Source organism: Pseudonaja textilis, chromosome Z, assembly GCF_049901715.1.
Source record: "Pseudonaja textilis isolate UNSWEBS1 chromosome Z, rPseTex1.2, whole genome shotgun sequence".
Classification (NCBI taxonomy): Eukaryota; Metazoa; Chordata; class Lepidosauria; order Squamata; family Elapidae; genus Pseudonaja; species Pseudonaja textilis.
The window spans coordinates 82,885,411-83,017,834 of record NC_142008.1 but is presented as its reverse complement, the minus strand read 5'-3'; the positions used below and the strand labels follow the sequence as shown (position 1 = coordinate 83,017,834).

General features: G+C 36.7%; 2 protein-coding genes across 11 annotated transcripts; both read right to left on the bottom strand.

Moving 5' to 3' along the window:
* Positions 1 to 35,387: 35,387 nt before the first annotated feature.
* On the bottom strand, positions 35,388 to 67,310 carry CDKL2 (cyclin dependent kinase like 2). Of its 4 annotated transcripts, none has more exons than XM_087916822.1 (14): positions 66,582 to 67,310; positions 61,852 to 62,052; positions 61,521 to 61,688; positions 60,213 to 60,407; positions 59,330 to 59,508; positions 58,279 to 58,391; positions 58,016 to 58,155; positions 51,461 to 51,549; positions 49,406 to 49,529; positions 44,236 to 44,525; positions 43,561 to 43,654; positions 41,518 to 41,635; positions 39,638 to 39,744; positions 35,388 to 39,120 (listed from the first exon to the last, which is right to left on the bottom strand). In XM_087916822.1, exons 3-14 carry the CDS (start codon positions 61,686 to 61,688, stop codon positions 39,061 to 39,063), a joined length of 1,677 nt encoding a protein of 558 aa, XP_087772948.1. In that variant the 5' UTR covers positions 61,852 to 62,052; positions 66,582 to 67,310; the 3' UTR covers positions 35,388 to 39,060. The 4 variants fall into 4 exon arrangements, 3 of the variants coding, with proteins under 3 accessions (XP_087772948.1, XP_087772947.1, XP_087772949.1); XM_087916821.1 differs by lacking the exon at positions 61,852 to 62,052 and having other exon boundaries at positions 35,388 to 37,682; positions 39,073 to 39,120; XR_015740177.1 differs by lacking the exon at positions 35,388 to 39,120 and adding an exon at positions 40,058 to 40,167 and having other exon boundaries at positions 39,649 to 39,744.
* Positions 67,311 to 83,227: 15,917 nt separating this feature from the next.
* Positions 83,228 to 129,325, bottom strand: G3BP2 (G3BP stress granule assembly factor 2). Of its 7 annotated transcripts, none has more exons than XM_087916818.1 (14): positions 129,265 to 129,325; positions 128,850 to 129,014; positions 127,820 to 127,937; positions 124,215 to 124,330; positions 116,388 to 116,469; positions 114,666 to 114,839; positions 107,089 to 107,179; positions 104,659 to 104,761; positions 103,510 to 103,690; positions 99,303 to 99,401; positions 95,087 to 95,189; positions 86,584 to 86,712; positions 86,290 to 86,408; positions 83,228 to 84,368 (listed from the first exon to the last, which is right to left on the bottom strand). In XM_087916818.1, the coding sequence occupies exons 4-14, from the start codon at positions 124,307 to 124,309 to the stop codon at positions 84,096 to 84,098; spliced, it is 1,449 nt and encodes a 482-aa protein (XP_087772944.1). In that variant the 5' UTR covers positions 124,310 to 124,330; positions 127,820 to 127,937; positions 128,850 to 129,014; positions 129,265 to 129,325; the 3' UTR covers positions 83,228 to 84,095. The 7 variants fall into 7 exon arrangements, with proteins under 7 accessions (XP_087772944.1, XP_087772940.1, XP_087772943.1 ...); XM_087916814.1 differs by lacking the exon at positions 128,850 to 129,014 and adding an exon at positions 128,373 to 128,491; XM_087916817.1 differs by lacking the exon at positions 127,820 to 127,937.
* Between the last annotated feature and the right edge of the window lie 3,099 nt (positions 129,326 to 132,424).

Sequence of the window (132,424 nt, the reverse complement as noted above, 5' to 3'; positions counted from 1 at the left end):
TATTCAGAGTAAGTTTTTAAAGACTCTGCTATTTCTTACTATTTTACCATTAAAGTTGATTAAGTAAAATACAATGATGATTACAGGTGCGGATCTATGTTGGTATTAGACATGGGGGCTGATTTGTTTTATGTTAGGATAAAAATGGAAGGTTGAACGTAGTGACATCATGATGGAGCCTATTTAATTTAAGTTCTTGTTCAAATCACATGGGTTCATCAGGGCTACTTACTACTTACTAGGGAAGACATCCATACCGAAGACAAAAACTATTTTCCTTTTAGTGCTCTATTGATTTTATTGCTACCGGAATGGGATTGCCTAACAGTCTCAAACCCTGACACCTTTGTCTCCTTTCATATGTTCTTAAAGGACAGTGGTCTGTTAGCTAGTTGATTCAATCAAACACTGCTCTGACTTTTGTGATATCAAAGTGCAGTCATGTTTACCAAGTATACCTGTTGTTTTAACTTCCTGTTAAGTGAGTTCTGAGTTATCCAGGCAGGCATGGGGAGTGTACTCAGTTATGACCATAAATGAGTCCAGAATTATGGTAATAAGTCATTATGGTCATATATCAAGGCATTATGTGTCAACCCAATTTTTTAAAGATTTTTTTTTTTTTGAGGCCATGCAGCAAACACCACAGGCATTAGCAATCGCTGTTTGTTTTTTTTTGTCTGAAGCCTGAAGCAAACATCAGAAACATGCAAAAAAAAACCTAAAGGTGAGTCACTCACCAAGCACCTAAAATGTCATCATGTGACTGTGGGGGAGGTGCAGCTGTAACTTTGAAAACAGGTTGTAAGTAGCTCTGAGGAGGTCCATTTTAACTTTGAATAATCATTAAGGGTGATATATTGAGGGCTACCTGTACATCGACAGAGCCCCCTGTGTACACTGAAAGCCATGGCAATAGGTCCCAAAAATTTTGCAGTGTTTTCACCAAATTAGTTTGGGGGATTGGGAAAATAATGGTGATAGAGTGATCATTAACTATATGTAATTTCTGTTGATTTATCTATTAAATTTCTAGTTTTACATCCCGCTTCTCCTTCAAGAACTAAAGATGGTATTTACCATGTTCCCGCTGCTCACTTTTCCTTACAATGCCCCTATGGGGTAGCCTAGATCGAGAGAGATTGATTGATCAGAGATTGAAGATGGACTTTAAACTGGATCTCACTAGAGCCATCGGTTCAAGCACTACATTGTGTTGGCTGTCAGATGTGTTAACTGTAAATCAGATTGAGTTAATATTTATCTTGACAGCCACTTTATAGGCTCTGGCCAATAGTCCAAGACTGGAGAATTGTGATTCTTGTGGCATTCAAATGTGACTGGTCTGTTCTAGTGATCTCCATCTTTCTCCTGACCTGTTTTATTTTCTGTTACATATGTATTTACACAGAAAGTGCATTTCTTATGCAAGATTGCTGTTTGTTGTAAAAGGTGAAACGAAGGGCATTGTTATTTTATCTTTTTCTATGACTAGTTGGTCTAGGTCTTCTTGGAAAAGCATGGTAGATTGGTTTATATTAAATGGTTGTAAGTCTAACATGCTTTGGTAACATGTATGTATGTATGTATGTATGTATGTATGTATGTATCACTTTCTAAGCACCCACCTCGCCTGTTAGACCCCAGTGACGATAGAGCTGGTAGAATTCCAGAGAGAGCTTAGAGTTTGCCCCAAGTGTTCACCTGAGGCTGGTCACAGCCTGGGATGAGTATGTGGCTGAGCTTCAATGAAATTTTCCCTCTGGGTCAATCACAAGATGTTCCATGGGTGTTCTAGGAAATGAAGCACATGAACAGAGGCTAAGGGCATGCATAAGTAGATAGACAGAAACTTTTCCAAAGTTAAAAAATAAACATGAAAAATATACAAGAAAGAAAAAAAGATTAAAAATTACTGAAAGCAAGGAAAAAGATATTTAAAGTGACCCAAACTTTATTACAGAATTTATAAATATATGCAATGGTATTTCTCTACTTCATAATTACAAAACATTGTTTCCCTCTACCCCTTTAGATTAGATTAACAGAGTTGGAAGGGATCTAGTAGGTCATCTAGCCCAACCCCCTGCACAAGCAAGAAACCCTACACCATTTCTGACAAATGGCAATCCAATCTCTTCTTGAAAAACCTCCAATGATGAAGCTCCCACAACTTCTGAAGGCAAGCTGTTCCATTGGTTGATTGTTCTCGCTGTCAGAAAACTACTCCTTATTTCTGGGTTGAACACCTCCTTGTTCAGTTTCCATCCATTATTCCTTGTCTGGCCTTCAGGTGCCTTGGAAAATAGCTTTACCCCTTCCTCTCTTTGGCAGCCCCTCAAATATTGGAACACTGCTATCATGTCTCCCCTGGTCCTTCTCTTCACTAGACTATTAGTGCCTCACTTGATCTTATTGTATCCCTCTGTTAATGCAATTTAGGATTGCACTGGTTTTTTTTGGCTGCTGCCATACACTGCTGATTGAGATGGGCAAATTTTCATTTCTCATTTAGTTGCATAATAATTCTGCACACTAATAATTGCCCAATAATTGTGCACACATAGATATTCTAAGAAAGCCAAAATCTCAGTTTCTTAAATAGTCAGGTTTGAGGGTTATTAACATTTTGATTGTCTTAGAGCATTGTAGTTTTTCAATAAAAATTAATCCTTCAAAATATAATTTGCCTAATAATTTTGCACACAGTGTATGTAAGAACCCATATCGGGGATTACATGATGTTGATAAGGGTAGCAAAACATTTCTCTGCATTTATTTTGCTGGTAGCTACAGAGTAGCTGGGACAATCTGGTCCTTACGTAGGGCTTGTCAATTTTTTCAGCTTTCAATTTCCAGACATTAGGGATAGTCAAAAGTTGTGACATGCCTTGGGGATTATAAAGATATTTTGGTTACTTTATATAATTTAGATGTGCTTGTCAAATAACTACATAAATATTATAATTTTTAAGCATTTTATTTGTTTCCTTTGAAAGGTTTGTCTTTTTTTTCTTTTTGTTTACAATTATTTTATCTGAGAGTGTTAATACTGCTGGTCTCATTTCCTGTGAATGTGATAACTGATCTGTAATGGGTTCTAAAAAAAGTTATAAAGAAGCCTTAGACCAAACACACGTGCCCTCTACTTCAAAAGGAAAGACAGAATACCATTGATTAGAAATAACAAATGTCGCTATGCAGAGCATAAGATATGGCGTTGGTCTATGTGCCATTGCTGCCATTACCACAGCCGCATTTATAGATGCTGGCTTGATCACCAAAGAAGGCAAGAGATTTGTAGTTGACCACAATAAAGTCAGAGGAGCCCAGGAAAAAAATATGAAATTCCTAGATAAAGAATGTGATGAGCTCTGTAAGAAGGGTGAAATAGATTGCATCTTCTTTGATGGCTGTATTATAACATAATGTATTTTATTCAGTAAACATATATTGAGCTCCGTTTTCACTAACAGGCATCATGGGCCAGTCCTTTGCTATTTCTGGGCCAGCCCTGTGGGCCAGATCTAAGCACCCTATGGGCCGGATCCTGCCCATGGGCCTTGAGATTGATACCCCTGCTCTATGTACAGAATTTCAGTCTTCACTTTAAGTTTGTGATTTACAATTACATTCTTTCAAATTATTTCACCAAAATGTTTGAACTGGAAGTGGAGAACTTCTGTTTATGAGCCCCTAATCCAAAGATTAAATATAGTGCTATGGAACTATCTTTCCATAGTTATAAAGATGGAATTATAAAGATGGAATCTAGATCAGTGTTTGTTAACCTCAGTAATTTTTGTGTGGACTCCAGTTTCCTGAATTGGCTTCAACCCCAGAATTGACACCTTAACATTGAGGTAAACAAACACTGACATAGATATCCGTTATAAGGTTTCACCTAAAATTTCAGGATTTTCATCAGGCTGGAGGGGACACAGCTGGTTCCTGAAATATGCAAATGGGCTGTCAGCCAGCTGAAAAGGATACTTTCAATACCTCCTCAGGAGTTGATGGGGACAGCTGCTTTCATTTTTGAAGAATTGCTCTTTGTTCCCCCAATTTGGGTTCCAACAGGAACCCCTCATGATAGGCTGCTATTGAGAATGATTGAAATTAATTCCAAATTCTCAAACATTTACAGCCATATCTTTGGAGGATATAAATGACACAAACAGTTGGAGGGGAGTGAGCCTAATTCTAGAGATAAAGGAAGATGTCTGTCATGTTATATGACATCTGCATTGCTTCTTTGCTTGGACCAGATAAAAATACTATCTTTTCCATAAGTTCTGGGTAATCCTCTGAATTCTACAACTTTCTTATTTCTGTTCTATTTTTTTTTAAATATGGTGTTTATTTGAATAACAAAAGCAAAGTTTCAAAAGAGGCTCTATTCCATTTTCTTCCCAAACAGACTAAACATACATCTTTTTACAACTCAATAGTTCCCCTAAATATAGAAATAAAAATAAAAATTGCTAGGTATATTTTATGAAAACATACATACGCCTTCCTAGTGAAATTAATTTCAACCAAAAAGCCACTAAAACTAGTAGATAGATAGGCATTTTTCCAAAAGCAGCTGAATGGAGACTAATTGATTGAGCATGGGGATATTGTTACATAGGCAGACCAGAACAAATCAACAATGAGAAAATAGCAGACCATACATAACACCTCAGCTGTTGCTATTACAGACTACAAGTCTTTCACACAACTTGTCTAGATGGGAAGATTGCATTTGACTCAAAGGAGACCTTATCTATGGCTTACCTTAATGGTAAGGATATGGCCAGTCAGTCAATAAATTAAGGTAAATCAAATCATGGCCTGATTTGAGATATGACTCTTTTAATTTTTTCCACATCAGATATTTTTCTGGTCAAGGGCTGCTAGCCTTACCAAATTGCATATCAAGCAGCTATCCCATCTTTTCTACCTTAATGGCCTTTGAAGTATAAGGAAAAGCTAGAAGAAGCCAAGGGAACGCATGGGATGCTTACAAATAGAAAATGACAATGATGTCTAAATATTTCTTTTACAAAAATATTTCATGATGCAAGCAATTTAGGAGTTACAAAAGGGTTGGTGACTACAGAGTAAGAACTTTGGTGTAAATTCTTTTAAGAGTATGTTCACAGTATGTCAATTATCATAATAAAATCCTGAAACCAATAGGGTATGATTCTAAATATGCCCAAAATTCATGGGCAGATTTAAGAAATACCTAGCCAAATGAAAGCAGCTGACTGAAAGAACTGTAACTCTGCAGCCTAATTTCCAATGCTGAATCTTGAGCAACACCAGCTGATGACTGAAGATATTACAGCTACAATGCAAAGCAATGTTTTTTTAAGAAAAAAAGAAAAGGCAAAGAAGCTTCAAATCATTAAGACAGAATAAAGAACAAGATATTCTTAAAATGTTCTATATATTACTACTATTAGATGAGGTGGGGGGAGGTCCCTTCCATTCAATCATATTCAATTCTCAGGGACTTCTCTGCCTGGAATTCTACTGTCAATCTTTACCTTGAGCTATGCCAGTATTTATCATGTAATTTTACCACCATACAACATAGGACTCAAACATCACTAAATCAATTGACAGTCACCCAACTTTCCAGTAAATATATTACATGAATTAGTGTTTTACAAGTTGTTCCTAAAAGTGGCTCTATCTCAGGACAAAAGTAATAGATCTGAGTCTCCTTCCCAATCCACAAAGATATTTCCATTGCCAAGTAGAGGCTGCATTAATAAATCATACAAAGAGGGAAGAGGGACTTACTATTATATGTATATTTGTGAGTGCTGTTGGTTTTCATAGAGTAAAAATACAAATATTGATTTGAAGATAACAGAAACAGAGAAAAGTAGTAGAAAAGTAAAAAGTATAAAAAGAAAGTAAAAAGAAAAGAAGAAATAAGTGTTTTCTGATCCTCTTAACAGCAGTTCTAGGCTTTTTTATATTATACCCTATTTTTCTTAAGTTTTTTTTCCCATAAACTGCCTTTTTTTAATAATCCAGAAATCATCAGTTCATTTTTTTTCAGCAAAAATTCCATTAAGCAGTGTCAATCTCTAATAAATGTAGTAGTTGATCTTTCTCTAAGCAAAGAGGTTACTCTCTACTAGATCCATTACATTCATCAACCATTCCTCTGTATTTCAGAATATTTTCATTTTTGTGTATATAACTGTGTCGCAGCAATAATCATAACAAAAACATTGTGCCATGCTTTTTTCCTACTTGTCTGCCCATTGATCTTAACAAAAAGGGTTCTGGTTTCAGTTGAATCCTTGTCTTTAAAAATCCTTGTATGTATTTGAATCCAAAATTTTCTGGCTTTTGTGAAATCCACCAAGCATCATGAAAGACCCTTCATGGTGTCCACTTTTCCATCGTAAGTTTGAAATACCTTTATATATTCTACCAGTAGATAATTTTGTATATCAGTACATCGTTTTAAAAAATTCTGTTTTAGATTTTAAAATAATGTGTATTTAAATCCTTTCAACTACAGGATTTCCACTTTTCCAACAAAAAATTATATCTAAAATTTTTATCCTGTTTTATCATAAACTCACTTGTTCATGCTCCATGTCAGATTTTAGAAAGACTAGATACATTTGGGGAATTGCAAATTTAATTCAGTTTTAAATTCTGTTCCAAATGCCCTGATTATTAATATTAAAATTATTTAATGAATCAAAATCTTAAGTTTTTTCATTAATATTTCAATTCCCTCCAAAGGACCTTCTGAATTTATGATCAGATCATTAGCAAATGTGCATAATTTATATATATATATTACTTTTAATCCTCACTCTAGAAATGCTCTCCTCTGATATCTCTATTCAATACCTCCAAAACTAATACAAATAACAGAGGGAAGATATCTGTCATGCCCCAGCATATAATTTTTATGTACTGTTCTTGCTCTCTAACCTCCTCTAGTGGCTGGATAGACAAATACCAATTATATTTTTGAAGCTGACCCAACCCCTTTACTCTTCAGCCCACACTCTCAAAACAAGTGCACACTGAGAAGCCAGGCTTCATTTCCTTTAGCAGTTGGAGAAGACAGAAGCATAAAGAAAAATCCATCTTAATCTGCAGCACATAGTCATCCAAGGACAAATCCACATTCCACACACAGAGCATCGCGGGTGAGATTTAAATTACTTCTATTTATTAATTGTTATGTTCAGCAGTAACTCAATACTGCCTATCTTGTATTTGGTTTTCATTGTATGTGTACCTATTTTCCCCAGTTTCACCATATCCTGTTCTTTCAATAAAGCATCTAGATCTACCCACAAGGTCTGCTTTATTGGAGGATAGGTGGGTTTAGCTGTATGTCGAGCTGCACACAGACTAACGTGTAGTCTGTGAGGACAGAACAACAGTCTTATGTTATCCTGTTCTTTATCTCACAAGATTTTGTTAATTCTCTGTTATTTCATTATTTTGTTAATTCTGGTCCTTTTTTGAGGTATAAATAGATTGTAACCATTTAATAAAATCATTGCCAAAGTCCGTATCTTCACAGCTTGTTTTTTTTACTGTTTTCTTCAAGATATATAAAAATATCCAAAAAAATTCTAATATTGTCTCTCAACTGTCTTTTAGCTAAAAACTCACATTGATTTTCATGAATAAAGTCCAGTAAGATTATTTTCATTCATTTGGCTAAAACTATAGTAAATATCCTATAGCACGGGCATCAAACTGGTAGCCCATGGGTCTGATGTGTGATACTCAGGCCATGCCAACCCCAGCTCCACAAAGGCAAAAAAACCTCATCATATGCCACGACGTGATTGAGTTTGACACCTGTACCCTATAGTAATTATTATTCAATATCATTAATTTTTTCATGAAGTCAAATCATGACCTTATTTAGTTGTTAATGCTATACTAGCATCCATACTGTTTTTTCAGTCTGTAAAATATAATTCATTATTTTTTGCAAGTCTTAATAATATAGAATAAGAGGATGGTAAACTGGTCCCTGTGCGTCTCCATTTTTACTTTTTATGGTTTCACAAACTTCCCTCATTGTTAGGCGTCCTTTCGTTATTTTGTTTTTCTGTGTTCTTCAGTAAAATAAGCAAAACCAGAGAATTTTGAACTTGCAAATAAGATAGGGAAACGATTGACATATAAACTGGGGAAAGAAAAAGAGAAAAAAGATGATATTAAAATTACAGGATGGAAATATTATTACATAGATAATTTAAACATGCCCGAACATGTTCAACTATATTATTCTAAACTATAAAAAGGAGATATTTTCCTTGAAAGGGTGATAATATTTTAAAGAAACAAAAATGTACCTTTACTAAGATATTGCCAAAAAAATTCAACTTCTTTTTGTAATCTTGCATTACTTTTTCTTTCTGCAACAATGTTTTACTAAATTTCGAAGGAACTGGCTTTTCATTTAAATGTTACTTATTATTGAGTTATGGCAGTGATGGGATTCAAAAATTTTTACTACCGTATCTGTGGGCATGGCTTGGTGGCCATGGCAGGGGAAGGATACTGTAAAATCTCCAGTCAGAGGCAGGGGTGGGATTCAATTTTTTTAACAACCGGTTCTGTGGGTGTGGCTTAGTTGGTGGGCATAGCTTTGTAGTCATGTGACTGGTTGGGTGTGGCCAACTCAACATCACTCACATTGAGGCACACATCTCCTTGCCTGGCCTCTCATGATTGTGGGGATGCTGCAACAGTTGTAAGTGTGAAAAATGGTCATAAGTCACTTTTTTCAGTGCCATTGTAACTTTGAATGGTCACTTGACACAAGCAAAGTAGCAGCAAAGGAGGAGAAAAAAAACCTCCAGAGAAGTTCCTGAGACAGGAAATCTAGTCCTGCCAAGAATGTAAATAAGGGTTAACAGGCAATTTCTGTAAGCAACACCAGAATGTTTCCTTCCTGCCTTCCTTACAGGATTAGGCCAGTAATGTCTTCTAACAACCAGTTCTCCAAACTGCTTAGAATGTTAACAACCGGTTCTAGAGAATAGGTGCGAACCTGTAGAATCCCACCCCTGGTCAGAGGTGGTATTTGCTGGTTTTCCGAACTACTCAAAATTTCTGCTACTGGTTCTTCAGAACTGGTCAGAACCTGCTGAATACCATCTCTGAGTTATGGGCAGAAAAGGTCTTTGGCAGTATGTCCACTTTATGGACGTTAGATACAGGTAGTCCTCGAGTGACAACCATAATTAAGCCCCACAGTTATCAACATGTCACAATGATTGTAAAGTGGGTCACCATGTGATCAGACCCAATTTTACAATCTTTTTTGCAGTGGTTGTTAATCATCAGTCTGTATCAATTCTGATTGTAATTGGAAGTTTATAAATAGAACAATGCCATTTCTCTTTTTGATTGCCACTGAAATAAATTTTTCATTCAATTTTTTTCAGATCAAATATTTTGTATGTTTTTTCTAGTATGTATTTCTTTTAAACAAACTATATTTTTTAAAATTTTTAAAAGGAAATAATTAATTTTTTTGAGTTGCATTTGCTCATTTATATTCCACTCTATAAAATTCATATATATTTATTCATCTCACCTTTATTATTTTTATATTCATGCCCCAAACTTAGAGAATTTAAATAAAACTATCAGGGTCTCTTTGTTTATCTTCTTCTTCAATTTTTTGGAATCTCTTGTCATACTTCGACATCATTTGTTGAATGTTCTCCACTTTTTCATTGGTTTTCCCTGTTCTTTGTTCAGTGTTCTCTGTTCTTTGTTCAATATTCTCTGTACTTTGTTCGATGTTCTCTATTCTCTTTTCAATAGTCTGATCTTGCTTTAATATCTTGGATTCCTTGCATAATCATCTGCAGAGCCACTTGTTCTTTTTCTTGCTTTAACATTGTCTGCATTGAACGTTGTCCTCCAGATGGTGGGGAGGCAGAAGTAGAAGTTGAGGAACCAGGAGCTGTAAATTTCCTACTCATTTTAAATGATTCAAAATCTTCAGGTTCTTCTAAACCTTAATCCAATTGTGAAGTAGCCAATTATAATCCAAGGTAAAAAATAAAAATGGTAGAGAGAAGAAAGCCCAATAGTAATTAAAAAGGGGGGGAGACAAAGTTTCTTCAGGTTCTTGTAAACCTTAATCCAATCAGTAGTTAAGTAAAGAAAAAGACTTAAAAAGTACAAAAGAAGGAAAAAAATTCTTCAGGTTCTTCAACACCTTAGCCCAATTGAAAGGTCTCAAATAGAAAAAAGTGCATAAACATGAACCAAAAAGATGGGTGGAAAAACAAAAAATGCCAGGAAAAAAAAAAAGAGAAAAGGCTTTTAAGGCTTTCGCTTTAAAATAAAAAGCAAACATGAAGATTGGACTTCCCCCTCCCCCAAAAAAGACAAAAACAAACTCTAACCAGGCCAAAAACCCAAATAGTTATTACAAGAATAAGGATTTTTTTAAAAAATACAGTAAAGCTGATAAGGAGGGGTAGCACAACTTAAAAAAAAATAAAAAGGGCACACTGCACTTTGTTTAGTTATCCAAGGCTCTTATTATAACTCTCTTCTCCAAAGACTTATCACCTTTTCTTTTCGTAAGCTTCAACAGCTGGCTCCAGCTGTTGATAGAAATCCAGAAGAGCACCTGCAATAACACTCTCCCATGCTCTTCCCTCTATCTTATCACAGAGCAATGTCCTTGAAAAGGAGTCTCAGTTCTTGCTTTCTCAGCTTTCTCAGCTTCGTCTGATCACAGGAAATAAAACATTTTCAAGCCTCTAGTTGGCAGTGTTACAAAGTTTCTTTGCTCTCACTTTCCCGCTCCTTTCCCAAGCAAAACGTAATAAAAATTACCAAAAAAAGGAAAAAAATACAAAATACAAAATCGTGTATAGAAATCCAACAATGAGAAAAAAAACAAACCTTACTTTGACATTTCCGTTTAAAATCGCTGCTTAATCACTTCTGTCAAAACTTTTACAGATTCTTTCTTTTCCTTAGGGTTTCCTTTCAAGTCTTAGAATAAAAAAGTTCTCACCAAACTGGCACACTTTCTCTTTCTGCCCTCTTCCATTTCGGAGCTGTTCCAACTTCAGCAGCTTTAATGGCTGCCTCTTTGCCACTGGCAAGAAGAGCTTCTCTTGGATCTACCAGGGACTTTGCAGTGTCCCCGGGATCAACAGGATGCGCTCTTCACTTTCGCCGTCTCTTTGGGACGGTTTAGATCCGTTTGAACCGTCCGGGGCAAAGATATCGGCGGCAATCTCAGACCTCCGAGTTCGCATGCCGTATTGTCACGATGCCAGCTCCGTACTGTAATACTACAGTAATACTGTAATGATGCTACAATGATGTAATGCTGTAATGCAATAGTAGTAATGAGTCATCAGGGCTTTTTTGACTGCTACTACTTTAAGAGGCTGTATTATAAAAGAGGCCCTGTTGGGGTGTATTGCTCCCCATCTCCATGTGCTTCCATGTTGTAAATTACTGATTGCTGTTTGTTCAAGGCCTGTATTTGTATATATATCTGCTTTTGTAGGGATAAAACATATTGATCTTTCTGATCTCCATCCATCCACTTTTTTGATTACAATATAGCAATAGCACTTAGATTTATATACTGCTTCACAGTGCTTTACAGCGCTATCTAGGTGGTTTACAGAGTCAGCATATTGCCCCCAACAACTGGGTCCTCATATTTATGTATTCTCATTGTGTTCCTTATTTCATGGGTTCTATTCTTTTACTTCTGTTTTGTTTATATTCCTTTTTTCCTTTTTATTATTACAAGCTGCCTAGAGTAGCCCCATGGCAAAATAGGGGGCAAATAAATTTAACAGATAAATAAATAAACTTAATGCTCTATAACTCCATGTCTGAGCACTGATATCTTAAACTCTGTTATTCTGAATGGTATGTAAAACATATATGTAAAACCAGATTCTTTACCTCCTAAAATATAGAGCTTATATTGATAAATTAAAGAGACTAATTGTGAGCCCGAGGTATTTCTTTTGGGGTCTCTAGAATCAGGGTGTCTCATTTATGAAATAATCCTTAGATAATTCCCAGGAGTACAGACTATTGTAAGGAGAACTCCACCCTGGCATTAATTTTTCTTGCTAGAATTAAGTAGCTTTAAGGTGATATGAATTGATCTTTAGATTTTCTAGGTTCACCCAATTATTAAAGGAAAAATGTGTGTGGTAGTAAACGTTCAGTAGAACCAGTTCAGAGAATTTATATGCAAATATTACACCTAAATAATAGGGAGAATAAAAAAACTATTTACTAAGTCTGCATTACTATTACTATTAATCCTCCCATTTTTTCTTTCATCTATTTCATCCCACTTGTGACTGTAGGACTGTAACTTTGTCGCTTGTATCATTACAATTTATATTGACTGTTTCTTAATATGATTTGATTGCTTACTGTGACTATCATTAAGTGTTGTACCTTATGATTCTTGACGAATATATCTTTTCTTTAATGTATACTGAGAAGATATGCACCAAGACAAATTCCTTGTGTGTCCAATCACACTTGGCCAATAAAGAATTATACATGGCCAATAAAGAATTCATTCATTCATTCTTTCTCTTTCTTTCTTTTCTTTTTATCTATCTATCTATCTATCTATCTATTTCCTAAACTAATTTCTGTCCTTGGCAAGTGTAGGTAATCCTCCTGATGCCCTTCCTTTAGTTTCATATTTCTTTGCAGGAATAAGTCTGGGATCCAAAACCTGGTAAAAGAATCTTTTCATCTGTAGTCAGCCAGGTCAGCTGGAGTGCTATGAATACAAATTTAGAGAGGTACCCCATCAAGTCCCCTCTGTTCTTCCAGCCAGCTATATTACAAGTTAGTTACTGGATAGAATCCTTGTGCTTAATATTAGTGAGAATGATAGGGATCGTTTTGGAATTTGAGACTGAAACACATGGATTTTTCAATCATTTAATATAAATGATGGTATCCAAAATTCCTTTGTGTTAAAAAAAATTAAACACTGGTTTAAAATATGTCTAACTTTACCACTGCCTTGTTGTTTTATAATCTCTGGCAGGTTTTGAAGTGAGCAGAAATTTGGATGTGGTACTTTTGCAGGTTGACAGCAAGGGTGGGATTCTATCAGTTCGCACCTATTCGCTAGAACCGGTTGTTAACATTCTAAGCAGTTCAGAGAACCGATTGTTAGAAGAAATTACTGGCCTAATCCTGTAAGGAAGGCAGGAAGGAAACATTCTGGTGTTGCTTACAGAAACTGCCTCTCTGTTAACCCTTATTACATTCTTGGCAGGACTAGACTTGCTGTCTCATGTCACCCCAGTCCTTCTTTTCATTCTACTAGATATACCCAATTTCTGCAACCGTTCTTCATGTGTTTTAGCTTCCATCTCCATAATCTTCATTGTTTGTATTTTAATTTTGTCTCAAATTTTATTTTCTGATTTCTTAAAGTAGTTGTATAAGAATTCATAGATAATTCACTTGTACTGGTATATTACTGTAATGAGTTTGGCACGGTAGCTTGATTTTGTACAAGCATTCTTTGTAATATCTTATTATATTCGGTAGCAGCAAAAATGTGGAAAATAATACTCATGAGTCATTCATTGGTTTAAGTGTTGGTGGGTTGCTGTGTCACAATCGCCATCAGACATATCTAGCACTTTCTCGGTTGAGATAGCTGGAGAATTACAAAATTACATGCTACTGAGCCATGATTATTGTTTGAGAATTTAGAATTTAGAAGCAAGAATGAAAATCCTCATATTTCAGCAGCTACATTCGTGTTAAGATCTAAGAGGAAAATCCAAAGAAAAAATAAAGATTGCTGTACTCATTCTAACAAAACCCAAAATGAAAGAAAGAGAACACAGGGATTAATATGAGCAGGTTTATAAATCAAACACTCCTTGCCATCCTCAGTCATAATATTGTGATGCAACCAGGAAGAGGAAACTTGATGCATGAGTATGTTGAGCTATACATTTCCTGATGAAAGCCTTTGTCTTTCTGGCATCATAATTCTTAGCATTTAAATAAATCAAGGTGCTAAGCAAATCTTATTGGGCACTATCATGCTGACTGCCAAGGTCTGTTTGGTTTGGTTTCATAGATCTAGTATTTCCACTGGTGAATTTAAATCCATACAGAGATATTCTTTATGTCCCATTTCTAAGCACCCTGGTTGTCACACTGCAGCACCCTGGTTTTCACATAGAAAAACAAGAAATAAAGAAATAAAAAGGATCCTACCCATATAATATCACTGTCTTGTTTAGAGTTTTGCAATGTGTGTATGACAGAGAAATTGTCTTGTCACTGTCTCTGCATATTATACAACCCTATGATTGTAGTTTACTCAACATATCTTAAACTTTGGCTTAATAGAATGCATGAATCTGGCCTATGATCTAACAAAAATATTTCTAAGCAAGTAAATTATTTTGTAGCATTGCTAACTTATTTTTGTGAAATGGATTTTCATTTGCATTTAGTTTATAATAACTATTGTTGTGAACATACTTATTAGCATAACTATTATTGATCTGCTACACCAAATCAAGATGCCAAATATCCCTAAGTCTGAGGATTTGTAGAATGCTTGTTTACTCTCAAATCCCAGTGATTTCAAGAAAGTAAGCTTACTTTCACATAACTGCACACAATAACGCCCTAATGATGAACAAATATAATTAGGAATAGAATTCATTTCACTTTCCCTTTATTAGAATTAGCTTACTAATGAATAAAAGCTATAATTCAGACAACCTGTTGGAAGAAATATCCTTCTGGGTTCAGTTCCAAGTGGGAAAAAACACACTGGAAACATGGAGGCTATTTGGAAAGATGATTTAATTGTAGACAGGACCACATAGCTCAAAGCCCCAAAGAAGGATGATCACATGCTCCAAGGTGAAGGAAAAAGAGAAAAAAGGGCCACCCAAGATGCTGAGAGACCCTTATATACAGGGCTGGGATTCTACAGGTTCTCACCCATTCTCTAGAACAGGTTGTTCACATTCTAAGCAATTTGGAGAACCGGTTGTTAGAAGACATTACCGGCCTAATCCTGTAAGGAAGGCAGGAAGGAAACATTCTGGTGTTGCTTACAGAAATTGCCTCTCCATTAATCCTTATTACATTCTTGGCAGGACTAGACTTCCTGTTTCAGGAACTTCTCTGGAAGTTTTTTTTCCTCCTTTGCTGGTACTTTGCTTGTGTCGAGTAACCATTCAAAGTTACAATGGCACTGAAAAAAGTGACATGACCATTTTTCACACTTATGGCTATTGCAGCATCCCCACAATCATGAGAAGCCAGGCAAGGAGATATGTGCCTCGATGTGAGTAATGTTGAGTTGGCCATGCCCAGCCAGTCACATTACCACCAAGCCACACCCACCAACTAAGCCACACCCACAGAACCACTTGTTAAAAAAATTGAATCCCAGCCCTACTTATATACCCTCTGTTGAGCCCTGCCTTAGTGTTCCCTGTTCCTGTGCAAGAAGTGTATCCCATTGGCTGTCAGGCTCCCAGGGATGGGGGTCTTATCTAACTTTGTAGCCTTTCCTGAGTTCCAGGTTTGGTTGAGCCTTGCTGGATGATGCACTGAAATTTGTATATATACACACACAGTATAAATTAACAATCTTTCAACTGTTGGAAATAATAAGAATCTATCCCTGCACCATTTTAGGGCAGTGTTTGTCAACTTCAGCACTTTAACAAACTCTCTGAATTCCCTAGCTGCAACTTAATGTTGTTGAAATTGAGACATAGTACATTAGTATCATTATTCTTCAAAGCACCTGAGACTAGGACAAGAAGCAATGGATGGAGGCTCATTAAAGAAGTAAGGAAAATTTCCTGAGCATGAGAACAATTAATCAATGAAACAACTTGCCTCGTAGAGGTGTGGGTGGTCCATCACTGAAGAGTTTCAAGAATAGACTGGACTATTTAACCTGGCAGGTATAAGGACTCCTGCCTTGAATAGGGAGTTGGACTAGAAGACCCCAAAGATACTTTCCAGCCAGGGGTGGGATTCTACCAGTTTGCACCTCTTCACTAGAACCAGTTGTTAACATTCTAAGCAGCTCGGAGAACCAGTTGTTAGAAGAAATTACTGACCTAATCCTGTAAGGAAGGCAGGAAGGAAACATTCTGGTGTTGCTTACAGAAACTGCCTCTCCATTAACCCTTATTACATTCTTGGCAGGACTAGACTTCCTGTCTCAGAAATGTCTCTGGAGTTTTTTCACCCTCCTTTGCTTGTGTGGAGTGACCATTCAAAGTTACAATGGCACTGAAAAAAGTGACTTATGACCGTTTTCACACTTACTACTGTTGCAGCATCCCCACAATCATGAGAGGCCAGGCGAGGAGATGCATGCCTCAATGTGAGTGATATTGCCAATAACATGACCACCAAGCCACACCCACTGACTAAGCCACACCCACATAATCGGTTGTTAAAAAATTTGAATCCCATCCCTGCTTCCAGCCCTATGATTCACTGCAACCAAACCATATTCCACATGTCAGAAACTGACCAAATAGAATAGAATAGAATTCTTTATTGGCCAAGTATGATTGGACTCACAAGGAATTTGTCTTGGTGCAAATACTCTCAGTATACATAAAATAAAAGATGATTTATCAAGAGTGAAGAATCATGAGGTACAACACTTAATAATAGTGATAGGGTACAATAAGCAATCAAATCATACTAGGAAACAGTAAATCTCGACCAACAAATGCTCTGTCCTACACATTGATAAAAAAATCAATACACCAAATACAAGCTAGGAGGATATGACTTTGTTGATGGCCCTCATTCTCTCAAGGACCTTAAAGTTCTCATATCGAATGACCTAGGCGCCAAAACTCACTGCAACAGTATTACCAAAAAGGCTTTAAGAGTTGTAAATCTAATTTTATGAAGCTTCTCATCTGGTAATACTGATTTGCAAACTAGGACATTCAAAACCTTTGGTAGACCAATACTTGAATACAGCTCTGCTGTCTGGAATTTGCATTGTATATCAGACATAAATACAATTGAGCGAGTCCAGAAGTATTTTACCAGAAGAGTACTATACCCCTCTGTTTGCAACAGAATACCCTACACCACCACACTTGAGATTCTAGGCTTAGACAACCTTGAACTACGCTGGCTAAGTTTGGACTTAAGCATAGAACATAAAATCATATGTTACAACATCTTACCAGTTAATGAATATTTCAGCTTTAACCACAACCACACAAGAGCACACAACAGTTATAAACTGAAAGTAAACCACTCCAAACTCGATTGCAGGAAGTATGATTTCAGCAACAGAATGGTCACTGTCTGGAACTCACTACCTGATTCTGTTGTCACATTCTCAAACCCCGACGCCTTTATCCTCAAATTATCCACTATTGACCTCACCCCATTCCTAAGAGATCTGTAAGGGGCGTAGATAAGTGCACTATTGTGCTTACCGTCCCTGTCCTATTGTCCCCAATTATTAGTTCCTATTTCTTGTATTTAAACTTATGTTTATTCTTGTTTCTATTATATTGTAAGCATTTGACTAAACAAACAAATAAATAAATAAATATACATCGTAAGGATACAAGCGACAAAGTTACAGTCATACAGTCACAAGTGGGGAGGGGATGGGTGATAAGAAGTGATGAGAAGATTAATAGTAATACTAGAGCAGACTTTGTAAATAGTTGGAAGTATTGAGGAAATTATTTGTTTAGCAGAGTGATGGTGTTTGGGGAAAAACTGTCCTTGTATATAGTTGTTTTGGTATGCAGTGCTCTATAGTGTCATTTTGAGGGTAGGAGTTGAAACAGTTTATGTCCAGGATGTGAGAGTTCTGTAAATATTTTCACAGCCCTCTTTTGGACTTGTGCAGTATACGAGTCCTCAATTGAAGGCAGGTTGGTAGTCATTATTTTTTCTGCAGTCCTAATTATCCTCTGAAATCTGTGTCTGTCCTGTTGGGTTGCAGAACCAAACCAGACAGAGGTGCAGATGACAGACTCAATAATTTCTCGGTAGAACTGTATCAGCAGCTCCTTGGGCAGTTTGAGCTTTCTGAATTGGCACAGAAAGAACATTTTGTTGTATTTTTTTGATGATGTTTTTGATATTAGGTGTCCATTTTAGGTCTTGTAATATGATAGAACCTAGAAATTTGAAGGTCTGTACTATTGATACTGTGTTGTTTAATATTGTAAGAGGTGGTAGTATGGGAGGGTTTCCTCTAAAGTCTACCACCCAGTGGTGGGATTCAAATTTTTTTACTACCAGTTCTGTGGGCGTGGCTTGGTGGGCTTGGCAGGTAAAGGATACTGTAAAATTTCCAGTCAGAGGTGGTATTTGTCGGTTCTCCAAACTACTCAAAATTTCTGCTGCCGGTTTTCCAGAACTGGTCAGAACCTGCTGAATACCACCTCTGCTACCACCATTTCTTTTGAGTGTGTTCAGTTCCAGATTGTTCTGGTCACACCAAAAGGCAAGTTCTACAACCTCCCATCTGTATGCTGATTCATCGTTGTCTCAAATGAGACCAATCACTGTTGTATCATCTGCAAACTTCAGTATTTTAACAGATGGATCCTTTGAGATGCAGTCATTAGTATAGAGAGAAGTGGAGAAAGCACACAGCCTTGGTGGGTGTTGGGGGGACTCTGCTAATTGTACAGGTATCAGATGTGATTCTGCCTAGCTTCACCTACTGCTTCCTGTCAGGAAGCTTATGATCCACTGTAGTGCAGAGCCATATTAACAGCATCACCTGTTGATTTATCTGCTTGATATGCAAACTGCATGGGATCTAACAGCGGATCTGTGATATCTGGCCTACACTCCTTATGACTAATTTTGACATTTGGAAAAAAAAAAAGAAATAATCAAGCAGCTTGAAAGAAACCGCATCCCCCTTTCCACAATATTTTTTATTTATTATAATTATATGTAGCTCATCTCCCCAATATAATATAAAATGCTTGTGTATTTTGATTTCTTCTTACATCCTGAGTTTAGATTTAGACTTTATGCATGCACTTTGCCTCTACCCCACCCTGTTCCATCTCAGAAAATTTATTGCAAACTTTGTGAAGGGAGGGCATGATTATATGGGTAATCTGATGAACCTCAGTCTACAATCCTGCACAGTTCCGACCCCAGGTGTGGGAGCCAGACAGATTTGCTTGCTTGCACATACATTCTGTATACAGGGCTAGACTTGCCTACTAAACAGAGTTCTTTTCTTGCTTACTGGTCACTTTGTTCCTTAGTTGGAAAAGAGTCCATTGTGCTTGAGGTGCCTCCAATGAAGCCATCTTCGGCACAGTCTTCTTGGAAAGAGCACTAAGTTTCTCTGATGCCCAGATGGAAATCAGAAGTATTCATATCTTTCTTTCTATTCAGACTTTTTGGTTTGGCTGGTGGTTTTTGTTTTCAGACAAGAAATAGGATTGCTTTTTAATAAATTGACCAAGGTGGAAATTTGCATCAGACATTCCATTTTTTAATGTTGTACTCTACTTTCTAAACACTTTTTTTAAAAATTCAAAGCCATGATAGTTCTAAGCTCTTGGCAAAGGTAGACTTCTTTGGTTGCTCAGAGTATAGAAAATGTTTTTTGAGCAAACTGCTAGTTTTTGCTTCAGGTGGCTGGTGCTCTGGTTAGCTCTGTCCACTGTAGAAGGTAAGGCTCCCTGGCTTTATTATGTTTTTCAGGTTTATAGAGTTCATGTATGTGTGCATACTAAAGAATGAAGAATTGTAAATGTGTTAAACTCCTCACTTTAAGGTCATTATCAATATATATAGGTTGTAATTTGGGAAAGGAGTAGTTGGTGTAATTATTATCAAAAAGCTCTTTGGGAATGTTCTTATAGCTAATCTGTTTTTTAAACAGGTTTACTCCCTAAGCAATTCTAATGTTTTTTTCTACTAGTTCTTATGAGGGGAGATTTCCAATAGTTCATGTTGCAAATATTAGGTAATTTCAATGATGAAAAAGTGCTGATTCCTTTTATAGAGTTCAGATTAATTTTGTGTTGTTTATTTGATTTTATGCTTGCAATAAATGTATGAGATCAGTTGGGCTTAAAAACGTCTCCCTGGAACAAGTTCACTTAGAATCCAGAGGTGTGTTTTAGAAAAGTTCACAGCCAACTCATCTACCATCACAAACTGGCTCTAATATGCTTAATATTCTAAGTAAATACATTACTTCCCACATTTATTTTAAATTGGTAAAAAAAAGGTTATTGAAAGAGAAGGCAGCTCTTGCTCAAAGATGCCCAATCTAATAAGTACAACTTGATAGAAAAAAAAAGCAGGGAATAGTATTAGAGGAACCTGTCTAGCTTGGTCTCAATCTAGATGGGAAAAGAGGATTTGGAGCAGCTCTCTCTGCTGTGATTCTTAATCTGGCAAGGGGAAAGCAGGTCTCTCTCTGACTTGACTTTCTTTTGGGTAACCTTTGCAAGCATCTCATATCTCTGATTGATTGACAAAGCAGGTTTTGGCAATTGCAGTATTGGGGTGGGGGGGGGTGTATTGAGCATTACTTGGTTGAACCCAAAATTGTTGATTACTATATCTAAGTTAACATAAACAAATTGTAGTGTCAGCTTAATAAATGTTTTTTATCAAGGAGTATGCCAACCACATGTATGTGCAACAATAAATAAAATATGCCTGACACCTTTTGGCAGTGAAAGGGGATAATACTTAGCAACCTTTTCAAAGCATAAGAGGCAGGATAACAACTTGAGGGACACTGTTTTTATCATTACAGTGACAAACAGAAAGGCATATTTTCCTCACCCTTTTCCCATAGTCAAAAGATTATTTCTATCTTCCAGACTGCTCTTCAGGTAACGAAAAATATTCAGACAGTGCAATCCTGCCATTAATATCCTGCCATGATGGCTCTAAGTGTTTTCAGGATTGTATTTGGGATAGTACACTTTCCTAGAATATAACTGGCATATGAGAAGAGAAATATTTCTTGCACTTGGCCTCATGGGTTCCCAGAGCTGCTATAGCTGCCTTTCATGATCAGAATGCTGCTATAATCATAATTCATATGTTACCTTGGCATTGATTCTTTCTTGCAATTAATTCTGCAAGCAGTTTCAAATCGTATTGTATTCCAGGTAAATGAACAGTATTTACTATACAGTATCTGAAATGAATTTGTTTCTAATAGGTACAGTTATTTTATTTATTTATAAATTTTATTGGCCACCCATCTTACCACAAGATGCACTTTATAATATGCTTGATGTCTTTATTAACTGAGCATCACTTCTCTCAGTTAATAAAGACATCAAACATATTATAGAGTGCACCTTGTGGTAAGATGGGTTGTCAATAAAATTTATAAATAAATAAAATAACTGTACCTACTTGAAAAAAATTCATTTCAGATATAGTAAATACTGTTCAATTGCCTGGAATACCATATGATTTGAAAATGTAGAATTAATTGCAACAAAGAATGAGATGACAAACAGCAAATTATAGCCTGCTATTACAGTTATGTGTCTATATTTAATGAATGTGCAGAAAGAGCTGTTTTAATGTCAAGTTCATATGAAAGAAATAGATGCCAAAATAATTCATAGCAGATTTGATAATGGAGATCTTGCTCTTTCTTAGAAAATTATTCCTCATGTTCCTGGGTTAATCACTGAGCCAGTGTTTCTTAATTCCTAACAGTATAAATATGAACGTTAGTAGTACACAGATGTTCTTTATCAATAGCTGAATTCGGAGAGAATTTATTAGACATTGATTTGACAGAGGACTTTTGGGACCTAATGGCTTTAAAAATGGTCTTCAGACATCTTGAATAGCAACTTCTTTCAGTTATTATTTGAATTAGATCTGAATGAACTTGAAGCCGAATTTTACTCATTCACTGCCAAATACAACCATAAGTAGCTCCTACAGATGGCTCCTTTTCACGCCCATTTAACAATATGCATTCTTGATTTGAATGAATGAATTCTTTATTTGGACCAAACTAGCAGCATAAAATAGCTCTCAAGAATCAAATTAGGAATATTCTTATTTGAATTTTATTCTAGCAATTCTAGATTACAAGTGTCATCAGAAAATGTAATTTTTGTCAGATCTAGTGGACATTAACTGGATAGATCTTTTCAGAGAATTGAGACAACACAATTGCATAGTCTGTTGTCTGAAATACATAGTGACATTTTGAGGCCGGAAAGATTTTTATATATTCTGGATTATTATTTTATTATTATTTATTAAATTTATTTGCTGCCTATCTTACCATGGGGCTACTCCACATGGCTTACAATAATAATAAGGAAGAAAAGGAAAGGAGTGAAAATAGAACAGAATTAGAATAATAACATAAACAATGACATAGGAACACAATGAGAATGCATCAAAATGATAACCAAAGAGATGGGTGGGTGGACAGCAGAGAACAAGGAGGGAGAGGGAATCTGCCATTAACCCAGCAGCCATATCCAGCAGCCACTTCCAGTGAGCCTCCCATTTGGGCTCCAGCAGAGCCAGGATAAATGCAGTAGTTAGAATCAGGGTAGGACAAATATGCACCTTTGCCTTAGTTTTACTAAAAATTGGCTAAAAGCTATATTTCCATATTTCAGCAATATATGCTGGAATTGTTCTCAAGATTTAAAATGGGTGTGTGGGGGAGGGGGTGTACAACTATCTTTGAAAGTTTCCTGCTGTTATACTCAAAGCTATTCATCCAGTTCTTTCTGAAACATCTCCATTCTTAACATCAATGATCCACTGTTTACTCTTATATGTGAGATGCATGTTGCTTCTCTTTCAGTGTTCCAATGAAACTCCCCATTTCATTCAGTACTCAGGAAAAAAGTTCACCCAAATAAGAATTTATTGAAGAAGTCATATTGGCACATCAGGGACAACCCGAATCTGGGGGTTCCAGGTTTTTCCTTCATAATTGAAAATCAAAACCCATCCCCCTGCACCCACCAGTTCATCACATGGTCCAATCACCCATCGTCCCAACTGGAGAAGTTCCTCCATCCATTCCTTTCCAAGTACAGATTACCTTGTCCTTGACTTTATGAGAAGAATGTTGTTATGTCTAAACTTCCACCACTCTATGAAATCCCCCCTCCCAAATTCCCCAGCCCAAGCTGACAATGCAAGGCAACACATCCTGAATGGTGGGAGTAGGAGAGGAGAGCGGGTTGCATAGACTCTTGGACTGGTTCTGTTATTATCCTTTGTAGGAAAAGACTCAAGCCTTTTCCAAAGAGAAGAAAAGAGAGATGTCAGCGTGGAGCTGACTAAGACAGACAATGAACCTGTTGATGACTATAATGAGTTTCCAGTTGGATGCATTGCAAAAAGTAAGTATGAAAGAAGCAGCATAAATACCAGACAGCCCAAACTATCAAGTTACGTTGTTCACCTTTTTAAAAGTGTACTCCTGGAACTAGCTGTGGTACATTGGCTAAGCTTGAAAAAGCAGTTAACCCTGGTTAATACTAACAAGAAATCCCTGGGTGGTAAATAGGATTAAGAAATCAAAAGGAATCCTGAAGGTCACAATGGAAGCCACTGCAGTACTAGTGCCAAAGAATTTTTTTTTTAAAAAAAAAATGATGTCCATGAAAAGGATTGTGCACATTTGATTTAGAGAATTACTGGGATTAATGGGAAGAATATAAAGTTTTTGGACTGTTTAATTTACTATGAATAGTAAAAGGTTTGCATGTATGGTTTAACAAGGTGGTTATGTCTATTTATTATACTAAATAATTGGTACAGTCCACTTAAACTGTTTTAATCATTATGTCAAATAATATGTGAAACATTCCTAGGAAGTCTAATAGAAAGTGTTCTAAATAAAATGAACTGTATTTATTATAGAAATGGCAAAGCGGTCTGCTTCCTTTGGTCTATCACAACTTAGAGGCACAGACAGCCAAGAAACCAACTGTCAGATTGTCCCAGTAACAACTACAACACCTCCAGTCATCAAAGCACAAACTACAACCAAAGAGATGAAGAAGATAACTCACACAATTGAAACAGAATCATCAGAAGATAGATCTCGAATTTTATATTTTCTGCCCTATTTTCCACGTCCATCACACACTGTCTTTAATATTATATTTCCTTTCAGTAAAACACTGGTTGGTTATAACACCATCTGGAATAACAAAAACTTAAGAGATGACTCTTCAGAAGAAAAGAGAAGGAAAAGAGACACACTAATGGTTAAGAAAAAAAGCAGGACCTCAATGAAGTAAGATGGTTCCTTGCAATGCTCGCTTTTCTTGGTTTTCTTCTTTTTTGGCAGCCACAACAAAGACATTAAACAATGATCTTATAACCAAGACTGAAACTACAGTAAGTTAACAAGAGTGAATCAACTATTGGACATATCTATTTTTAAATCTTTAAATAAGCATACAAATTTTACTTATAAACAGTTTAGAGAAAGGAGTTGAGAAAAGTTTTCTCATTGACGATGAACAGAATCCATTGTCGTCATACACAAGGACCAGTTAATTTCCCTTCTACTAGTTCTACCAGGATGCAACAATCTTAACTGGTCAAAAATGGTCAAAAGTCACCATTTTCACAATACATTAAGCAGAGACGTATCCACTGGAGACAGAAATGTCCAGTGTTTAATAAGCCCAGGCAACAGGAACATATTTTGTCTTAGCAGTATCTTCTCTGCCAGCGAGGCAGGTAGCAGGGGATATAAAACAAAAAAGGAGATTAATTTGAAAAAAAAGTTCCACTAAAGGCAGCACTATTCCAAATGCTGATTTGGAATTTACATTTCCTATTCATTCTCCAAAGGACTTGAGACATCCTTGTAGCCATTAACCTACAGTCAGGATTGCAGACAGCTAATATTAGATTTCTCCTCTACCAATTATATCAAATAGTTGGTTCTATAAGGCCAGGATATCTCGAGTAATTCCTTGTGCTCTTCATCCATCATGGCACTCTTAAAAGGCAACCCAGGGATATTTTCCAGTAGTACACACAAACACCCCTGCCTCAGAACATCTCTTCCAAAAGCATGATGGCTAGCTAATTACAGTGCAGAAGAATACAGAATACTGCTAACATTGTTTCTATTATTGTACACGATAACTTTCATGAATTGTTTTTCATTACTTTCAGCTTGTCGGCCTCCAATTGCCAAATTAGGAGAAAGGTTTCTCATTCATTTTTTTCATATGGTGCAAGCTGCAGTATGGATTTCTAACTGGAGAATTCTGAGAGTTGAAGTCCACAAGTTTTAAAGTTGCCAAATTTGGAGACCCCCAAGGTAGATAATTACAATGTCTCGGGGTCTTCTGCCATTTTTTATGTGCATGGACTAGGATTATGAAAAGTGTGTACTCTTCATGGTGCTCTAAGGTCACTGGTATCAAACTTGCATCACTTTACTGTCACGTGATGTATCGTAACATTTTTCCCCTTCATGGAGCTGGGGTGGACATGGCCTGCACTTGATGCATCTGGTCCGTGGGCTGCCAGTTTGACGCCCATGCTCTAGGTGAATGCAGGCTGTCACATTAGTATTGTGCTATAAGATTTGATAGCAATAAATCTATTTACTGGTTCCCCTTGCCTCATTTATGGAGAAGCTGGTTATAACTATTAGGGGGCAGAGTGATCTTACAACATAAGAAAGCTTTCATTTTATATTTGGGAATATTTGGGATCTTTAGCGTCATGATTGTATTCGTATTCAAATATGATTTAGTTAACTTTTGAAGTATGTGAGATTCAATCTCACATTCAGTTAGTGATACTACTCTAAGGCTGTTGTTTTTTCCTCCTTCATTTGCTTTCATTACTGCATGTGCCTTCACAGATATGACTTAAAGCATCCTGATGGAAAAGATTGGTTCTTATGCAAGCGTGCAGGATATATTCAATGCCTTTTGGATTCCACTGCTGCCTGATAAAACACTAACCATAGCTTTTTCTATCTTTTCTATCTCTTTGGGTCAATTTATTTTCAAATGGGCCAATGGATAATTTGTGTGGGAGTCGGGAGGAGTTAGTTTAAACCTTGTGTATGACTGGATTTTTGGAAGGGTTAAAACTGGATCAAGGGATAGTTTACAATATAGTTATAACTGCCCTCCCCCATCTATTTATGTGTGTCATGAGAATAAAGCTAAAGAGTAATATTTCCTCGTGTTTTTTTAAGCTTTTAGAGGAAAACCCAAACTGCCACATTTTATTTTACACAATAGAATTTAATAAAACACTCAGGCAAGGATTAGATTTCTTTGCCACTACCTAGTAATCATCAGATTTTTGCATTTTGGATCTGGGAGGCTTAGATTACCTTCTAGAAATGATATAAAGCCTGAGTAATCAGGAGATTTAATAGTTGTGGCTTGCTGATTGCCTCTTTCTGGCCTTCTCTACTTATCTGGCTTTTGGTAAAGAACGAAATAAGAAAGAAATCTCCCTTTCTTAGCAAGTGTCACACCTATATTGTGTGATTACAGATCAAGGAATTAGGGGCCAATAACCTTACAGACTGCTCATTAAAATACAATTTCCAGGATTCCTGTAGAGAAAGAAATTATTGATTTCACACATCATATAATGTTCAAATTTTTCATTGATTTGTTGATTCTGGCTAAATTTTGGAAAGTTATACAAGAACCAACTAATTAAGCTTTCTTCAGTAAGCCCTTAGTAAGCTGGTTAGTGAATCTAGGAAAGTGAATCGCTGTTAATTAACAACTACAAGTTTGGAGTATGTGTGCCCATACAGCAATTTTGGCATTTCCCTTACAAGTAGAATACAATCAAAACTCTGCATAGATTACATTGGTGTGAGTCATTATCATGAGTTTTAATTAGCTCCAAAAATCTTCAGAAACAGATGTATTGATAATGTAAATGATATGGTTAACCCTTCCTTCACAAACATTATTTACCTAAGTGTTATGTATGTAACATAATAACATCCAGGGGAAAAAAGCTTTCTTAAAGACACATAAGCTTTAAATTTTCTTCTTGTTCTTTCATTGGGTGTTAAAAGGATTTCTGTAATATTGTAGCAGAATAGTAGAAAGTGCTACAGTGCAGTTAAAATCCTACTAACAAACCTTTTGCATTGCCAAGACTTGTAAAGATTATTTTCAACATTCCCTTGAATGCTGGGTTTACTGTGATTTTTTTCCATATTAAGTGTTTAACAAATATGCTCAAAATCTTCCTCCTGACAATAGTGCAGTTTTCAGTCTTGTCCAAGACCTTCTCTTAAGCAAGATGTTCAGAGATGGAATAAGCCCATGTACACAGATCTGGGGATTCAACAGTTTTCAGACCATAAATGTTGAAATATTTTTGTAAATAAGAGTTTCCCAAACTCTTCTCCTAAAGATTTTCATGAATGGAATCCTTCCCAAAATCCCAGGCGGAGATCCATTATTGGGCCCATTCAGAACCAGGTTGCACAAGCGGTGAGCAAACATGCGCAAAAAGCTCCACTAGCACAAGCGGCAGGTACTTACGCATGAAGCTCCACTCACAAGTGGTGCATGTGTACACCAACCACTTGCACAAATGGGGCTATGCATATGCATGCATGCCTGCCACTCAAAGGAACCACCCCCTCTCCCTCCCCACACTGTGCCAGGCCAGGCTACCAAGCTGGAAAGTTGAGGGCCACTAGTCTAAGACACTGCTTTATGTTCTATTGTGTTTGCATTATATTGAATTCCAATATGACATGGTCACTCTCCCCCAAAGTTCTGGCAACTTCATCCCCTCGATCACCACTTCTGTTACTAAGAATTAGGTTCAGTACAGCTGTCTCTCTTGTTCCCTCCTTTATCTTTTGGATAACAAAATTCTTAGCTAGGCTGGCCAGGAACCTGGTCAATCTCCCACTTGATGCAGAGTTAGTTGACGTCAGGATAGTTAAAGGCCCGCATTACTATTGTGCTGTTTCCTACATATTGGTTAGCAAAATTTCATCATTTTCTTTTGCTTGGTTGGGTAGCCTGCAGTATATACCTATAGCAGTGTTGTTCTTTTTTCCTTTTGTATTGACACATATTCATTCTAGGTGGCTTTCATTCTTGGTTTTGTGCATTTCTATAGAGATGTAGTGATTTCTTACATATAACGCAACTCTATCTCCTCTTTTATTAGTTCTGTTTCTTTTGAACCTTTATATTCTTCCATCAGTATATTCCAGTCATGAGTTTCATCCTACCAAGGTTCAGTAATGGCAACGTTATCATAAACTTTTGACAAAATATTTGTATTCCTAAATGTTTAACAAAATAGAAATGCCTGTTCCACAGACACAACAATTTGAGATTTGTTTTCAAAATGTGCTGGATAAGTAACCCAATCAGGTAAAAGTTACAACTGATAATTGGAAAAAATGTTAACTACTGTGTGAATAACAGCTCTATTTCTTCCAAAATCTTATTCAGCAACAAAACCCACATCAAAGAGATGGTGAGTGAAGCTTCTGCTCCTGAAGTTTATAATTACTCAGACTGCTACAATCTTGAACTTGCTCCCTAATATACTCCCTGCATATATATTGGAAGCAGACTACAGAAGGAACAGATTAATTCATAGATTACTCATGTAGTTACCTTTGCTAATTGCTTTGCTTCAAGTAACCCAATATTCATTCCATTCCTGGGCAAAGCTGGGTTTGACTGGTTCAATTCTTGCTGTATCTGGAATGGATACTCCAAATGAATATATCTTCCAACCAGCATTTAGTCGTAAATCTTCTACTAATCCTTGAGTCCTTGAATTACAATTACTTACTTGGCTCTACAAGCTGGGTTTTTTTCCCGGAAGGAGAGTGGAAAGCAATGGTAAGAAGAAAGAATGGTCCAAGGGGTATTCGCTTCCACTGCTTCCATTATGGGACTGGTGGAAAGGGATCAAAGTGAAAAATAGGAAACAGTTCTGCTAAGAACCTTGACTTTATATGCACGGATTAAATCTACTGATTGAACCCTACAGCTTGGATGCAGAACACTCAGTGAATCATGTGAAGCATAGATAACGGGATTAAGAACAATGAGTTCAAACAGTAATGATACAATAATGTTCATTTCCAAACAATCAGGCATGCTATGTAATGGTTCCAATCTAATCTATCTGCTTTTTGATTTTCATATTCACTTTTAATAATCAAAGATTACTGAGGCTGAAATTAATTTTCTTTAAAATGTTAAAGCTTTTCCAAACTTATAAGATCAAGCAGTGTTTTTAGCTGCATATTTCATTCTTTGGAAAGAATATATTTTATCCATGAAAATAGGAAAAGGTCCCTCTCTTGAAGCTATCTTAATGCATAATAAGGGTCATACACTGATTTTTTTTGTTCTCTGTATTGTTGAAAATGTGCAATAATGTTCTTTTCCTGAGTTCCTTCAAGGAGGTTCAGATAAATGGAGGTTGAAGGCTGATTATATTCCGCTTCCTTATTAAATGCTGATGCTAATACATTTAGATATATAGAATTACAGAAAATATGACTTTTTGCCCATACAGTGCAATCCAATTTTATAAAATGGTGGCGTTGTGAATAATTTTAGATTATTAATTGATATTTAGTAAAATTCAGGCTTCTGATTTCAAGTTGGTGCAATTATCTTATGAGATGGCCTGTGCGTGTATGAGTGTATGATGTTATAAAGGATTAGCTATCACTTGTGCTGGAATTATAAAATGATGGAATATCTGCTTCTCCATATAATATGGGCTTGCCTCACAATTTGATTTATTATCCATGTTCGTAAATAATGCTCTAGGAAGAAGAGGAATATAGTTTAAACTGATGTTTAGGCGGAATGGAGAGCAATCTTGAATGGAAAGATTTTCCAAAGTAAAAGTCAAGCATCTCCTTCCGTTCTCACTCGATTGCAGTCTCCATTGCTATTTCAGTTGGTTAAAAAATAGTAGAGCAAGAAACGTTCACAACTGAAGCCATTTTCAGCCTTTCAACTTGCTTATATGGAGACTAAAAGCAGAAAGATCATGAGTATGCAGAGACACATATTTAACAAAGATTTATAAGAATATTAAGCAACAGATAACTTAGAACAAACACAGAAGATATGTTCAGGCAGACCTATCCAGATATTAGTAAAAGTGGCAGTAATGCCCCATGAAAGGATAGGAAATGGTGACACACTATTCCCTTCCCTATATAGAGAAAAGGAATTGTTCCTTCAGAATCCTGATTTACACAATTTTTAAGTCACTTGGTGAGCCTTTACAGGAAGAACAGAGCAGGAGAGTGGACGAAAGGGCCCACTCATTTCAGCTCTTTCCCTGATTAAATGCAGATGCTCCGTACTTTTAATCATATTTAAGAAAAGTAGGTCCAGTGGAATTGCTGTATGGGAAACTTAAAAAGCTGGCACAATGCTTCCTCTTACTTATTTCAAGGCATTAACTCACCCTCTTAAGTCACTTACTTCTGCTTTACTATCAATGATTTTTAAATCCCTGTTCAAACACGAGACAGACGTTTAATTAACATTTTATGTACACAATGAGAAATACACGTTTGAACATTGCAAAGCCACAGAGGTTAGAAATTATAGGTTATTTAAATGTTGAAATCAGGATGGTATTTTGTGGTAACATAAGAGTGAGGTCAGTATTTGGATAAAAATGATAGCATTTATGTTTTTATTCATATGAAAGATCAAACATAACTGTTTGCAGCCTACGGTCTACCCAGTAACAACAGTTTTTTCTTCTACAAACAGAATTATGTTCATGTGCCATAAACTAATAGCAAAATCACATATACAAGGTTCACCTATGAAAACAATTAATCAGTGAATTAATTAAAGCAAAATCAAATACAAAAATGTCTCTGGACAGCAGATGCACTTAAAAATATATTATTTTTCTAATCTCTGAATTGTTTTATTCACATCATTTAACAAATAATCAGTTAAAAATATGCATCAATGAAAAGTTTTCCACACTAAAAGATAACACGATACAGGAGATAAGCCAGAAGGTAATAAGGAAGTCTTTTCTCTTATGCAATAAAATAAGTCATATAAAAGTCACAGCAAGAAAAGAAACAATGTAATTAAATCTCCATTAATTAACTACAACGTCCTTTTGAATTCAAGAGATATACTCTTCAGAAAATTAAAGAATGTATCTCTTCACATATTTGTACCCTTAGCCATTGGGTTGGGCATTCCTAGTTTAAATATGAGGGTATAATAAGAGAAATGAAAGACCTGGAGAAAAATTAGAGACAGGGAATTGCTATCAAGGGATGAAATAAATAATGATGAGCAAAAGAGGGGAAAGACTAGGAAATATGTAGGATTCATACACTTTGGGTTCTTGACATCTATTCATTTTTCTGGAAAATTTTCCTCTCTTGACCACCATCTTGCCATACTACTCCAGTCCGAATTATATCCCAATGCCCTCACTGTAGATCTGTGTCAGGTGGATCAGTGAGTTGATGTCTCTCTCGTTCACTACTCTTAGCATATAACTTGATGTAATTTATGTAGAGGAAGTGGCTGACGGTAGTTCCACTCCTGAACTTGTATCCATATTCAGTCCCTGTGATTAAAGTCCCTGGCTAAAGGCGTTCAAAGCTCTGTTGAACAGCAATGGAAACAACGCATCTTCTTGGTATGACCACTTATGTAAGCTGTCTTGTACTACTTTCCAGTGTTGTCTTCCATTAGGTTTTTGAGGAAAGTCCTTATTGTCTTGTTGACCTTGTGTAGCCCCAGATATTCACAGATCCATATGTATGGTATTGAGTCATAGGTTTTCCCGTAATCAATCCAGATGGGTCTGTCTAGACTTGATTCTTGGGAAACTGCTCTATCTAGAAATGTCTGGTGTTTGGAGCCTCTGATGTTCCCAATGTTCTTCTGAGCTGAAGTCATATATTGGCCCATATGGTTCTGTAGCTTGGTAGCTATTAATGTCTGAAGGTACTTTATATGTTGTGTGAAGGCAGGTTATTGGTCAGTAGTTGGCCATTGCTGTTACCTTGTGGGGGGTCTTTTATGATCACCCTTCTTTGTGTTAGCCTGTCTTGGTGGGAAGGAACCTGCTGCTAACTGGTACATCTGTGATGCTAGACATTCATGCCTGCTGTTTTATTCCTTAGTCAGTCAATAGGAGTAGATTGTATCTGGGCCTGGTGCTATTCACCTCTTCATGTTCTTAACTTGCTGCTGAATGTCTGCAACTGTAATAGTGACTGGTTCTTGTTCTGGAAGACTGCTGTGGTGTGGTGCAGGTCCTGCAGCCACTTCACATTGATGTTTTATGTCTTCTCTTTCTCCCATTTGTTATTCCAATACTGTTCAGTTTCTGCTAATGGTAGCTCTGTTGTTATTGAGAGTACACTTTGGATGGTTCTTTGGAGACAGGGCATTTATCTTCTTAGCCTCTGATTCTATATCTTCTTGGCCTGGTAGCCAGTGCTGTAAACCTTTGTTTATCAGTCTCAATGATTTCTGGTAGAGTTTGGCTTTGTATGTTTTAAGAAGCCTAATCTTATCCCAAATCTTTACACCTTTCTGTAATTCCACCAGTTAACTAAGCCTCTTTCTGAGTTATCTTGATTTTAACCTTTAACCTCATTTCCCAGAGGGAGTACTTATTACTGTTTTTCTTATTGTGTAGCCAGATATAGGATTACAGTGACTGTAGCATATACCAATTCATTAGTTTGAATTATCGTGATACCAGGGATTGTTGTAAGGGCTTCTAACATATTATCTACTGAGACTTGGTAATAACTCTCAGGAGTTGATTGTACCTAGATTGTGATCTTATCTTATCTCTCATTATCTGCTGTTGCCCTTTGTAAAGGAAAGAGTAATGACATTCCAGTTCCAGGGGTTGGCTACATGTCCAGTTCTTCTTCCAAGTCTTCTTGAATTTGGGATGTAATGTGTAGCTGATCGATCTCAAATTGTGAGATAGATCAGCGAAACGCTACACAATATGGAATGTGGGCATCAATAATCCAGTTAATGTCCAAGCCAGAATAACACTTCTAGTTTGTGTAAGTCATATTTTGAGATAGGCAGATGAAGCATTAGGGTTTTTTTGGCCAGGGAATCATACTGGTAAGGTAGGTACCAATTGGGATTGGAACTCCAGTCTCCCATCTCAACGATGGTTTTCTACTAAGCTATCTAGCTGCTATAAAGAGCTTTTTTATCACTGATGTAGCTATGATTCAATATACTGTTTTTTAATTAATAAACAATTGTATCCATGAGGGGGCACAATGGCTCAATGGTTAAAGAATCTGAGCTTGTCATCTGGAAAGCTGACAGCTCAGATTCAAGTCCTGAGCATTCTGCAACAAGGTGAACTCCTTGCCCCAGCTCCTAGCAGTTAGAAAGCCTGCAAATGTGTGTGGATAAATAGGTACCACTTTGATGGGAAGATAAGAGTGTTCCAGGCACCTCGGCATATACTTATGATAGCTACATCACCATGGAAATGTCTTCAGAGAACATTGGTTCCCTCTGCTAGGAAACAAAAATGAGCACTGTCCCCTACAGTAGGATACAACTAGACAGAGGAAAGCTTTACCTTTATATCCATCTGTATTTTTAAAAGTACTTGTTTTATAAAAGACTTGATTTGTTTCAATTAAAATGCTGAGACCAAAGTAGATAATAATACTTCCTCATACAAATTCCAGCAAGCAGCATCCAAATATCAAGTTATTTGCCATACTTGCAGAACCCCCTTCCCTTCTTCATTATACTTTACAAAGGTGTTAGTGGCAAGTAAAAGAAACTTCACATTACCATCGGCCTCCAAGTCAGAATCATCAATATAACAGAAAATAAATCTGTATTTTTTTTAAACAAATTTTATTAATTTTCAAAGACAATACACAAACAAACAAAACATAAAACGTAAGAACATAGAACATCTTTTAAGAAAGCAAATAAAACATCTTATTTAAGTACAGCATAGTTCCAAATTATCACATTTCCATACAAACACAATTTAATATGCATCTTATGTATTCAGCTTCATATCTTATTACTCTTTTTCCAACTTCTCACTATTTTTCCTTTTACTTCTATTCAATTTTATTCATTAAACTTATACTTTCATCTGTCTTATTTACGGTTTCATATGTTCTCATCCAACAATCTTAATTCTCAATAAACAAACATAAATAAACAAAACACGTAACATGAAAACATAAAACTTCTTTTTAGAAAGCGGCTTAACCCCGGGTTACATCTTTTTCTACAGACATAAATCAAATTCATGCTCACCTTATATACTATTTCATATCTTATTTAACATTCTATATTTTCTATATGTCTTCTCCCCTCTTTTCACTCTCTTAATTCTATTTTATTTACTTCATTTCAATTTAAATCTTTATACTTGTATCTTTTGTCCGTTCTTTTTCAATTGTCTATTTATCTTTTCTCTTTAATACAAAATTTTTCCTATAATCAGTGGTTGAAGTATGATGCCTTTCTATCTTCCCCCAATTTTAACACTTAAAATAATACATAGTTTCCATTCTGATTCTGCTTAGTACATTCTAAATAACATTTTAAAATAAAAAAACATAATAAGCTTATAATATAGTAAAAACAATGTTCCATAACAAATTAATTAATTAAACTCTATTATTGAATCTTAGATATTTTACACATAGATATTAGATATTATTAAATCTTAGATATTTTACACATTCCCTACAGTATTCTATTAACACATATACCAGTTTTCTAACTCTATTTCAAATATGAATACTACGATACAACCTTGTGTACTTTTGCAGAATCTCTTTTTAAATTGTATTTTACTCTTTGTCTCTAAAAAAAATGTTTTTTTAACTTCTTGTTTTAAGCCTTTATAACTTCTTTGACCTTTTCCCCTTTCTTTCTTGTCGAATCTAGCCTTTTTACCCCCCCCCAATCTCTCAATCTCCGCCCTTTTAGTCTCCCCTCTCAGTTGTATTCCTCTTTTCTGTTGCTTTCTAACATTATATCTATTTTTCACCTTATTTTTCCCTTTCTTGGTTGTTTTTTTAGATCTTGAATTCTCCATTTTCTTTCCCCCTTTTCCCTTTTCTTCATCAACTAAAATAGTTCGTCCATTAAAGATGGCTTCTTCTTCTTCATCCCAGCTTTCTGATTGCTGTATTTCCTGATAGGTAGAAATCGCCATTTCTAAGAAGTGAAAAACAGATCCAGAAGAGGCCTTGCCTTCTTGTTCTTCTTCTTTTAGCTTTTTAAATTCCATTTTAAATTCTTCCACAGATAATGCCATTGTAAGATATATATATTTATTTTTATTTACTTTTTTTTACACAATCCAAGTGTTTTTAGACTTTCAAAAAATAGTTTGCAAAAGTCCCAAAGTCATCAAGCAATCCAGATCAACACGAACTGTTTCATTTAGCATTTTCTTCTTTTAATACTTTCTTTTCCTGGGCTAGAGTTCAGATACACAGTTCCAAAATGATTTTTTAGAAGTCTTATTGCAGTTTAATCTCTGCTCTTATAAACTCCAAGCAGTCTCCTCCAGCAGAATTTTAATATAAATCATTTACCTTTACCTTCCCACTTATAGCAAAAAAAATTAGATTTTTAAATATCAATGTTCAGAAATCTTTAATGTCCCCTAGGCTTTAATTCTCAAAATTAGTTACCTTCTGTTGCCAAAGCGGGTGTTTTCGATTTCCATTGCTATCTCCGTAGGGAAAGAAAGTGAAGAAAAAAAACTTTCACTTTTCACTTTTATCCGCAGCTTTTTACAATCTTCTTGGGAAACAATGTATCCTTTAGAGAGCTAGATTTCCAGGGTGTTCAGATGTTACTTATTGTCCCGGTTCAGCCAAAGACTTTCACTTTCTCCACTTCCTCCTGCACAACACTTGTCCGGCTGAGAGGTTCTTTGTGGCGGCCATTGCTGACCGCCGCTCCCTTTGGGAAAGGGAGTTTAGCTGGCTGAGGGAGGGGGTTGCAATGCCCCCAGACCCCTGTCTGGATCTCCCCTGTCTTCAGTTATCCCTACACGATAGCCTCCAAATACAGCTGGATCGGAGGCACTCCAGCAGCGAGCGTGGCAGGGATTGCGCACAAATGCGAATTCCTGCCACCGCCGAAGCCTGACACACCGGAACTCATAAATCTGTATTTTTTATGATGCCATTACAATTACAATAGCAAACACAAAGGACATATTTACACATCAAATTTAAATGCCTTTTTAAAAATTAATTCTAGCTTGTAGAGTGCTAAATATGCAACAATGTAGTAAATCTGTTTTTGGTATTTCCTGGAGAAAAGGAATCAGTATTAAACTACTGCAAGTCTATGTTGCAGCAGTGGTGGGATTCAAATTTTTTTACTACTGGTTCTGTGAGCGTGGCTTGGTGGGCGTGGCAGGGGAAGGATACTGTAAAATCTCCAATCAGAGGTAGCATTTGCCAGTTCTCTGAACTACTCAAAATTTCCGCTACCAGTTCTCCAGAACTGGTCAGAACCTACTGAATACCACCTCTGTGTTGCAGACTAGAATTGGTAATTTTATTTTATTTTGTGGCCTGCTGGGAGTTTCAGGAAGTACAGCCAGTGATATTAGGATGTGGAATTTTTAAATACATTTTAAATTTTCCTATATCAGCAAAATGGAAGAATTGTGGTTCTGTATAATGTTCAATTTTGTTCAATCTGGAGAGGCAGTCAATGGGAAACTGAGGTATGTGTGAGTGTAGCAACCCACATAGTGCTCAGATTGTCCACTCTTGCTGTAGATATGAAATATCACTGGCATTCTAATATTACACTTACTACAATTTTATTATCTGGAAGCTAAAAATGTTAGACATCTGTTTACTCAAAACAGTAACAATAATGATAATTTCCAAATGCGCTGATGAGTTGTAAGGCAAATAAATGCAAACACAACACATTCACAACACATTTTTAAGCACCTTCAATAATACACCTTATATAAGAATGCTTTAGAAATGATCAGTTCACTTTATTTGGGTGCAGTGATATAAAAAAATATTACTCAAATAACATTAACTTCAGTTTTTTACAAGAGTGATGGTATTAAAGAATTAGGAACATATCATTTAGTGAGATTCAGATAAATGGAATGGAATAGAATAGAATAGCAGAGTTGGCAGGGAGATAAAGGCTAGTTTTTAGAGAGCCCATTTCCAAACATAATGTTTAGGAGTGCTGATTTTCCTTAAATGCATGCTTGTAACTACATGAAGATAATTCAGTGAAGCCATACACTAAATAAATTCAGTGAAAACTAGGAAATGAATAGAGAAACATAGAGCTATGAATACAATAATTTTATCAATCTTGATAGAAAGCTTAGACAAAGTATCCCTTGAGTTGAGTTTGACTCCGGGTGACTTCATCGCTGAGCTTGACAGGTGATTAATTTTTCCAAATTTCCAGGATCTACAAACTTGAAATTTCTTGATGATTTTTTACTCAAGTACTAATCAGGTCATATCATGCTTAGTTTTTTTCTAATTCATCCAAGTTAATTTATTATGAGAGGAAAGTATTTGTCACAAATATTGCAAATATAAGCTGTAATAGAATTTTAACCAAAAGCATAAAAATAATTTTAAACAATAGTTTTATCTTTTATCAAAGCATTGTTTTCTCTTTTTCCTAAAATATCATTACTGGGTCTGTTTGCGTACTGTGTTCAGTCACAGTTAACATAACTATGCTCTCTTGAATAAACCACAATTGGCAGGGCATATATAAAATGCTAATCTTATGGCTGTCAGAATCAACCCATAGTATCACCGATACGAATTCACAGTAGGTTTATTTCAATGGAAACTTATGTTAATTTTGTTTTACTTTAGGGATTTACAAAATATTTTATTTATTTATTTTATTTTAATTTTGCATTTCTAGACCGCCATTCTCTCCCGTACTAGATCAGAGCTAAAGTTTTTTAGCCCCAAATTCTGGCTTTCACGGGACTGAATTAGATATTTAAAAGAAAGTTAAGATACCAAGTCAATGGCCTTCCCCTGATTTATGATTTCAATTCAATTTGCAATTGAATACCAAGGAGTTTGAAATAAAAAGTGAAAAAATGATGCTTGTAAAATACCTATCAGTGCAAGGGTGTCAAACTCTTGACAACACGTTGTCACGTGACATATTGCAACTTCTTCCCCCTTCACTAAACTGGGTGGGCATGGCCAGCGCATGACACATCTGGCCCATAAATTTGACACCCCTGTATTAGTGTAAGACAATGCTGTAAAATCCATCTTTCCTGTCTAAAGTACATGCTTAACCTCATACTAAGTGCTAAGTCATATACAATTTCACAGGCATGTACAAATAGCCATGATGATGCTAAAATTATGAAATATATGTCCTTTCATATTTATATTGCAATGGTGAATGAAAGTTTGTAAGGGTTTGGGTTGCATTATTTTGATATTTGTTTCATAAGTGGCCGTGTTTTGGTGTCATGGATACCCATGTTTGCCACCTATGTTTGTCATTTACCAAAACATGTGAACAGCCAGTAAAGAAGACTTTAAAAGCCTGACTTCTAATGAATGAAAGCTTTTCTATAGAAAATGTGAATCAGTATTGAGGAAATGAGAGATTTTCATTTAAATGGTTAAATTGTAATCCTCAACTGTTAAAGATCTCTTCCCACAACTTTCTACCAAATTACATCAGTTTTCAAGATCACTGAAATGATTAATTGTATATTATTTTCTTCACACACGACATTATAAAAGAAGTAGCAGCCTTAGTACCATAGCGCTAGTTAACATAAAATCATTTTTCCTTTTACTGCCATTATCTTAGCTATAGCAAAATACTAGCAACTTCCTCTCCCTCCCCAAAATACCTCCATAAGGGTGTAGAAGTGCTGTAGATGTGTGATCAATGGGAATCACATAAGAGTTGCCAATTCTGTTTGTTATTAATGCTCTACCTTGGGGAAGCTGGCTTCTGAGGTATCTTGCAAGGAGTTTCCAGATATCTGCAAATCAAGTAAATTTTAACTGAAATTCAAGCATGCTAATGTTAGGGCCACAGTTAGTGTTAGCAGAAACATCAATAAGAAATAACAATAACTAGAATCTATTACCATGTTTGATCGTATTAAAATAATTTTATGAATTTTTATTATATTCCTCTAACTCATCCTTTATATATTACAAAGTCTAACTTCATAAATATTTATCTTATCTTTCTCTAAATATTCCCTCACATATTTCTCCTGAGATAGTATTGATATAATGGTGTTCTAACTGAGCTGTATAAAATATAATTTTGATATTCACTGCTTTATTTTCAATACATTTACTAATCAATACAAAGGTGAAAAGCAAGTTTTTCTTCTTCTTAAGGAATACTGTGCATTTTTTAAAAGGAAAGTAAGGCTGCATATTGGAAAGATACATACTTCATAGGTAATAGTAATAAGAAAAACAAGTGCCATAAGTTGTGTATGCATTTTTACTACCACCCCTCCCAAAATAAAAGGAACCAAGTACCTGATGCAGAGCCAGGTTTGGATTCTGAAGATCTATTGTGGCAAGAGATGGCATGCGAGACTCTGGAACAATTTTGTTTTCTTTCTTTAGAAATCTGGAATTCCAAACTATTTATGAAGGAAACATTTGATTTTTGTTTAGCAGTAGTTAGTCTTTACAAAATTACCAGACTTCCTAAAATGTATAATGCTACATAGGACTATGAACTGCTTTTTATTTTCATTTGACCGATTCAATTATTAATTGCTAGCCATTGATTTATAATACAGTGGACAACATGTGGCCTTCCACGATTATTGGATTGCAGTTCATATTATCATCACATCTGGTCATGCTGGCTGGGTAAGAAGATAGTTAAAGCTTAACAGAATCTGGACATTTACACTATATCTTCTAAAAGAGTTTTTTTCAAGTGCTTACTTAGAGATATTTATTTTGAATATTTTCCATTCCCTTAATTAAAAAGCTAGTATGGACTAAAATAATTCCAAACAAATGGGCAGGCTAACATCAATCACAGTCCTCCACATCTGCAGCAAAGACAGAAGGCATGTTTATTATGGACTGAACATCTGTGCACAAGCATATGCATAATAAATTTTAGAATATATCATATATGCAGTGGTCGCCAACCAGTGGGCCAGGGACCACTGGTGGTCTGCGAGAAAGTTTTGGTGGTCCGCAGAGAAATGTCACTCCCAAAGCACCCCCCAGAGCAATTAATCCAGGCTGCGTGGGAACACAGGCTTGCGTCACTTGCTTTGTAAACAACATGAGATAGTGAGGGGAGGGGGAAAAGGGTAGAGGGGGGAAACTTGCCCCACTCACCCCACGCACCTCGCCTGGCCACCACCCTGCTTCTTTCTTTTGCTTTTGGCTGCACGCAAGGAAAGTAGCAAAAGTCTTTCTTTCTCTCCCACAAACTCCACCAGAAATGACTCTTTGGGACTCTTCCTACTCCAAGAAGCTGCACCAGCACAAGTCTCACAAAGACTCATTTCTGGTGGAGTTTCTGGTGGGGCAGAGAAAGAAAGACTTCTGCTGTTTCTGCTGCTTTCCTTGCATGAAGCCAAAAGTCTCTCTCTCTCCCTCTCTCTCCCCACTGAGCACGGAGCTGGAGACGGTATCCTGCAATCCCAAATAAAGAATGATTGATGGGTAGGAAAACAGGGTGGCAAATAAACCTGCAGACCTTTTTGGGGATTTCCCTAGGATCTCTGGTCCACTGGATTTAAAATTATGAGTTTGGTGGTCCCTGAGGTCCAAAAGGTTGGCGATCCCTGATATACAGAATTTGCACGCATAGAAATGAATTGAATAAAACATTATAGAAATACAAAACGTATCAACTTATTGACTTTGTTAATGTTCCTAGTTTAGATAGAGCAGGGTAAAATTTCATCAATGTTTCTATTTTTGAATGTTCACGTTTCAGAAAAATGTAAATGACAATGATACATTCAGCTGTACATTTTAGCTTTGAACGTTATGATTATTCAATCAATTCTGAACTATAAAATGTAAAAGACTGACATCTTTTATAAACTTTTTGCTGAAAATGATTAAAAATGAACAGATGATTTAAAAGGTTTGTTTACTGGAAGGAACTATAACATGCAATATGAGATGGTGGGAGATGTATTGTTATGCTAACTGCTACAAACTGCTTACAAAGACGACCAGAAGTTTCTTCTTTGGGTATCTTTCTTTTTCTTATTCTCTTGATAGTCTTCATTTTTTCTTTCCTTTATTTATTAAATAGATTTATATGGTCACACAATGATTTTTTCCTGTTTCTATAGTTTACAAAAAATCTTTGTAAAACCTTTACTAAATAAAAATTATTCATAAGCATTCTAAAACCAAACACAAACCCTTACCATCCACACCTTTGAGTTCAGGGAGATGGCTGTAATTAAGCTCCGGAAAATGGACATCTGCTTTAGAAAACTCCCATTTTTTCTTGAGGGATTGAAGAGTATTGTTCTCTTTTGGCATCTATTACCAGGCAAATAAAATGTGAAGGTTTTGCAAAAAAAAAAAAAAAAAAGGTCTAAATTGAAACACTGTTTGCAGAGATTATATAAGCAGTAATAAATATTTATTCTATCCTATATCCTATATCAATAGCAAGCCTACTCTTTAACACCCAAATAACTTTAAGCAATATAATAGAGAGAGTGGGGCTGGGGGGCGGGGAAACCATATTTACAAATATCTGCAGAAAGAAGTGATAGCTATTGAAAATATGTTGGAATATTGGCTGGGAAAGGATGCTATGGTGAAATACCTACGTTAAATCAGCTAAATGAAGGCTACTCTCTATTAAGGAAAATTGAAAGCTTGAGTTGCATCCTATAGTAGGAGATAGACCTTCTAGGTACAATTAATGTCTCTCCCTGTTTGCATAAAATATCCTAAATATTCAAATTGTTTGTGCCTGTATCTTGATAAGCTTTCAAAGCAGATGCTAAATGAGTTATGAAACATAACAAAAATTATAATATTTTGTGTAATTTGGACAGGAACAATAATGAAGTGTGTGTGTGTATATGTATGTGTATGTGTATGTGTATGTGTATATGTGTATGTATGTATGTATGTGTATATATATATATGGCATTCAGCTTTGTTCGGGTATTTTCCCACGTCATTGTAGTTGTGCTTTTAAAATTGTAGCAACGTTTCGGCAGAATCTCATCTGCCATCATCAGGCTTCTGTATTGTGTTCGTCTGTGAGTCAGGCTTTCACAGCCGTTTCTTTTTTAAATTTGGTGCTGTCCTACGCTGTGCCAGAATGGTTTTTTCTTCATCCTGATTGGTTGGGAGTCTTGGTCTGTGTTCATTGGTCTTGGAGTTTGCTGTGTTCTGCTTGATTGGTGTTTCTAATATCTTCTGTCTGTTTTGTAGCTTTTTTTGTCTTGATTGTGAAATATCTCAGAGGTGATATTCAGCAAGTTCTGACCAGTTCTGGACAACCGGTAGTGGAAATTTTGAGTAATCCAGAGAACCAGCAAATATCACCTCTGACTGGCCCTGCCCCCATCTATTCTCTGCCCCCAAGTCCCAGCTGATTGGTTGGGTCTTCTTTGGTTCCCCTGCACAGGAGAATGGAGCTGGAAAGCAGGTTAGTGGGATAGGGAGGGCATGGAGATTTTACAGTATCCTTCCCCTGACACACCCACCAAGCCACGCCACACTATTCCCATAGAACCAGTAGTAAAAAAATTTGAATCTCACCACTGAGATAGATCGATCGATAGATCAATAGATCGATCGATATACACACATATACACATACACACACATACATATATACATTTCTTCATAATTGTTCCTGTCCAAATTACACAAAATATTATCATTTTTGTTATTTTTCATTACATATACACACACACACACACACACACACTCTTTAGAAAGACAAAAGCTTTAATTACAAATTTGTAACTGAAAAGGATTGAAGAAACTCTTCTCTTTTTTCCCCCTACAAATGTTTCATACTTTAAGAAAACATGCTTAATTTTTTTCTTTCTTTCTTATGTTTTTTTTTTCCTCTTGGTGCTGTGAATGTTTCACTATAGGTTTGCTGGAAGGATTGCTTTATTTATTTATTTATTTTATTTAAGTCACCCAGGGAACATTTTTAGCTGATGAGTATAGTAGAATATTGTAACTAAACAAAAGTATACCAAAATATCAAGGAGAGATGAAATGTTAAGAGAAAGGCCCTGCTTGCTAGGTGCACATGGAAGTGATAACTTCGCTTCTCTTGCCTCTGACCACTTTCCAATATATGTATATTTTCTAAACAGAAATGGGTAAACTGTAAAGCTCATCCTATGCTTTCCTAAATTTCCACAAGATGTGATTTCATAAATGCCAAATGTCAGGAAGGCTCAAAATTTTTGAAGAGAGCTTACCGATGCTGTTAAGTTTACATTGTATTGACCTGCTGGTGATTTTTTCCCTTGCTTGATACAAGGATTGAAATATACTTTGGTTTTTTCATCAATTCTAGAAGTAAACAGAGAATGGTCATCCTTAAATTTAAAAGCCAGATCCACGACTATATAATTGAAAAATACAATTGTCCCAGATTGATCTACAGGCAGAAGATGTTGAGACTTTGCAGAAATTAATTAGATCTACAACTGAGTCAATGTTTGCATAGAAGATTGCTAACATGAATTAATATTGAAGTTGTCATGCTATATACTGATTATAAGAGGTAATATTTGCTTATAGCTAGGTAAGAGTTTTCTCCCTCCTTCAACCTTCCTTCACTCTGTGATGTCTATTCAATTACAGGTCTTTGGTTCCACCACTGCACAATTGGGTGTTTTTTAAAAAAACTGCCTATGAGGCCTAAACATAAGAAAAAATACTGCTGGAGCAATTCTCACTTTGCATAGGAATCATCATCCTATTTTGAAATAAGTATACTGTAGTTATATACTTAGGAAATAATGTGTGAATTAGTCCTTAAGTAACATCAGATAATATGGAAAGATATATATTTTCTAAATAGAAATATCTAAAGTGTAAAGTAATCTGCAATACTGATACCAATCAGATAGTTCACTCTGATGTTGTACCTGTAATTATGGCTTGCTAATGTTGTCCCCATTGTGGGGGTCCTGTTGATGCTGGATTGTGTGGTGGAATAATTCTGTGTAATGGGAGGAATTACCATGCTTGGATTCTTCACATATTCTAGGCTATTGTTTGAATCCTTTAGATATATTGGAGTTGTATTAAATTGTCCAACACTGTTATCATACAGGAAACTCATACATGATGATCTTTCAGATTTCAGTATGTCAGCCTTAGATACTTTCATTCTGAACATCTTGGAATCTCTGAGCTTTGAATTCACATCTAAATCCTGTTACAAGACACAAACCAAGTACTATAAATGAACTGAACACAATTAAAAAATAATGTAAGTGTTATATAAAGGTCACAGAAAACTGAAATTCTGTTAACATTTGAACCATTTAAGGAGACACTAGGAGAACTACATGAGAAAAAAATATTATTTCTATCTGCAAGCAGCCACCAATCACATTCAAATCCACAGTACTGCTCAATATATATACAATTATCCTGATCTATGGAAGATTACAGAATATTTTATCTCAATGAAAGACAGAAAAAGTCACATTTAAAATAAGAATTTGACAGAGATAGCAATAAATCTGTTTTCACGTATACATTAGACAACCAACTAATACCAATCCTGGTTCTCTGATAAGTTGCCCTGCATAATATATACATAAATGTACAATTATTTCTGTGTTCAAATATTCCATCATCATTTGAATCAAACCAGACAGCCAAAATAATGAGTTTCAGCAAAAAAAATATTTAGTTTTCTGGTATTTTTTAATGACATACTTTCTTTTCTCTACTCTTGTCCTCACTTTATTTTATTTGGAAAATAGTAACTATTAATAAAATATACAGAAGTAGATAGAAGGAAAGAAATATATACTTAGTACTTCAGTGGTAGCAGCTGAACTACATTTGAAATTGAAGTTATCATGTTACAAAAATTGAGAAGCAACACCTGTCAAGAGGGGGTCTTGAAAATTGCATTTCCCTCTGCAAGCGATCCATGAATGAATGTCTATCAATGAAGTATACATCTTCTTGTCAGCAGTTTCATTTTCTTAAGCATGTCTGAATATGAACTTTCACTTTTTGAACTTATTGTTTTGTTTTTTGCTTTAAAAAATTATTAGCAGTTGAATGCTGATTTATTTCAACCCCTTGTTGGATTCTAATTGTTTATATATATATATATATTTCTTCTTTTTGTATTGTATACTTCTTGTACAAACAGAGATGAGGCCCTGAATGTTCTCTATCACACCATCAGTCAATTATTTACTTGGAGGGTGCTTTCACTGTTGTAACGGATTTTAATCAGGTTGATTTGAAAATAACTCCCCCCCCCCCCACCTTTCCATCAATATGTGAACTTTGCAACCAGAGATGGAATACATTGGTTCTTTCTTATTCCAATATCATGAATGCATTCAAAGCTATTCCCCACCCTCACTTTGGCTCTTTTGACCACCTCTCTGTGCTGCTTGACCCAACATTTAAGCCTCTATTATTTATGGGAAAAACTAATAGTGAAGCACGTGAGAGTTTGAATGGAGAGATCTATAGAAGCATTACAAGATTTGCTTTGAGTACACAGATTGGGGCATGTTTAAAGAAGCAGCTACAGTTAACCAACATATTAATGTAGAAGAGTATGCCACTACTGTGATTGCATATATTCAGAAGTACATTGAGGATGTCTCTGTCCTTAGAAACATTGTGGTGCACGGTAACGAAAAACCATGGACGAAAATGAGGTTCGCAAGATCCTGAAAGCACAGAATGCAGCTTTTAAATCCAGTGATATGCTGGTGCTCAGAACAGCCAGAGCTAATTTGAAATACACCATAAAAACAGCAAAGCAAGCGCACAGTCAGAAAGTTCAGGTCTTCTTTCAGGGCTCTACAAACACATTAGGTGTATATGGCAAGGCATTCAGGCCTTTACAGACTATAAATTGGCTCCATTGTGCTATAAGGATGACACCGTTTTTTTTAATGGTTTGAACAAATTTTTTAGGAAGATTTGAGGCATCAAATATTACCCAAGAGGAAAGCAATATCCCATCCTGATGAGAAAATGATTAGCTTTGATGTTACCTCTGACTAGAAGACATTGGGAAAGTTAACATTCATAAATCAGCAGGCCTGGATAATATACCTGGGCGTGTTCTTAGGAAGTATGCAGATGAATTGGTTTGTGTTCTTACAAATATTTTCAATTGCAGCAGGCCGTGTTCCATCATATTTTAAAACTGCCTTTATTTTACAAATGCCAAAAATGTCTTTCAATCACATTTGATGATTATCATTCAGTTGCAATTATGTCCATCATTATGAAATATTTTGGAAGGCTGATAAAGGACTTTATTGTATGCAGCTTCCTTCCAGTGTTTGACTCACTCCAAACCATTCCACTAAAGATGTTACTTCCTATGTTCTCTATCTGAGTTTGATGCACTTAGAGGAAAGAAATACTCATGCGCGAATGTTGTTTGTTGGTTTTAGTTTGGCATTTAATTTGATTATTCCTCAACATTTAGTAGATAAATTGGGTCTTTTAGGCTTCAAAACTCCTTTGTGCAACTGGATTCTTGATTTTCTCACTGATAGGCCCCAGTATGTGTGAGTTGGGACTAATAATTTTAACACCATGTTCTTGAGCACAGGTTCTCTTTACAGCTGTGTCCTAAGTCTGCTATTATTCATCCCGCTGACCCGACTGTTGTGCAAGGCTTGCTGCCAGTCATATTGTGAGGTATGCAGATGATATAACACTGGTGTGCCTTATTCAGGGTGATTATGAGGGCAATTACAGGAGGAGGTAGAGGGTTTGATGAACTGGTGTAATAAAAATAGCCTGGTTTTAAATGTAAGAAAAACAAGAGATCATTGCTGATTTCAGAAAAGGCAGGCATAGCCGCACACCTCTGTGTATTAACAATTCAACTGTGGAGGTCGTTAGTAATATCAAGTTTTTGGATGTGCAGCTGACGAGCAGCTTAGCTTAGTCACTGGACAGTGAGACACTGGTGAAGCGAATATAGCAGTGCCTATATTTTCTCCATTGTATGAGAAGAGTACATCTTCCTCCCCCTCTTCTTATCATTTTCTATAGAGGGATGACTGAAAGCATCCTGTTGTGTTGTATTACTGTGTGGCTTGGAGATATTATTGCTTTGGACAAGAAAAATGTGCAGAGTGTGATGAAGACAGCAGAAAAGATTATTGGAAGTTCACTTCCTTTTATCTAGGACATAGCATGTAAGTATTGCTTGACTAGGATCTGCAGTATTGTCTGGGACATTCCATATCCTTTCCATGACTAGTTTTGTTATTTTCTGGGAGGAGGCTCTACAGTATCCAAAGCAAATAACTAGATTCTCTAATAGCTTAATACCATATCAATCTTGTTTGTTGATTCTGAAAATGCAGCTCAACAATGAATTTGTCTTTAAAAAGCTTGGTGAAACAATAATGATCCTGCAAAATATATTAGGGCATGGAATTTTGGATAAAGATACACAAAAGGACTTTGATCCAGTTTCAGACCAAAGAAACATTCTAATGTTGGAGAACTAACTAAGTGAATTCCATCTGCAGCTCTGAACTTTAAATCTGCATATTTCTACAATACCAGGACTCTGACTGAAAGGGGAATTGGCAAATTCCTTTCTTCTACAAAGACTGAGGGAGACAAGATGGATTAATTGCCGTATTTTTCAGTCTATAAGATGCTCCGGACCATAAGACACACATTACCTTTAGAGGAGGAAAGCAAGAAAAAAACATCTACCCCTGCTTTCTGGCATCCATCCGGTATTCATCTGGCTAGCATCCTTGCAGCAAACTGCAAACAGCCCAGTCAGCTTCAGCAAATTATCACAAGTCCCAGCATGTGATTTGTCAAGGCTCTGCTCCATTGTGCCCACCACCAGTTCAACTGAGCTGAACTCTGCCACCACTGGCAGGGAACGTTGGAGCCTTCGTTGCCAAGAGCCACCTATCGCCATTGCCGCTGCTGCCTATCACTACCCATTCGCCAATGGGCTGTAGCGATCAGCAGCAAACAGGCGGCAGCAAACAGTAGTGGCGGCAGTGGCAATCCCCATCGCCTAGAACTGATCGATGGTATTCTGGGAGGCCGATCCAAATGCCAATCAGCAGCGAAGGCTCCAGCGTTTCCCAGCAGCAGTGCACCAACCCCTCTCCTCTCCCTGCAACACTTACTCTGTAAGACACACAGAATTTTCCCCACTTTTGAGAGGTGGAAAAGTGCATCTTATAGTGCGAAAAATATGGTAACTGGTATCACTTCTACTTGGACTTTGTCTGGAAGATAGACTTATTCTGGAGACTGAATCTATTATATTTAATGAAACTATTGATAAGGAATGGAATTAAGAAACAAACATGGACATTTGATCCAGGATGAACTATTTATAACTTTTGGGATGACTTGGAATAGATAACATGCCATGGGAAACCTTCTATGATTACAACAGAAGTTTGTTAAGAGAGAGTTTTGAAACTTTAATTTTGTTTTGTTATAGTACTATTATTGTTCCTGTTAACTACTTTGTCACTTTTATAGCATACAGCAGACAACGGGTCAATAATTTGCAAATAGATTTAGTAGTTTAAAAAATTTGGGATGGCCTCTTTTGCAAGTGGTGGATATTAATATAGTAGTAACGTATTAATCCGTATTCAACTAGAGGAGATAATATATGTATGTTTTTTTATGTATCTTTTTAATATTTTTGATTGTTCATGTTTTTTATTTTTGTTTTGTTTTTGTCTTCTTTTTGATTTTTTTGGGGGGGGAATTTCATACTTTGTATTTTAATCTTGTCTTGAATAAATAAAATATGTAACTAAAAAAATAAAGAAAGAAGGATTTCAGAGAACATAGCATTCAAAATAGGATGCTATGTAGTTAATGGAGAGAACAGGGTTTGTATGCAAATAGCTTAAGTAAAACTGCACAATTTCTAAAAGGAAAGCTCTTAGAATGTTACATTCTGACAGTCCCATCTCAAACAATGAAGAATAATTTTTCATAGGCACAGATTAAATTTGGCTTTAAAATCATTTTTATACATATATTCATATAAAATTGTAAAGAAGGAAAAAAATCCTGAGTTCCACAAACCTGGATTAAAAGCATTTTTCTTTCATCGCCTATATCATCTTTGTCCTTCTTATTTGTTTTTGTTTTCTTGGGTAGAGAGTGTTCTTTTTCTTTTTGAATCTTGATTTTAAATTCTTGAACAAATCTTATGTTTCACATTAAAATGAAAACATAAAAATGAAACTTTTATTTAATAAGCAAAAGCATTTACTCATCACACATTCACATTTAAAACCTTCTCTTATATTTTTTTTGTTATTCAATATTTTCAAAAAATATAAATTAAAAATATCTTTACCATGTCGGTAAGAAAAGACATTTCAATATAGTTCTGAAAATACTGGCCTTTTATTTATCATTTCTTGATGTAACGAGAAGTACAATGAGATAACAAATAAAACAGCCATTTAAACAGGTCTAAGAAAAAATATAGGACAATATATGTGACTCACGCTGAACTATGGAATCCTTGATGCTCTCTGAGCTTGTGTGTATTAATGATTGTTATCCATTCAGATAATGAAACTGCACGCAAACAACCAAGCTTAGAGAGCATAAAGGACCTCATAAAACTCTACAAAGCTATACACTTTGATGCAGACCTAGTGCTGAGTGCTCTGTACAATGGCCATCTTGGGGTTTCTCTACTATCATTCTACAGGGGTTCCTGATAACTGAGTGGATATTTGTTATCATCTTGCTTGGTGTGTTATGTTTTTGTGTTTCTGTTTAAATCTGTCTACTAAAGTTAATAATAAAGCTTATTTTTATCATGTATACATTATACTATTATTTCAACAGATGCTTGCAATCCTATGTTGCAAAGTTTTTATTTGTGGATCAAAACTGAAATAAATAAATAGACTAGAATACAAAAAAGAGATTAAAAATTACAGGTAGTCCTCAAGATACAACTGATCACTTAGCAACTATTCAGTTATTGGAGTCTCTCCCTAAAGCTACTCATTTCAAAGTTACAGTTGCTGCAGCATCCCAGTGATTATTCATCCTTACAACTGACTGCAGGGAGCCAGCTCTTCATCATCATTTGAGCTGGTGCCTGAGGGAATCGTCATATTTGGGGCAAGTGGGCCTGTGCTTACCATTTCAGGCCCTCCCATACTCAAGATGCCTGTGATCTGCTTATCAATCTGCATCTTAACAACTGCACCAGGTAGAGCAAGGGGCAGAGGTCATTAAACATGGTTATCTCTCTTAATGACCATCATGACATGTGACTATAAGAGGCAAGTTCCATTATAGCTATATCTTAAGAAACACCTGTGTGGGTTTAATATCGTCTTTTTCACTCTTGCCCAATCTCCATTTATTTTTTAATTAATGCTAGTTATAGACTCAGATCAAATACATTAAGATTTTCACACATAGATTTCCACTAAAAGCACATTCCAAGAAATCAGCAAGAACATTTTAAAAAATTATCTCTGTTCAGAGAAACTACCATACATAAACACTGAGTTTTATATTGTTCAATTGTTCATAAACTCTATGTTTATGAACACAGACTTATGTAATAAACACACATAAGTCTGAAACATAAACTCACATAAGCCAATGTGAGTTAAATAGATGTGAGAAGGGGCAGTCTCTAATGTGAATTAAGCCTCATTGGAAAGGTCACTTCCTATTACAATAAATTCTGGGTCTTATTCTGGTCAGTAATATATTACTGGCACTAACCATTTGATAGCAAATAAGGAGCAACTAGTTTGCATTTGGTACAGGAAATGGAAAGAAGTAAAATTCTTCTGCAATGAAGAATTAGCTGGGCCAGATCATGCCCTCACTTTGTTTTCCTGAATTGGACTGAGACCAAATCTGTAATCGTTTTTCTGAGATTAGAACGTAGCAGCAGAAAAAGAAGCAGATAAGAAGTGCCATTATTCCCATCCATGATTTTCACTTAGTGACACTATTTAAGTCTTTTGCAGCTCCAGAAGTCAACAATATCTAGTTCCATCTTCATATATGCTAAAAGGAGAATGTATTATATACATAGAACTTCTCAGCATTGTTTCTTTTTAACAAGTACTTTGATAAAATCAGGAAACTCACCTTTCAGCAAACCCATCTTTGCTAAAGAGGTTGCACTGCAGCAGTTCATTACAAGACGGCCTCTTTTCTGGATTAGTTTGCAGGCATTGCTGAAGTAAGATTAAAAGTTTAACTTGTTAAACACAATGGAATCAAACAAAATGATCCAAGCTCTATTAAACAAAACACAGTATCAGTACATCTAATCTACATACTTAAGAAGAATTTAGCCTGGATTTTATGAAATCCCTTTCATATTATACAGCAAACCATTTCTGAAGCGGAGGGACAGGAAAAGGTATACAATATAGTGGAAATGGAGGGGAGTAATGGCAGAAGCTAAAATGTCATAAATTCCATTGAACACTCCAGTCTTCTAAATCTAAACTAGTCTTTTGTACTTTTGTAATTAAATGAAGTAAAGCAAGCTAACATTTTACAGGATATATTCAGAGGGTAATCATACAAATCTAATCACAATATTGTCAGGAAGAAGTTCTATATCTGAAATTAGGACATCACATCACAAAATATAAAATGGATATTGAAAATAGTGCAAAACTGAGAAAATTCTAATTCCACTTGAGGCATGAAAGCTGGGTCAGACACCCTCCCTTCAGCCTAACCCACATCATAGAGAAGTTATAGAGGAAATAGAAGGAGGGAGGAATATTAGGTATGTTTGCCACCTTGAGTTATTTTTTAAAAATAATAAAAGCAGGAAATCTAATTCAATAAAACAAGTGAGCAATCACTCAAAGAGGAGGCAAAGACATTATAGCTAAGTTGTGTCAAGATATTCCAAAAGTTTTAAGCCGTCACTTGAACCAAGAATACTGGATATTCTTGGAATACTGGAAAGACTGAAAAGGTCCTCTAAAAAGTCATTCAGAATGCAGATTAACATCTGTTTTTTAAAAAAGAAAATAGAGATGTTTCTCTATTGTACAGGTAGTCCTAATCGTACAAGTATAATGGAATCTGCCCATTAAAGTTACAAATTGTTGTTAAGTGAGACAGTTAAGTGAGACTGTTTCATTCAAAGACTCCGAAAACAACCATACCAATTGTAGTCACTAACTGGGGACTACAGTAGTCACTAACTGAATGTATGGGTCATTAAGCAAATGTCCTAGCACAAGGTGCTGTGGGGATACAGAGGAGGGCTGGCACTGGATTTGTGCGAGTTGGACAGTATGCTGAAGTACAGCTCAAATGCAAGAAAACCGGGAAAGAAGCCCAGTCTGTCCTAGAATGGGAAGGCAGCACCCCAGCCCAGCCTCAGTCAGGAAGGGGAAAGCAGAGACAGGAAGGCAGAAAGCAGGCAGATCCCAGGAATGGAGCAGCCATTAAAGCCACTTCAATCTAAGGCTAAGCCTTTCTTCACACACAGCAACAGCAATCAAACTGTCCCATTGGTGATTTCCCTCTTACTGGTGACTTTCCATACCACAGAACACTTACCCAAGTCTTTGTTCAACCCCCCCCCCCCCCAACATCACCACCCCCACCACTGCCAAGGTTGCGTTTAGCCCCTCATCTCTACCACTCAGGTCCCAATCCTACTTGTCTGCAGTTGCCAGTGACTGTGGCTGATGAGGGAGCCCCCTTTCTGTTGTGTGGCCACGCTGTCCAAGGGGCTAGCAGTTCAAAAGATAGTGGGGCTGCCCAGCAGAGAGAAAGAGAGCTCCCTCTCCAGGAGAGAAATGGTGGGAGGGAAACCACTGGCAGGAGCAACTAAGGTGCTGTTTCATAATGGCACTTGGAAAAAGGCACACACTTCTGGAATGGAACCAAGCAGTCCAGAGTCACCGAGTGGCGCAATTGAAGGTGGATGGGCTCTGGTGAGGTGGAAAACAGATTCAAGGCTTGCAGCAACCTGCGGGGGGAGGGGGGGGGACGGACGACTGCAGCATCCCTGCATTTGATTGTAAGGACAAATGTAAGAATGCCACAGTGACCCTAACTTTGAAACTGGATCATAAGTAGCTTTTAAGGGGTCTGTAATATCTCTGAATGATTGCTAAACTGAGGACATCTGGCTTCTTTGGAAGGCTCTCTCAATTGTTCTTAAGTGTGTGTGTGTGTGTGTATGGATCTTTGGTTATTCAGGTTTTCTCCCGCGTAAAATTGGAAGTATCTAGGCGCCGTTTCGATGAAGTCTCATTCATCATCTTCAGGCTTGTGTCTTCAACTTTGTGCTTCTCAGAGTAATGTGAGCTTGCAGCTGCTTCTTCCTTTTAACTGCTAGTGGGGGTGTGACTTGATTGGGTGGGGGCTTGGCTGTGTTCTGATTGGGTGGGGGTGTGTTCTCATTGGTTGGGAGGCTGGCTGTGTTCTGATTGGCTGGGGGTGTGTTCTGTTCAGGTGGGGGCTTGGTTGTGCTCAGGTTAGTCTTAGTTGCAGGGGGATTTTAGCTGGTGAGCTGTGATCCTGCTGTTTGGCTTCGCCTTCGTGGTCGTGCCGCATCTTCATGGTGGGCGTCAGTTCGCTTCATGTATGGGTCGGAGGGGTTTGAAGCGGGTAGTGATGCAGCTGTGGTGCGGCTTCTGGTCTGTGGTCGTGTCAGAACAATCAGAACACAGCCAAACCCCCAACCAATGAGAACACACCCCCACCCAATCAGAACACAGCCAAGCCCCCACCCAATCAAGTCACACCCCCACTAGCAGTTAAAAGGAAGAAGCAGCTGCAAGCTCACATTACTCTGAGAAGCACAAAGCCGAAGACAGAAGCCTGAAGATGATGAATGAGACTTCATCAAAACGTCACCTAGATACTTCCAATTTTACGCGGGAGAAAACCTGTGCTCTGTGCTTCTCAGAGTGATGTGAGATTGCAGATGCTTCTTCCTTTTAACTGCTAGTGGGGGTGGGACTTGATTGGGTGGGGGCTTGGCTGTGTTCTGATTGGGTGGGGGTGTGTTCTCATTGGTAGGGGGTTTGGCTGTGTTCTGATTGGTTGGGGGGTTAGCCATGTTCTGATTGGTTGGAGGCGTGTTCTGTTCAGGTGGGGGCTTGGTTGTGCTCAGGTTAGTCTTAGTTGCTGGGGGATTTGAGTTGGTGAGCTGTGATCTTGCTGTTTGGCTTCGAGTTCGTGGTCGTGCTGCATCTTCATAGTGGGTGTCGGTTTGCTTCATGTATGGCTCGGAGGGGTTTGAAGTGGGTAGTGATGCAGCTGCAGTGCAGCTTCTGGTCCATGGTCGTGTCTCATCTTCTGAGTGGGTGTGAGTCTGTTTTCTACATGGAAGTGTGGTGGTGGCATCTTGTGTGGCTCTCATGGGTGTGGGTCTGGTGTCCTTCTTCATGTTAGGTACTCGTCTGTTCATGAGGGCGGGTTTCCAAATGGCTGGAAGGCGGGAGGTGTCATCTCGTTTGTTCATGCTGTGTGGGCATTTTCTATCTCTATGGCTTCTCTGATTATTCTGCTGTTGAAGTGTTCGGTTTTGGCGATAGTTCTGGTATTTTTAAAATCAATTTCATGTCCTGTGGCTTTGAGGTGTTGGACCAGGAAGAGGTCGTTTCTTCTTTTTGATTGAGTTCTTATGTTCTTCAATGCGTGCACTTATTCTTCTGTTAGTTTGTCCAATGTATGTGGTAGGGCAGGCAGTGCAGGGGATTTCGTATACTCCTTGGTTTTCTAATTCGATTTTGTCTTTGGGGTTTCTTAGGATGGTGGATATTTTTCTGTTTGTGCAGAATGCTGTTTTGATGTTGTGTTTTTGGAGGATCTTGCTGATTTTGTCTGTAGTGCCTTTTATATATGGGAGGAGGGCTTTGCCGTTTTCTTGTTCTCTGTCTTGGATTTTGGTTGGGGTTTCTTTTTGGATTAGGTGGGTAATCTTCTTTCTTTGGAATCCATTGGCTGTAAGTACGTTGGTGAGAGTGTGTAGTTTGGTTTTTTGGTGTTGTTCATCGGCTAAGCATTTTGTTCTGGAGATGAGTGTCTTGGCTACTGGAATTGATCTGTGCTGGGTGGTGGTGTGAGAGTGCATGTAGATAGTGGTTTGTATGTGTTTTCTTCTGGTAGATGGTGCGTCCTAGGGAGCCATTGGATCTTTTGTATACCAAGACATCTAGGAAGGGAAGTTGATTGTTGGCTTCTGTTTCCATGGTGAATTGTATTTTGGGGTGTAGGCTGTTGAGGTGTGTGAGGAAGTTGTTCAGTTTTTCTTTCCCGTGTGGCCAGATTATGAAGGTGTCATCTACGTATCTGAGCCAGAGTTTGGGTTTATGGTCGTATTTTTCTAGAGCTTGTGTTTCAAAGTGTTCCATGTAGAGGTTTGCGATGACAGGTGAGAGGGTGATCCCATGGGTGCTCCTTCTATTTGTTTGTATTTTTGTCCATTGTAGGTGAAGTATGTATTGGATAGGCAGTGGTTGATCAGATCTAGGATGTGCTTGGGGGTTGTATTTGTTTTGGATGGCTGTCAAGGCTTCTTTTATTGGCACTTGGGTGAAGAGGATATGACATCAAAGCTTACTAGTAGGTCGCTAGGTTGTAAGTTTTGTTTCTTTATGATCTCAATGAACTGGAATGAGTTTCTTACGTGTGAGTTGATGGATTCTGCATAGGGTTGTAGTTGTTTGGCGAGAAATTTGGCCAGGTTTTGTAGAGGTGAGCCTATGGAGCTGACTATTGGTCTGAGTGGGGTTCCTTCTTTGTGTATCTTGGGGAGACCATAAAGCTTGGGGCATCTGGATGATTTCTCTCTGGGTATGATTCTTTGCTGGATTTCTTCACTGATGGAGGAGGCTTTTATTTTGGATTTGGTAGTTTTTCTAGGTAGGTGGTGGGGTCTGTCTTTAGGGGTTTGTATGTGGGGTCTTGGAGTAGGTTGGTTAACTTGGTTTGGTAGTCAGATGTGTTCATAACCACTGTCGCGTTGCCCTTGTCTGCTGGTAGGATTATTATGCTGGTGTCTTCTTTCAGGTTAAGTAGTGCAGTTTGTTCTTCTTTGGATAAGTTGCTTTTGGGTGGTTTGCTAGTGCAGAGGATGTTGGTGATTTCGAGTCTGATTTTGTTAGCATCGTCAGGGTTGGTTTTGGTCAGGCTGGTTTCAACTCCGCATATGATGGTTTCTGTGGGGATGTGTTTGGGAGCGACAGCAAAGTTGAATCCTTTTGAAAGGACCTTGGTTTCAGCTTCAGTGAGGATCTTGTCTGAGATGTTGTGCACTGTTTGTTTCATGTGTGGCTGTGGGGGGGGAGTTGGTTTCTGGCGTTGTTGTAGTTTCCTGAGTTTGTTGGTATGTGTGTCTGTCTTGAGGGTGGTCTGTGTTTCGGCTCTCCAGACAGCGAGTTGTTGGTTTGTCCCAAAGTAGGGGTGAATCTTGTTGCTGAGTCTGAGGTGGAGTGTGAGGAGATCTTTGTTGATTTGGTCTAGGAGAAACCTTTTTGTGTGAAGTTCATTTCTAATTAGGGCCAGTTCTGTTCTTTTTAGGATGTGTTTGGTGGCTGCTGTGTTGGTGTGGAATTTCAATTGGAAGCTTGTGGGAATTAAATTTTGATCTCAGCAGTTGCATAAGGAATGCAAGGTCACATAAAATGGAGGCTCTTTGGACTTCAAGTTTTTCATAAGTCCTGGTCAGATTTCTTTGGAATCCATTGGCTGTAAGTACGTTGGTGAGAGTGTGTAGTTCAATGGACAAAAATACAAACAAATAGAAGGAGCACCCATGGGATCACACCCATGAGAGCCACACAAGATGCCACCACCACACTTCCATGTAGAAAACAGACTCACACCCACTCAGAAGATGAGACACGACCATGGACCAGAAGTTGCACTGCAGCTGCATCACTACCCACTTCAAACCCCTCCAAGCCATACATGAAGCAAACCGACACCCACTATGAAGATGCAGCACGACCACAAACTCGAAGCCAAACAGCAAGATCACAGCTCACCAACTCAAATCCCCCAGCAACTAAGACTAACCTGAGCACAACCAAGCCCCCACCTGAACAGAACACGCCTCCAACCAATCAGAACACGGCTAACCCCCAACCAATCAGAACACAGCCAAACCCCCTACCAATGAGAACACACCCCACCCAATCAGAACACAGCCAAGCCCCCACCCAATCAAGTCCTACCCCACTAGCAGTTAAAAGGAAGAAGCAGCTGCAATCTCACATCACTCTGAGAAGCACAGAGCCGGAGACAGAAGCCTGAAGATGATGAATGAGACTTCATCAAACGTTGCCTAGATACTTGAATCTTGCGGGAGAAAACCCGAACAACCAAAGATCCACATACAAATACCCACGAGAACCTCAGAAAACAAATTATATATATATATATATATATATATATATATATATATATATATATATATATATATATATAATTTTGCTTTTTTCCCCTGAAAAGCAAAATAGGAGGACATGTGCCTACCTACTATGATAGCTAGGAACAGTTTCTAAAGCAGTCATGTGAGTTTGGGAAAAGATCACTGATATTGAAATGATTGGTTTTCTTATCAATATTCAATTTCACAGAAACTTGAAGATTCCTAAAGGCATGATTCTGTTAATAGGAACAGACTAGAAAGATAGGAGATCTCAAAATTACCTTTGCAAATTCTATGACTGCAATGGAGAGCTTTGAGTATCGTTTTTCAAGAGGTTCTAACTCTTTGATTTCAGGCAATCTCACTCCAGCAAAGAGAGGATTTTTGTAGAATAACTCCTGGTGCTTTGGAATTAAGTTTCCTAAAATTTATAATCGTTTATATCAATAACAAGACTTTAAAAGTATAATCTTACAAAAAAAAAGGAATAACTAGCTAGCTAGCCAGACAGATAAGAACACAAAAAGGCAGGATGCATTCTTACCTAGACTTTTCATAATATGGTATAATTGGTCAATATCAGAATCTCCAGGGAAAAGGGGCTCTCCTGTAAGCATTTCAGTTACCAGGCAGCCAATGGCCCAGACATCAACAGCCCTGCAAATAAAACATACTTATGCAGAACTAGCTCTACCTTAATTGCCTATTTGTGACAATAGAAAAAGAAGTTTATTCTATTTGATTTTCTACAGAGTGTATATTAAAATAATAATAGTACTTTTAAGTTTCTACTTAAGTTACAATTCATCATATCCATTAATTTCCTTTTCCTTGTAAATGTATTTAAAAAAAGCTAAGAAAATTTTGGCCCTCTTTTCAAAATGGCTCCTGTTCACTGTGGGTTTTTTCCCCCTCTTATCAACAATCTACTGATTTCACTGCTAAAATTGGTACTTTGACAGTGCTGCTCCCTGGTTTTGAAGGGAGCACGTAAGTGTAACCATGATCTGCTTGCACTCTGATTCAAAGATTGACATACTATGGAGACTGAATTTACATTTAATTAAACCACAATTGACAAGAGGATATTAAGAAATAAACATGGATTTTTGACCCAGGACAATCTTGTTATAACTTTTTATCTATTTATATTGAATAGCTAAGATACAGCGGTAAATTTTCTATGAGTGGATTATAACAACAGCTTGTTAACATAAAGATTTGAAACTTTAATTTTGTGCTGTATTACTATTATTTTTCCAGTTAACTACTTTGTTCACTAATATAACATATAGAACACAGGTCAAAAAGTTGCTAATAGATTTAATAGTTTAAAATTTTGGGGAGAGCCTGTTTCACAAGGGGTAGGAATTGATTGTAGTAATATATCAATCAGTATTCAACTAGAGGGGATAATTGGTATATGTTATTTTTCATGCACCCTTTTTTAATGTTCAGTTTTGTGTTTTTTCTTTTCTTTTATGTCTTCTTGGATTTTTATTGAGTTTTGTATTCTAACTTTGTTTTGAATAAAATAAAAATATTTTTAAACATCTAAGACTATCTTAATATTGAATTATTCTATATTTCCTTACTTGCCATATTTGGTATCACCAACTAACAGCTCAGGAGCTCGATACCACCGTGTTGCCACATAATCTGTATAAACTTCACCAGGAGCGGCCAGCGTTCGAGCAAACCCAAAATCACAGAGTTTGATAATTCCCGAACAGGAGACCAATATGTTTTCAGGTTTAATATCCCTGTGTATGATCTAAAAAAAGGATTCATATCCATGTTAGCAAAGTCACTATAAACCCATCATGGAAAACCATCCATAGAAAACATCTACGTTCTTCAGACTAATCTAAAGAGGATAGCCTACTTCACATTCTCATTGTTTGACAAATGGAATGTGAGAAACTGTCCTGGAAAATGAATGGTCCGTGATGTTATATCTCCACACATTGAATTATTTTTTTAAAAGGATGTTTTTCTAGAAATAAAAAATACAATAAAATGTCTGTTAAAGAACTCTCTCCATTTCTATAACTGTGCAATATTGCGCTATCCCAAAAGAACATGTAAATTTTTACTCACTCTATATGAGCATACAAGTGATAAACCTGCAGAATGTTCAGAAAATATTAACACAAGCATAATAATATATCCTTGCCTTTGAAATAATAGCTTTGTATACTAACCTTGAAGCAACTATTACATCACCAATTAATGGGGAAAAACGTGATACAAACATGTCACTTCCACAAAGAATAGAAATCAAAAAAGGCAGTTTGTTTTCATTAGATAACATATAGTTTCATAGCTGTATGTAAGAAACATGAAAATACAATTATTGGAATATTATAAATTCTTACAAATGTAAATTTATTCTGAGGTATGAAGCTAGCATCTCTCTCAAACATCCTAACAAGAAAATAGACAAACAAAATCAAACAGATGCAGCAATGTACTTACATTATGACTATGACAAAATCCTACCCCTTTTATAATTTGAAATAAGTATTTTCGAACTCTGTTATAATCCAAGCCATTGGGAAACATCTCAAGATCATCAAGGATTGTGTGATCTACAAATTCAAACACCAAATACCATCGTTTTTTCTTCTTGCAGACTTCCAGCAAATTCACCAAGTTGTCATGCCTTAATTGCTATCAGGAGACATGAAGTACGTCATAAAACTACAATAGGAGACAGTGTGTTGAATGAGAACATTCACAATAATTGCCTCTTGAATAATATGTACATCATTAAGTAAACCATATAAATACTTCCAAATACCGTACTGTTCTATGCATGATTACTGAGTAACAGTACTAACGATTACTAATATTCACAAATTATTATAGTCTCATTATTTATACAATCTCTTTTCCCTATCACTGTATAAATAATTTAACTCAACAATCCATTACAACCAAAGTACACTATTTTTTTCAGAGATTAATCCATAAAGGTAGAAATTTTCTCCCATTTATTTATTCAGCAAAATCTAATCGATAGAACAAAGTTAAATATTTGTTTAATTCTATGCCCTATTTCTAGGCCATGACAATAAGGTTATACAATATAATATAAAATAATACATATTTTTAAATGATTTCATTTTCTAAATATTAGATTTCTCTAAACATTAGAACTCAGTGATAATATAGTAAAGAGAAATTACAATCTTTTTTTCTAACTAGCTAATATCTCTAGTCTACAGCAATAAAATCATATCTTAGAAATTACCTAAAGACCAAACAAAACCCAGCTTTTTAAAATTTATTCTTTTTCGTTGAATAAATGATGTATTTTCTACTAACTAGTTCTTCCTTACTCATTCTTACTGTTATGCTTGTAATTCCCTCTAATAAGACTAATTTTCTTTTCTCTAAGAACAGTTTTCTATATACCTTTTGTTTAATATTTAACATGCTGGAGCCCAATTCACACTACATATTAATCATCAAGTAGTTTGGGTTTGGGTTATAACAATTATGGTTAATAAACTAATATGGATTTTTTTGTTCTGGGAATCTAGCCAATGGAAATCAGACATATGAAATCAATCTAAAATCTAAAACTAAACATAAATAATTGTATTTGTACACATCTCTTTGGTGTTACTTTACCTCTGCCATCTCCTGTGTGTTAATTTTTTAAAATAAACGTCAAGAATAACATTATGGCAAAGACAAAAGGTATACAAAATTACATATATTTATGTGTGACAGGACACTACATATTTAGAAATATGAACTTATCAGCCATTATCTTACCTTGAGAAATTTTATTTCTCTCAGGGCAATTTTTTTAACCATTTTATCATCTTCGCTTTCCAAAAATTTTTTAATGGCAACAACTCTGCCATTCTCCTTGTTTCTGCATTTCATCACCATTCCATAACTTCCTTCTCCCACAAGTCCAAGGATCTCATATTTTTCCATCTGTATTCAAACAAATGGGTTGTTTATAGTATACAATTAATACCCAGTGTACATTAGTTAATATACATATTTAAGCAATAGACTGTATATGTCCCAGTATCAATTATTCATTCTCTTGCTCATAATATTTCAGTTTTTCATTAGGGATCGAGATATATATTACCTTCTAAGCAATTATCACAGTAAGTTTCTCAGAGTAGAGGCTTCACAGAGTACATTATATCCTTATAAGAAAAGCAGTTAATATTGTAGAGAACAGCCAAGGGTTAAATATAAAATCCTATAAGACGCCAAGAAATGCGGACAGCCTGATTTGAAATTGTATTTTGTAGCCTGTTGCTTGGTTTGGATGAAAAAGTGGGTACTGCTGAAAAATAAGAAAAATTTAGAACTAGAAGAGCACAACCTTTCTGTTACTAAAAAATATAAATGTACTTGTAATTCCTATTGAGAAGACCAGAAACCACTTCTTTATAACTTTTTCTTTTATTTCTTTTTTCTTTTTCTTTCTTTGTACTTTCCCCCCACTTATTAGTTTCATTTTCCTTATTTTCTCTTTCAAAATTGTATTGTGTATTGTGCTTATTTTTGAAAAAGTACTTATTTCAGAAAAAATATATTTAAAAGAGGAAGTAATTAACATTGTTGGCTAGGACTCAAACTTTTATGCTTAGTATTTAATAGGGAAATCAGTTATTTTAAAAGTCACTAGCAACACAAATATACTCATTTAAATAAAGTTGATTTAAAAACATACAAGGGTAATAGATATCACTAATCTTCACTTTGCAAGGAAAAAAATATTCAAGGGATGAGTTTATGAGGAAGTCATAATGGTATAATTATAGACACTTGCCAATAGGAGTTGAACATTTAATGAACTAAACTAGAATTGAAATATGTTTTAAGCTCTCTATCGAAGGGAAAAATGTTTCTACCTTGTTCACTTCAATGGGCTGATCTGAACACAATGAAATAAATGGAACAAATTATAATGTCCCATTGACTTTATTTGGTTCAGCTTCATTAGTTTTACAAATAACGTGTGTTCACAGTGCAAATATTATGTCACAGTTTGTATTTACGTTCAATATTTATATCCTTTGATAGAGACGTACGGTGAGATGGCTGGTTTGAAAATAAATAAAGATAAAACAAGGATTCTGACAAAGAATATGCTATTAAAACAAAGAGAAGAACTGGCAGACTTATAGAAAATTCAAGTTACGAACAAGGTTAAATATTTGGGGATACATTTGACGTCAAGATATATTACATTGAAAGAGAATAACTATATTAAACTTAAACAGCAGATAGCATCTGATCTGAAGAAATGGGAAAACCTACAATTGTCATTGATATGTAGAATTTCAACAATCAAGATGAATATTTTACCCAGAATTTTATATTTGTTCCAAACAATACCAATTAGGCTTGGCAAAGATTATTTTGAAGAACTAAATAAAATAATTTGGCTTTCCTAATTGGGAGTTGTACTACCAAGCTGCAAATTTAATGTGGGCTAAAGAATGGATAACATTAAGAAAGATTAGATTGTTGACATTAGAAGGACATGATTTATTACTGGGATGGCATGCTTTTCTGTGGTATAAGGGAACTAAATCGCAGGGCTATTTTAGAAGGCATTATATACAGGAGTCTTTATGGTTGAATTGGGAGAAAATTAAGAGACAATGTTATTTGAAAATCCCAGTCTGGTTATCAACTATTGAAGCTTTTTCTTATCCTATAAGAAGGAACAAACAGTTAGATATGGGGAAATATTGGATGAAAAGAGTGAACTTAAAACGATGCAAAATCTAGAAGAACAAGGTGTAAGGATGAATTGGTTTTCATATGCGCAAATACACTCAAAGTATCTTAAAGATTCTAAAACAGAGGGATTTTATGATAAATTGACTGACTTAGATAAGATTTTGACAGGTACTGATGAAAAAGTGATCAAAAAATTATATAGTTATTTGCTGGAAATTAAACAAGAGGGAGAACAAGTTAAAGAAATGATGATTGCTTGGGGGAAGAATTTTGGATATGGGATTGATTTAGAGAAATGGCAAAAATTGTGGTCTCAAAATTATAAAATGACAATGTCAACAGCATATAAAGAAAATGTGTATAAGATGTTTTACAGGTGGCATTTTCCCCCAACAAGAATAGCAAGAATGTTCAAGAATAAATCTGAAAAGTGCTGGAAATGTCATCAGATACCTGGCTCATATTACCATATGTGGTGGACTTGTGAGGACGCTAGAAAATAATGGATTAGAATTCGCATATAGTTGGAAAAAATGACAAAGAAACATATAGATTTGAAACCAGAGATTTTTTAATTGGAAATTTTACCTGACATATATAATAAAAATTTGAAGTATTTGATTGTAAATGTGTTAACAGCGGCTAGGATTGTATTTGCTAAAAATTGGAAGAGTGAGAAAATACCATCAGAGGAAGAAATTATTAAGAAAATACTGGAATGTGCTGAAATGAATAGATTGACATTTGAAATTAGAGAACAAGAAGATAAACAATTCTATGAAGTTTGGGACCTTTTCTATCAATGGCTAGATAATAAAATATAATAATAGAATATTTAGAAACTTAGGATATAATGAATATATACTTCTTTTTTTTCTTTTTCTTTGATATTATTTTTACAAAACTTTATTAAGATAGACTTGGTATGATTTTATGATTCGTTGTAAAATAAATTAAGTAACTTATAGTTATCTCGTTAACGTATGAATTAACAAAATTATAGTCAAATGATTGTTTAGTAATGATATTAGGCTATATAATTGTTGATTGATAATATGAGTTATTATGTAATATAACTACAATGGAGACTATGAAATGGATGCACAAAAAAAAGTGGTAAACCAGCCAGTACACTGTCTGTAAATTTATGAAGGAGGATGATGCTTTTATGTTTTATGTTTTATGTGTTTTTGTTTGTTGTTAAAGTCAATAAAACTTTTTTTTTCAAAAAAAAAATTTATATCCTTTGTTTAATTAAAATAATGCTGAGGAGAATTTACAATGAAAAAATTAAGGACATTAAAAAGAATCCTAAATTATAAAACAAATAGATGAGAGTCTGCAAGTTCATCATAAAGTCACACTATTACGGGGGAAAGCAAGTAAATTATGCTTCATATATCCTACAAAGATATAGGTAAAGCCTGGGTGGAAAATGTGTTAATCTGTCTGAGATCCCCTTTGTCACTTCCAACAATTCTGATTTAGTCTGACTGTACTCTTACAGGGCAGCAGTGCTTTAGAAATACAAATGTTTTACATATAATGACATAAATGTATGTCATTTCAAAGGCACTTCAAATAAAAAAATAAAAACTGAATATCAATCTGCAGCCAGCAATATATAATAAAATTATGGGATAAAAGTTAAAACTTCAGCAATATGCAATTTAAAATGTCTAGTAATGTGTGCCTTTTTATCAACCTTGAAGGGATTGCAAAAGTACAGTTTTAGATTTTTCATGGGAAGGGCGTCTCTATTATCTCCCTTAATAAAATCCCAATTACCGTTGAAAATAAGCATTATACAAACAAGATATGTATATTTGGTTTATATTTTTTATCCTACCTATTTTTTAATAAATAACTCAAGAGGGGGAGCATACCTAATACTCCTTCTTCCTATCTGCCCCACAACAATACCCTGCAATGTGAGTTGGACTAAGAGAAATTGGTCCTGAGTAACCTAGCCAGTTTTCTTGCCTATGGTGGGCTAAAGCTCATCTTTTTTTCTTTTTTTAGCCAGGTGTCTTAAATGAATCAAATTGATTCAAGCCATGGTTTTATGCCTAAGAAAGGTTTTATGTATAAGGATCACTATTATGAAAGGCTGTATGAAAAAAAAAATGTTCCTTTGAATTAGGCTTCTAGATAGTGGAATTTAAAAGGGAGGACGGTCAAAAATCTTAGCAAGATTTTTCAGCAAGATGAGGATGGAGCGCTGCAATGTGGGATTTGTCTGTTTGGAGCATTCATGAAATGGTACACATACATAAGAAGGAGGTGGCAGGCAGAGTGTTATGATGCAAGCCACATTTTGTTGATTTTAACTTCCTCCTTCCCCCACACATATATAATTGCAACTCCTGAAGAAAACTGAAAAATGACTTGGAAAAATAGTTCAATACCTGAAGAAGTAAAATTAAATTATCTGGAAGCACATTATAGTTCCTGTAGCAATGAATGCAGTACTGTAATAGGTCCAGCAGATACACAACATACAAGACCAAACTGACAAACTAGCCTCTAGTTAAAAAAAAAAAAAAGTCCATTCCTATCTTGAATCACCAATAGGAGTGCCTAAAATACCGGCCTTAGTAGGACTTCCAAAACAGCAAAGCTACTGTTGAAATCACATGCCATTTTGGTTACTGCTGCCACTTAGACTCACCACCTATGTTTAGTAATAGTGTACAATACCTATTTTCTGATCTCACCTCAGGTGGACATTCCACGTTTGACTTCAGAAATTGGATAACCGTAATATCCTAACTAAGATACCAAGCTCAAAGGATCTCATCCCACATTTTCACGTAGATATTTAAAGCGGTGAGCGCTATAAATACCTACAGGTTCATCACTCCATTAGAGCTCCGTCTCCAGCCCGCTCTTCTGGAGTCATTCTCTGACAGGACTGGGGTCTCCAGGACGAGAAAGTCAGGGAGCAATTAAGAGTACGCTGTCGGAAGGGCCCGCGAATAAATCTTACTGCAGGACTTGTTATATAGCTGTCCTTCTTCCTCTTGGTAAAACAGTAACATTATCTGAAAATAAAATCCAGATTGCACTTTTTCTGATTCTAGAATTATTTGCATTGTAGCAATGGATGAAACTCACCGAGCCTGTTCCGCTTGCAAAGTTCCCTGGCGAAGCTTGCCCGTGCCTACCACCATCACCCACTCCTCACTGCAAGGCTTCTTGGGGGAGCCACAAACCTATGGGAAGAAGAAAAAAATCCGCACAACTCGAGCTTACTCGCGGCTGCGAGAATGGAACGCAAAGGCCCAGGCAGTAACCAATGGCAACAGTCTGCTTGCTCTTGCACAACACGTAGCAGAATCAGTGGCCGATGAACGCCGCAAGAGAAGGAGGGGCAACTCCAGGCTCTGGTGGAAGAAGTATCAGTGAAGATCGTGGTCTTCTTATGCTCCTCATTCTGAGGCAGATATGCAGTCAATAATAAGGTTGAAGGATGTTTATCCAATACAAAAGCAAGTACCGTTTTCCAAGGATGGGAGGGTAGATCAATCAAAAAGAGGCGTCCCAAGGCTTGAGGAAGAAAAATTAGCTATGCGTAACAAAACCCAGGCTTCACAGTGAATGGCAAGAAACACCTTGCCCTATTTCACTCTTACCCGTTCTTTTTTACTTTGCGGCAGAGAAAATCATAGTAAATGGTGCGTAAAACTTGGGCTCAGACAAGTTGGAGAAGGGGGAGGGAATTGCCGGCGGTTTACAGGATACTCAAATATTTTTAGTGATGAAAAACAGGAAGGCAGGATCGAAGCAATTGCCCCGAGCGTGGCACTAGAACGGTTCCTCTCTTTTCCTCTTCGGAGCAGAAGCTTTTTTAAAAACAGTGCGTCGTTTCTCCAAAGGCTGCTGTTCCTCCAAGATGGAGCATCAAAATAGAAGTGAGGCTCTGAGAATTTAAATAAGGAAATCTCACTGTTTCTGAGGGTAGAAACAATCCACTATGTCTTAAACGAAATATCCAACATCTGTTTCAGTCCCTAATAGTCGTAATACAAAATCCGATTTGATCTCCTTTGAAGTGAAAAAAAAAACCCCACTTCCTTTCGTGCCAAAGCCAGAGCACTACGGCTGGCAGTTGGAATATGCTAAAGTTTCCATTTCCCCAATAATAATACATTAAAATCCCCAATAAATTACAAGAGGTTACAGCAAGGTTTATACAGAACAGCTGCAATCCACTTTGACCAGACAATTCACTTTGAGAGACAGTCTTGCCCTCTCTTGTGTATTACCACTCAACCACCATGTGGTACTGACAATCCCAGTCTTCCTAAACAGGTCTGATCTCATTCTCAGTCCCTGATTTGAATCTCCCTAAGTTGTCAGTAAGCAGAGAATACCTATATAAAACAGTTTCCTCCCCAACAACACAGTGTTAGCATCACTTATTACATCCCCTGAAATGTAAATGTGTAATGCTTTGAAGGAAAACCAGCACATATTTTTTGTTTTGTTTTCAATCATTCTTGTGTTTATATTTTTCTTTGGAATGTATAACTTTTCCATTACTTGTTCTCAGACCACTTATAAATTTGTACCTGCTGCTGTTATTATTATATCTAATGCTTTATCAGCCATTATTTTAGAGGCTAGATCAGGAGATCTGTTCTAACTATAAGCTGAGGTGTGCTTGGGTAACATTGGGAGTTACAGGCATCCTCCTTCCCTTCTGATCGCTAGCATGCTTCTACATTTTGCTCACCTTGTTCATCAGCATTTTTTACAGATGATTTCCTCCACTTTCTGTGTTTTGAGAAAAAAAAACTTTTCCAAAAGGAGAGCGGTATTTTGTTATATTTAATTTGATAACATGGGTTGTAGTAGCATTGTTCTACTTCCATCAGCATTCTAAAACAGAATCCAGAATATCCCTACTTTGTGGCATCTGCAAAATAATAATCTAGCTCAGCATCTAGTCACTGATCAAAACAAATATCTATCTAGTTCAGCAACTTTTGATAGTTTCCTTATATTTGTCAGTTTTATTCACTTCTTTTATTCCATGTATAGTAAGAAATGATTATCTAGCAGCTAGTCAATTTCAGTTCTCCAAGTCTATTGACCAAGATAATTGCAGAACTTGCCTCCCTCTTCTTTAGAACCATTTCTACCTTGATGTTTTCCCATATGTTTTGTTTTTTGCTTTTAAATAAAAATAAATGCCCCAATGGGAAATGGGAGGGGCAAGGTAGTGATGGTGGAAGGTTAATCTATTCCCACTGAGATGATTGATAAGATGTTTATCCCGCTGGATCATGGTGTATTGAAATCACAACAAAACCCAAGTGGAACTCAAGTGTTCTTCTGTATAGTGGGTAGCATACTCCCAAATCATGATACTATCATTTGGCAATGACTTGGAACAGAAGCAGTAGAGGCAGTACAAGATTGTAAACTGGCAGGTGGGAGAAGCAAATTGTATGCATTATTTTGTCCCAACTCAAGGAAGAATAGTAACGTTCTACATTAAGGCAAGAAAAAGCAAATGCACAGTGCAGTATATGTGATACCTTGCTCAGTAGTAGTAATTGTGAGAGGGATCTCGGAGTCCTAGTGGACAATCATTTAAATATGAGCCAGCAGTGTGCTGCAGCTGCCAAAAAAGCCAACACAGTTCTAAGCTGCATAAACATAGGGATAGAATCAAGATCACATGAAGTGATAATATCACTTTATAATGCCTTGGAAATGCTACACTTGGAATACTGCATCCAGTTTTGGTTACCATGATGTAAAAAAGATGTCCAGACTCTAGAAAGAGTATAGAGAAGAGCAACAATGATGATTAGGGGACTGGAGACTAAAACATATGAAGAACGGTTTCTGGAACTGGGTATGTCTAGTTTGATGAAAACAAGGACCAGGAGTGATATGATAGCAGTGTTCCAATATTTCAGGGGCTGCCACAAAGAACAGGGAGTCAAGCTATTGTCCAAAGCACCTGAGGGTAGGACAAGAACCAATGGGTGGAAACTAATCAAGGAGAGAAGTAACTTAGAAGTAAGGATAAATTTCCTGACAGTTAGAACAATTAATCAGTGGAACAACTTATCTCAGAAGTTGTACATGCTCCAACACTGGAAGTTTTTAAGAAGAGATTGGATAACCATTTGTCTGAAGTGGTATAGAGTTTCCTGCTCTAAACGGGGTTGGACTAGAAGACCTCCAAGGTCCCTTCCAACTCTGTTATTCTACTCTACTCTACTCTACTCTACTCTATTCTAGTTGTCAAGCCTGAAATTAACATATGCATAGTCATTTTATTTAGCCTTATTATATATTCCTTTTCTTTCTTTCTCCTTGCTGTTTATGGGGGGAAGGGTTTCTCCTTGCTGTTTATGGGGGGAAGGCTTTCCTAAGGTGGGAGGAATAGAGATAGAGTTATTTAGGCTAGGTGGTTTCCCCATGGGAACAAATGCTGACCCTGCTGAGACCTGGAAGTGGAAACTGATGACACCAAGCAATGTTGATTTAATTTTATTGGGGAATGTGACTTTTGTGGGTTGTTTCTAATTTCCAATATTATGTGATTTAATTCCAGGTTGTGTCAGATCCGGAATTACAACAGACTTTGCCAACTTGATGTTTTCCTAAATAAAAGAAATTGTTTTGGAAGATGGACTTTGCTCTTTTCGTTTTAAATGGATTTCATCACTTGGAAACCTGACATTATTCCGGATCTCCAAAAAAACCGTAATCCCGAACCAGATTTGTTATTCAGGATCCTGATCCCTGGCTGTTTACATGGAGCTTTGGGCAACAGCAAAGACTCAGAGAAGATGGCAGAAGGATGGGACCCAGGGGTACCAGAACATGAGTGCAAATTCTGTGCTACTGGTCCAGCAGCTGTTCTGACCTTCTCTGGTTCCAAAAGAGCAAACATGAGACAAAGAGAATAGCACAACCTTTTACTGTTTCATTTACGAATCCCGTTTCTTCACAGATAAAAGGCTGCTTGCAACTAATTAGTTCCAATAAGAAAGAACCTTGCCAAGTTTTTGCAAGGCTGCCAAGAACACCAATCAAAATTATTAAACAATAAATCAAAGAGTTTTCAAACACCAACTCAGATATTCTAATGTCCAGATATTCTAAGGCTTGAGTATCAAACTTCTTTGCCTTCTATAAAGAACTGCGGTTTCTCAGCTGACTTTTATCTTCTCAGGGAGGGGCCATTACCTTGCAGCCTTACTCTCGAGTTGCCCATGCTGCTGCAGCTGCTCTTTCCTTTGAATAGCTCGCGCACATGTGCGCTGGGCACAGGCTCCTCTTCATCACTGCTGCCAACCTCTACAATCTCCAAAGGCAGCAGCATTCCACTCCCTGATGATCCTGGCCCATCCCTGCATCACACGCAGGCCCCTCATCTAAGTCCTCACTCTCCAAGACCTCAGCCATCTGCACCTGCAGCTGGAGAACCACAACAGCAGCAGACTTCCCAACAGATTCCCCAGGAGACGATCAGAGTAACAGCAGTCATGGAGGATATTGCGCACCAGCTAGGGGGCCGCCCAAAATCCCCAGTTGAATGGTCTGGAAGCGCAGGTACGCAATGGATGGAAAGAGACTTGCTTGGCCAGGCAACCCTCCCTGACCTGCTCATCGATCAGCCATTAACTGCAGCTGGGGAGTCTCAAGCCATGATCTTAGAGTGGAGAGCAGCAACTGAACCCATAGGACCTATGGGAGACCACAATGAGCCGGCTGAATGGCAGTACCAAATGGCGATGTGCAGCCAGACCTTCGAGGATCTACCTGACCAGCTGGAGCAGCTCATCACTGGATGCGAAGGCAGAGGTCAGCAAAGGAGGCAAATGCCCACCTGGAGAGATCATGAAACACGACTTCCAGCCCATTCACTTTCAGTTTAACCCAGTTTTGGGAGAAGTATCTCCTCCCAGAAGAGGGTGATCTACCACTGCAGGAGATCTACCATATACCATTCGCCCCCGAGAGTGGAACGGAGAGGGGTAAGTAGAAGGGGAATCTGTAAAGAATCCATCAAGGAATGAGCCCCCCCCCCCAAACTTGTCTATCTTCAGCTGACCAAATCCCTCTGGGATGGGCATTTTATCCAGGCAGAGGATGGGTTTGAGAACAAGCTCAAATGAGGCCAGTCAAGCTGCAGCCCCACCTCCCTCACCACAACTAGCTCCGTGTGCGAATGCCCCAACAGCTTTTAAAACCATGTTTGATGGGACAGCAAGTAAACTTGCACTTTTCCTGACAGAGCATGGTTTTACATCGACAGGCATGGAGATGAATTCCATGATGATGCACAACTAGACCAATTCCTTGAAGACAATTTGGAGGAGGAAGCATCTGAATGGTTCATAGAGCTCAATGATGAAAGTGCTCCTGAATTAAACAACATGGATGACTTCCTAAGACAGCTCCAGTCACATTTTGAGGCAGAAGCAGAAATAAAAACTATCAGGCAGAAGGGTAGACCCAGCAAGGAACTAGTGCTTGAGTTTAGACGCCTGGCCACTAATCTCAGGCATTGGTCTCAAAGGATACTTGTGCACTATTTCCAAAAAAGCCTGGATGAGGAGTTGTTAAAAATCTGCCTTTGCCTTGGGCTGCCTGAGAATAGAATCTATGAGTGGAACCGAATGGCCATAACAATGGACAATGCACTCAGACAGCAAGACAAATCACATGACACTCAGCCTCACGCAAGGCAAAGGACATCAAACAGCAGCCCCCCCAACTTTCATGAGGTGTTTCTGTTGTGGGCAACAAGGGCATTGCGCATCGGTATGCTTAGCATCATCCCAGTACCTCAAGTGAGAGCACCCACTCCCCCTAAAGGGAAAAAGGCACTAAGAAAACCTCCTGAGAAAAACCAATTTGTGCGCCAAGCTATCAAGGTCGCTAACCCTCAACAACCAACAGGGGTGGGAATTCTGGCAACAGGATTGCCCATCATTCAAGATGCAGACAGCAAAGGAGATGACCCAATGGTAAGTGGAGCCATTCAACTTTATAAAATTGAAGGGACATTGACTGTTACTCGCACAGGCGTAGAAGGGCCCATAGATATTATTATTGCCACTGGCAGTTGGCGATGCCTTATCAATCCCAAGACCGCGCATAGCTTAGGCATAGAAACTAAACCATTAACTACCTCCATTTGATTCCAACAAGTGGATGGATCCATGATAGCAGGAAATCCAGCTACACAAGTCACAGAAAAAGTAAACCTAACTGGGAAAGAATCCAGTTCATAGTAGTCCCAAAGATGACCCAATCAGTAATCCTGGATCTCGCCTGGTTAGACAAATGGCGCCCAGGGAGGGTGGCTATAGGGGGATTAAATTAGCGCTAGGTACTAAGCCACCTCCTGAACAAGGTAACATCCAAATTGAGAGCCCAGAATTACAGGGGAGCCAGGAGGACCAGACAGTAGCATTAGCTGATCAACCCCCAGGGATTCCTGAAATCCCAATCCAGTAGAGTGATCTGGCTCAAGTCTTCAGTGAGGAGGAATGCAATGTGCTACACATTGCAACACTGACTGTGCAATAGAGTTTATAGAGGTGGCGAAATTACCAAAACCAAAATGTACTCCATGATAACTAAGGAAATGAAAAAGCTATGAGACAATATAGACAAAAATCTATCCAGAGGTTTCATCCAACCTGCAAAGTCCAGAGTGGCTGCCCCCGTGCTATTTTTTTTTTTAAGATTGGGGGTGTATTTCTGTATTGATTTTAAGGCAATTAACAGGGTGAATATTCACAACACTACCCCTTTCCGCTCATGAAAGATATGTTAGGACATATCATTAGCAAAAAGGAAAGTATTTACCAAATTAGATCTCTGAGAAGCGTATTACAGAATCCGCATCAGAGAAGGAAATGATTGCCCTTTAAGCAGTTTTCAGTTCAGAGTAATGCCATTTGGATTACAAGAAGCCCAGAGGTCTTCATGAAGCTGATAAACAAAGTCTTACATCAATATCTGTAAAGGGGTCCTGGTTTATTTGGGTGACATTCTTATTTACAACGAAACTTTAGAAGAATACATCAAGTTCATGAGAAAAGTATTAAAAAGACTGTTAGATGCAAAGCTGTATGTGAAACTATCCAAATGCGAATTCCATAAAGAGTCATTAGATTATCTTGGCTACTGCATTTCAAATCGGGATAGAAATGGATCCAGCAAAAGTGAAAGCAGCCTTGGATTGGCAACCCCCAAAGAATCGCAAACAGCAGCAACGTTTCCTGGGATTTGTGAATTTCTACTGGCAATTTATCCCCTCATTTGCGAAGATTGCATTACCAGTAAGAAAACTATTAAAAATGGGGGGGGGAGGAAGCAACCTAGCCACAACCTGGACAACCCCTTAAACGAACTCTAGAATGCCAAAACACTTTTGAATTGTTAAAAAGGCATTTCGCACAGGAACCCATTCTAAAACATCCTGACCCAGCATTGCCTTTTATAGTGAAAGCTACGCTAGCAGCATAGCAGTGGCAGCTGTTCTATTCCAGAAAAATGAAAAAGGAGATCTGCAACCTTGCGCATATATACCTCCAAAAAACTCACAGACATCTGAAAGAAGATGGGCTGTAAGGGAGAAGGAAGCTTATGCAGTTCGTTGGGCTTTGCTAACTTGGAGACAATTTTTTGACAGCAGCAACATTCCATTCAAAGTGTGTGCAGACCACAAAAACTTAGAAGCTCTAAAAACACCCAGGAAACTCCCCTAAACAAGTTAGATGGGCTCAATACTTCAAAAAATTCAATTTCCAACTGAAGTACCTCCCAGGATTGGGGGGGGGGCGAATCTACTAGCAGACATTCTGTCTAGGAAACCCCAATTTGACAGTAAGTGAGAAGTATTTCACCCAATTTTTCCACCATCCCCTCAAGAGACAGTTCAAGTAATCTCGCAAGCACAAGCTCAAACCTAAAAATTCAAAGACAAATCAGAAATGACCAAGAAAGAGGTTGCAAAATGAATTAACAGCAGATATTTGAAAACTAGCCTTGCACAAAGGATATTGTAATAATTTATAGTTTATTAATAGATTATTTTGTCAAGGTATTCCTATCTAGAAATAGCTGGTATTATATATTTACACTGACAGTGATGGATTTAGGAGCTTGTCTAACTTCACCAGTTCCGTGTTCATCGTGTTCCCTTCCTTTCCCTCTTCTTAATTTAAATTAATGTATGTTAATTTCAGAGTTAATATTTATTGTTTTAATGTTTTACATGTTGTTTTCATAAATATAAGTAGCCTATAGACGTCACTAGGCAAGAGGGGTGGCATAAAATTTAATAAAAAATAAATAAATCTGCATACTCAGGCTGTGAAACTTTCTCATCATTGTCAAATCAAAGAAAAGCAGGATAATTTTTCTTGAAACATCTCATATTTACATATTGGTCTTAAGGGCTTTCGCATACATTAGAAAAGGGAGTTGCATGAAAAAATACCAGAAATGATACATTTGTATTACTTTCCATGTGTTGTGTAACATTTGGATTTTATATTTCTAGAAGTGGACCAATAATTCTTCCTTTTCCCCTGAAAATTTTGCAAGAATTAATACAATTTGATAATATTTCAGAATTTATAGATGCCAATGTGCATGTTTGCAGATTAGTCTATTGAAATTGTAACAGGTTGCTGATATGATTTAAATACCAACTATATTTTCCTCCTTATTTCTTGGGTTAGCCACTTTGCCCGATGAAAAAATTCCAGAAACTTTTTGTATACGTGTGGGTTAGGTGGTGGGCATGGCTTGGTGGTCATGTGACAGGGTGAACGTGGCTTAGTGGTCATGTTATTGGCTGGGTGTGGCCAACTCAATATCACTTACATCGAGGCACACATCTCCTCGTCTGGCCTCTCATGACTGTGGGGATACTGCAACAGTCGTAAGTGTGAAAAATGGTTATAAGTCACTTTTTTCAGTGCCATTGTAACTTTGAATGGTCACTCCACACAACCAAAGTACCAGCAAAGGAAGGGAAAAAAACTCCAGAGAAGTTCCTGAGACAGGAAGTCTAGTCCTGCCAAGAATGTAATAAGGCTTAACGGAGAGGCAGATTCTGTAAGCAACACCAGAATGTTTCCTTCCTGCCTTCCTTACAGGATTAGGCCAGTAATTTCTTCTAACAACTGGTTCTCTGAGCTGGTTAGAATGTTAACAACCGGTTCTAGCGAATAGGTGCGAACTGGTAGAATCCCACCCCTGGATATATATGTAATATGTAATATTCGATTTTTTGATTCAGAATTCCAATTTTACTGACTGGTATAATTGTTTAATATTTAAATATGAATTGAGAGTAATTTTGATAAAGATATTGCTGAGTCTTTTGTGATTTGCATAAATGCAATATGCAAATAGATAAAATATGAAGTAGTACAAGAATGTAAGTTTGCACATAATGAATTATATTCCAGTGTTGGAACAATGGGACATTCCCACTTTCATTTCTTCTAGCAAAATAAAATTTTGCAGAAATAATATACCAGATAATACTATATTGTACTTTTTACTAGCTATTAAAATATGTAAAATAGCTATTAACCAATTCTGATCAATTGTGCTCATCTAGAGTCTTGTCAAGATCAATCTGATTAGTTTAAATATTAAGGTCATTATTTTTAAAGATGTGTTTATAAGATTCTTCTCCAAGAAGGCAAAAGTTTTCTGGACTGTTTCATTCTAATTTTAGAACAATTTTAGAAATCAGACTGGAAGGTAGCAGAAAATTTGCAAAAAAAACCCTTGGGATTCAATATTTTGTGCTTTTAATAACTGAGCCCACTTTTTCTGTTACTGTGAGTTTCCAGAACTGAATGAGGAGTTGAGTATCATACTATTTTGAAAAAAATACGTTGCATTTCATCCTAAGAGGAAAGGGAACTGAAAGTGGGTGTTTTTATAAAGGCTTCGCAATATGCAATAATCGTATTAACTCATTCTGTAGAAGCTTGTTTCCAAATATACATTACCTTGACAAAAAGACTTGCAGGGACCCTAATGCAATCTAAGTAGATGATTGACTGTGGGAGAAAGTACACAGGTGAAACTCGAAAAATTAGAATATCGTGCAAAAGTTCATTTATTTCAGTAATGCAACTTAAAAGGTGAACCTCATATATGAGATAGACTCATTATGTGCGAAGCAAGATAGTTCAAGCCGTGATTTGTCATAATTATGTTATGGCTTACAGCTCATGAAAACCCCAAATCCACAATCCCAGAAAATTAGAATATTGTGAAAAGGTTCAATATGCTAGGCTCAAAGTGTCCCACTCTAATTGGCTAATTAAGCCATAACACCTGCAAAGGGTTCCTGAGCCTTAATGGGAAATGAAGAACAATCATGGGAAAGACTGCTGACCTGATAGTTGTGCAGAAAACCATCATTGACACCCTCCATAAGGAGGGAAAGCCTCAAAAGGTAATTGCAAAAGAAGTTGGATGTTCCCAAAGTGCTGTATCAAAGCACATTAATAGAAAATTATGTGGAAAGGAAAAGTGTGGAAGAAAAAGGTGCACAAGCAGCAGGGATGACCGCAGCCTGGAAATGATTGTCAGGAAAAGGCCATTCAAAAGTGTTGGGGACTTTCACAAGGAGTGGACTGAGGCTGGAGTCAGTGCATCAAGAGCCACCACACACAGACGGATCCTGGACATGGCTTCAAATGTCGTATTCCTCTTGTCAAGGCGCTCCTGAACAACAAACGTCAGAAGCATCTGACCTGGGCTAAAGAAAAACAGAACTGGTCAATTGCTCAGTGGTCCAAAGTCCTTTTTTCTGATGAGAACAACTTTTGCATCTCATTTGGAAACCAAGGACCCAGAGTCTGGAGGAAGAATGGAGAGGCACATATTGCAAGATGCTTGAAATCCAGTGTGAAGTTTCCACAGTGTGTTGATTTGGGGAGCTATGTCATCTGCTGGTGTTGGTCCACTGTGCTTCATTAAGTCCAGGGTCAATGCAGCCGTCTACCAGGAGATTTTGGAGCTCTTCCTGCTTTCTTCCACAGATGAGCTTTATGGGGATGCTGACTTCATTTTCCAGCAGGACTTGGCACCTGCCCACACTGCCAAAAGCACCAAAACCTGGTTCATTGACCATGGGATTACTGTGCTTGATTGGCCAGCAAACTCACCTGACCTGAACCCCATAGAGAATCTATGGGGCATTGCCAAGAGAAAGACAAGAGACATGAGACCGAACAATGCAGAAGAGTTGAAGGCCGCTATTGAAGCATCCTGGTATTCCATAACATCTCAGCAGTGCCACAGGCTGATAGCTTCCATATCTGGCCGCATGAAGGCAGTAATTGCTGCAAAAGGGGCCCAAACCAAGTACTGAATACATATGCATGCTTATACTTTTCAGTCTATGTACAATCCTTGTTTTATTGATTGCATGTAATATTCTAATTTTCTGAGATTGTAGATTTGGGGTTTGATGAGCTATAAGCCATAATCATCTCAATTATGACAAATCAGGGCTTGAACTATTTTGCTTTGCATGTAATGAGTCTATCCCATATATTAGTTTCACCTTTTAAGTTGCATTATTGAAATAAATAAACTTTTGCATGATATTGTAATTTTTTGAGTTTCAGCTGTATTTAGAAATAACGTATCACCTTATTACACATGAGTATTTCAGGCCTGATGTTAAATTACTCAAGCATCTTGTCTGATTTCAGAGCATTTATATTGCCTTGAAATAACTCCTAATCATCTGGTGAGCTAATCTAGTCTCCACTCAAATATTGTTGCTGCTGTGTTATTTTAAATAAGCTTGAATATAGCTTCCTGGAAAAACTACATTTTTAATCAGAAGTTCTTCTACTCAAAAGACCAGAAATTTAATTTCATAGAAGGAGACAATGATATATATTTATTGTTTCAGAGTTTAACATCAGTACTTTGCGTATTGAAAAAGAGATGCATCATCTCCTGATGAGATGCAAATAACATATTGGTGGAAGATGTACAAGCTTGTTTGCCTAAATTCCTATTCAAACCCCGAAAATGACATATACATGGATTTATCATGTCAAAGACTAAGTGCTATGTTGGATGTAGCTTTTTATGACTGCTTTGAATATTTGCTCAGTGTGTGCAATTTGTGGTGCTATGTTCATTACATATAGATTTTGAATGATGCTCCAACTGCCAAATTTTTGCATTATCTTTGGGCATCATGACTTACAATGATAGAAATAACAATCAATAGAAGAGCATAAATTCTCTCTGCAATGTTTTTCAAAACATTTAATAGTTTTGTATATTTGTCACTGGATATGAGTTTTACATTCTTTCCATTTAATTCTGCTTCTTTTCTTACTCCATGTTCTCACTGGCAAAATACCTACTTCCTTTCCAAGTATAAAAGATTTGAATGTTCTTAAGGTATGCAGTTAAATCTAGGCAAAACCATCCATACTGTCTATTATCTAGCTTCAGGGTATGGCCCATTTTCCATTTTTTATATTGTTTTTGGCTACCCTTGAGAGTTAAGGATGGGCAGGCCAGATTAATACTGAAATGACATCACCATGAAATCCCACCTGCCTTGTGCAAAAGTTCCCTCAAACCCTATGATTCTATGTCTATCTGCAGACTAGACTAGGAGATTAAGAGCAGACCATATTTATATAATTGCCAGAAAACTAAGCTCAGTGCAAAAAACATACAAGATAAATCAGTGAAGCAAAACAAAACTCAACTACAGTGAATATATGAAGCAAATCTTATGCAATAAAAATAATAAATGTAACTCAGAGTTAAATTGTGGAGTTCTTGCTACTGAGTGTGGTTTGTTTGCAGACATTTCATTACCACATTAGCTAACATCTTCAGTGTTAGTGAATGTGAAGTTTGCTCCTTGTTTGTATATAATAGTTTTCCTTACTAGTTTTGTGGGGTTTCTCCTTGGTTGTACCTTTATTAGGCTATTGTTGACACCCAGAAAAGACCAGACAAAAAAAATCAAACAGAAAACGAAGCAGGGAGTAATATCAGACAAACAAGCAGAAAACAATACCTTAATCAAGGAACTACCAATATGAAAACCACAGGGTCACTAACCTGGCAGGGCAAGCTATTGTATGTAAACAAGGAGCAAATCATACACTGATATTACCTAGCTGGGTAATGAAATGTCTGTAAGAAAATATCCAAGCTCAGATGACATCAAACATTCCATATGCAGCTATAAAGCATAAGATATACAAATAGTCCTTAACATATAACTGTAATGAAGCCTGCCCATTAAGGACACGTGTCATAATAGCCATTAAGTGAGACAGGTTTGCTTAATGACCCGTATCCTCAGCTTTCCCTCCCTCCCCGATGAAGCTGTTAAATGAACATGTGGGTCATTGAGTGGAACATGGGTAAGGCCCCCTAAGGCCTAGTGCAGCCCACTTCCCTGGGCCCCCCTAAGGCCTCCCCCACCCCCAAGACACCCTGTGCTGCTTCCCAACCCTTGGGACACAGCAGGCCTTCCCCTGCTCCCCCCCCCCCCACCAGTGAACTGTCCTAGAGCTCTTGGGGCTTGGGGAGGTGAGAATCATATTAAGGCTGGAGAGATCTGGTGTGTGGGGGGGAAGGCCTGCAGGGATCTGGTGGAGAAGGAAAATTTTGCTAGGACCTAATGGGGGAACGAAAGGCCAACTGGAACCCGGTGTTAGAAAAAAGACCTGTGAGTACTGTGAGGAGGCAACTAAGCAAGAAGGGAGGCACTTGGCCATAAGGGCAAATGACTGTGGAAGGCTGCAGCAGCCTTAATGTTAGGACTGAGTTATAAGTAGTGCATGAGAGTCCATTGTAACTTTGAATAGCTGTTAAGCACCCAATCATAAATTGAGGACTATTTGTAATTAATTTCATGGACATTGGGAAATATAATCATTCGAATGCTCATTGAACAGATTTTTAGTTTTCCTTGGCAAAGATGTAACTACTGAAATAATTATCTCTTATCTCAAGAAACAATTTTGCATGTACATAATCAAAGGTTTCATCAGGACTCAAACATATACTGAAATACCTCAAGAATCAAAGAACTGCTTTATCTACTCTTCTTCTGAGTAGAAAAATGTCATTTACCAGCCAATAAAAACTCAAAAGAACTTCAAGGCCCAAATGACCAAGATCAAATTATCATCTTTTCAACACATTATGAGAAGATCTAGCTCTCTTGATAATTTTACAATGTTGGCAAAGACATGATGATGATCAGTTCAAGACGGATGGATTCAATTACAGCAGCAAATGCACCTTTAGAAGACCTAAAGAACCAGGCTGGAAATAGATTAGCTTGGGAAAAATCCATGTATGTGATCACTAAGTATTGACACAAACTAGATGGCACATAATCAAAAGCACATACAAACTAATCGTATGAAGTAACCATAGCAATACAGAAATGAGAACTCACTAGCACAAGTGATATAAACTGTAGAATCATTAAGTGACCACTTTGTATCTGCTTTGTGTTTTAAATCAAGGTTCGGCTATTAAATTATAAGCAACAATGAGTTATTAAAATAAAATAGAAATATTGTAACATTTTCATTGAATACAGACATTTCTGCAATCAACAGGAATTTAGAGATTGTCCGTGTTGACAACCAGTTGAATGAGATGTCCATGTGAAGGGGTCTCATGGTTATTGTCTCAGTGTCCTTGTGATTACAAGATCACAAGCTGAGCATTTGACAACTGGCTTGGATTTATGATGGTTGCAGATCCCACATTCATGCAATCGCCATTTATTGTATTCACTGCCAGTTTCTGACACAATTAATGGAGAAGTCAGAGGAGATTGCACATAGAGATTTTGGGATGTTACAACTGCTGTAGCCATTAGGATTTATCTAACAACCATAGCTTAGACTGCTGCAACTGCCACTATAAGTAAGGCACAGTCATATGATGTCATATTTTAAGACTGTTGCTTAGCAATAGAGCACCCAGTCCCAGTTACCATTGCTAAGCTAAGACTACTTGTATCACAGTTCAGTAGGAAATGATGAGGAGGCAGTTTTGTACATCATCATCAAAGCAGGATTACCGGTCAGAAAGTTGCCAAACTAAAATACTAAATCACATTGAGAGAGAATTCTGGACCATTTGTAAATGCTGCAGACATCAGTAGTTTATTAGTATGTTTAGTCAAAACACATTCAAAAATGGAAATATTTAAAAAGTAAATATTTTCTACCTGCAACAATTAAACTAGGTTCTACTAGCATATAATGCTCAACACATTACAGCAATAAAGATGGTAGTCCATTGTTTGCATACTTATTAAAGCCAAAAGATGATTAAAGCACATTTGTTGACATAGGACTGTAACAATAGCAATATTACCTATATCAACAAATCAGCAATAAAATAGATCAAAGAGATCTGTTCGTTTCTTCTAGAGGTACATTTATTGAAAACAGGAACAAGAACACTATGTTTCCATTATAAAGTAGGTGAACAATCACCATGTAAACGTCTGTGTATGCTTCCAATATTATTAGTTCATGGCATTTAAAGAAGCGAACTTGAAAGCTCAATGGCTCGGTAGTTCCTCTAATTGTAATTACAATTTTTTTATTATTATTCCATTAGTGCTGTTTGCCTTAACAGTTTTACAGAAGGTGGTAGGACAATATTATAGCACTAAAAAGCCAAATATAAATACTGAAACACTGGTACGCAACTGCTTCTTGAGAAAAGCAATTTAAAAAATGGGTTCCAATTCAATATGATTCATGGAGAAGCATTCAAGTACTACATATCCAGGTATCATCTGAAAATGAAACAACTCAACACAACCCCCTCCCCCCACATAAACATGGCAATAGAGAAATGTACCCCAGAAAGTGTATGAAAATAGTGCAAGACTTACCATCAAACATGGAAAATCTCAATTTGGGGAATAAAAAACAATAAACTTACTCCACACCTCAACGTACAGGCAAATTTTCCACATTTTGGGGAAACAACAAATGGTTAGTTTCACCAAATACTTCTTGAGTTACATGCTTTTGTTACGTCATAGCATGAGGTCTTCCATGTTTAGGGCAGTTCTGAACGGTCACAAGCTTTTGTCTCCCCTCTTCAAGAGTAAGCCTGAATGAGGATTTGTGGAAACGGTCTAGCTTGAAGCTGGGGAGTACTGTTCGCTACATCTGCAGTTTTATGGAATGTACTATCTATGCAAACAGGAACTGGAAACAGCAAACTTCTCACCCAAACACAAGATGCTCCACCAAGTCCAAATACATAAAAAGAGATCTTCCCTCTATGTACAAATCTGAGCCTTGTAGGCAAAGTCACTTCAAAGTTTGTGCAAAATGGGTGATAGTTCCCTGTTCTATGAAAATTGCAGTATCCTTGAGTGTAACAAGTTGTATGTTAAATATCTTATCTGGAGTACACTTAAAACAACCCCCCCCCCCTTGATTAACTTTGGACTTATCTATGCAAAAGGAATACTCAATTCCATAACCAACTTTCCATTTTTAAAAAGCATCTACCACTTAATACCTCCTTTGTTCAAAGGCTTCAAAAACTTAACTATAGAGCTAGGCAAGTAATATTCCAGTAGCCTTTACTGATTTAAAGATACTGCAATTTTATACAATGATTTTATAAACATTTTTACAGCTGTTAAAGTTTTGCAGCACAGCCATTCATACACTATACTGTACAAAATCACCAGCAAGACTGGAATGATGTATTTAATAGAAGGCACCATTCATGCTTATTACATTACCAGAGACCTCGATACAGTAAAGACAATTTTTCATTGTACACTGCTTACAGGAAGGGAAAAGGTAAGAGGAGTGTGTTGAGCAATCAACCATCCCCATCTACAGAGAGGCAGAAAGCTCGTAAGACTCTTTAAACAGAAAAAAACTTTTTTTTCTATTCAGAACTATGATTTTTGAAGTTTTACATTTGTGTTTACAGCTAAATGGTTTCCTTCTGGAACATATTTTTAGTCTTGTTAAGGTTTATGTGTACATATATTGGTCACAGCAAGCAGAGCAGATGCCCGCATCGTTTCACAAGCTATTATTTTTCCTTGCTGTTTTCAGCAGATGTTAATGTAAAATGAAGCAGGTACCCATTAGTGCGTTTAAAGTTCACAAAACATGAGTTGTTTGGAATCAAGAGTTCTAACAGAAAAAAAAAGGGAGGGGGCAAGCTTTTCCAATTCAAAGATTGCACTATTTGCATTTCCAACAGTAACACTTAAACAAAACGTGCAGCACAAGGATTTTAACACACCGGAAAGACCTAACATCAATTAGGCATACCCTTTTTGTCCTTTGTTGTTGCTGCAGAAAGTTTAAATGATCATTTCTCAGTTCCTAATTCCCAAATCTAATGTATAAATTAATATTATGATTTCATCATGAAATTAGGAAAAGAATGTCCACAATTTACCTGGTGATCAAAAGATGTTTTACACATCAAGGAAATGATTAAAAAAAGGTTGTTACATTCCAAAGCCAGAAAATTAACAAAAATGCAAACATGACAAATAACGTATCACTTTCAAGACTGCCTGCCAACAATGAATCTTCAGCGACGTTGACCTGTGAACCGGCCTTCCATCTGCCCTGTTCCTCTTCCAGACCCAAGCTTCTGGGCCATGGCCCCTCTCAGAGGTGGCCCTCTGCCTTCACGGTCTCGCATCATTCCACCACCCACCATGCCACGTGAACCCCCAGGGCCTCTGTCACTGCGTCGAATATCCTTGCGATCATCACCACCACCTCGAATTTCTCTTTCACGAGCAGCTCTGGTCTTTTTTTCTTCTACGTTCAAACGCACCTCACCACGGAACATTATAGGCTTTTAAATGAAGAGGAAGGGAAGAATGGTAATACCAAAAGCTTAGTTAGTTGAATATCCAAAAGACACAGGCCAATAATAGTTTACATGAAAAACATATTCTAGTTCAAAATTTATCAATGCCATATTCAGCTAAACTTCAAATAATGGGTCTAGGACAGGGGTCTGCAACCTTAAACAAACAAAGAGCCACTTGGGCCCGTTTCCCACAGAAAACAAAACACTGGAAGCCACAAAACCTGGGTGGGCATGGCCAACTTGATGTTACTTACTCCCACCCAGTCACATGACATACACCCTGCTACGTCTATCCATATTTTGTGGCTCCCCATATTTTCTATGGGAAATAGGTATCTCCCTCTCTCTCTCCCTCCCTCCCATCTCTCTTTCTCCCTCTGTTAATTTCCCCCCTCTCATCTCCTATTTTCTCTATCTCCCTCACCCTCCTTCCCTCTCACCTTTCTCTTTCTCTCATCTGTCTTTCTCTTTTTCTCTCTATCTCTTACTCTCTTTCATCTCTTTTTCTTTTTCTCTTTCTCTATCTCCCCCCCTCTCCCTCTCATCCCCTTCTCCCTCATCTCTCTTTCTCTGTCTCTTTCTCTCTTTCTTTCTCTTTCTCTCTCTCTCTGTCTCTCTCTCTCTCTCTTTCTTTCTTTCTTTCTTTCTTTCTTTCTCCCTCCCTCCCACTCCGCACCTCCACTTCCCAACCTCCACACCCAAGGAATAACTGTAATGAAATTCTTTCCCTGGAAAGATACAAAAATAAACCTTGCATTGTAAAAGGAGTGACTGTCAGGTTGTTACATCACAGCACCATGAGATTGCCACTTTAGATCACTGCACACACTTCAGAGAAGTATCATCCCAAGCAGCGGCACAATCGAACAGGCACACATACACATCCTGCAACTCGATCCAATGTGGCTGGGCACCCCGGAGATGCTTGGCAGGCAAAGTATGGGACGAAACTCCCCCCCTCCCCCCCGCAATCACCAAGGCAGTGTCCACTGAATCCTTGCAAAACTGGGCAAGGTGGAGAGACGAGAGTACACAGAGCCAAATCAAGCTGTATGTCTCTCTCCGTGTCCCCCTCTTGCTGTTTGACTGGCAGGAAACGGCGGGTGGCTACTTTCGGCTTTGTTGGTGCTGAATGCACGACCTGCTCTCTGCCCCGAGAGTTGCCAGGGGGAGTGGGGCAGGGTCGCATTGTGTTGTAATGGGCTCATGGAGGAGGGGATCCAATCTCCCCCATTGTGAAGCATGCTTTCGCTGTGCTGCACAAGGCACTGCGACAGTAGCGGGCAGGTCATGGAGGGTTTATTGGATCTTCCCCCTGCCCCACGCCAAAGGAAAGCCATTTGGGCTTTTCTTTACCTCCTACCCTTCCCCCTGCTCTCTTCCCTCCACTCAATCCTACTTTGGGACAGAGGAGCGCACCCTGGAAACGCGTGGTAGGGTAACGTCGGAGCATGTCTTCTGATCCTCCACATTCCTCCAGGCCCTGACACCTCTGCTGCTCACCCCCCCATGGCCCCAGCCATCGCTTCCCGGGGAAGGCACAGGAAAAGAAAACGAGCAGAAACATAGCTCTCACTGGGGCGAGAGAGCCGATAAACTGCCGCGACAGGGCAACAGCTCTTTCATCCCTCTGCCATGACAAGGTAACAGGGAGCCACAGCAGAGGGTCTAAAGACCCACATGCGGCTCCACAGCCACAGGTTGCTGACCCCTGGTCTAGGAAAACATTCTCTCCAGCCTGCAATTAATTATTTCCCGAGAATACATATTTCACTACTTTTTCTTCATCTAGAGAAATCTATAATAGAAGACCAATATAGGACTTGTAAACAAATTTCAGAACTGATTCAAACTAAATTCACCCTGGTAATCACCATCCAGTGACTTTTATCAAATTACTTACTTTGGCCAATAAAATTTTCTGAACTGGTTCAGAGTCATCAAACACCACAAAGCCAAAATTTGGAAGTTTTCCTCCAACACCTTTTGTATTAATACGAAGTTCCACAACGTTCCCAAAACCTGTAAAAGTATAATGCAGGTGGTTAGGAAAAATGCATTGCATGAATTAAACAGAAATGACATGTTGCTTATAGAAGCAGTTTAATATTTGAATTATAACAGGGCTTAAAAATCTAAAAATATGGAGTTTTCTCTCTACTGGGCTTCATAGCAAAGTAAAAGAGAAATTACTTACTCATAAAGAACTCTTTCAGTTCATTTTCATCAATGTCATGCGGCAGATTACCAACAAAGAGCTGGTGACTATCTGGATATCGAATTATTCGACGACTATCTGATTCATTTTGATCCATATCCCCCCGGCCTATAGTAATTAAAACATAAAAAATTAATGTAAAAATCATATCTTTTAACAAGTATACAAAATTGTAATTTTATATTGGTATTTCAATCACACAATCCTTGTTTTGGACTCAAATATGTTTTACAAAAACTTTTGACAATCTCAAAAGACAATAATGAAGATAAAATTTTACTGATTTCCTAATAAATTTAAATTTATCCAAGACAACTGTTTCACCAGCAATAAGCACCTATATTAGCATAGATTAACTCCAAAATTAACATCAGACCAAGCATCAAGTAAACAATATCCCAATCAAGAAACTGCCAAAGAAGCCAACAGTAAACAGCTTAATCAAAAAATCTCTTAAGACCATCCCCACCAACACTAATAGGGCATGCCACTGGAATATAAATTGACAGCAAACTCCAATCCTTACTAGTACTGATGATGTTACCTAGTTTGGGTAATGAAAAGTCTGCAAGAAAATAAGCAAGCTCAGAGCACCAAGGGCCCCTTATTTCTGAGCTACAAATATCTCCTTTATTGATATTCAAAACCATTCAGAGTATTGCCAAAGAATTCTATAAGCTTCTTTTTGTTCTACTTAGTAATTGTATCAAACTTATAGATAGAATTAGCCCTGAAGTTACAAGAAATAAAATGCCACACAAGAGAAAAAAATCAGGAAAACATTGGAAGAGGACTGCTCTTATTTTCTTTTTGGTAGCAGAACACTACACATGCCCATTCAAAGTAAGAGTTTATTACCAGACACAACATATGTGGCTAAATATTTTTGGTTGCAAAGAAACTTATGGGTGGATATGGAAATATCTGGCTTTGTAGCTTCCAAGAACAATTACTAGTAGAATAGAAAAAAATATTTTTAGTTCTGGAGAGCTACTGCCTGTAAGCGTGATGAGAAGGACCAATAGCCAAATCAGGAGACAAGATTTTGTGTGTATCTGCTTCGAACCCTATTGGCCATGATTCAAATAGCTACTCTAGCAGCACCCAAAACGGTCAGCCTTTAAAAAGTTTAGCATCATTTATTCAAAACTGATTTATTTGCTTAAATACATTGTTAGTCTATTAAAGTTAAATAGGAAGTATAATTTAATACAACGATATGGATAATACAAATGAAAATATGTTTCCCCAATTTCTATTTTTACAGGAACTTATAGTTCTTATAACTGCAAACTTAAAATTAAACATCTGTGCAATGATTTCTAATTTTTGGAGGGCAGAATGGTTTTCACTGGAAGTAGGTTAGGGAGGGTAGACTTTCATAATTATTGTCCCTTTTATAACTGTCACTGCCAGAATTATGTAAAATCCAAAACAAAAATATTATATTTTTAACAGTAAAAGTTGTTGAACTCAGCTTGGAATATTTTTTATAAAAATATTTTATACATATTCTGTAAAAACTATGTTCAGGGTAAAAAATTTAATAGACTCTTACTCATTTTTTTATCAAGTTTTTTTTAAACGGCTGAGCACCTTCGCTGCCTTCTCCGTAGTCCTATTGATTCACGCAGCAGACTAATCCCTAAAATCACTGGCCGAAGACAAGAAGATCTGTGAGAAGACAGATCTGGATCCCTAATATCGCTAAGTGAAGATCTGAAGTAACAAGAGAAGAGTAACCTTCTGCCAAAAGACCTTCATCTACACTTTCAGCCTAATATATGCCTTCTTTATATACCCCCCAGGAACCATCCAAACCAAATCTTCTCCTCTTTCTGCCCTACACTCCCATTATTCTTGCCCTATTTTTTCCTCGACATCTTTTTTTAATTAATTAACTGATCTTAACTAATTGATTAATTAATTTTACAATTTATCATTAGTGATTATGTATTATTAGTGACTAATGGTTGTTTAGCTTGATTGCTTTGAATATTAGTATTAGAATATTTAGTGTAAATTAGTGATTAGTGCAATTAATTGATTAGTGTGTTTAGTGATTAGTGTAGTTAATTATTAGGGTGATTATTGATTAGTTAAATTAATTGACTAGTGTGATTAGTATAATTGACTGTTTGGTGTGATATTGCTTTATTGATTATCATAATAGCTTGTTTGATTGAACAACCCAATCAACAAACCATCTCAACAAACCCACCATGCCAGGAAAACAATCCAATGTCAAACCACAATCTAAAAAAAAAGACATCCCTACTGAAAAACCACAAGACTCCTGCTTTTACCTTATATGTAAAGAAACTTTAAAGGAGAATGAAGATTACATCAAATATTCTCTTTGTGACAACTATGCTCACCATAATTGCTTAGAATTACCCAAGCAAATGGCTCTATTCCTAAAATCATCCGCCAATGTTTTTCCATATTTCTGCCCACCGTGCAGACCCAATCTAGACAATACATTGCTCTGTTCGAAAGAGTTGATACCATAGAAACACCATTGTAGCATCCCTGGACACTATACAAGCAAGATTAACAAACCTTGGGGAAAAAAGACACAACACAAAGAAATGAACATCAAACAACTACAAACCATATCTCTACCCAACAACTGCAACCAAAACTCAATCCACAAAAAAACCCACAAATGCTACAAATATTGATCTCCATCTCATCAAAGAAGCTGTTGAGTGTGATCCGAAACGACCAAATGCCATCTTATTTGGTTTAGAGGTCAACGACAATGATGACATCTCTAATGTCTGCAACATCATCAAAGACTATCAAGTGTCAACCATCTCCCCTGATAAAATACTTGATATTTCCTGCGTCGGTCCAGAGCTCAAAAACAAAGACGGCTCAATAGCCCCACGCCTCTGCTGGGTCGTTTGCAAAAATGAATCAAACAAACGTAAATTCATTTTTTCAATAAATTCACTCGCAAACAGTAACAACAACCATAAGAACCTCATTTTCACCCTGATCTAAACTTACAGCAACGTATACTGTCCTGTGAACTATACTCTGAGCTCAAAAGATTACATGAATTAGGTAATACTAATCTATACATTGACTACTGCACAGATTGTATCAAAAGCAAGAGCTACAACCTATGTGCCAATAACTACCACCCAAACATCCAACACTAGGGATGCACACCCCCTTACTTCCTCCAGACCAACTACTTCATATCTTAAAGGCAAACTACTCAATGCAAGAAGCCTTGCAAATAAAATGCATGAATTCCTCATCTTACTAAGCACAGCCACATTCAACATTATATTTGTCTATGAAATGTGGTTGAATGCATCTTTCCCAGACTTCATTACCACTGTAGGAGAATATCATGTTTATCGGTCTGATTGCAAAATCTGTAGAGGAGGTAGAGTTGCTATATTCTATAAAAAGTCTACAAACTACAAACTAACTGCCATGATCTACTACATATTGACTTTACTGAAGATAATGTAGAAAATGCACTATGTAACCTAAAACCATTCTTATCTATTGGCCCTGATGGCTTACTACCAACCTGCTTCAATCAAGCACCTGTATACTGTACAAGTCAAAAAAAGGGCTGTGAAAATATTTATAGACCACTCACATCCCAGACATAAACTGTTTCAACTCCTTCCCTCAAAATGATGCCACAGAGCACTGCACAGCAGAACAACTAGACACAAGAACAGTTTTTTCCTGAAAGCCATCACTCTGCTAAACAAATAATTCCCTCAACACTGTTCAACTATTACAAAGTTTGCACTACTATTACTGTTAATCTTCTCATCACTCCTTATCACCCATCCCCTCCCACTTGACTGTATCACTGTAACTTTGTTGCTTGTATCCTTATGACTGTTTTGACTGTTATTATGACTATATAATAACAGATAATTATGACTATATTGACTGTTTCCTAGTATGATTTGATTGCTTATTGTACTCTGTGACTATCATTAAGTGTACCTTATGATTCTTGACGAATGCATCTTTTCTGTTATGTATACTGAGAGTATTTGAATCAAGACAAATTCCTTGTGTATCCAAACACACTTGACCAATAAAGAATTCTATTCTATTCTGTTCTGTTTTGTTCTAATGTGCAAACTTCTTTAAAAAGCTCTCCACTGCCCTAACAGAACCACTAAGCATAATATATGAGATATCATTCAGAACCAGCTCCTTAACAAACCTACGGTCTTTAGCAATGGTCATCCCTATCTTAAAAAAAGGTGAGCCCTGCCCGATTGAAAATTACAGACCAATCTCATTGTTTTCTATCACATGCAAAGTTATGGAATCAATTATTAATTAATGCATGACCTTCCACCTAGAGTCAAACAACCTATTCTCCAACAAATAATTTGGTTTCAGAAAAAAACTGTCTTGCAATTTGCAACTTCTACACTGCAAAAACATATGGACTACATTATTTGACCAGGGCAAAGCAATAGATGTAATTTACATAGACTTCTGCAAAGACTTTGACTCAGTGGTATATGACAAATTACTATTAAAATTAAAATCTTACAGCATTTCCGGATCCTTTCATAAGTGGATTACTGCCTTCCTGTCAAACAGGCAACAAATACTAAAAATAGGAAATGCCCTATCAAGCCCTGAACCAGTTAACAGCGGTGTCCCCCAAGGGAGCGTTCTAGGACCCACACTCTTTACACTCTATATAAATGACCTTTGTGATCACCTTATAAGTAACTGCGTCCTCTTCGCTGATGATGTAAAACTATTCAACACTACCAACAATGGTATTGTGCTTCAAAGTGATCTTGATTTTGTATCTGAATGGTCAAACAGTTAGCAACTCCAAATCTCAACCAACAAATGCTCTATCCTATACATTGCTTAAAAAAATCAATACACCAAATACAAGCTAGGCAGATATGACCTCGTTGACGACCCTCACTCCGTCAAAGACCTTGGAGTTCTCATATCGAACGACCTAAGCACCAAAGCCCACTGCAACAACATTGCAAAAAAGCCTTTAAGAGTTGTAAATCTGATCTTACAAAGCTTCTCCTCTGGTAATACCGATTTGCAAACTAGGGTAATCAAAACTTTTGCTAGACCAATACTTGAATACAGCTCTGCTGTCTGGAATTTGCACTGTATGTCAGACATAAATACAATGGAGTGTATTGAGAAGTATTTTTTGAGAAGTATTTTACAAGAAGAGTACTACACTCCTCTGTTCGCAACAGAATACCCTATACCAGGGGTGTGCAACCTTTCACCTTCCCTGGGCCACATTAGAAGATGAAAATTTGGTTTGGGCCGCACATAAAATAAAATAACAGTAATGATACCTGATCATCTAAAAAACCATAGAAAACATAGTTAACATATTAAATTTATTTGGAAATGAAGTTAGTGAGATGTTTTTATTATTTATTATTAATTATTTATTAAAAATTATTGTTTATCATGGTTTTTTTATCAGTTTTTTTATCACGGTTTATTTTCCGGCCAGATTTTGCGGGGGGGGGCTCACCGGCTCGCGCCTACCTCTCCTCCTGCAAATGGCCCGACTGGATGAGGCAGGACTGGAAGGCAGAAGCAGCAGCGGCGGCGGGGCAGAAGCCTTCCCCGCCACCGCTTCTGCCTCCGCCGCTTCTGCCCCGCCACGGGGCAGTGGTGGCGAGGCAGAAGCAGCAGCGGTGGCGGAGCGGCGGCGGGGTAGCATCGGTGGCGGGGGCAGAAGCGGCGGCGACGGTGGGGGCAGAAGCAGCGGTGGGGGCAGCGGCGGTGGGGGCAGCGGCGGTGGGGGCAGAAGCGGCAGCGGCGGCAGAAATGGCAGCGGTGGCAGGGGCAGGAGGTGGCGTTCTGAGGGCGCCTTGGCCTGGCGCTCGCCTCGCCCCACCTTGCGCCTGCCTCTCCTCCTCCTCGCTGGCTCTGGCACGAAGGTTGGGGTGGGCACTGGGCCGCATTACGAGGCGACCTGGGCTGCATGCGGCCCGCAGGCCGCTGGTTGGACAAGCCTGCCCTATACCAATGATAGAATTGAATTGGAATGGAATGAGTGGTTTAATTACATATATTTATAATCACTTTTTAAGAAGATAGTGTGTATTTTAAGAATGTACCAAGCAGAATTTGATTGGAAGTTATGTATTATATTAATGTTATAACCTCAAGGTATATATTGAAGCTTAAATAAGAATTGAATGGATGTAATTAAAAGATATAAAGGTGTCATACTCCAATTAGTAACTACAGGAGAAAATTTGTTTAATGAGAAAAGAAAATATGAAATTGAAACAGGACAGACCCAAAGTATAAATATAATGATTTGAATTGATATAATTAAAATAAAATTGAGAAAATTAAGAGGAGAAAAACTATGTAGAAAATGTAAAACAGTAATAAGATATGGAATAGAACATAAAAGTGAGCATGAAATTGAGTTTGTGTCTGTAAGTGTAACCTGGGACCATGCTATTTTCAAAAAAAGATGTTTTATTTGTCTTATGGGTTTTTTTTGTGAAAACCCAAATAAAATTTTCAACAAAAAAAATGAATACCCTATACCACCAGAGATTCTAGGCTTAGACAACCTTGAACTACGCCGGCTAAGATTGGACTTAAGCATAGTACATAAAATCGTATATTACAATGTCTTACCAGTTAATTAATATTTCAGCTTTAACCACAACAACACAAGAGCACAGAACAGATATAAACTAAATGTAAACCATTCCAAACTTGATTGCAGGAAGTATGATTTCAGCAACAGAGTGGTCAATGTCTGGAACTCACTACCTGATTCTGTTGTCACCTGCTCCTTTACCCTCAAACTACTTCTATCAACCTTACCCCATTCCTAAGAGGTGTGTAAGGGGGATGCATAAGTGCACAATTGTGCCTACCGTCCCTGTCCTGTTGTCCCCAATTATTAGTTTCTATTTCATGTATTTAAACATGTTTATTCTTATTTCTACTATATTGTAAGCATTTGACAAAAATAAATTTTAAAAAGCTATAAAAGTCATTACAAAAAGAGACCTAGCTTTAACACTGCAGCCTACTGAACTGTATCTTTTTCTTCGATCCACAAAAATTCTTATGAACCTACAGAATATTTTACCTGTTATTAGAAATTTTTATTGCAGTTTTACTTAGCCTCACAAGTTGTTGCTTATGCACTTTGACTACACAAAGGGCCATAAAACAATATCTCCTAATATTTCAACAACTGAATTGTTCTTTTCTCTTATACTTTTATCTCATTTTTATTATTTTTATAAATAACAAGGTGATAAACATAACTAATACTCCTTCCTCCACTTAGTTTCTATTTTTTCCACAGCAACAATATGAAGTGAACTGGACTGATGACAGTGACTGATCCAAAATTGCTCAGCTGGCTTTTAGATCTAAGACAGGACTAGATTTCTAGTCTGGCAGCTTAACCGGTATACCAAACAGGGTCCTAACTGTTCCAGTAAAGATAAGACACACTGTAAGTTACATGAACATATTTATTCCATATACTTACGCGGAACAATTCTATGCAGTTCATATAGCTTTTATGTGATTTTCACCGTCGATTTCATTTGATTTCTAATGCAAGTTTGTTACTCAGAAACAACATTATTTAAGGCTCTGTTTACCTATTGTATAAGATTATAAATCTGAACTATGTTCACAAAGGAAATTTTTAAAAGAGCAAGGAACTCAAATTTCTACTACAGATAGTCCTTGTTATTGACCAAAACTGGGGTTTGCAACTTAGTCATTTAAAGCAGCTACTAAATGAAACCACCACTATGCTTGTGTTCATATTTCAGCTTTCCTTTGCTTTACAGACTTGCAAAGATTATTTTTTCATTATTGTTGTGTGAACTGTTGCTAAATGAGGCAATCACTAAACAATATTTTGAAAAATCATTACATTGTTAGAGTAGGCTCATTTAAAAGTCATGTTTATATGGGAAAGTTTTATTCCAGGAGTAAAAGTATGTAAGTTTCATTCTAAAATGTTTTATGAATGAAATTTCATGAAACATCAATTTGCCATGAGTGGAAAATATTCTGGAGGAACTACAAACATGATGTAACACATTTTAAGCTTGAAAAGCTTCCAAATGCATGAAACAAGTAGTTCAATACTCAGAACACTGATTCTATCTTCAGATTCTAAGTTTCATGGATTGAAAGTAAAATTGAAAAGTGCTTTGTATAGCCCTATTTATTTTCTTATCCAACATACTTATTTACTTAATAATATTGTATATTCTTTCATGGAATTCAAAATGGCACATTTAGTTCTCACCCAATCTCCATCCATCCACGAACAATCCTACCTCTACCTAATTTTAAAAGGCACTTCTATCTTCTCCTATAGTTTTTTTTACCTGCATATATTAAGTCTATAATCTTTAAGTGAAAATCCGTATCTTGATCTTCATGGAAATCCAGGAAAATTCACAAATTGAAGGAATACCTGGTCTGGGTCCCCTTGATGGAAAACCTGGTCGCTCCCTTGGACGCTGTTCACGTACACGAGGTGACTGAGACTGATTTTCGGATTTTGTTTCGATTCTTTGCTGGAAAAAATAGTAAAACTTAACAAAAACTAAAACAACATGAGCATTGTACATTATTTGATAATACAAAAAAAACCTTATGCAGTATTTATTCCACATTTTCAGTAATTATATGGCTTGTTGTTTTACCAGCAAAGAAAATCACAAACAAAATGTGTGGTAACCCATATTAATGTGTATTTATTCATATTGACTAGAACCAAAATATTAGCCTTCTGAGAGATATTTTAGCTCTTTTCCATTATTGTCCATTAGTTTGCCCTATAGGCAAGTAATTATGAAGTGTTCCTTTCAGAAGGAAGATATTCATCATCCTGCACATGCACAAGAAGGGTATAGGAGGTATTCGGAATCAAACATTTTTTTCAGTCCAGAGTGAACTGAAACTTTTTAAGCCATATCATGTATCACAAAGGCAAGTAACCAATATAAAAATAGGAAAAAGCAATTATATTACATTAGGACCAAGTTAAAGCCAGTCAGATGGAATGGTAACATCTTCAGATATTATGAAGAAGAAATTTCAAAAGTTGGGGTTATTTTCTTTCTCATCCCCCCGCTAATAAATTTGGAATTTTATAGTTGCAAATACCTTATCTCTAAAAATTCTGAAATTGAGGAAAAGGAGAAATTTTTTTCTAATCTCATTGTACATTATTTCTTCTCTTTTGGGATATTCACTTTAAACAATTAGGCTCTTGATCAAGCAGCTTGTACACTCACTCAGGCACTTGTATTATTTGTTAAAAAGAACACTCTATTATTTCCACCACGTACAATTACCTTGCTCTTCAATACATTAATTTTCAGATAATACATGGGATATCATACAGGTAGTCCTCATTTTATAACTATTATGGAGCCTGCTATGATTACTGCTCATGCCATCACATGAGCAGACACATTTTTACTTTTATGGCAATCATAAAGCAAACCCATTGCAAATCAAACCCTTTGTTTGCTATAGGCTGTCTATGTTGAAAACTGGAAGTAAATGGAATGGTGGAATGAGATGCTGCAAATGGCCATAAAAGGCAGGTTGTTGAGTGCCCAAAATGCAGTTATGTGATCAGGGGGACATACCAGGTGGTAAATAGCTTTTAGGTGATCCCTTTAATGGTTGGTTAGTGACAATTCATAAGTTGAGGACTATCTGTACACTATACCAGAGTTTCCCAACCTTTCTGGCTTTATGGACTGGCTGGAGAAAGGGGATGGTTCCACGCAAGTAGCAGGAAAGCACACAGGCAGTTCCATTTGTACAAGCTGTGGGCACTTGTGCTTGTCGTTTGTTCAATTGGAGCGCATAAGCAGGTGTTTGCCCACTGCTCATGCAGGTGGAGATGCATGCGCTTCCATGGCCCAGTTCCAATCTTCTCAAGGCCCAATAATGGTCCATGACCCAGGGGTTTTGTACACCTCATTATACATAATATTCAATGCAAATCACTGAGATTCTCATACAGTAACATATCTGCATAAAGTGTGTGTGTATAAATATACATTGCTCAAAAAATTAAAGGGAACACTTAAAACAACACAATGTAACTCCAAGTCAATCACACTTCTGTGTAATCAAACTGTCCACTTAGGTAGCAACACTGATTGACAATCAATTTCACATGCTGTTGTGCAAGTGGAATAGACAACAGGTGGAAAGCATAGGCAGTTAGCAAGACATCCCCAATAAAGGAGTGGTTCTGCAGGTGGTGACCACAGACCACTTCTCAGTTCCGATGGTTTGGTCACTTTTGAATGATGGCGGTGCTTTCACTCTAGTGGTAGCATGAGACGGAGTCTACAACCCACACAAGTGGCTCAAGTAGTGCAGCACATCCAGGATGGCACATCAATGCGAGCTGTGGCAAGAAGGTTTGCTGTGTCTGTCAGCGTAGTGTCCAGAGCATGGAAGCGCTACCAGGAGACAGGCCAGTACATCAGGAGACGTGGAGGAGGCCGTAGGAGGGCAACAACCCAGCATCAGGACCGCTACCTCTGCCTTTATGCAATGAGGGACAAGAGGAGCACTGCCAGAGCCCTGCAAAATGACCTCCAGCAGGCCACAAATGTGCATGTGGCTGCTCAAACGGTCAGAAACAGACTCCATGAGGGTGGTATGAGGGCCCGACGTCCACAGGTGGGGGTTGTGCTTATAGCCCAACACCGTGCAGGACGTTTGGCATTTGCCAGAGAACACCAAGATTGGCAAATTCGCCACTGGCACCCTGTGCTCTTCAAAGATGAAAGCAGGTTCACACTGAGCACATGTGACAGACATGACAGGGTCTGGAGATGCTGTGGAGAACGTTCTGCTGCCTGCAACATCCTCCAGCATGACCAGTTTGGCAGTGGGTCAGTTATGGTGTGGGGTTGCATTTCTTTAGGGGGGGCGCACAGCCCTCCATGTGCTCGCCAGAGGTAGCCTGACTGCCATTAGGTACCGAGATGAGATCCTCAGACCCCTTGTGAGACCATATGCTGGTGCGGTTGGCCCTGGGTTCCTCCTAATGCAAGACAATGCTAGATCTCATGTGGCTGGAGTGTGTCAGCAGTTCCTACAAGACGAAGGCATTGATGCTATGGACTGGCCCACCCGTTCCCCAGACCTGAATCCAATTGAGCACATCTGGGACATCATGTCTCGCTCCATCCACCAGCACCACGTTGCACCACAGACTGTCCAGGAGTTGGGGGATGCTTTAGTCCAGGTGTGGGAGGAGATCCCTCAGGAGACCATCAGCCACCTCATCAGGAGCATGTCCAGGTGTTGTAGGGAGGTCATACAGGCACGTGGAGGCCACACACACTACTGAGCCTCATTTTGACTTTTTTTAAGGACATTACATCAAAGTTGGATCAGCCTGTAGTGTTTTTTTCCACTTTACTTTTGAGTGTAACTCCAAATCCAGACGTCCATGGGTTGCTAAATTTGATTTCCATTGATAATTTTTGTGTGATTTTGTTGTCAGCACATTCAGCTATGTAATGAACAAAGTATTTAATAAGAATATTTCATTCATTCAGACCTAGGCTGTCTTATTTTTGTGTTCCCTTTATTTTTTTGAGCAGTGTATATAAACATACACACACATCCATGTCTTAGATTAATTATAATTTAGATATCAGTGAAATATTGTTTACTATTAATCCCAAATCATAAAATGTTAAACCATCAAACAGAATTAACTTATTGCTACAAATATTACCTGTAATATACAGTACAACTAGTAGTCTAAATTTTTAATTCTAGGTTTGTCAATGGCCACTTATCTCTCTTCCTGAAAATGATCAAACTAAACAAAGCCTTCTAACTCAGAACTAATTACCTCCTGTACTAAAGTCATAAAGGAGAACTTATGTAAACTAGTGATTAGGGATGAATTTTTTAAAAACCCTCATCTCTGTTGGTTGTGCTAAGACAGCATGATTGACGCAAAGTCAGATTAGCTGAGACCTAATACTTAGTGTTTAAATGCTGGTTTTAGGCCAGCACCCCTAACTATTATGTGTATCTTTTTACCAGGAAATTCTAATATTGTTTGTTTAAAAAGTATACTATTAACTTCATCCACACAAAAATTTAGCTTGCAGATGATATGTAGAAAATACCCATTTTGCTTTGTTATTTGCAGAACTACTATAGGATATAAATAGTAACAATGATATAAACCATCACTATTTTTTTCTAATAAGAAAATATTTTTTAAATCTTAAATATGAATATATGAAAATCAGCATTTAGATACAAATCTTTATTAAGTATTTTGCTAAATAATCTGTTGGGAATTACTGTATGTGCAGAGTTTTCTAACTTTCTTCAAATAGCTCGACATATATTTAAAGAAATAATGAATTCTGCATTATGAAAATTGTCTCTGAATATGTTAGCTAGATTTCTATTAAGTCAGTTCTCTTCCCTGTTATTTCTAGATATCTCCCATTATTCTCACACAAGCATTTTTGAAATGTTGTGCTGTTATATCAGTATTGCAGCCTGCAAACAAATAACCATGGTACAGGAAAGTGGCTGTAGATGAAAAATACAGCTTTATTAATGAAACAGTTTTCACAGACAAACAAGAAAATAACCTAAAGCATCTACAGATTGGTTACCTGTGAGACTTGTGCTTTAACATGACTTGGAATTCCAGAAGAAGAAATAGTACCACTAGGAGGCAGGTTTTTACTGGTCACTGAAGCCCAGGAGAAAGCCTACAGGAAATGCAACAAACTTGGTCTACTGATTATGGCAGACTATTGGCATTCCTTAAGAAAAATCTAGTTTAGGACAACATTCCTGTTCTACTCCACAACTGAGGAAATAATTAGAACAATTTATTTTCAGTCTATTTACTGTGCAAGATAGTTAACAAGCACCATTGTTAGGTTCATTGCATAAGGTTACAAATGCTCTTACTAATATATATGTTGATGTCAATTATTCAATTATTTTTATATTTTTTTAATAGTACAGACTTAATATTTGCACATTTAAAAATCTGAAAAACACTTTCTCAATCCCTTCTCTTCCTGACCTGAAAGCAAATGTAGTTATGGCATCAGGGTGAGTATTAGCACCTGAATTAATGTAAGCAAAATTAATCAGGAGCTTTTTTCACTAACAGAAAACTTTAGAAAAGCACAAGCTACAGCTTTTTCTTAATACCTATGTAACATTTATAGCACAAACAATTTGTGAGATGATGTTGCAATAAACAATCAACCTGAAGATGCTGTACCAGGAAAAAAAAAGTTGTATATCATCTAAAGCAATGTTTTTCAAACTTGGCAACCTTAAGCTACATGTCCAAGTATCCCCAGCGACCAATACTTAAGATATTAAGCATAAAGTTGCCACGCTGAAAAACACTGATCTAGGCTTACAAACTGTGATATCTCAAACTTTGAGGAATCTGTTGTGATACCCTGATTTCAAATGCTCTTGCCTGAGGGCAAAGATGAAACCAAAATATCTGATTTTTACTACTAAATGAAAACCTTTTTACTCTTGCACTTATGACATCATATCTTGCACTTATGACATCATATCCATAGCTTATTTTATCTCTTAAGTGCCTATGTTCTGTCACATTTATTATCTGGTATTCCAAATTATTTCATTATTTGTTGTGTTTGGATTGGTTTGGCTTTTTATTACCCAACCAAAGATAATCTGGAGAATGAGTAGGACCATAAATAATTTAAACAAATAAATTCAAATTAAAAACACTATTAATTATCTTCAACCAAATGTGAAATCCAAATTAGAAGATATCCTGGGCTAATATTAAAGTTAACCGATTAATAGAAAAACCAATAAGGGTAGCCTACTTCAATAATAAAAAAATGTATTCACAATACCCTAATGTTTTACCCTTCTTTAAGACAGCAACAATATTATGTTCTTCTATACCAGAGAAAATATATAGTATGTAATCTTCAATTACCAAAACCAAGATGCACATATTTAAGAATTTAAGGACTATGTACAAAGTTCTTAATGTTTTCCTGCAGACTGCAAAGCCAAACAAAGTACTACTACTACCATTACAAACTAGATATTACAAACTATTACTCAATAACAAGGAATTACTATTAGGACAGGATTATTTCAGATTAAATTAGTGAAAAATATGAAGAGATTATGATAAAAACATAACTGTACTCTAGGACGTGTCAATTTTTCAACTTTCAATTCCAAACATTAGGGGTGCTCAAAAGTTGTGACATGCATTGGAGATTGTAAATATATTTTGGTTACTTTAATATAATTTAGATATGCTTGGTAAATAACTGCATAAATATAATAGCTTTTAAACATTTTGTTTCATTTCACAGGTTCAGCTGTTTTTTTCTTTTTATTTAACAGTATTTTGTATGAGAGTGGCTTTGTTTCCTATCAGTGTGATAACTGATTTGTAATGGGTTCTGGAAGAACAAGACTGGAAACATTCACTCATATGAGCAACCTATTGGGACTGGTAGGGACTTGTTGCCGACTGAACTCCCAAAACGGTGAGGCATTCTCAGATACGGCTTACTATTAAGAAAACAAAGTAGTGATGATGCTAGAAACTACCCAGCAGGCAATCTTGCAAGAGACATCTATCCAAAAGTTCTTGGAAAGTGGGACTGAGCAAACAGTTATTTTGTGATCTGTTGTAAATTTACGAGTGACAATCTTGACAAGAACCAAGGGAGCTGGGATCAAGCCAAAAACATATTTCTTGGTAAAGGAAAGCTAGATGTCAAACAGACTTTTCATTGTGAAACTTGACAAACTGTTTGACATCTTCAATTACAATGGTCAGATCGTTTGGTGTGCTGAATTCAGCTGTCCTGCTGGCTGCAAAAAAGCTCACATTAACTGAACCTGCCTTAAGGAGACAAAGATACCACCGAAGGAACTTGCTTTCCTTAAAGATCAGAGAGACAAGATTGGTTCTTTTGGATTGCACAAGACTGGCTTGCCAGATGGGCCGAAGCAGAAACGACTAGTCTGGGTGGAAGATATCTTTATCATTTCATTCCAGAGAAAAGTTCAAAAAAAGGAAAACCTGCTCAAGTGATTGCAGATAATCAGGGGTATTTCATGAAGAAGAAAAGCACTGACAAAAGCTTAAAGGCCATTGGAGGAAATTCTATACAAATGTTAATACTGGCTGTGAAGGTGGTGCCATGCACTTGGTAGAGGTCAAGCTTTTCCAGAAGTTGATGTGATCAGTGTGTGCACTCCACACGAATGAGTTATTTCTATAGCACTTCATCACAAAATTGGATGGAAAGACTTTGTCTAACATGTTGGCGATTTTAACCAGCAATTTTAACTGGTTAAAATTGGCATTATGCTAGACACTGGAACAGAACTTGACATTGATCTTTCATTCATCAGTTTCAATTGGTGAGCCTCTAATTTCACTGAGTGACAGTATTGTAAAGGATCTCTCTACTGATCAAGCAAATGGATATAGGAACACACAGAGAATAAGGATAGGAGAACTTCCCATAGATCTGGTTCTTTTGGAAATTGGCCCTGCAAACCATTCATGCTGGTTGACAACTGCAAATAGGTTGTGTTGAATATGGGTTTCAAAACATAGCTTTAAAGGCAAAATTCTCCAAAACTTAAGAATGATAGTGGAATACATCGTTGGGGTGTTCAATATCAAAGTAAAACATTCCTGGATTGAAAGCCCTTGTTCCAGCCACAGCAAGTCAGATTGCAAAAGAAGACTGCAGTATGTGCTGTTTTGCCAACCATTCAGCACTCAGCATGGTATGCTTTCAATTAAATGATAATTCAGACACTCTTGTGTTCAGATGACATTCAAGAGAGAAGAGCTGGTAGGCAAAAGATCATTGACTTGAGGAGTGCAGACAATGACACACCAGGAAATTTTTCTACACATGAAAGAAAAACACCTTTAATTAATGCCAGAGCATCCACTCTGATGGAGCTGCTGGATGGTCTGAAGGTGTATATGAGCCACCTTTGATATACAAACTGATTACAATGGAAATAAAGAAATTCACTGATGAAACAATGCAAGTACCACAGTGGCCCTGTCATGCCCAATCAATAGAGAGATGTGCGAAACAGGTCCCAGAAGTAGCAAGCAGAGTGTACACACATGAGAAATGTGACAGTTATACCAGAAACCAAGAAGCAAGTTGGTGGCTGATGTCGAAAAACAAATCAAAACAAGACTTGATGAAACTCACTCAAACATGTTTGTAACTCAATAAATTGCTTTCTGATGTTGACTGCATGAATTAATTCTTGATTAGCTAAATAAGATTCATGCAGAAAAACCTTAATTTTTGTAGAAGGTGTAATTTTTAGAAGATAAAGTTAATAGTATTTGGGTTACAAAAGACTTTTGTAGGGTACATGATCAGTCGTGGATTTACCATACCAAGCTAAACATTGTGCAATTGCAAACATAATAGCAGATTTGAATTCTTGGTGTAAAAACACATATTTTGGGGGGAAAAAATTGCAAAAATTAATTTTCACCCTATTAAATGACACATCTTAACATAATACTATGTCCTAACAACGTTTAAATATTACAGTACTAAATCATACACTTATGAACCTCTATCAATTATATGTATTTAACTTTTGGATTTGGACAGTATGTAATTATAATCTCTGTACATGCTGGACAACTGGAATATAGCTGACAAACACTGAATTATCAATGCAAGCTACATTCTCTTTAGATCTATATATGATTATAAATATTTAGAACAACTTCATAATCAAGTTTGCTACCAAGTTCCATTGAATTACACAAACCATACTGACTTAACCAACCTTTGGTGGTTCCTGTGGTAGAGAAACAGTTTCTACAGGAAGTGGGGATGGAGATTTTTCTTCTAGTTCTTCAAGGGTTTTTTCTTCTACTTCAGTTTTCAGTTCTTCCGTTTTTGATTCTGATTCTAGATCTGCCTCAGCTTCATGGGAAGACTCTGCTAATGTTTCTTCTAGTCCATTACTGGAATAATCAGATATTTCAATGTTTCTATTAATGTAAATTATTAGTATTACCCAATTTTCAAGAAAAAAATTAACTACTAGAATTTACTATACAATTGTTACATATGCACCCTATGCATCATTTAACATTAAGATTTACTTGAAGTCCTTTTGATGATGCCCAGTGTAAAAGTTTGCAGAGTCATTAGTATTTTGAGACAGATGGACACTTCTACATTTTTGTATGAGAAAGCTATCATAGTGAATCTGGCCATTCAGAAACATATACCACTCTTTCTAGCCACTCAGAACACCCAAGGTGTTCTGCCTTTTTCTGGGCAGATCCATTTACTCAGGGGTGGGATTCAATTTTTTTAATAACCGCTTCTGTGGGCGTGGCTTATTTGATGGGTGTGGCTTGGTGTTGATGTGACTGGTTGGCCGTGGCCAACTCAACATCACTCACATCGAGGCACGCATCTCCTCATCTGGCCTCTTGTGACTATGGGGATGCTGCAATAGTCATAAGTGTGAAAAGTGGTTATAAGTCACTTTTTTCAGTGCCACTGTAACTTTGAATGGTCACTCCACACAAGCAAAGTACCAGCAAAGGAGGAGAAAAAAACTCCAGAAACATTCCTGAGATAGGAAGTCTAGTCCTTCCAAGAATGTAATAAGGCTTAATGGAGAGGCAGTTTCTGTAAGCAACACCAGAATGTTTCCTTACAGGATTAGACCAGTAATTTTTTCTAACAACTGGTTCTCCAAACTGCTTAGAATGTTAACAACCAGTTCTAGTGAATAGGTGCGAACCTGTAGAATCCCACCCTGCATTCATAAAAATATGAATAAGGTTAAATTTCACTTCGATTAGAATTTCTCATCTCTTGTTTTATTATGGGTTAATTATGGGACATTAACATATAGATTCATGATTTTCAAACATATTTGTACAGACTGCAACATAAGCATGGATAATTATCTTACGCTACAGGATGACTATCATAGTAAGTGCTGCTTGTACTTTCTTGTACAGGTTCAGGTGTTGTTTGCCTTTCTTCATTTTCTTCTTCTACTTCATCTTCTGATTCTGAAATGTAATTCATCAATTCACAATTAATAAAAATGTGATGTCTGCCACAATCATTTCTTATATTTTCAATTTTACTTGAAATGAAAGAGAACATATTTATTCCAGGAATTCATATGCAATGCAATACATTTTTGTTTCCATAATGCCAAGAGCCATAAAAATTTGTAGATATAGTCTAATAAATTATCTTGGCTTTGTGTAAGTATTGCAAATTCTGTCATATTTTTGCTTAAGTCCCTTCTTTTAGATAGCTTTTTATTTTTTTCAGTTATTTGCAAATACATTAATCATTGAGGACTCTATCTTCATTAAGTAATTCTCATTAGGTCTTTAGTCTATTTCTTCATAATACAGGTAGACCTTGACTTACTACCACAATTGAGCTCAAAATTTCTGTTGCTGAAACATTTGTGAAGTAAAATTTGCCCCATTTTATAACCTTTCTTGCCACAAGTATTAAATGAATCAGTGCATGTGTTAAGTTAGTAACATGGGTGTTAAGGGAATCTGTCTTCCTCAATGATTTTTTTGTAAGAAGTTTACAAAGATGATCAACATGACCCTGGGACACTGTGACCATTATAAATGTCAGTTGCCAAGCATTTGAATTTTGATCACATAAACATGGAATAGTAATGTTCACCTTTTTCATTACCATTGTAACTTCAAACGGTCACTAAACAACTAATCGTTGTTAAGTTGAAGACTAGCTTTATATAAAATATTTAAAATTTAGATATTTAAATATTCATATTTAAAAATAATTATAGAAAGCACAAGAGTGCATGCTGTTAACTACAATAAGGGAGCTATTGTTAAGATTCCTTTTGTTTCTTAGTACTTGAATGGATAACCAGCTTTTGAAGGATCTGAGAAATGTTAAGAAGGATGGAATTAACCTCAACCCCAGTGAGAGAAGATTCCATAAGCGTAGTCTAGATGAAACGGACCTACAGTATATATATTTTTTATTAGATTTTATGGTTTTAAAAAACTAGCTTTCTCTTATATTATGTTCCTTCTGATCTTTATCTCCTTTGGTTTATTTATCCCATAAGTATCTATCAATTGACTAAGCCTGCTTCTTCTAGAGTGGATATTCTGCTGTTAGGAAACTATCTCCAGTCTGTTATCTATGACAGCAGGTTATTTCTAAAATAATAATCTGAGATTGAAAAAAGCTAATCTATTTTTGAGCCTTGCGAATTTTAATCTTACTCCTTTTTCCCCACTGGACCATATAAATATATAAACATATTAATTGTTGCTTGCCAGTCACAAATATTTTTTATGAAATTTCATTTGACACCATTTGAAGTAGGAAATTTATTTTTGTTAAAACATCAATTTTTATTATCACAATAAATTCTACCAGGAAAGATGTTTTTTCAGCCTTTTAAAGTCTTATTTATTTCTCTAATTTGTTGGATAATTCTGAAATATCTCTTTATTGCATCCTGTCAGATAAACACTGTATGTTTTCACTGGATCTTTTGTTACCTCACCAAAACCCTCCCTTTTTATAAACCTGTAGTCCCTATTTGGGGTGGAGTCGGGGTGACTGGATGGAGCTGAGCATTTACTGGCCAGATTTCCTTCCTGACACCTACAAATTCACAGCAGATATTTTTTCTTTACGCTACAGGAAAGAAATATCTGCATATATTGAGCTCTCAACTTTCCCAGTGGAAGCAAGCATCTTCATCACTAGGCCACCGCACCACTCTTTTGTTATCTCAAAACCTGTCTCTTTTTTCACAAAAACGTATTCTTTAGAAATTAAATGCCTTGTTACTACAACTTTGGAATATGTATATACCCGGTATCTTGGGTTAGATGGACAGTATTAGGATCTAAATCTATTAAAATTCTAGTATGTCTAGAAATAATTATAGCTGTTAGGAAGCCATGAATGTAATGTCTTAAAAAATTATTCTTTTTCACATGCTAAATTGAGTTTATGGACAACATTAAAACAATGGAAAAAAAGATGTAGATACGGAAAATGGGATAAAAGCAAGAATACTGACTTTAGATCAATTGATAGAGGAGGATGAATTTTTAGCATATGCTGTGCTAAGAGATAAATATCATTTATCAGATGTAACAGTGGCAATATTTACTCCTTCAACTTTTGTTAACAATATTGTTATATTGAATTATAATTACTACTACTACAACATATTGTACATTTTTTTCTATTGTATTTTTTCACTTATTTTTAAATATTTATGCATTTTTGTAATCTATGCATTTTTCTGTTTATTTTTATTATTGTTTTATAATTTTCAAATATATAAATAATTAATATTACAAATAGCTACCTTCATCAAGTTCAGGTTCAGAATCACCAAATACTTCATCTTCATAGCGAAATATATCATTGTGGACATAAAATTTATTTGGGACAGATCCCTGAAAAACAAAGATAGAAGAAAGCTTAATTTGGAGGTGGTTGCTCTATAATATTACTAATTACACCCATTTTTTTTGTTTGTCCTTGCAAAGGCAAAGTTGATATCTGTGGAGTACACAATTGCTAAGAAAGCTTCATTGATATGTGAATGAAGTCACTGGGTATTGAGCTCAATTTGAGGGAGACTTAGGAACAGAGCATCTAATGAAAGTAGTATTGATTCAAAAATGGTTGTGCATTGTTAGTCTTTAGGATCCCACTGGATCTTTGTTTTAATTATAAACACTACTAAAGCTCTACTGCTTTAGAAACTAGAATACATCACTTTGATGTGCCTTTTTTCTTCATGGACATAACAATGCTTGATTGTCATAATTTCAAGTTTCTGGGAAGAATCATTAAACCTAAGGCTCTTCAGAGTTGAGATTTTGCCTATCCATAGGAAGACAATTTACCTATTTCCAAACAGTGAATAGTATTGTAATAATTCAGGATTTGTGAGACTTCTGGTATATATTGAAATGAACAAGAAATACCCATTCTCAGACAGTCTTCAAAATTTCACATTTGAAGAACCAATGTTATTGGAATTGGAATCCTTAGAATTGCTAGTTTATACTGATGTCATCAAACCTTGCCCCTATCCCACTACAACATATAGTCTGATAATTTGCCCTTTATTTGCTACCTTGATTAAATAAAGTCCACACTTCGTTAAAACTTCCAGTCTTGGTTATGCTCCAGGATGTCAGCAGAGAAGTGAAATTTTCAGCTTGTAGGCATTTTTACATTAGTTCAAGAGTTTGATTTTTAGAAAAATAATTAAAAAACAAATTAAGCCTAACAAAAACATGTCTGCTTTAAATTTTCTTTTTTTAAAAAAAATAAATTTTATTCAGTTTTTCACATTAAAAACAAAAATCTCTTTTTAGTGGACAACATATTTCCAGGTCATCACCTTTACATACAAATATGACAGCAATTATACATTCATATATGCATACTTAATTCTATTATTACCTTTTCCATTCCAAATTTTCAGTAAGGAGAGAAACACATTAATTTTAGCCTCTTTCATTAATCTCAATCAAAACATCTTTTTGTTACATTTCAATTATTTCAAATATAATCCTTTAATATTTATTTTAAAAATAAAGATAAACAATATGTGCTTGTCTAATAATAATAATAATAAAAAGGTTACCAATGTCTCTCCTTGCTTTTAATAGTCTACATTAACTTATTTAGTTGGTTCTTTAGTCTGTCATATTCCCTTTCCATTACAAATTCTTTTTATAAATTCTAGATTAATACAAATTTTAACACTAAAGAAAAAAAAGACAAGTATAGGTTTCCCCTCTTTTACTGCTTTGAGTGTGACACCTCAATGATTAAAATATACCTTTATTCCCTCATCTTGATTCCCAATAAACCAATATTTTTAAGAAGTTACAATAATAATTATTACATCTTTTCATTTGGATTCTGCAGCATATTTCCCCCCTTAATTTTTAATAAGAGTTATCAGTATTTATATTACCCTATTTTCTAAATATTTTTAATTGCAGAAATATTCTTATTACCCCTTGTCACCCTGCAGAATCCCCTTTTTAAATCATCAACCATTATCTCTGAAAAAACAATTTCTTTTCAACATTTTACTATTTCCGTATTTCTTTATATTTCTTGCACCTGTTTCTTACTGCTTCTCCTCCCCCTCTTTTCCCCATATCTTTTCTCATTCCAGTTTAATATCTCTTTCTTAATATCTTCCTTTCCCCTCTTCTGCTGGGTCTTTCTGCCTTTCCCGACTTCACAGGTATTCCCCTTTTGATTACCTTCTTAAATCTCAACTTTTTAACTTTTCTTCTTTCCCCACTTCTTTGTAGTGTTCTTTGTGTTAATTGTTTATTTAAAATGTCTTCTCCTTGAGTCGACTCCTCCTTCTCTGAAGCTCTTTCTTCTTGTTCTTCAATCACCATTTCCATTTTTTCTAACACAGAGCAAAGTGATTCGCCTCTTTCCTGTAGTAATTCTCTTATATTTTTAAGTTCCATTTTTAATTCCCGAAGAGATATCATCATTACACACTCTTATATTTTATGATCATTAAAGTCCACAAAAAAATACTTTTACTTTCCTTCTTTCTTCTTTCAATTTTCTAAAGTTCTCAATTATTCCAGCCTAGGGTCTATACCAAAAACATCAATCAATCCCACAGTCAGTCTTTCCTTGCTTTTTCTTTATTCTGGTTCTGCTTTCACTTTCTAAGATTCTTACTTTGTTTCAATATTTCTTTAATGTTATATCCACACAAGTTCATTCAGAAACAGGATGCTTTCCCTTTTATTTGAGCTCAAGTTTTTGTCGAAAGGTGGCACTCTCCATTATACAAAGTCTTCACCTTTTTCCCCATTTTTTTTTTTTAGGGTTTTTCAAACCTCAATATTCCAGCACAGTCCAGTCTCCAATTTGTAAACTTTATTATTATTATTTTTTGGCAATCTTAAGTCCAGCTTTATTTTATGCCTGTTTATTCCCAAAATATTTGAGTCCAATTTAGTTAAATGTTTAGTTCCAGCTTCTTCCTTTCCTGGTTCAAAGCCCCGCTTAGCTGTCAAAAAAAAATTTTTTTTCCTGTCCCTTTGTAATTTTGCTGCTCACTTTTCTTTTCTTAAAAATTCCATGTTACCTTAATCCCTGGGTACTTTTGTTTAGTTGTATTGCCCAGTTGTCCCGGTTCAAATGTTATCCACCTCTTTCTTCCCTCCTGCACAAATCTTAATCCAGCTGAGTCCTCCTCTTCGGGGTGGCCATTTTAAACCACCGCTGGAGTCTTCTTCAGGGGGGAAAAAGACCAAGACCAGGGGGGGAGATGCAGCTCCCCTCATCCTGGCTTGCAGCTTCCCCTTACTCCGCCGCCCCTCCAAGGCAGCTTCAGCCCCTAATCGTAATGATAGGGGCTCTCCAATGAAAGAGCACAGACCATAGCCACAGAGAGTCACGATCTACGGTCCATCAGCGAGGACGCTCCGCCTTCTTCCTCATGTCTGCTTTAAATTTTCATTTGCTCTTCTCTTGAAAATCCAAATTTTTGCACACAAGTTGGAGCTCTGGGAAAGCCAAAAAACCATATGGTTTATTAGCTATGGCTTGCTATTTCTGCCTTTAAGTCTGATGAAGTAATAGAAACCAGACAAGAGCTCCATGCATCCATGTAAGTATAAATACATGTCTGTGTGCTTTCTAGTTTTGCACTTAGATATATCTCCCCTCCAACTTTGGGGGAACATAAATTCTCTGAATGAAGGTAAACTGCTCATGCTGGCCTACATTTTGGGAATAGTTGAAGGAAGGAGTACATGGACAGCAAGGGACACAAAGTAAGCTTTTAATACTGATCTAGTTCGTAGTTATGTATAAAGGGAGGTTTCTTGAGGAAGAGGCAATACTGCTAATTCTTGAGTTACGAATGTAATGGAGTCTACCAATTACATTCACAAGTCAAAAGGATGCTAACCGAATTATTAAGTGAAAAAGCCCCCATCCCAGGTCTCTCCAATGCTTTTATTAAACAAATGCTGAGGGTCATTGGGTTTGCATGGGATGCCTCATGGGTGAGGAAAATCATGGCACAAAATCACCTGCCCTCAGCCTTTCCTCATCTACTGAGATATGCCATGCTCTGCTTCTCACTCTTGAAGTATCCACCGCTGCTTGGACATCCTCTGCACCCACTCCCTGCACTTCACCCCACCCTATTACACAAGTGCAGTTAATGGTGATTGGAGGGAAAACATGGAAGCAGACAGCAAAATCCTTTAGAGTAAGATGCTGGTCTCTTTGCAAACTAACAGGTCCAGCTAATGATGGGGGAAAGAAAAGGAAAAGTTTCTGAGTTTTTGAGTTGTTTTCCCTCTCCCCATCATTAGCTGCGCATATGTAGTTTACAGGGACAAAGTCTAAGAGAAACTTACTCTAAAGCTTACTCTTAACATTCTCCCCTGCAAGTTTTCTCTTGTCCTTTCTCTCCATGCCAGGAAAGATACAAGGGAGGGAGCCTAAAGTCTCACCTTGAATCATAAGAAATGATTCAACAATCATTTCTTACTGGGATCTCAGGACCATCCCACAGTATCCAAAGAAGTAAATGCTGAAGCAACCCATCTCATGAGAAGTGACTTTGGGTGATGTTTAATAAATCTTTTTGCATATTTTTATAAGATACTAATCTTGTAATGCTTATATTATAAAGTATTGCAAAAGTTTCTTATTTATAAAATATAATCAAGAATATCCTTACAATATGACTGAATAATTTTTTAGATTTTGTAAGGGTAGAGCAGAAACAAAGGAAGAAAACAAGAGAGGCAAAATAACTCAGTGTTGGCTTCAGAAGATACAGAAAGATTTTAATGAATGGTAGTTAAATTACATCAGACAAGTACAGCCAAAGCAAATACATAATCAATTATTTTAAAATATATATTCTGTATTACAATAATCAAGTATTTGATGGGTAATATTGATCTACTAGGAAGTAGATTTTGAAGGCAATTGTTACACAATTCACCCCAGTGAAGGAAGATTTGTCCTGCTTAGTTTCTGGATAAAAGATTTAAAACTCTCAAGGCTATAGATTAGACTGGAAGATTAAAAAATAATACCCTAGAAGTCAATTACAAGCCATTTCCTTGCTATTGTCTCAAAACTAGACTATGTTAGGTAACTGAAACAATCAAAAATGACCCTCTTAAAAATGTGCTTTCCAAAAAGATGGAATATAAATATCTCTCTCCCCCCTCCCCCCACTCTCTATATATGTATGGCATTCAGCTTTGTTCGGGTATTTTCCCACGTCATTGTAGTTGTGCTTTTAAAGTTGTAGCAACGTTTCGGCAGAATCTCATCTGCCATCATCAGGCTTCTGTATAGTGTTCATCTGTGAGTCAGGCTTTTACAGATGAACACTATACAGAAGCCTGATGATGGCAGATGAGATTCTGCCGAAATGTTGCTACAACTTTAAAAGCACAACTACAATGACGTGGGAAAATACCTGAACAAAGCTGAATGCCATACATGTAAGTACCCGCGAAAACTTAAGAAAACAAATACACACACACACACACACACACACACACACACAGTATTCAGCTTTGTTTGGATATTTTCCCACATCATTATAGTTGAGCTTTTAAAGTTGTAGCAACATTTTGGCAGAATCTCATCTGCCATCATCAGGCTTCTGTATTGTGTTCGTCTGATGAGATTCTGCCAAAACGTTGCTACAACTTTAAAAGCCCAACTATAATGATGTGGTAATGTATGTATGTATGTATGTATGTTTTCATAGATTTTCACGGGTACCGCTACCTAAATGCACAATCCCATCACCACCTTGCACAGATCAACTCCAGAACCAAATACCTAGCTGACAAAGACCACCTGAGAACAGAACTACACATCCTCACTAACGTATTAATTTCCAACGGATTCCAAAGAAACATTATCACCAATCTAATCCTAAAAGAGATACCCCACAAAAAACCAAGACACAGAACAAGACAACGGTATCACACTCCTCCCCTACATCAAAGGCACCACAGGCAAAATCAGCAAAATTCTCCACAAACACAGTATCAGGACAGCCTTTGGCACTGACCAAAAAATAGCCAACATCCTACGAAACCCCAAAGACAAGATCCAGCTAGAACACCAAGGAGTTTATGAAATACCATGCAACAATTGCCCAGCCACATACATTGGACAAACTAACAGGAGAATAAATGCACGCATCGCAGAACACAAAAACGCAGTCAGAAGAGAAGAAAACACTTCCTCCCTCTTCCAGCACCTTAAAGCCACAGGACATGAAATTAATTTCAAAGGAACCAAATTAATATCCAACACTGAACACTCCAGCAAGAGAATAATCAGGGAAGCCATCGAGATAGAGAAACACCCCCATAACATGAATAGACGGGATGATACCTCCCACCTACAAGACATCTGGAAGCTAGCCCTCACCATCAAGTGAGTCCTAGCCACGAAAAACAACACCAGACCCGAAACAACACGGGACACCACCGCCAATCCTCCTCATCAGACCCAGGCCCAAGCCCATCCTATAAACGAAGGACAACCACCATCCAGAAAACAGACCGTGGCTGCTGCGCCAGCTGTCGCACCCCCGACCCCGAAACCAAACAAGCTGACACATGCCAAGAACACGGACCCAGACCCCAAACCCGAAGTCAGACTAAAACCCAGAATGCTACATCACAGCCACCCGCTCAGGATATCACATCAGTAAACTCAGGAAATTACACAAGAACTCAAGAAGTTGCAACACAGCAAGTGACCCAGGTTATCACAGCACAAGTCCAAGGATACCACAGCAATAAGTCTCACAAGGTCATCACACAACCCATTACCCAAGCCATTACTAGACAGGAGGCTAATGGAAAGGAGATCAAAACACAAACAACCCAGGAGATTACAACGCAGGACCTAGGATACCACAACAAAAGAACTCACAAGCCCATCACACAATCCATTACCCAAGCCGTTAAAACACGAGAGGCTAATGGAAAAAAGATCACTACAAAACAAACGACCCAGGAGATACAGCACAAGATCCAGGATATCTCCACAATAAAACTCACAAGGTCATCACACAGCCCATGATACCAACATCAACTCCATCAACCAATCAAGAGGCAGCAGCGCAGCACACCAGCCCTCCCCACCAATATTTATAGAAGACGGCAGCTCCGATCACACATTGCTTGCACTGGCACGAAGCCGAAAGCACCAGCCTGAGGATGGCGAGTGGGACCTTGCCGAAACGTCGCCAAGATACTCGTAATTTTACACGGGAAAAGGCCCGAACACACCTAGACATATATATATATATATATTCTTAAGTTTTCACGGGTACTTACATATATGGTATTCAGCTTTGTTCGGGTATTTTCCCATGTCATTATAGTTGTGCTTTTAAAGTTGTAGCAACATTTCGGAGAATCTCATCTGCCATCATCAGGCTTCTGTATTGTGTTCATCTGATGAGATTCTGCCGAAATGTTGCTACAACTTTAAAAGCACAACTAAAATGACGTGGGAAAATACCCAAACAAAGCTGAATACCATACATATAAATACACACACACACACACACACACACACACACACACACACAATATTGAACATGTTATATTCATCTATTTAATTTTTTAAACTGGTATATTTAATTAGTATAAAGACCCAGTGTGGTACTGTGTTAAGTGCTAATAGTTTCTTCAGAAAAACAAACAGCATGTAAATTAATCCAATTTGCAATCTCCTTATGTCAGAAATAGTTATTTGAACCATATCAATGGAAAAGTTTCATTCCAAACAAAGCTCTTCATAAGAAGGTAATCACCCTGTGCTTCCTGTCGAGCAATCTCTACTGCTTCCAACATTCAAAATATCACTTACTTCTGGAGCCAGCACAAAAGTTTGCATGAACTTTCTCATTGGTTGTCCATTGTTTGTCAACTCCCCCATGACTTGTACAACTACTCCATCATTCAGGGTTGCATGGGCATCAACATGGCGAATCTTAGTGCGGCACTCACTAAACTGCAGGGACATCACCTTTTTGTGAATGTCCTAAACACAAATACAGTAAAAAAAAAAAACCTAAGTAAAATTAACTTTCTACAACATATACTTTTATGTAGAAAAAAATAGCACTGAAAAACAATAGTTAGCTTTTCTTTTATTAGGCATTTTAAAAATGTTCCTTTGTAGTTTTTGTGGTAAACTTTATTAAAATGTATTAGCCAGTTTGAAAATCAATGCTTTTAGGAAGTTTCTAGTGAATGCAAAGACATTTTCAAATATCATCTGCTAACAAGGCAGGTTCAGGCTCTATGTTAACATCCTTTTTTCTTCGGTACAGAGAGACATAATATAACTTGTGGTGGTAGAATAGATATTCCTCAATTAACAATCCTAATTAGCAGCAGGAACTCTGATGCTAAATAAAGGAGTAAGTAGTTAAGTGGCAAATCATATCACCACTTCTGTTCTTTTCACTTGGAAAGAGGGAAGGCTACTCAGTTGCACATCTTCAGCTTAATAACTTTATTAAATGTTTAAGTAAGAAAGATAAAAACCTAACATAAATTAACAAGATGAGACAAAGAGAAAAAAAAGGAATGAATAAAGTCAAAAGTGCAGGAAAAAAGAACATAAAAAATTGTCTTCCTATTTTCTTACACTTATAATAAACACAAACTTCTTACTCTATAATTACAACATAATTTTCATTTTTTTCTATCATTTACTTTTTTAAAATTGTCAAGCCTATATATTTTTTTCTGTTTCATGCATAAAGTGCAGAAGGGGTTTTCAATTATCATTAATCAGTGTCTTTTTCTAATCATTTTCACGTCTTCAGCTTTTGTTTGCCTCTTAACCACTCCCTGCCCTTTGGAATGCTCAAGTGTCTACTCAAAGGTCTGCTTGTACACATTGAAAGCAACAGAATCATGCTGAGTATCTGGGACTGGGCATGCTATGCAAACAGCTTACTCTCTTGAAATCTCTTTCTCTCGAATCTCTATGCTCTAAGAGGTGGGGAGAGGGAAGAGGAAAAAAAGCAAAAGTTGTAATCTCTGTTTTGTCTAAATCTTTCCTACTGCTTATAAAAACACACTGCTTTTGAGGTCTAGAAGTCAATCTGTTTTTTTTTTCAATCTCCAATCTCTTTGGTCTGCAAGGGGGAAAAAAAAGAAAAGTATACTAAATTATAATGGTAATCATATGACTGAGGGATGCTGCAAAGGTCATAAATGGGCATAAATAAGCCTGAAGTTATTATTTAGCACCAGTACATCTTTGAACAGTTGCTGAATCAGTAAGTGGACACTATTTGAAAGTATTACAAGGAATGACAGTAGAAAGACAATAAAATGGGAAGCATAAGCCAGCCCCCTCCCTCAATCACATGCATTTAAGTGTCAGGAAGATGAATGGAGTAAGGAGACATGAAGAAAGGTGAGATAAAAGATGTTTTTTTCCTGACTTTAAAGATTATTGTGAGCTTTAACAGAAACATGTAAATATAGCATTTTTTAATGCAGATAACTTTTAATTATCAAGAGTCATGTTTATTTGTAGTATCCAACTTCAAGTAGGATTTATAATACATACAGCTTGCCCATATACAGCTTCCAGTGGCTTGCCGTTGGCATCTAGTCCACCATGGACATAAGAAGAATTCCTGCCATAAAACCTTTAAAGAAATTAAACAGTATTTAAGATTATCATGTGGAAGCATATTCTAAAATATTTTCTTCTTGACAATTTCAAATGAAACATATTTTAAATGCTCTAAAATATTGCCTTTGAGAGGTAGATAAAAGGACCTTAATTAATTCATCCATCCATCCATATTACCCTGCATTTTCTATAGGATCTCAAAATAGCATACATAACATCCTATGAGGTACACAGAGCCGAAGGTTCTGACAAGCCCAAATTCATCTAATAACTTTTTCATACTTTACCTACACCTTAACCACCATGGCAAACTGACCCAGTAGATACAATTGATAACAACTCTTACAAGTAGTCCTTGTTTAATGTCAGTAATTGGATCGTAAATAAAGCAAAGTGTCTCATGATTACATTGTCTCACAATGCAACAGTTCTAATTGCTTGTTAGGTAAATCCCAGAGTTGCATCATCCTATGGTCACATCATCAAAATCTGTGACCTATTGACTTCTACATTGACTTTGCTTGTTGGAAGCCAGAGGTAAAGATGCAAATTGTGTTCACATGTGACTCTGGATACTGAAATTATCAGTTGATTTCAAAGTACCCTACTAGTGACCACATGACCACACAGATGCTGCTCCAATGGCCACAATTACAAAGTCCCGAGACTTCCGGTTTTCAGGGCTTCGGCAGGCAGGAATCCGCGATCGTGCGTGGTTTCTGCCTGGGCTCGCCGCTGGAGCGCCCTGAGCCAGCAGGCTTCGGGGTTAAGCCATCCCGTAGAGGTGGTGAAGACGGGGAGATCCAGCAGGGTTGAGGGGAGCTGCACCTCTCCTCCTCAGCTGGCTAAACTCCCTTTCCCAAAGGCGGTAAGAGTGGCGGTCAGAAATGGCTGCCTCAAAGAAGCACTCAGCCGGAAAAGAAAGTGCAGGAGGAAGTTAAGAAGTGAAAGTTTTTGGCTGACCGGGACAAAAAGTACCCCGGAATTTAAATTTTGCAAAAGATGCATCGCTCTCAAAGAAGAGTTGGAAGCAGCGAATGAAAGTGAAAAGGGAAAGTTTTTTTTTTCTTCACTCTCCTTCCTCACACTGACAACGAGAAGATCTGAATAAAGAAATCGGAAAAATCCGCTTTGGCATCAACAGGTAATTAAACTGGAAATATAATTAAATGCCAAAGGGACAATAAAGATTTCTGAACACTAAAAAATCATTTTTTTGCTATAAGTGGAAGGGAGAAGAAAAGAATAAGGGCAGGACTTGGGAGGAGGAGACTGCTTGGAATTTAAAAGAATTTAAAGTTAAATCTTAACAAGACTTCTAAAGGATACGTTTTAACTGGAACTTTGCAGCTAAATAGTAACCCCAAGAAGAGAAAGTGAAAAAAGAAGAAAGTGTTAAAAGAAACAGCTTGTGTGTATTCGAATTGTTTGGTGACTTTGGGACTTTTGGAAATCATATTTGAATGGCTAAAAACAATTGGGTGGTTGTTTAAAAAAAACACTCTACAATGTCATCACCTCTGGATGAACTGAATGAACTGAAAATTGAATTTAAAAAATATAAAGAAGAGGAACAAGAAGGGAAGGGCTCCTTTGGTTCCATTTTTCAATTCTTAGAAATGGCAATTGGTGTCTACAAGAAACAACAAGAAAAGACTGTGCAACAAGAAGATTGGGACAAAGAAGAAGCCATTTTTAATGAGCAAGTAATTTTATCTGGGGAAGAAAAGGGAAAGGGGGGAAAGAGAATGGAGAATTTAAGATCTAAAAAAACAGCCAAAAAAGGGGAAAATAATGTGAAAAGGGGAATATAATGTTGGAAAGCAACATAAAAGGGGAATACAGAAGAGGGAAATGGAGGTGGAGAGACAGTGGGGTAAAAAGGGGAGAGAGAAGAAAGAGAAGAAGGAGGGGAAGAGAAGTTACAAAGGTCTAGAGCAAGATGTAAAGAAACAGGATTTATTTAGAGATAATGGGTGAAAATTTAATTGAAAAAGGGATTCTGTAAAGGTACGTAAGATTGTATTGTTATATTTGTAATAGAAATAATGTTAGCAAATTGGAAACAACATATGATTAAAAAGTGGAATAAAATAGTTAGTGTAATTTAGTGAAACTTTTGTGAACAAAATAAATGAAATGAAATAAATGAGAGAATTGAACTAAGAAGGAATGGGAACATTTTAACTACTCAATGTTTTATAAAATATAAGTGAAGTGGGAGGAAAGTAATTATGGAAAGTTTATAAGTGTTTCCATAGAAGTATGATACTTATTTGAAAAGTAATGTATAAAATGTTCAAGATTTAAATGAATATTAATATTAATGATAGAATTGAATTGGTATGGATTGTTTTAATTATGTTATATATTTATAATTTTTTCTTTTTTAAAAAATACATTGTATAGTTTTAGAATGTACCAAGCAGAATCCGAATGGAAGTTATGTATTATATTAAGTGTTATAATTTTAGGGGAAAGATATAAAGGCGTCATACTCCAATCAGTGATCACAGGAGAAATTTTGCTTAATGAGAAAAGATAATAGATAGGTGAAACAGGACAAAGAATATAAGTATGATGATTTTTAATTGAGATGAAATAGATAAAATAATATTAAGAAAGTTGAAAGAGGAGAGAAGTTATATAGAAAACGTAGAATGGTAATAAGATATGGAATGGAATATAAAAATGAGCATGAATTTGAATTTGTGTCTGCACGAAGAGATGTAACCCGGGATCAGGCTGCTTTCAAAAAAGATGTTTTATGTTTTTATGTTCTATGTTTTGTTTGTTTATAAAAATCAATAAAATTTTCAAAAAAAGAGAACAGTTGTAAGTCCCCTTGTTCAACACTATCATAACTTAAACAGTCACTAAATAACCAATAAATGATTGCTGAATAAATACAGATGATCCCATATAGAAGGAATTTAATTTTAACATACAAAAAGGTAAATATTATAGAAATCAGTTATCAGTACCAAAAGTATAGCAAATAAGTTTCTAAAAACACAGGACAAATGCAAAAAGAAAACATCATTAAGCAATACGTCTCTTATCTCCTTTTAAGTTATATTCATAGTCTTAAATAAGTGTAGTCTTATATGAAGATAAGCCAGAGCTCCACAGAAGAAACAATCTTGAGCTTGTTTTGAGGTTGCAATGGGAACACAGTGACTGACTAAAGATTATATACTCTTTCTATATGGAATGGTAATCCTGTTTTACTGAGCACACAGGTTGGGGGCTGTGGGAGAACACATATGGAGTTTTGAGGGAGGAAGGGGACTATTGCCAAATCAGCCAGGTCACTCAAATCAACCTTAGTGAACAATAATATGGCACGTGTCATAGCCAGATCCCATCTTGTCCTATCTTGCATAATCAATATGAATAACTAGTAGCCAAAATTGGCTGTCAATGAGAAGAGTAGAAATAGACAGAAATCCCTAATATAGGGAAGCTATCTGTCTCATAATCTCATTCTCTGTAGTTAATTCACAAATCATGCAAAGACGTATTATGGTTTGTTTATTTATTTCTGATTTAAGGTCTTATACAAGTAGTCCTCCTTCTGACAACTGAACCAAAAATTTCTGTTGCTGAGACATTTGTTAAGTAAATTTTGCTCCATTTTATGACCTTCCTTGTCACAGTTTTTGAGTGAAATCACTGCAGATGTTAAGTTAGTAATGTTATTATTAAATGAATCTGGCTTCCATTTACTTTGTCAGAAGATCACAAAAGAGGATCACATGACCTCAGGATGCTGCAACCATCATAAATATGGGTCAGTTACCAAGCATCTGAAGTTTGATCATGTGACCTGCAATGGTTGTAAGTATGGAAATGGTCATAATCAGTGGTGGGATTCAGCTGGTTTCCTGAGATCTGTCAGGACCCAATAATTTGAATTCGTCTAGATTAGATGAGTGTTCTCTTATTTTAATAAGTAAGAAATTAATTTAATTTAATTTCTAGTCTGTCTTTTAGGGCTTTGTTTTTGGTAAGCTGGGATGTACAATATTTTCTTTTTGCAAGAAGACAGATGTAAAGAACAAATTAAGCAGTTCTGCTTTCTTTCTATTGTCTTCTTACTTCCCTGCCATTCCCCCCCCCTCATTAATAGACCGCTTGTTTCCTTGACTTTTTTCTTGTTTTTTATGTGAGAAAAAAAAAGTCAAGAAAACAATCAGTTCAGTAATGAGAGAAGATGGCAAGGAAGTAACAGATAATAATATTGAAACGTCTCATTATTTTGATACTTTCTTTATACTGATTTTCATTTTTCTGTTTTTTTTCCTGTTATAAGCTGCCCAGAATAGTCTGTTGGTGACATGTGTGCAAATAAATTTAACAAATAAATGAATTAGAGAAGATTTCAAATGGTTTTGGCTGCCTCTTTTAGTTCTTAAGCAATCACTGGGTGATTATATATTTCTAGTGGCAGATATTCCACATAGTTATCTAAATCTATGTGGGATCAAATCTGAGATAGAATCATCTGATGCAGTAGAATTAATACACCTTTGCAATGAAGAAAATACATCAAACAAAATTGAGGCCACATCCTCTTATCCTCGTGTTTTTTAGATATGACAGGGTCAGACCTAGTTCGTATGTTCATCTGCTTGCTTAATCCTAACATATGAAAATTGCCTCTCCCTGCCCCCAGATGAAGCCCTCTTACAATATAAACCCCTCCCAAAAGAAGTTTTGCAGTTCTAAAAAAAAAAAGGATGAGAGTTTCTACCTAGTACATTTTGACGGCATATGCTGATTTTCATATGCAACAGTAAGTTTAAGTCTACTTGTTTTATTCTGTCCTTTTATCAGCATGAAAGATGGGGGAGGGGGGGTTGGCTGAGCAAGTTTGTGCATGACTCATGACTACCCTTGTTCTATGTGCAACTAAGTATATGAATGTAATTTATAATTAGGATGTAAATGCCAACAGTCAGAATTTTTTTCCACATACAGAAGAGGACTTTGCTAGACAATGGTTCTGTCCTTTGCTTGTTCTTATTGTAGTAAATAGAAACTGTCATTTTTTTAGTACTGCCAGAAGTTTTTTAAGTAAATCTGCAATTGAAAAATTAAGTATGAGGTGGAAGACACTCCATTTTCCTGCTTGTCCACAAAATTAGGTTTAGGCAGACAAAAGATGTTCCAAAAGATGCAGTTGGGAAAAAAAGCATTATAGTAATCCTTTAATGAACTAATTTGAATTAATTTAATATTTTCTGCTAGAAAGTCTGGAGAAAGTAACTGAATGAAAGGGCTGTATATTGACTACACTATAAATTCAAGAAAAAGATTTCCCTTAGCAACTGGAATTTTAACGTAGTATTTGCCTTACTATCTTTCTTCTTTTCCTAGATCACTCCAGTTTCTCTACTCAGTGAAACCAATTTGAGCCACCAAGCTAAAAACTAGAAGGTTGTGGGTTATAGTTCTGCCTTCAGTACAAAGCCAGTTGGATGACTTAGGGTTAGTCACATTTTTGGTCCTATGAAGAAAGCAATGGCAAACCATTTCTAAAAACCTCAGAAAAAGTAGGTGGACTTGTGTAAGTAGTTATCACTAGTCTAAAATACTAGAAAGCATACATTGTGTATGTATACAAATACATGAAGCAGTAATAAAGTCAATAATCTCATGTGATAATTTAAGTACTTTATTTTCTAACCTGGAATTTCTTATTTTACAACTTGTTGATTGGATTCCATTTTAATTTATCTCCAATTTTAGAAACTGGATACATCTTTTTTTCTCAATACCAGACTGATACTTGAATATTTAGTCTACGATCTTTTAAAGCAGGTTTCTATGGAGAGGGTCAATTATCCAGGTCATGGTTATTCCAAAGGTGTTTTTTTTTTTTATAAAAGGCAACTGGACTCTCTTGGTTTTTATTTTATTTTGAAACCAAAACCAAACCTTTAAAACAAGTTGTTTTATTTATTCACTCAACTTATATTCTGCCCATCTTACCTGGAGGTCAGATATGTGAACTTTGACTCCAATTATTGGACTAGTAATACTACCCTGAATGCTATGAAAGAGTATATTGTGGTTTCTTTTAAGTATACCCAAGTCAGTAGGCTCCTAAAAGCAAGATAGCCAACAGAACAAAACAGGTTCCTAGACACTACATGTAGGCAAGCCTTCACAGTCTAGTACTCACTGCTCACCACTTTTCCATTCTTCCGTACTGCTACTACACCTCTCCCTACTGCTCTTCCAACTACAACTCCTTGTGAGTTCTACTACTGGAGAAAAGTATTTCTTTCAAACTGAATCTGGCTGCTTTATTTCTATGTACAAACCCACTTCCTTCCTTCTTTGATACACACCAACCCCGCATTTCTCTCAGCATAGCTTTTATAGTCAAGGGTTCTTGTGCTGACTGGGAAGAGGACTTAAAGAGGCAGGACAATAGCAGCAGAGGTGCTGCCCTCTCACAGATTAGGGGTGTGGTTTTATATGTACCTTAAAATGGTTGTTAAACAATTTGGCACAAAAATCTTTACTCTTTATTAAATCTTTATTTAAAATTTTCTTTCTTCAGTAATATTTATTTAAATTTAAATATAATTTTTGCTGCACTACTTTGTTTCTTTTTCTATGAGATTTTACTGAATCAAACCTTGATTTTATTCTTATTATGTGAGGCATTCTGAAAACTGTAGACTCTTGGCATTTTGAGAGACATTTTGGCATTTGAGAACCAGTTTGGTCTATCGATTAAGGCACCAGGCTAGACAATCAGTAGACTGTGAGTTCAAGTCCCAACTTACCCTGAAAGCCAGCTGGGTGACCTGAGGCCAGTCCTTCTCTCAGCCCAACACACCTCACAGGTTATTAGTTATGTTTATTTGTGAAAATAATAAAGCCAGGATACAAATAAATAAAATTTGGTGCTGAATTTCCTGTGTTGGAAATGGATATAGTGTTCTCTCTGTAAGATGCAACTTACAAATACAAATTTACAAATATACCAACTATGGATACCTTGTTATACACCTATTTCAAGTGAATTAGATACCTCAAATTATCTTTAGGGAGAACTGAATGATTGAGCATGCTCTTCAACCCCCAGCTTGACTGCATTCTATAAAATTATAATATCATTAGGTAATAAGTTCAATGACATGTTAAACTCTAGCAATCATAACTAATAATAGTTGACATTTAGGAGATCACAAATCCCTGTCTTGTGCATTTACTTCCTTCAAAAAGTTTGCCAGGCACTTTTCTATCAGTACAAAGCATGCATTTTACCTTTGTCGAGCTCTTTACATGCTATTTCAATTTGCAACAATTTATGGCACTTTTATGATATGGCATTCACTTTGAATGTTTTTTTCATACATATATTTAAATCTATTAAATTTTTAAGCTGTTCAGCTCTAAACAATTGTTTTATTTTTGTGAACCTCTTTAAAAGTTTAAACTGTGTGACAGAGCAATATCTCTCCCACATAATTCCACTTTCTATAATTTGCTGATTAGTTTCCTATTCTTCTATCCACTCCAAAGAATAATACAGAGGATAAATTTGATGCAAATGTAAGAGTTAAAAATCTACATTTAGATAATTTTTACATTTCTATAATTTATTGCAGAGGATTTTTTTTAATATTGTAAACAAAAATTTGGAACAGATAACATTTAGTCAAATTTAGCTACATAAAAATATTAATTTAAAAGATCTTTGGCCATTTAAAAGAAAAGACATTTAAAAGAAAGTACCTGTGTAAGAAATCTGGTGCTTTATTTAGCAGGGTATAGTACTGTCTCACAAACTCTTGCCCTACAAGCAGCGGACTTGGCTTCTCCATCACCATTTCTTTGGTAAACGTCAAAGGCTGCAACAGAGGAAGAATATCTATATAAGAAACATGCTTCAAAATAATTAGTTTTAAATTGAAAATATGTAAAACGTTTCAAAACAAAAGAGGAATGTCTTTTCTTTCAGGCTACAGCATGAAGACTTTAGTGACCAGTCAATAGCCTGTACATCTAATAATCCAATCCCATGCAAATCTCTTTGAATTTTATTTAATAAGTTTACACTTACCTTTTTACTAACAGCTGAAGGCAGCCTATACTGCAATACTCTTGTAGACTAGGTTGAAAAATATAGACTGAAGTTACCCAGTGGCTTTTTACGATCAAGAGTAGATTTTGAATCTGGATTTGAATCAGACTTAGATGAAGGAATAGAAGGGGATCTCATCAAATTTGCAGGTAACACTAAGTTGGTAAGAATAATCGATATTCCAGAAGACAAGCTCAAGATCCAAAAAGATTTTGACAGACTTGAACAAGGAACCCTATCCAACAAAATGAAATTTAATGTAGAAAAAAGCAAGGTTTTACACTAAGGAAGAAAAAAAAACCTGAAGGTACAAATGCAGGTTAGGTGGCACTGGCTCAAAAAGAGTAACTGTGAGAGGGATCTTGGAGTCCTAGTGTACAATCACTTGTACAATTAGTTAATAAGATTACTTTCAACTCTATAGGAACATAATACTGTAGTCGAGTATTTCCTTGTCTTTGCAAATATGGCTCTTGCAACAAATATTTCAAAATTATGTTAACTAATGATTTGGTAATTTTTGTTTTTTACATGGAATTTAAAGATTCAGGATTCTTAAACACTTCTGGTAAATGTTTATTAAAATCCCATTTGAATAGAATGCTACACATTTAACATTTTTTCAATGGAATGAAATTAATAAGTAGAATCAAATAATATTTACAATGGAGTCACACAAGATTTTATATATTTGAACAGATGTTAACATTTACAATAATTTTCATATTAAAAATCCAGAAGAGAAACTAATTCTTTCAGTTAATGCTCTACTATAGCATACTATACTACTGCAAAAAATTGCAATGTTTAAAAATACAACACAAAACAGTAAAAGTGAAATAACTTTTTGCAATTGATTTACTGTGGTTCATGAAAGTTCAGAGCAGCTTTGCTGTAAAACTTCTAAAAGTTGTCAAGTTTGCATAAAGCTTAGCAGCTTGTGCTAAATAGATATTTGAAATTCTTTTTGTAATTCACCATATTTCAATTTGTGGAAACTTTAGAATGACAGAAATGTTTACAAAATTATTTTAAACTACTGCACTATTGTAGAATTTCAGACTGAAATGGGTTAAAAATATAATATAATCACTACATACGCAGAATTGCAAAGCTCTCAGGAGATATATTGCACATGTCTGATTTGTGATGGGTCACATTGCATTTGTTTTGACCACTATATATCATACCAAAAGAAATAGAAACTACCCTGAGTATTTTTGACTTACATTTTCCCAAGAGGCATAGAAGTATTTCATTACAATTGTTTGAATGCCTCCTGAACAATATCTACGATTTATTATTTCCGTTATCTTTAAATATTTGTATATTTCAATAATTGTGTAAAGTGCAACTGAAAATGGACATTGGGAACAAAATCCAGAACCTCAGAAGTCAACCCCTCCCCAATCCAAAATAACTTAAGAGCAACAAATAACACCAGCAACAGAAAACACTTGATTTCATCACTGGAAATTAAAAAGTAATTTCTCATTCTGATTAATTATTCCAAGTATAGTACAATGTTAAGTTCCTGTGTAATAATCAATTATTTATATCTGTTTGAATTTATTAGTTACTCAAGTCCAGTGGAGTCTGTTTTACAAGAATAATGATCCCCAATAGATTTCAAATGTGATCTTTTTTTCAAACTCATGAATCAATATATACTCCACTCAATTTCTTACTTTCAAAACTAAATTTCTACTTGCAATGAATTTTAAATTTAAAATTTAAAAACAGTCTAAATTTACTGTTTTTTAAGACTCTTAGTAAGAAAGAATAGACATATTTTATCATCTCCATTTTATAATTATAAAAATTGGTTGATTGCTATAGAGTGTAAGGAAAAATGTTAGTTCTGAAAAAAAATTTAAGAAATGCAAAATGAAACTGTCTAAAATAACTAAAAATGGCTCTGAAAATGGAAGTGCACATGGGAATTTGCATGTTTTTCTATTTTCTATTATATTTAGCTGTGACTAGAAAGTAAATGGAAGGTTGTATCATAGTCCCATTTCCAGAACTGTGCTCAAGATTGCAGTTCAATAATGACCAAACAAAAAGAGCTACACCATAAGAAAGGGATGCATATACTCCAAATTGAACTTATCCAGATATATTTCAAGGCTTGTAAAAGACATTGAATCTTCTTTACCTATTATTAAAGAACATTCCTGGATTACTAGAGATGTTATCACTCTCAAATGAGATAGGGATTGTAAGAGATATATAAAGGGCAGATTTAGAGTAATCAATTATGAACAAGGCCAGATTAGATTAGATTAACTTGCTTGAAACTCTTAAGTGGAAGCCATTTGGACCTTTTAACGTGGTGGCACACTTTCTAGCTCTCAAAGACTATCAGCTTACAGAAGTGAAAATTACTGTACTCATGATCTTTATTGATCTTTATGAAGTAACTAAATGCTGCACCCAACTGTTGCTATGTAAGCAGAACCAGCATATCAAATAATACTTGCAGAAAAATTCCCAAGAAAGAAACTTTGTAAACAGATGTTTGTCTCAACAGTAGTAAAAGCCACTAAATTTTTCTGAAATGCTCTGCAGGACGTGGACAATCTCAAGATGGAAACATCACATGTACCAAGAGACCAAGAAGACATCTGATAAAACTGACTTCTTAATAGCAAAAGAAAATCAGAAACTCTTGCCCGAGAACCCTGTGAACATAATTGCCTATAACCATGCCAGTTTGAATGTGGAAGGGATCAACTAAACCATCTGAGAAAAATCATTTTCACTGGAGAATCTCACACTGTAATGTCTGCACAGTACACAAGGATTTTATTCCTTGATTCTATAAATCTTAAGTACACATTCAACTGAATACTGCATCAGTTCAATTAGTTCATCAAAATCTGGAAAATATTTAGCAAACAGCTATCCATTAGTTTGCAAACATTAATGCAATGTCACACATTGCCAGAACTGTTCCTTGTAAGTTCAGACCATAGCCAAAAGAATCTCAAACCATATCCCATTGAAGACCAGAAGCCTAGATTACTCCCTATATCCATTAACTACTACTGCTACAAAGATCAGTGATTGATCATTTACCTACAAAAAGTCTTGCTGCAGAAAAGCTACCTACCTACCTACCTACCTACCTGCTTAACTGCGTAAACTAAATTCTTCACTCTCCTAAAGGATATAGTAACCAGAAAGAAATTGTGGTGATTGCTGTTTGAACTTCATACCCAGGAAAACTCTATTGGGAAATTCTATTACTTACTTTATATGTATTGCAAGTACCAGACAAAATTATGATATTTTCAATATTGCCATTTCTTGGCTCTCTACAATATTGGTCCTCCAGTAGATGTAGTAGAAAGATAATCCTTGTCCCAGAACTACACAGATACAAAGAAGAGTATGCAATACAGCGTGTATGAGTTGTTGTCATGTAGCATTATTCCACAGAAAATTACATGGAACTCCTATTCCACAGAATTTCTGTGTCTTTGCAGCGCATAGCAAGGAAGATGAAATATTGGAGAACTTTGCTGTTCATAGAAAAACTATGACAAAAGATGAGTGATAGTTCATTTTCTTAAAGAATATTATATGTCATGCTACTAAGGATGATCCTCCTTCCTCCCTATGTACTTTACATGATGACACTCAAGTTTCAAATTTTAAAGAGATGAAGTTGAACAAAAGAATACCTCATAAAATGCTTTCATTTGCAAATATGCAGCTAGGTCTATAAAGAGGAATGAGAAATGTTTCATTAATCTTCACCGCTTTTCAGTTACAGTTTGTGTGGCATACTTGTGTTAATTTACCTTGTTTTTTCTTTTCTTTTGCCATGACTGCTGGAGAACCAAGCAAGCAAAATAGGTTTGTCCAATTCTGTTACTTGCCTGCTAAGGGTTTGTAGTACTGTAGTTGTATATATTTCCATCTCAGTGTAATAAAAATAAGAACAACCATTAGAAGACTTTTAAAGAGCATTGTGGTTTCTATTATAATCACTCTTAATAAAATTTCAGAAAAATTTAGGCCTTTCTGAATCTTCCGAATGTCATCTTATTAGGATTGTTTCTATTGCTCACTAAATTACTATATTTATAGAGGAAGAAAAACAGTATTCAAGAAATGTGTATTTCAGCATATATGATAACACACTCAGGAAGCAGCCCTAGCTGTGTAACCAGGAATACAAGCACACAATATCTGTTTCACCTGTGAAATTAGTTTGCATAGTGATCAGCAGCAATCAACCAGAAATAAATTCACACTATTACCCAATACTGATTTACCTTATAGGGCTGTTCTCCTTGATTAGAAGACTTGCATAATACAATTTAATAGAAGGTCTTCAAACGATCTGCGTATGCATGTATTCTGATGGCTTTCAAAGGCCAGCTCTAGATATTCTATAAGCTGTCTAAGGAGCTTTGAATTTCTATTTTCTCCTTTGTGATCTTTTTGTAGGAAAGAATAAAATAAGCCTTTCCTAAATTCCTTGGACCACGAAGTCGGCCTGCGTGCTATTGACAGCAGCTCTCTCCCCCACCCCCCCGCACCTCGAACATCCCTGTTTTCCTTAATGTAAAGCGCCCCAGCGGAAAACCTGCTCTGATTTGTAGGGATAACATCCCGATACTCTCAAAGGAAAAGAAGTCTCCTCCTCCCGGGAAGGGCCTTCTCATCCTATCTTACTCCGTTACCCACCTAAACACTGTCTTCGAGCTCAGGGTCCGGTTCGCTCCCAGGCAAAGGCACGGGGAGGAGCGACTGATGCCGCGCGTCCCTCCTTCGCGGTGATTCGGGGCGGAACCGGATGTCTCTAGCGCGCCCTCGGCAGGGAGGGAAGAGCACGCGGCGCGCGCAACCTTCACAAGCGGCCAGATGTGGGCGGAGTGGCGATTATTACAGAGGCCGCTCCAGTGAGAGCAAAGGATACCCAGAGTATTTTTAAGTTAATGGGGTAATAGCAGCTTTTAAGTTTGGCCGGAAGTTCTGGTTCTCTCTCCCGCACTTGCTTGTGTATCTATATATGAATTCCTTCCTCCGCTGTTTTCCAGAGACAAGAATTTCACTATTTCACCTGCAGGCAATCAGAGGAGCCTCCGAGCTATGATGGTCTGGGATTTTCTGAGATTCCCGTCTAAGAGATATTAAAAAAAAAGGTCTGCAGACCTCACTTCCGGTTCCGATGAGGATTTTTCATATCTGGGAGGCAAAATGGGTTTTTGAAATCATAATTCTAATCTATTTAAAGACCTATTTTTGTAGTGCTCTGAAATGATCATATCCTGAAGTCTTGTAGCCCTGCCCATTTTATTATCCAAATGCCTGAGGGAGAAAAAACTCAAAATTGAATAATTTATAAATACAAAAACAGATTATACCACAGCGTTTTAGAAGTGAAGCTCATCCAATATTGCAATTTTATAAATCCAATTATACTCAGTCATTTCAGAATAAATCACAATAAAGAAACAATTTTTTTTAAAGAAATGGTAACAGTATTCAAAATTTTAAGCATAATTTTAAGCATAATTTTTTAAAGGTATAATATTCCCTAAAATGGTTCGGATTATAAGTGACTTTAATTTTATGGCATGGGTGAATTTACAGGTGTACCCAGAGGAGTTGTGAAGGAAACAGGATGGAGTGTCTCACCCACCTAGAAGGGAAGTCTTTGACTCAGGGGTCTACCTGTTCATTGAATTGGGCCCATGAAGGCAAGATAAAGCCACCTAAGTTCTACTAGGCAAAGACAGACATTGCATAACAATACTCTATACTGCCCTTAGTCTATTTCGCTGAAGTGAAAAAGAAGTGTTGAGGACTCAAACAAGTGTTTGGTGGTGATATAACAGGGTGAGGGAGAAACATGGTATTTTTGTGAAGCAACTTTGTGGGGGGTGGGTATAGATTGTTAGGAATATTTCCACTCCAACCCAAATCCTTCAGCAGCTTTGGAAAAATAAAAGCAACAAGGAGAATGAGATTTGCTTCCCTTTCACTTCTTTTTCTATCAATAAATCTCTTGTTTACTGCCATCCATTAGATTTTTGCAGCTCTCCCACAATTTTACTGAGCACCAATTCAAGGACTCATCTTCATATCCAACTGTTATTGACTCTTAACTTCTGATTGTGAGGATAAAAAGAGAACCAGGTGGATTCTCCGCCTGTTCAGAAAGCAACAGGCTGCCGGTTATCTATGAATACGATAATTACTAATTGCTAGTAGTTGCTGATTCAGAATATGACCTTGGGAGAGTGCCAAGTCCAAAATCATATTTTAGTTAAAGAAAGCTGAGCGCTGGAGATGGAATAACAGCTTAAGAGAAAGTAGCATTATTTGGCTTTATCGGGCTATATCCAAACTGCTCAAGACTTGCCTCCTTGATGCCTCCTTCCTGACTGTTCTTTCCCATTTCCCCTGCTGCTTACCATGAGATGGGACTTAGTTGACTTCTGCAGAACTATTTGGTGCTCAAGCTACAAAATGTTTTAAATTCTCTTTCACCATTTCTGTTTCCAAAGTCTCCTGGCTAGCAAATTGTAGAAATAGAATAATAGAGGAAAATAACTCCATTTTTTTAATTTCTAAATAACCGGAACTTTCTGTATATCAATATTTATGCACTAATAAAGTTTCTCAAGTTTAACTACCATGCTTTCTGTGTGCACTATTCCAAGACATAGACATGGAAAAGAACACCCACTAACTGCCACAAAATTGTCCTAATAAGCCACTTTTAGAGGACATCGCAAGATGCAGTCTTTGTCTCACTGGTAGTCAGTTACAGAGGCCACCAAAAATTGTATTTAGCTGTTCCAGTTTTAAAATATTTTGTCTTCTACACTGTAAAAGGCAGCTATTCTATTCAATTGTACTTGCTTTAAAATAACATTTTCTCCCTTTCCCTACAATTTCTCACTTAATACACCATATTTTATTCCTTAACATTCTCACCTCTAGCCAATCATTTAAAGTTTTCTTCTTTCTCTGAACCCAAAATTTTCTTGCTTTACCAGACACATTTCTCAACTTATTTCTATTTCATTTTAATTTGAAGATATATTCAACTTTCAATTACAAATAAAAATATACCATTATATACAGTAGACACACCCATTTCCCTTTATTTCAACATTCATTTCTAGCAACAAACTACATACTATCCACTCAAATTAACTTATCTATGTATTTCTTTATTGGAGAATACAATTCACTTACTTTGTACTTTTTCATTCTTCCTGTAAGAAAAGAAACAGTCTAGAAAATGGCCATCACCTATACTGCTGACCTTCTCAAGCCTTCTCCCCAACCAGCAATGCAATTTTATCTGTAAAAGCAGTGCTGAGAAACAGCTGGTGTTATATGGGAGGGGGAAAGAAGATGGAAGGTGTGGGTGGAGTAAAGCTTGAAAGTGATAATTTTCTCTAACAGTTTTCCAAAAGAGTAATGGGACAGGAGTAGTAGTAAAACTCACAAAGTAGCAATGAGAAGAGTGATCTAATGACAAATAGCTTGTGAATAGTTGTGTGTTGGCTCAATCAGAATAGAGCTGGAAGGGACCTCAGAGGTCTTCTAGTCCAACCCCCCTGTTCAAGCAGGAGCCCAAAATTTATGTGGTTAAGCAAGACATTTGTTAAGTGAGTTTTATCCCATTTTAGGGCCTTTCTTGCCACAGTTGTTAAATGAATCTCCACAGTTGGTAAGTTAGTACCCTGGTTGTTAAAACTATTTTGTGTTGAGATCACCAAATTGGGTATAATTAAAAGAACATTTCCTATTTCTACTTCATTTTAGTTTAATGTGTTGGAATAAATTTACTGAGTTTGTCTCCCAGCTGGGAAGCAGTCACCGATGC

Excerpts from the sequence above, each read along its gene's own strand:
- CDKL2 (XM_087916821.1), bottom strand. The coding sequence starts at position 61,688 with ATGGAAAAATATGAGATCCTTGGACTTGTGGGAGAAGGAAGTTATGGA. Across the intron at positions 60,408-61,520 it reads GAGAAATAAAATTTCTCAAG|CAATTAAGGCATGACAACTT; the intron begins GTAAGATAATGG and ends GTCTCCTGATAG. Across the intron at positions 37,683-39,072 it reads CAGAAGCCAGCTTCCCCAAG|CTTATATTTGCAATATTTGT; the intron begins GTAGAGCATTAA and ends ATTCTATTACAG.
- G3BP2 (XM_087916814.1), bottom strand. The coding sequence starts at position 128,491 with ATGGAAATATATACAACTACAGTACTACAAACCCTTAGCAGGCAAGTA. Across the intron at positions 95,190-99,302 it reads TTAAAGCACAAGTCTCACAG|CAAAGAATCGAAACAAAATC; the intron begins GTAACCAATCTG and ends TATTTTTTCCAG. Across the intron at positions 86,713-95,086 it reads ATCAAGGGGACCCAGACCAG|GCCGGGGGGATATGGATCAA; the intron begins GTATTCCTTCAA and ends TAATTACTATAG.